At 38.3% G+C, this 144,179-nt stretch overlaps 1 protein-coding gene and 2 long non-coding RNA genes across 6 annotated transcripts; 1 reads left to right on the top strand and 2 right to left on the bottom strand.

Moving 5' to 3' along the window:
* Positions 1-36,239: 36,239 nt before the first annotated feature.
* On the bottom strand, positions 36,240-51,955 carry LOC128778305 (uncharacterized). Its single transcript, XR_008423857.1, has 3 exons — positions 51,816-51,955; positions 43,342-43,462; positions 36,240-37,301 (listed from the first exon to the last, which is right to left on the bottom strand). It is a non-coding gene; the product is annotated as an uncharacterized LOC128778305 (long non-coding RNA).
* Positions 51,956-54,963: 3,008 nt separating this feature from the next.
* MAP3K1 (mitogen-activated protein kinase kinase kinase 1) lies at positions 54,964-134,433 on the top strand. Of its 4 annotated transcripts, none has more exons than XM_019414288.2 (20): positions 54,964-55,473; positions 99,875-100,025; positions 102,898-103,098; positions 107,242-107,442; positions 107,808-107,924; positions 108,240-108,388; positions 114,206-114,327; positions 114,936-115,017; positions 115,132-115,315; positions 118,130-118,408; positions 121,393-121,514; positions 123,105-123,196; positions 123,449-123,638; positions 123,946-125,230; positions 125,596-125,748; positions 126,497-126,659; positions 128,599-128,730; positions 129,567-129,709; positions 130,439-130,570; positions 131,801-134,433. In XM_019414288.2, the coding sequence occupies exons 1-20, from the start codon at positions 54,992-54,994 to the stop codon at positions 131,948-131,950; spliced, it is 4,530 nt and encodes a 1,509-aa protein (XP_019269833.1). In that variant the 5' UTR covers positions 54,964-54,991; the 3' UTR covers positions 131,951-134,433. The 4 variants fall into 4 exon arrangements, with proteins under 4 accessions (XP_019269833.1, XP_019269836.1, XP_019269835.1 ...); XM_019414291.2 differs by lacking the exon at positions 54,964-55,473 and adding an exon at positions 56,043-56,537; XM_019414290.2 differs by lacking the exon at positions 54,964-55,473 and adding an exon at positions 71,216-71,241.
* On the bottom strand, positions 121,744-124,226 carry LOC109246349 (uncharacterized). The gene is made up of 2 exons (XR_002071311.2): positions 124,126-124,226; positions 121,744-122,417 (listed from the first exon to the last, which is right to left on the bottom strand). It is a non-coding gene; the product is annotated as an uncharacterized LOC109246349 (long non-coding RNA).
* Positions 134,434-144,179: the final 9,746 nt, after the last annotated feature.

Here is a 144,179-nt window from a genome sequence, read left to right as displayed (position 1 = left end):
GTGGCACTGTTTAAATTTCGTCAATCTTTTTAATGTCTTCTGCCTTAATAGAAGACAACTGAGTCTTCCTTTTGCATTCAATCTATTCTGATATGTTGTTTTGGTTAAAGTATATGAAAAAGATCCACTCTCAGACACATATGCAGTTGAAAAGAGAGGAGCATTTTAATAAACTTTGCGGATAATTGTGAATATTCTTTTTTGATGCTATACCAAAACACAATAAATAGGTTTTTAAAAATTAGTTGCAATGTGGAATCTAAAACAAAACCCTAACAACAAATTTTTCATAGTTACACTACAATCCATTGATCTTTTGCATTTTAATGGATCTTTTACCCATGTTATAATGTAAAACCATGCAATATCATTTGGAAACGGTTAGTTCACTAGTTATGAAAATCTTCCAAACAACAGAAGTTTGTTTGGAAGTTTGTTGATTATAATAATGCTAGCATAAAATATTTATTAATGTAACACTAATCTCATAAAAAATCTCCAAAAAAATCTCATAAAAAAATCCCATTAAACATTGGGAAACTATCAAACTCACAGTGATAGACACAAGTATTTTAGAATTTTAATTTTTGTTTGAAATCTCAGGTTTTAACACTGGCAAAGATACTGCCAGTTGTTTTTCCGAAAGTAGCAGTCCTCCTTTTTGTTAATTTGGTTAATTAACAAAGAAAGAAAATGTCTGCCAAATACCCAAATTTAAATATCCATTATTTGCCAGTCATTCCTTAGGTAAAAACAGGGTTCCAAATTTTAAAACTTATGTAACTTCCTCTTTTCAAGATGACATACTTCAATTTATAGCAGAAGGGCTTCATGAAGCAGACATCCATTTCATCACAAAGAATATTTAAAAATTGTGCCAACTGCAGAGTGGTGAAGAATAAATACCATTACAACTAGTCCAATTTGGTACTATTGCCTTTATTTCTGTTGAGGCACTAGCAGCTTTTGTGCCATCTGTGCAAATGTCAACACAGATAAAAAGTAAGCTCTTACTACAATAAACATTGTTTTCACCTTGCTGGCTCCAGAAAAAGTCTTAGAGACCCCAGTGGTCTGTGGCTCACACCTTGAGAACCAATGGAAGATACTACAGCTCACATAAAAACATCATCTGTAAACTGTGTTCTCTAGGAGACAATAGCTATGCAATTCTGTAGTGTGGTTACTGAGCAGAAGGCCTACCAGAATGAAGACTCTTGACTGAGGATCAAATGTTATGTGTTGAAATGCCATTTTCATTTGAAAATATTTCGCTTTGTACATCATCATATGGTGGTTGATAGTAACCATGAGAATGGAGAGGGGGTAGTTGCAGAAGAAGGTTAGGAAAATGAGACTGGAAGAACCCAGGAATCCCAATGACTACCCTGACCTAGTTGATTCACAGCCGGTGCTTAATCACCCAATCGCCCAATTACCACATCTGGTAGGCAGTGGAAATGCCAGAAGCCCCAAGAAGAAATAGAGGCCTGGTATCTTGCATTCCAGATAGCCTCAGGTGAAAGGGAACTTGGGCAAAATATTGCTGGCATATGTGAGTTAGGTTTTTCCAATGAAGACACTGCAATGCCAGATATCACAGGGAGTCCCCTCCTTGTCCCTGTGGCTTACTTGGCAAGACTTCTTTGGAGCACATATTTCCATGCTCTGGTCCCATATTTACAAGGAAGTTTCAAGAGAGGAGCTGAGTAGCTCCTTACCTCCCCACATTCCAAAACTGGACCCCCAGATCTTGAATAAATATCTCATGGTATGGCTCCAAGAATTCATGTTTGTAGTATATATAACTTTGCACTTTTCATTTTTGGTATGAATTTTTTTTGTTATCTTGTATTTTTAAAACCCTCGTTCTTATTACTCAGAAGTGGCATCTCTCATTCCACTGATGCTGATGAGATTATTGGTGCTGTTTGGGTAACAAGAAGGAACAACTGGGGTAAAGGGTATATACACAAGGTCTTTTTTTGTTGTGTACAGAAAATACTGAAGAAGCACTGTAATAGTTTCCCCACATACCCTACATGATTTATCTACCAGAAATTCCTGTGGTATTAGTAATATCTCTAAGTAATTCTACTTTACAGATGGAGAAATGGAGGTACCCAAGGTTTAGCTAATTTAGTTAAATCAGTAGACAAATTTAAGATTTGAATACTCTTAACCTGATGTGTTTTCTAGGCCAGTGGTTCTGGGGGATTTCAGGATCCAGGCTCATATTCCATCTCTGTACCCACCACTAACCTTGCACTCTACCCCCACCAAAAAAAAAATTTTTTTCATTCCAATTTGTTATCCATATTGTTGATATATCTGAAGAGTTAATTAGGAGAGTGATAATGACAGTGAATATTAAGTAAATATCAGCAGCTAGCAAGAAAGAAAAGTTTACTAGAAAAGCTTTTCCATGGTGGCTTTTAGTTATAAAAATATGTTCTTAACATGTGTTTCATTGTTTTTTTTACTTTTTTAAATTTTTTAATGTTTTTTTTTTTTTTTTTTTTTTTTTTGAGAGAGACAAAGACAAAGTATGAGCAGGGGAGGACCAGAGAGAGGGGGAGACACAGAATCTGAAGCAGGCTCCAAGCTCCGAGCTGTCAGCACAGACCCTGATGTGGGGCTCAAACCCACAAACCATGAGATCATAACCTGAGCCAAAGTCGGACACTCAACCACCTGAGCCACCCAGGTGCCCCACTTGGTTGGTTTTTTTAAAATAAATTTTGAATACTGATTCACTTGCCCATTTTACCCTACCCAGCAGTATACTCATTTCACCTATAATTAATGTCTGCAAGGAGAACTCTTCTTTCAATTTGATTGTTAGGTCTGTATTTATATTATAGAAAGTACTCTATAATTTAATACTTACTTTTTTAAATGTGCTACTTTGAATTGATTTGTAACCTCAGTTGCCTTGTTTTCCTTGTCTTTGTTCTATGAAAAAAACTTCTGTTGGATTTTGATTTATAGAACTAAATATACTCTGACAGAAGCATGGGGCAAGCCCCACTGTTATTAAGGCTTCATTCAATTATAGGTAGAAATGAAATTTAAAAACTTTCTGCAGTACAGAGAGCATTCACATTGAGTGAACCATTTTATTAGAACAGTGATAGTTTCTGCTATTGCTTATTTCTACTTTTGTCACTGGACCCTCCATCTCTGGCTCAGGCAATTAGCTCATTATGGATACTTGAATTATTGATAATAACTACTTGGCACTTAATTAGGGCACTGTGCTAATGAGGCCAAATTGCAGCTGCGTGTCTGTGGCTGTCATTGGTTTCACTCCATTCGCTCCAACCTCAGCTCACTATCTTGCATCATGCTTTCTACCAAGTTCACAAAGGAGACTTAGCAAGCAATCAAGAGTTGAGTCAATAAAAAACCAACAATGCTGCCAAATAACGTTCAAAATGCTTATTCTACTGATAGGGAATAAAAAGCATGATTTAAATTAGTACATACGTAATTCTTATTACATCCTGAATTTGTACAAGGCATTTTGACTAATGGAAACTGAAGTATTACTGAAGTTACTTTAAATTATCTTAACAAAGATTCAGTGTCCATAATGTTCATGACATTATGCTAGCCATGGTGAGTGATTAAAAAAAGGCCTTGTCCCTACCTTATTATAGCCTAAAATAGAGGTGGGAAGATAATTATAATGTGTATGTCATTATTAAATGGTTATGTTGAAGATAATGTTCTAAGTACTGTATATATATTACCTTATTTTCTCCCCAACCATTTAGGTAGGTATTATTATCCCCATTTTGCTAACAAAGAAACTAGGCTCAGGAGGCTCAGGAAGGGTAAATCATTTACCGAAAGACATTAAGCGCCTGAGCTATGATTCAACTCATGCCTCTTTGATTCCAAAATCTTAACAGTTAACTACAATACTATAAAGTACAAAGACTTAAAATGATAAAACAAACACCAAAAAAAAAAAATTTAATATAGTTCAAATGTTACTACACTTAACCAAACCACTGATACAAAAAAAAGTCACAGAAAAGTCAAGAATAATACACAAATCCTGCTTTTGCTTCACCTGTTCCCATGGAGTATTTGGTTGCCTTTGTGAAATACACACCCCTCTCCAGTTATTTTGGGGAAACCACAAAGGAGGTGCAGTCTCATATGTGCTCACAAACAATTTTTTCAGCTACAGTCCTCAGGAGGCACCTAAGTGAGGGTTTATGGAACATGAAGAGTTAGCACTAGACCTTGTAGACACAGAGTCTTACCCTAAGTAGAATGGAGGAAACAGTCTCAACTGGCTACCACAGTGGTGTTTAGAGAACACACAAATAATTCTTTTAATCTATACTTAGTTTTGGGATCCCTCAGAGATGGTCACCCACATACATACTCACAGGTTGAACCTGGTCCCCCAAATCTCTCAGTCATTATTAAGGGCATTCAAAGGGTCATGTCTGGAGCTTGAATCAAAAACAAGCATATGCAAATGTGGAATTGAAGAAGTCGCTTTTGGGAGAGGGGGACAGGGAATCTGGGGTTTGATTTCTGTTACAAAGACAATATTATATGCTCACTACACCATTTTTTGTGAGCCCACAGAATGTATGGCCCAGCTTTCTCTGCACATAGGTTGGGAATTAGTGGAATATAGATGAATGTACTGAAACCACTTGTTATAATGGTCATCAAAAACATCTCCCTCAATAGTCTAGCATTCTCTTCCCACTTCCTGGTGACCTGGGAAATCATGTATCCAGATAACATAGTTAGATGAGGAAAGTTCAACTGCATCCTTAAGTCATAGCTTTAAGATGAGCTGCTAAAAAAAAACTACCTGACCTGAGTCAGACTCTGATATGAGCAACAAATAAATCTGTGTTCCATTAAGCAAGGAGATTTGGAGGGTTATGTTACCTAGGCATGACTTAATCTATCTTCACTGATATGGCCCCTGAGTGGAAGCTCCAGGACTCTTAGTATATATCAGCAAATTTTCCTCCTCCCAGGGATATCACTGTGTTTGATATTTAGGATAACAAACAACAGGTTAGGGACTATGGGAAACAAGTAGTTGTGCCATCCAAATATTCCTTGGTGACAAACTAATAAAGGAGGAAAGGGACTTTAGGAACCATACCACATAAGATTGCCAAAAACTAGCTATATGTACCAGCAGGTCTGGGGAAGATATGTAGGACTGGATTCTGAGGGTACTTGATCAAGGGCCTGAAACATAAAAATGGGTAGTGAATAGTGTGTGCACTTGGGGTTGTTTTTTTCAGATCTAGGATTTAACACCTTGGAGAAGATCCTAGGAAATGGTAAACTCACTACTCCAATAACTCCCAGAAGTTTGGAAAAAGAGATGGACATGCTGAGTGAAGTTGAAATGACAGAATTACCATGGTGGATAGTGGACAAAGGGATTAAGAGCTCAGGGAAGTGGCCATACTGCAATAGATATACTATTTATGGCCAGAAGACCATCAGAAGATAGTGCTCCATAGGAAACCCAAAGGACGCACCATTTGTAAAGCCATAAGGTATACACCAGTGAGAAGAGTAAATAAATAAACAAACAAACAAACACAGTGTTGGCTCCCCTTTGTAGGCCAGGGCTGACCAGGGTAAGAGATACCATTACAGAACTGGACTGACTGACAGCAAAGGAAATAATAGGGCTCCAGAACACACAGTCCAAAACCCAGCAGTTTACAGTCATTACAGGGATCAGCAGAACTGATGTGGCAGTCTAGAGTGCCTAACTCAAAGCACAGCATCCAAAGGAGCAAAATAATAAATGGCAGACAAAAATACTATTCAACTTGTACTAGTAGAAAGTTAAGGACAGATACCTGGCAGGTTGAGAGCACTCCTCCCAATAAATTGTCATAGTTCTTGCCCAATTTCTGGACCTGAGCCAGTTTTCGGCTCCAAACCCATTGCCTGAAGATGTAGACAAATTCCTAGGAGAAAGGACTATACTACACCATTAATAAGGAAGCACAAACCTGGTGAGCCTCTTGAGGTTCTAGAGACAACATATCCACATGCAAGGATACTTTGCCAGCCCACATACTGGGTGATACAAAAGGCTGCTAGAGCCACTCTGGAAAACTGTGGAGGTTCCTCAAAAAATTAAGAATAGATCTACCCTATGACCCAACAATAGCACTGCTAGGAATTTACCCAAGGGATACAGGAGCACTGATGCATAGGAGCACCTGTACCCCAATGTTTATAGCAGCACTCTCAACAATAGCCAAATTATGGAAAGAGCCTAAATGTCCATCAACTGATGAATGGATAAAGAAATTCTGGTTTATATACACAATGGAGTACTACGTGGCAATGAGAAAGGATGAAATATGGCCCTTTGTAGCAACGTGGATGGAACTGGAGAGTGTGATGCTAAGTGAAATAAGCCATACAGAGAAAGACAGATACCATATGGTTTCACTCTTATGTGGATCCTGAGAAACTTAACAGAAACCCATGGGGGAGGGGAAGGAAAAAAAAATAAAAGAAAAGAGGTTAGAGTGGGAGAGAGCCAAAGCATAAGAGACTCTTAAAAACTGAGAACAAACTGAGGGTTGATGGGGGGGTGGGAAGGAGGGGAGAGTGGGTGATGGGTACTGAGGAGGGCACTTTTGGGATGAGCACTGGGTGTTGTATGGAAACCAATTTGACAATGAATTTCATATATTGAAAAAAATTAAAATTAAAATTAAAAAAAAAAAAGGCTGCTAGATTTCTGGGTGGCCTAGAATAGAAAAGACTGTGAAGCAGGTCCAAGTTATGGTAAAAATAGCCCTGCCACTAAGGCCATATGATCTGCAGACACTATGGTTTTTAAACTATCAATAATAAGAAAACATGCCATTTGGAATTGATTGCAAGTCTCAGTAAAAGAATTATATACTATGGAAAACTACAGGTTTTAGTACCTGTCTCAGTGTCTGCTTCCAGAGAACCAATCTATGATCGGGTAAATTGGATATTTCCAACTTTGCCACATGATGAGGATGCATTACAGAAGGAAATAAGGAAAAAATATGAACTTCATGGGAAGCATATACTGAGTGTATCTGTATGTTTCTATATTTTTACAAAGGGAAATTAGCCCCCCAAACAGGCAATTCATTATGTCCTCCATGAAAAATTTTCTGAAGAGTACTGCCAAGATCCACTCCATGTACCTTTCATAGGAGGAAGAGGCCACTGTCCTTCCAAAGTCATGCAAGACCCAACACTCAAGTAGCAGTGTCAGAGTCTGATCCTTGTATTCACTGAAGAATAACATCAAGAAATGTTGGAAATTGAAAGGATTTTGCAGGTCTTTACCCTCATTGATAGAGCCTGACATCATTCTATGGAGGCTTCAAATGTCTGACAGTCACTTTCCTACCTTCCTTTGGGACTATGGCATGGAACCTAAAGAGAAGTCTGCTGAAGTCTTCTATGAAAGGCTTCCTACCTGATTAAAAAAAAACAAAAAAACAAAAAAACAAAAAAACAAAACAACCTCACAAGGAAGTAATGCTCTTGAGGCCTCAAACCATGGCACCCATATGCAACCATTAGGAGATACACCAAACTAAAGATGACAGCAGAGTAAGACAAAAGAGCTTGTGTCCTTGATAATAACATGGAGCTGTTGAACCAATTCATTAAATAATCTTAAATCCTAAATTTTTATTTTGACATAATGCGTCCCTTATTTTTAAGGTCATTTTTACTTGGATATTATGATTTTCAGCCAAAAGTACTGTGTTCAAGCATTTTCTAATCCAGTAACTTTGTTTCACAGATAAGGAAACTGAGATTCCAAGTAAGTAACTTGTTCAACACTTACAGTGATTAAGTGAAAGAGCTACAACTCAAATGCAGATGTCCTGATTATTGGACTAAAGCACTTTCTGCCAACCCTTGGAGAACATTCTAGTTGGAATCAAAAGGAAGTAGGAAGACCAGAGAAAGGCCTGGTAGGCTCTGAGGGGAAGCAATCTCAGGCACTCAGGGACAAGAGGATTCGTGATAGAGTACAGACCAAAGGGATAGGATTCCAGCCAATTGTGAGTGACTTCCCTGCCTTGTTCCTGACCTCATACCCCACCCTTGTGTCCCCAGAAAGCCAATTAAAAATAAGCACTGACCATGTCACTGTCCTAGATACATAAAAATAACATTACTGTACATGACCAAAAGTGAACCAGATTCTCTGAATTTTTTTCCAACTTCCAAAAATAGTTAGGACTTTCTGCCAAAGAGAGTGGGGTTTGAATTCCCATGAAAAAAAAAAAAAATCAGTTGATGGCATTTGCTCCAGTGTAGAGATAATTAAACACACACTCAAGAATGGAATTCTCCATGCTCTCTCACTGTATCAGCCTGTTTTCTGAAAATAAAGAAGGGAAAAAAAGAAACAACCAAGATGTAGTGAAGAAAGCACTGGACTTGGAATCAGGAAAACTGGATTCTAGATTTTAGGAAACAGATGCCATTCTTTTTAGTGACCCAGCATCTAACCCTTCCTTTACAGGTTAGAGGAATCTCTCATTTTAAGACACAGAGCCCCTCCTTCATTGTATCAGCTTAAAAGGCCAGATATTTATTATTCCAGGCTCCCTTGCAGCTAGAATTTGGGTACTTGATGGCTCACTGTAATGGCTTATTTGATGTGTTAACTTACCGAGTCACAGGCTGCCAGATATTTGGTTAAACAATATTCTGGGTATGTCTGTGATAGTGTGCCTGTGAGGATGTTTCTAGATGTGATTAACATTTCAATCTATGAACTGAGTAAAACAGATTGCTCTTTCCAATGTGGTGGCTCTTGTCCAACCCATGGAAGGACTGAATAAAAAAAAAAAAAAAGGCAGAGTAGAAAAAATGTGTTCTTTGTGCCTAACCTTCCTCAAGCTGAGATATCTGTCTTCTCCCACCTTTAGATTCAGACTGGAACTTATGCCATTGGCTTTCCTGGTTCTTAGGACTTTGACTTGGAATGAAACTATACCATCAGCATTCTTCAGTCTCCAGGCTTGCCAACTGCAGATCTTGAGACTTCTCAACCTCTACAACTATATGACACATTCTTCATAATAAATCTTATTGCTTATTATGTAATTCTTACAATAAATCCTATATATCCTACTAATTCTGGTTCTCTGGAGAATCCAGACTAAAACATCCACCAATCAAAGGCACTATCCCCAGATTTTGAACAGGATGTCAAAAGAAGGATGTGGCAAAGAAGGATACAGAAATAGGGACTGGTGAAGAGAAGGGGAAGGAAAAGAGAGTTGATTAGACCTTCTTAGTTGAGATATGACTTAGAATCACAGTAAATAACCCAGGGGCTTTACAAAAAATATTTAGGGTATGGGGCTTTTATTTTATCTCTTACTGTTGAGGCACTGAACATTATTGATTCAGGGTCAGTCTTTGACTCTTGGCCAGACTGCAAGCTCCATGAAGAGAGAAATCTTCATTGGCCTGTTCACCACTGTACCCTTGGACCTATCCTAGTGCCTAGAGACAGCAACTACTCAAAACTGTTTGTTGAATGAAGTCATTTTTGTAAAGGAACACATCAGTCATTATTTGCAAATAGGACCATTTTGTTTTGAGCTTTATCCTGACCAAATTAAGCATTGCTCAGTGTAGGAACTTAGAGGAAACCCCCAGGCTAAGAGAAGCATTATAATAACCAAAGAGGACTTAACTTCAGGTTTGACTGCAATTGGAATAAGTCACAACACTGGACATTTCTCTAACAATGAAGGATCTAGTGACTGACATTTTGGCTATGAGAGTGATAACCTCCAATCATAGAAATTCTCATACACCATGCCAAGATAAGCTGGGATATAGGTTAGTAAGACCTGCCTGGACCTTCTCTGACTAGACAATTTCAGCAATGGCTCAACTCACATTCTGGTTTTATTACATCTTGCTGTTGCCATTAAAGGGCAAAGGGGGGATCAAAGGAGCAATCTGTAACTCTAATAAAATAATTACACTTAACGTCTTTATTATATTTTAAGAGATTTAGTTCAAAAGGTAACAGAAGGCTACAGTTAAATTTGTATTAAAATGGAAAATGCAGCTTCGTTTATCAGAAATGTACTTCCTGAGGCCACTGTATGCTGTGGCAGTGTGTAGGACAGGGCACAAAGGTATCCTTGACAGTGCTTAACTGGAAGAGAAACTTCTCTGGGATAATCCTGGGTACCCTAACAAGCTGTAGAGTTATCACTTACAAGCAGATATTATGTGCTGGTCACTGTCTAAGCACTTAACATGCTCTTACTCAGATAATCCTCACAAATCCCAGTGAGTATGTTACCATCATTTCACCCATTTTACAGATGAGGCAAAGCAGGAACAGAGAAGTAAATAACTTGTACAAATTCACAAGCTACGATGTGAGGAACTGAGATACAGACCCAAGCATTTGGGTCTGGAGTCTGTGCCCTTAACAATTATACAAGTGCATACTAAATAAAAACTCAGTACTTCCCGCCACAGATAACATGGTTGGTGCTCACTGCCAAAGATGAGTCAGGGCTAAGAATTAGTGAGGGACTGACGAACAAAGAACAAATTTAAGGCCTTTAAGACACACACACACACACACACACACACACACACACACACACACAAGTTACCTTTGGTGTTATTTACTAACTATAGGTGGCTCAGTTGGTTGAGCATCGGACTTCAGCTCAGGTCATGATCTCATGGGTCATGAGTTCAAGCCCTGCATTAGGCTCTGTGCTGACAGCTCAGAGCCTAGAGCCTGTTCCAGATTCTGTCTCCCTCTCTCTTTTCCCCTCCTCTGCTCACGCTCTTTCTCTTTCTCTCAAAAATAAAATAAACTTTTAAAAAATGTATTTACTGACTATAAAAATAATATGTTTGGGGCGCCTGGATGGCTTAGTCGGTTAAATGTCCGACTCTTGACCTCAGCTCAGGTCATGACCTCACGGTTCATGAGTTCAAGCCCCATGTAGGGCTCTGCGCTGACAGTGTGGAGCCTGCTTGGGATTCTCTCTCTCCCTCTTGCTCTCTGCCCCTCCCCTGATTGTGTGTGTGCACTCACACAGTCTTTTTCTCTCTCAAAATAAATAAACTTTGAAAAATAAATAAAAATAAAATTAATATGTTCACAGGAGAAAATGTGGGAAATATTAAGTATTTAAAAAATTAAAATCTCAGGGCTCCTGGGTGGCTCAATCGGTTAAGCATCCAACTTCGGTTCAGGTCATGATCTCATGCTTTGTGAGTTCAAGTCCCACGTCAGGCTCTATGCTGACAGCTTGGAGCCTGGAGTCTGCTTGGGATTCTATGTCTCCCTCTCTCTCTGCCCCTCCCCTGCTCATGCTCATGCTCTGTCTCTCAGAAATAAATAAACATTAAAAAAATTTTTTTAATTAAAATCTCATGTCAGTTTGAGTCTTTTATACCCATCCACAGATCTTGTTCATCTGCCCAAGTGTCCTATCAATTATTCAGTATACTTTTGCACTGTGCTGTACCTGGCTCTGTGAAGCAATTATACACATCATATAAACTAACTCAGCTTTGGTTTACAAAAGGAAACAAAACATACCTAAGAAATGTCTGTTATCTACAATTTTAGGCAAGTTGTTATTAAAAGTGATGGAGCACCAAGGGTTTTAAGGCAGCAAAACTAGGCTGCATGATACTATACTAGACATTTGTTAAAACACTCAGAATGTGCAATACCAAGCATGAACCCTAATGTAAACTATGAACTCTGGGTGATAATGATATATCAATTGTAGATTCATCAATTATAACAAATGTGCCACTCCAGAGAGGGAGGGTGATAGTGAGGGAGGCCATACATACCTAGAAATCTCTGTACCTTCTGCTCAATTCTGTTGGAAACCTAAAACTGCTCTAAAACAATAAAGTCTATTTAAAAATTTTTTTAAAAATTAAGTTTGAAAAATTGATACAAAGTTAAAATAACTAAGGCATGGTATTTATTGTGTGCCACACATAGTTCTAAGAAGCTACATGAATTACCTCGTTCAGTCCTCACTATAACTAAATTGATGAGACTATCCTTAAATAGCCTTCTTATAGATGAGGGAGCCAAGGTGCAGAGAAACTACCCAAGTTACCAAAACTCATAGCTATTAAGTGGTAGAGGCAGACTTTGAATCTGAGCAGTGAACTCCAGAAGCTCCTAATCACTATTGTCCCCTGTCTTCATGAAGGTTTGAGACAGCTAAGGACGGTAGGATTGCTTCGGTGAAGGGCAGGGGTGAAGGGAACGAGGGAGCTCTAGAGGGATACGAGCAGGAAAGAGGAACATTTGAGGCAGAAAAAGGAGTCCTCATTTTTCCTGTTCCTGCAGTATTTCAGAGCCTCCGAACATCTTGTGGGTGCATTTCCACCAATGCAGAATGCTAGATTTCTGATCCTTCTGTGGAGGGTTCACACCAAGCAAAATGACCACCATTTCCAGAAAGACAGTCATGGTGGACATATGCCCAGCACTACTAAGCACTGTAGATAAATTGTATCTTCAGGCCAGAGTAAAGTATCTCTGTCTCTGTCACCCTGCCCTATACCTCCCTCCTCCCTCCCCTCACAGCCCTCTCTATCTCAAATCTCTTCCCAGTGACAGTTTGCCCTTGTTCCTCTAGGGCTGCCCCAGGACACTGCCCTGCCAGCATTACCCCACCCTCTCTCCTGGCAAATCTGCTCAGGTTGTGGTTTGGCCCTGGAGGTCCACACTGGCCAGGAACAGCCTGAAACAAACTTCAGATAATGAGAAAGTTCCATGTTTGCCTGAGGCATGACAAGTCATTCAAGACATTCTCATACTAGTTAGTACTCCATCCCAGCTGTGCCCTCACTGTCCTGTATATTTAGGTCTGCTGAGGAGAGCCAATCTTGATAGGCCTGTTTCTCTCCCTCATCCTTCCTGAAGGGGCATTACTAAGATTTCTTTCTGACAGAAATTTCTTTCTGTGGAATTTTGTAAGTATTCAAAGTATTCAACCATTTCACAAGTTTGCTTAAAACTGTATCAAACTAGAGAGCCTGGGTGGCTCAGTAGGTTAAGCGGTTAAACATACAACTTCGGCTCATTCATGATCTCACGATTTGTGAATTTGGGCCCTGCACTGTGCTCTGTGCTGACAACAGCACTGACAGCACAGAGCCCACTTGGGATTCTCTCTCTCTCCCTCTCTCTCTCTCTCTCAATTTGCCATTGATGCTTGCTATAAAAGAGTAGAAAAAGTATAATACAATGGTCAAGTAAACTATATATACAATTTATTATGTAGCCATTTAAATAATGCCTAAGAAGGGTTTTTAGTATCACAAAATTCTTAAAATATATTTATCCAAAAAAAAAGGAAAGAAAAGAAACTGAGTGCCCCAAATTATAAACAGTATATATATATATATATATATATATATATATATATATATACATATTCACTTAATAGACATATAGAAAGATGACTGGCCAAAATGTTAGCATTTTTAGCTGAGTGGTAGCTATTGGATGATTGTTACTTTCTTCTTTATGCTTCTCTGGATTTTCCAAGTTTTCTACGGTGGACATGATTATGAGAGTAACTAATGCCTATTTTGTAAACAATACAAAAAAATCATCAAAATAAAGTGATAGTCAACCCAAGCCCACTTTATAGAAGATAACCACTGTCAACATTTTGGTGTTAACATTTAGGATTTGTTTTCCTCTGTACATTTCCATGTATAAATGTCCATTTTAAAATAGGCAATGATATTATACATGGTGTCTTATACTCTGATTTTTGTGCCGGTTTTATACTAAGAAAACAAATCTCAAAACATAAAATTGATATTATTTTTCTCAGGACTTCTCACTGCCTTTTTATCCTTCTTCTTTCATACAGGTTTGCAGAAATGTGAAGATATACATAAATAATGTAGCCACAGGAACATAACATACCATGCCCAAAAATAACAGTGTAAAAAGTGTACCAATAATTAATGTATGAGGAAAATTTATATTTAGCAACTTGGAGAAAAGGGCTTCTTGGTACTCCCCCTTCCCTTAGAGTTGCCTTGGAGGACCTTGAACCTGACAGTGACCCATAGCAAGTGAGGCCTATTTAGCAAAGAGGTTACAGGCAGAGTTATGTCTGAGTTAGTTAAAATTCCTCCTCCTCCATCTCACGCGGGCTCTCTGACCTTGGGCAAATGACTTGACTTCTGTAAACCTTCATTTCCTTATCGAAAAAAAACAGAGGCAATTCAGTTAATGACCTCAAAGGGATGCTGTAAAGATTGAATTCGGCAGTCCATGTGAGGTGCTTAGCATAGTCAGTTATTATCTAAGTGGTGGTGATGTCATTATTCTTTCTTCCCAGAAAGGGCTGTCACACTTCATCTGGCTTAAACCACACCCAGACAAACAGCATTTAGTCCTTACACTATTCTGTCCACATCAAGAAAAAGAAAAAAAATCAATAGGCAGCAGACATTATACTTTATATGCATATCACATATATGGATATCATAATAAAATAATGTTCCACAGTCTGTTACTATCCCATAATTAGCATTAACTAATAGAGTTTAGAAATGGAAAGAAAGTTTAACATTTAGGTTTTTATACATTTTGTTAGGCATTAGATATAATAAGAGTAACAATAAGAGGTGGAGGGAAGGAAAAGAATAGCTACAATTTTTGCACGCTTTCCATATGTCAAGTAGCATGCTCAGGGTGGTTACAGAACTAAATGTTACCAACAAGTATTTTTTGTCCCCATTTTACAAATAGGGAAACTGAGGCTTAAGGAAATTAAACAATTTGCCTAAGAATACACACCTGGTAATTAGACTTGAATCCAGTGTATTTAATTACAAACTTCTGAGCTTAACCACAAGGATAATCTTCCTTGTGGAAGTAGGCATTACCTCAAGTGTTACCCAAGGTTAACACCTAAGAGTCTTTCCATGCTGGAATTTACAAAATCTTTTCTGGAATAGTCACTCCCTCAAACCCTACGTGTTATTTCCATGATCAGAAGCTGATTTCATGTTTGCACATTAAAATTACCAGGACAGGCTTTTAAATACAGCAAACCTCCCTACAGAGATTCTAATGTACTGCATCTGAGCAGCTCCAAGCCCAACTCAGTCCAATTCAACCAGCATGGAGAAGCATTGCACTAAATGGTGCTGGGAGCACCCACTGCTTCTGAAAGGACTCTCAAGTGGTTTCACCATCCTCTCAGTTCCCCAGAATTTCTACTCCATCCAGCAGCACCTACAGCTCTTTTCCTAGGTTTGCTCTTCTCCCTCTCTCATTCATTCTCTGCTCTGCCACGAAAGACCTTAAGTCATTCCTGGATGATCCACCTCCCCCGCCCTCACCCTTTCAAAGTTTCCTAGAAAGCTTTGGTGAAAGCATGATCTATTCCTTCCTTTCAGTGAGTTTGGGAAACCACTCTTTCTGTGGTTTCAACAAAAAAGGGAGGAGGGGGATAAACAACAACAACAACAAACAAAAAAACAAAAACAACAAGAAAAAGGATGCTCACAAATTACCATTCATTGTTCCTGGGAACCAATCCTTTGATTTTTAAGAATTAAGAAAGGAGGGGCACCTTGGTGGCTCAGTTGGGTAAGCGACTGACTTCAGCTTAGGTCATGATCTCATAGTCTGTGGGTCTGAGCCCTGCATCAGGCTCCACACACTAGCAGTGTGGAGCCTGCTTGGGATTCTCTCTCTTTCCCTCTCTTGCTGCCCATCCCCAACTCACATTTCCTCTCTCTCAAAAATAAAAAAAATTTAAAAAATAAAAGAATAAAGTAAGGAAGACTTGTCAGACCCCTCCTGCCCCAAAACTGCCTGAAAGGAATTTTGCTGAGTGTGTTCTTCTGAATACAGGGTCATCTGTATCTTGGGGACCAAATGACCACAAGAAGTTGCAGCTTCTGTTTTCTAAAAGTTACATTACATAGTCTGTGGAAGACTTTTATTACATGGATCTTACTGTTCAAAGAGTGCTCAGTTCTTAAAAACCTCAGAGCTTCTAACTGCTAAAAGGAAAACCACACTGATTTTGTTCACCAGCAAAAACATATTAACATATGGCCCCAAACAGACATATCTAGGGCTTTTGCTTAAAATGATATAACACTGTTCTTTCTACTGACTACTCCCTTATTCTTGTTGTACACTGACATATGGAATACAATTCTGAAAATACTTCTTTTAAACTATTTAAATCTTTATCTTTCCATGTTAGTTGTTTATCTCCACTGCAAATAGTTCACAGAGACATGAGTCAATGTAAAACTTGCACTAGTTTTCACTGATAAACCCACAGAAAAGGACTCTTGAGATGAAATGACTGTTCTCTCTCCCCATATTTGAGTTGAACAATTATGTGGCCACAAGAAAAAGCTTTAAGTAGCTCAACCTTCACCTCTGTTTCTGGTGAGAATCAAGAATGAGACTAATGATCTTGTCTGAACTACCTGAAACCAATTCCAACGTTTACTTTTGCAGTTTTACACCCAAAAAGAATCTGAGACTTTAAGCAGAATGTAAGAACTGAAACAATGAGGGGCGCCTAGGTGGCTCAGTCGGTTGAGCGTCCGACTTCAGCTCAGGTCACGATCTCGCGGTTCATGAGTTCGAGCCCCGCGTCGGGCTCTGGGCTGATGGCTCAGAGCCTGGAGCCTGCTTCCGATTCTGTGTCTCCCTCTCTCTCTGCCCCTCCCCGTTCATGCTCTGTCTCTCTCTGTCCCAAAAATAAATAAACATAAAAAAAAAGAACTGAAACCATGATATTGCTGTACAGTCTCCTCTTGAAAGGACTTTGGCTTGATTCATGAGCACCTCATTATTAATTTACCTTTTGCGGCAGAGATGGAAAGAAAAATGCACAAGAACCAAATCTCAAAGAGGCCTTACTGAATGAAATGGACATGGTTTACCCTGCTGTTTCTCAAAAGGAATCCCAGAAGAGTACAGAACTAAGAACAAATTGTTTCAGCAACACAAGGCTGCTTCTTATCCAAAGTGGTCTTCAAAAAAAAAATCAATAAATATACACATAAAAATGAGTTAAACAGTTCACAAAGTTACTAAATTAAACAAAAGCATCTAAACTGGGATAAGTAGTCATTTAGGGATAACTTACTGAGAATTTTGAAATCCTAATTTATAAGTTATATAAATTATTAACTATAAAAAGTCATCAAAATGATGCTTATTATAATTATTATCACCTTCTGGAAAAGATACAATAAAATGAGTGAGATGTACTCAGTTTTACAGATGAGGTGGAATAAAGTGAAATCAGAATCAGACAATAAAAAGGTGGACAAGGTCGATTTCAGTATTTTAATACACTTGTTTAAAACTTCTCCATGGGTACAGATATATCTGCATGTGTGTAAGATACACATGCACAACTTTTTCCTGGACTGATTGATAATCATGAACAATTATGCTTAGTTTTAATTTCATGTTCAGTTTAAAGCTGTCCAATTGAGTTTCTAACCATATACTAGTGACAGTTTCTTTTTAAAATTTTTTTAATGTTTATTTTTGAGAGAGAGAGACAGAGAGAGAGAGAGAGAGAGAGAGAGAGAGTGAGTGAGCAGGGGAGAGGGAGAGAGAGAGGGAGACACAGAATCCAAAGCAGGCTCCAGGCTCTGAGCTGTCAGCACACAGCCCGACATGGGGTCCGAACCCACAGACTGTGAGATCATGGCCTGAGCCCAAGTCAGACTCTCAACCTACTGAGCGACCCAGGCACCCCATGACAGTTTATTTTTAATAAAACAAGTGTCACCTGGGCAGTGAGGATATAGCCCATTCTAATTTTTTTTCTGTTTTCTTATATTAAAAACTGAATATATGCTATTTTAAAATTAAATATCATTACCTGTTCTATTTTTAAAAATTGGGGGGCTCCTGGGCGGCTCAGTCAGTTAAGCATCTGACTTCAGCTCACGTCATGATCTCGCAGTTCATGGGTTTGAGCCCCATATCAGGCTCTGTGCTGACAGCTCAGAGCCTGGAGCCTGCTTTGGATTCTGTGTCTGCCTTGCTCACTGCCCCTCCCCTGCTCATCCTCTCTCTCTTTCTCTCTCTCTCTCTCTCTCAACAATAAACATTTAAAAAAAATTTTTTTAATTGGAGAAGGAGACAAAGTCATCACATTAAAGTTAGAGCTGGTTTTAAAAAGCATTATGCAAGATATTCTCTAGGAATTCAAACAGATTTTTTTCCTGTTCACATATTTATTTCACCACTCATTCATGACCAGATTTTAGTTTTGTATTATATTCTAGTAAAAAAAAAAATCTGAAAAAAGCACCCCAAGACCCACCAGAATACACAGTTTTTATCTTATTTTCTTTTGTTTCCAATGCTAACAAGTTATTATATGGTCTTATTTTAAGTAGAGCCATGAAAGTGTCAAGGGTTTGGGGGGGGGGGGGGATCTACATTTTCATGAACTGTACTCAGATTTTGAGTATAGTATGCTGTTCCTCACAACTATGGGTACTTTTGTACTTCCTTATTCCTCACAAAGTATAATTGTTTCATGTTTTCCATTGTCCAGTCCCCAAGAACCTTGACTGAAGAACCAGCATTCTGTGCTGGGTTTGAATTCATCATTAGCACCCAGGGTAACCTCAGTCCACAGAATGTAAGAAGACAAGTGAGGCAATGTTTGTGGAGTCCAGTGGCTGAACCGGCTCCACAACAGAAGAAATGCCCCAATTGTCCTTCCTAAGCAAAAATTGCCATGATTCCCCATAAATAAGCAGTTGTCCGTTGACTGTTATAAATAGACTTTAATATACAACCAGCTGTCTCAGAAAGTTTATAACTGTTGACCAAAGACACAGTAGGGAAGAGAAATGGGATGTTTCCACATAGCAGGAGAAAGGAGAATAGCTTGTCTGCAGTGAGTGAGGTTGCACACAGATTCCCCATTTAAAACATGTTAGCATGCCTGAATTCAAACTAAAATTAGGGGATAGCACAATGGGCTTCATGTGGGAGTCTCTTCAATAGAGACTGTATTCTTTTCTGATGGGCACCCTTGAATTCAGGATTGTGAAATAAGCAGCAGTTACCAGCAGACGTCCTACAAAGTGCTGGTCAGAGAAGATATTTTAGAAGATACAGAGCAAGATGCACCAGTTTGGCTGTGATAAGAACTAACCTCTGTCCCTGTCTCTTACCCATTTCCTGTACTGCTTTTCTTTATCGTTTTCAAAATAATTCTCCTTCCTTGCCTTCTTTCTCAACCTCCCCAGATAACAACTCTATGAGCAAGTGTTTTGAACAGTTTATTTTAACCAGATCCAATCCCTGGGGCAAGATGCAGTCTCAAAAATCTGATGGGGTATGACAGAGAACAAGGCCCAGAGCAGCCAGCCAGGGCACATGCCTCTCTGTACTGCAGAAGGATCGCACCCACGGCTGCTGTGAGTTCTAACCAGCCAGCCAGAGATAATTGGATGTGGCTGAGACTAAAGGTAGATGTGCTACTGTTGCAAAGCTCAGTAAAACAACTCAGGGAAGGACAAACACGCCTCAGAGAAATATGGAAATAGAAGGGTGAGGACAAAAGACAGACAAAGGAAACCAGAATCTAGAAGGAAAGACATATCAGAATGTTTCTCCCTCTACTAAAATAAATAGGGATGAAAAAGAATAGGATATTTTAATACAAAATAGTATACTGTGTACTTTTTTAAATGTACATCTTCCCAAATATCTCTGAAATATGCTCTGAGGATGATTTTCCTTTCCAAATGGGTTCCTAGTTTGATCCCCACCCTCTAAAAAATTTTAAGAGGATTATAATTTTCTAAAATCACTTGGATTAAAAAAAAATAATAAAGACTACCATGATTGCTTTTGAACTATCCAGAGCTAGCAGATAATCCTATGATCCCAACTCACCCTGAAATTTACATGAGTGAGAAAGTTTATGTTTAGTTTAAATTGGAGATTTTTTTTTCCTTCTGGTTGAGACACATGTAATTTAATGCCGAGTCTTATTTAAGAATTACAAGTTCTATTTTAAAGACTGAAACACTTTAAACTGAGTAGGCAAGAGAATGTACCCTTAGAGATGTACGCCCAGAAGATTTGAGATATTTGAGATCTCCTACTACAAACTTGTAAATGATTACTTTTTCCTTGGAAACTGCTGTTCCTCAATATCCTTTCATAAAGCAGCACCTCCCTCAGAGTGTTGTAATAGAGCTAAGTGAGTGGGAGTTGCCTTACACATGGCACTCAGTAGTTTACTCTAGCACAAATTAAAGCACTTCATAACTTGACGTTGCTTTCTTTTTCTTCCACGGTAACTTTGCACTGTAGTATACAGACACAAGTGCATGTCAGTATACAGCTTGATGAATTTTCATGAACTGAACATACCAATAGGACCACCACCCAAATTAAGAACATTCCGCACACCTAAAGGAGCTTCCTTCATGCTCCACTGTGGTCACTATTGACCAACCTGCCAGCTCACAGTAACTACTATCCTAACAGTATCAGTTTTGCTTTTTTGAAGATATATATTTTTATTTTTGCTAAATAGACAAAGTAAATTTACCATCTTAACCATTTTTAAGTGTACAGTTCTGTGGCACAGAAGTATGTTCACATTATTGTGCTAATACTACCAGCTTCCATCTCCAGAACTCTTCATCATCCCAAACTGAAACTCTAATTCCAATTAAACAGTCTCTCCCCACTCCCTTCCTTGCCCAGGCCCTATCAATGACAATTATATTTTCCATGTCTATGAATCTGACTATTCTAGGTACCTCATATAAGTGGAATAATATATTATTTATGCTAGTTTTGCCTAGGAGATACATATCCAACATAAGGGACTGCAAGCTTGGTACTATGGTTAAAGAATGTTATTAATGATAATTAAAAATCTTAGTAAATGATGCTGACATGTTTTCCATACCTCATCAGTTTCATTCAACAAATAAAATTAAAATAGCTAATATAAATAATATTAAATAATTAAATAGCTAATGATAGAAGTTAAGCAGTCATTAATCAGAAAGCTCCTTAAATGATGAGAAACTTAACCTTTCTGTGAGACCAAAGGTCCACCCCTCAACCAGTGGTCATTCTCTAGCAATGTCCTCCAAACCTGGGGATTCCCAGGCTCTCACCTGACACTGACCAGTAGCTAAGGCCTTAGTGTCCTATACCCAAGCTAGCCGGTGACAGAGTATTCCAAAGAGGCTGGGAATGCTAAGGGTGACAAACTGACATCCCAAGGTCCAGGTCAGCTTTGGAGCAGCCCCAAGGCAGATGATACAAAGAAGGTCAACAACAGGGGAATAGGTTGTATCCCAACCAGAGACCTGTTCAACAATACAAGTTTGCCCAAGGGCAAACATACGCCCATTCCAGCTCCTCCTTCCTCACCTAAGTGACCTCGAAGGTGGCACTAATCCTGGCCAACACACAATCTAGGGCACAGCAGTATTCAGACATTCAGACAGAACAAGGCCCAGCTCCCCTCCGTGAAGAGGATGATGAGAATAGCGGTAGAGGGGCCGCCGCCGTGTGAGACAAGCATCACTCCCATAAACCCATTCTTCTGACTGCTTTGAGAAACAGAAACCAAATTTCACCCTCCCTCCAAAGCTCTCTTGTCACTGTCAGAACTAATGCCGATCCCTCACTGGAGTCCTGAGACTTGAGTGGCTGCGGGGCCAGCAGGAGCCTCCAGAGTATTTCCAAAGCAGCCACACTTTTCTCTCAGGGATGTGTTCACGTGGTACACACACATCTCGAGTTTATCATCCTGGACCATCAAGGAGAAAAGTCTGAGTTAAGGGATGACAGGCCTGGAGGAGCCAGGAGCAGGTAGAAGCAGCCCTTGAAGGAACACAGAACAGGAGGGCGGACACTGATAGCCACAGCCCATACTTACGGGCATCAGTAGACTTAGGTGCTTGTTTCCACGATTTCCCACCCCCATCCCCACAAAATGCTACCAGAAAGCTTCTGGAACATTCCTTCCCTGACAGGAACCAGAGCACCAGCTACTTACTTGTGCACCTGACAGTAAAGCCATGTCACCTGACAGAAAAGATCTCATTCACGTGTGAAGGCAGACTCCAGCTGGGATCATCCAACGGCTCTACCCAGCAAAAATGCATAACCAAAAACCCAGAGCCAGTCGCTCACGGTCAACCTCCATTGCGCGGTGCTGCTTCAGACACGTCAGCGCAGACGCGACACTGCGTGCTGCCTGAGAAGGCGGTTTACGCATGCGCGGCTGCTGCAGCGCCCAACCTTGTGCTGGACCAGGACCTGCTTGAGGAAAGCGACGATGTGGGCGTGCTGCACTCCTCACTTGTCACCTGGCTTCCCGTCGGCCCGCCGGTGTACTTCCTCCTTTGGGAGGCTTTCTTTCTTTTTTTTTTTTTTTTAATTTTTTATTTATTTTTGAGAGGCGGAGCATGAGTGGGAGAGGGGTAGAGAAAGAGAGGAAGACACTGAATCCAAAGCATGCTCCAGGCTTTAAGCTGTCAGCCGACAGGCCGACATAGGGCTCAAACTCAAGAACTGTGAGATCGTGACCTGAGCCAAAGTCGGACGCTTAACCGACTGAGCCACCCAGGTGCCCCAGGATGGGAGGCTTTCTAATGGGAATATCCTGAGTGTTGCATAGATGTAAAATTCATTTCACTACAGATGTTTGAAACCAAAAAAGCCATCAAGAGCCAGTGTGGGAAATCAGTGCCAGCTTATGACCAGGACCAGAACATCCCAGTTGAAATCCTTCAGCTGCTCCACCTTGGAAGTGCCTCCAAGTGGGAGTTCTTGGCCAATCTGCACATCACAGCTCTGCTAAATGCCTCACAGTGGACCTTGGAGTCCTGCATGACCCACCTGCAGTACAAATGGATCCCGTGTAAGACAGCCACATGGCTGACGTTAGCTCTCACTTCAAGAAGCAAATGGGCTTCAATGACTATGTCAGGGAAAGGGGAGGCAAAGTCCTGGTCTACTGTGAGGCTGGGATCTCTCATTCACCCACCATCTGCATGGTTTACCTCATGAAAAGCAAGCAGTTCTGCCTGAAGGATGCCTTCAATTACATCAGGCAGAGGAGGAGTGTCGTGGTCACCCCCAGCTTTGGCTTCATGGGCTAGCAGCTCCTGCAATAGGAGTCTGAGATCCTGCCTTCCACACACCCAGACTCCCTCCTGCCAATGAGAGGCAACCAGCTCTTCATTCATAGCCCATTTGCAGACACTGAGACCTGATAGGTAGGGTTCCTACTGCACATTTCCTACCTCAGTGCTGGCTCCAGTGCCCACCCATTCAACAGTCTCAGACCTCAGTAGAAGCCCCACGGCCATACCTATCGCCTACAAATATGGCTGGGAGAATCAGCCCAACCCCAAAAAACTGTGATTTTAATTTTTTTTATTTTTTTAATCCTTATTTTTGAGAGAGAGAGAGACAGAGACACAGTGTGAGCAGGGAAAAGGCACAGGGAGAGGGAGACACAGAATCCAAAGTATACTCCAGGCTCAGAGCTGTCAGCACAGAGTCCAACGCGGGGCTTGAACTCACGGACTGTGAGATCATGACCTGAGCTGAAGTCAGATGCCCAACCGACTGAGCCACCCAGGCGCCCCTGTGATTTTATTTTTTAAACTCAGATATTTCATACCTGTGCAATACTAAAAACCTCACTCTTTCCCACTGTAGGTGATAGTAAATGGCCACCGGGATTGCAAATGAACTTCAGACCAACCTTAGGGATAGGTTTTTGGGACTAAAAGAAGTTCAAGCCGTTAAGAAAACAGCATCTGACTACTCTACTTCCAGATCTGGTGACCTCTCAGGACTGCACAGTCTGTACACCTCCTAATTCGCCTTTTCCTTTCAAGCTTAAGGCAAGAGATAACCTATAGCAAAATGGAAGAAAGTAGGTGCTAGATCAAGAGAAAAAGCAGTTAAGAAGCCAATTCATTTTGAAGGAAGCACAATTTCCACCTTATTTTAACATTAGCAATCTCAGAATCTCTCTCCGTTCCTTCAGGACATAAGCTTATCATCATCCAGTCAGAAAAATAACCCAACAGGGTTTGTAAGGACATAGTCTATATGCTGATTTGAAACCTCCATTTTTTTTTTTTTTTTTTTGAGATTCTGTCATGAGTCCAATGGAGGCAATTAGTTGAAGTAGTGAGACATCAACCTTTCTGAGTGTCCTGTCCCCTGTGGATTCTTCCCTGACTTTTGACTTTGCATGATTCTTATTCATACTTCAATTTTTCTTATTGCATCTCTCCACAAACTGTCTCTTGTGTCATTTGAAAAGAGTTCTGCAGAACTTAGACCAAATCAGGCCTTTGAGGTGGTGGCAGGAGATGGGAGGAGAAAAAGAATACCTACTGTTTAGGTCAGGTGGCATTGAAACAGCCATTTGCCCCAGCTAGTTGTCCTTGGATGTGCTTGTCTCGTCTTATACAACGTGTGTTTTTTCCCTGCCCCTGGAGGTTGTCTTCAAGCTGTTGACTTCTGGAATTTTATAGATTTCTTCAAGAGAAAAAAACAGTAGTTCCCTAAAATCCATATGAATATGAAGAAGAGCAGTAGGTTACTGGTTATTGTTGTTGTTATTGTTTATAGTGTAAAATAAAAAAAAGTAAAAAGAAAAAAAAAAAGAGAGCCAAAAGCACAAGAACAAACCAAGGGCCACTGCTTCCTATGGCCATCACTCCACATGAGGCTTGCGCTATGAAGCTGGGCTGCCTTCCTCACAGCCTTCAACTATCCTTCTGCACGGGTGTGGACACCTGGGTGGCTCTGTCTGTTAAGCATCTGACTTTGGCTCAGGTCATGATCTCGAGGTCTGTGAGTTGGAGCCCCGCATCGGGCTCTGCGCTAACAGCTCAGAGCCTGGAACCTGCTTCGAATTCTCCCTCCCTCTCTCTCTCTCTCTCTCTCTCTCCTCTCTCTCTGCCCCTCCCCCACTCACACTCTGTCTCTCTCTCTCTCTCAAAAATAAATATTAAAAAAGAAGACAGTACAGTCCTTTTTATGCATCCCAACACTTTTATGAATATCATAAGAAAAGTCTGTCAATTAAACATTCATGGTAAGTCATACTTCATTAACAAATTAACCAGCAGTTCATAAAATTTGTTTTTCTTAAAAGACCAAATCACACTGGCACACCTATACAATCAAAAGAAGAGAAACTGGACGTTTGTTTACTCTCGTCAAAAAAAAAATCAGGCTATATATGCAAAATTATATAAATAAATATAACACAAGTAACGATAATAAGCACATTTCCATCTTTAGAATGCTTCACCAACGTTAGCTAATGAACTCACACAACAAGCTTGTGAGGTAGGTGTTATTATCCTTGTTTTGCAGATGGAGAAACTGAGGAAGGAGGAGGTAATGACTGGCCCAAGGCAAGCATGAGTCAGCATCAAATGCAGAGTAGACTCTGTTGAGACAATTGTTTTGGATTTTTGTCTCTTAAAAACCAAGAAAACAAAACAAAACCAAAGGAGAAAATAATTCAGTTTAGAAAAATGAGCTTTAGTAAAGGGAATGGGTTTTTTTAAACTAAGAACAGAATTTCCAAACCTAATAATTTGTATGTCCCAAAGTTTCCCGCTAATTACCACCATCTCCTCTGTTTTATCTTTCTAGTGAGAAGTTGATGATAACTCTCTTTTGACCAGAGAAACTTTACCTTTTAATGAACAGGCTCTTATGGAACCATAGTTAAATATGCAGTGAGCTTATGGAATTTCTATCAAATATAGTTTTTCTTTTTGTTTACATAAATTAATCTTCAAATTATCAGTGAAAGAAAAAGGGGTTAATCCAGTGCAATCCCTACACCTTCTCTAAATGCCTTCAAATCTATATCAAGTGTGAATATAGTAAGTGAAATCCTTCATGAATTTGTAAATTGCTTTAAATAAAGACCTTCAATAATAATTTTGTAGGAGAGGCTTGTTTTTGTAATTTATAGCTAAGCAGCTGTTGTTTTGGTGGCATCTTCAGTTTCTTTTACACACAAAAAAAATCTGAAAATGAGTCATGTGGACAGGAAGACCAGATTGCTTTACATGGTAAATGTTTTGGTATGCTTGCCTCTTAGAATTTTTAAAGTCTCAGGAAAGTAAATACCAGAAAAGATCATTCATTAACCATCACACAGGAGAAAATGTTAACCAATGATATGTTCAACTTATACTCCAATCGATTTTTATGTTTCATATAGATTGACATGCAGTAGCTGAGTGTGTGCGATAAGCAAATAGACTAGCAAATACAAGAGAGCTTCTCTGAGGCTCTGCAAAGCCTAGTACATGCTTCATCAAGGGTGTAAGAATTGACTTTTCAAGTGTTTTACTCTGGTATGCCTGTCCTTACCATTCACTTTTGTCCCCTTGGATGTGGCAAGAATCAGAAGCCGATGAAAAGCACATAGTTACTGGGGTGCCAGGGTGTCTCAGTCAATTAAGCATCCAACTAAAGCTCAGGTCATGATCTCAGTTCGTGAGTGGGAGCCCCACATTGGGCTCTGTGCTGACAGCTCAGAGCCTGGAGCCTGCTTTGGATTCTGTGTCTCCATCTCTCTGCCCCTCCCCCCCACACACTGTTTCTCTCCCTCAAAAATAAATAAACATTAAGAAACTTAAAGTTAAAAAAAGAAAAGAAAAAATACATAGTTACTAATATACTCAGTATATTGTTGACACTTGAGATGATGTATGTAAAGGTGCTTGGTAAATTACAAATTATAAGTCCCTTCCGTATACAAAAGTGTCATATACATTAGATATAATGTGATCATATCTAAGCTTTTGAATGAATATCAGTTAAAAGAAATTAACATTTACCCCAATATCTGTATATATATTTTATTCATTAATAAACTATATACGTGTACTTCTCTACTAATACAGTATACATATTTTAAGACACACAAAAATAGAAATTGAAAATGGTTAAGAAAGATAAATAGAAAAGAATTTCTAGTATTTTCTTCCTCCTACCAATAGATTACCTTTAGAGACTATTGCTCTAATGGAATGTAAATCTATTTTCAAAATAAGGAATGACATAATTAATTTTTAGAATATATGTAAATACTGCTAAATATTACTAATTCTAGTGCTTTACATTTATTAACTTGTTTTATCTTGGTATCAGCCTTATGAAAGAAGCAATAATTATTATCTGCACTTCACAAATGATGAAATCAAGTCACACACTAGTTACCTAACTTGTCTGTGGCCACACAATTACAAAGGAGAAGGGATGGGACTTAAATCCAGGCAACTTAGAGTTAGACTTTAGCTAATCTGAAACTCTGAATGCCTGGCACATTATTATTATACTATACCAGTAAGAAATAGGGGCTTCTATGCATTAGTTTCCATAACACTTTCATAATGGCATGTATCTTACCATATTATAACTGTTGTTTTGAATATTTGTCTCTCCCACAAGAATGGAAACTCCTTGAGCTCGAGGACTGAGTACTTTTATATTTGAATCACAGGGCCTGGTATCCGGAAAGCATCTGTTGAATAAATGGCTAGATGAAGGAGAAAACAGATTTTAAAAATGGGCATATGGATGGATTGACCCAGACTGTCTTCTTCTTTTTTTTAATGTTTTTATTTATTTTTGATACAGAGAGAGACAGAGCATGAGCAGGGAAGGGGCAGACAGAGAGGGAGACACAGAATCTGAAGCAGGCTCCAGGTTCTGAGCAATGAGCACAAAGCCCAACGCGGAGCTCGAACTCATGGACCAGGAGATCATGACCTGAGCTGAAGTCAGATGCCCAACCCCCTGAGCCACCCAGGCGCCCCTACCCAGACTTTCTTCTTAATGGGATATTGTTCCATTGCTAAGCAAACACATAGAAAAATAACTTGATGTTATCCGAGCTCTTTCAGGTGGGAATACTGTCCTACCCATGGGCCTTCCAATCTTTGATCCTAGAGAAACCAAAAAGGTGAAAGTAGAAAGATAGGAATGTTGTTTATAGAAATAATGTCTCTTGGGAACCTTATTCATATTTTACCTCATAAAAAATGAAAAAAAAAAAAAAACAGAGGTACCTGGTTGGCTCAGTCAGTTAAGACTCTTGATTTAGGTTCAGGTCATGATCTCACAGTTCGTGGGTTTGAGCCCCATGTCAGGCGCTCTACTGCCAGTGTGGAGCCTGCTTGGGATTCTATTTCTCTCTCTCTCTCTCTCTCTCTCTCTCTGCCCCTCCCCCACATATGTATACTTTCTCTCCTCCCTCTCTCTCACTCAAATAAGTAAATAAACATTTAAAAAATTTAAAACAAAACAAAAAGAGAATCTGCTCTCATGCTCTGGAGTCAACAGGAAATCTATTTCATTACAACCTTAGCCTGGATACCTGCAGGAAAAAAAAAAAGATGGATGGATGAATGAATGGTGGACTTGCCTTCCATGAAGTGGAATCCAGATATCCAGGTCTCATTCCAGTCTTAATCAAGCATATGTGGTTACACTTCCATTAGCAATATGATTCATTACAACACAATTTACCCAGACTGCAAGACTGATATCCCCAAAACATGACATTTCATATGTTTCCTTTTCTTCATTTTGAGTGACAGAAACCAGCACCAGGATGTTATCCAAATCTTGAAATATTCCTTCCTGTATTTGAAGCTGGAAAAACTGCAAGGCACTCTGACCCAAACACACACTGTAATAAATGTGTGCTATTTTCACCCCAGTTACTACTGTATGTAGCTTAAAATACAAAAGCCTCTAATAAAACAATGACTGTTTAACAAATCTAATGATGTACTTAATGTAATGTAATGGGCCTCATCTAAATACTATATAATTGTGTCTGTTTTTCATTGCTTTATATTCTTTCAAATAAAAGATGATTTTATAGAAGTTGAATTCTGGACTTTCTTTGCTATAATTACATATGTAATCATATTAACTATATAATTACATTATATATAATTTTTTTTATTTGAGCTGATTAGTGTTGTTCTTTGGTGCTTCTTTTAGCAATCAAATGCAATTACCACTGTTCTGTAATACTGCCTCTCAAAGTTGTTATTTCACTCTGAGAGCTGTGACTGTCTTGTCTTTATTTTTCCTCTTCAGGACAATGTCCACAACAGTGTTGCTAAATCTTTGCTGAATCGGATCACTATTAATCTACTTAGCAAAGGTAACATCTGTAAAAGATATGATTCGTTTTAATGAGTAGAAAGCGAGTAGAGTCCTACTTAAGTGTGGTTTGCTGGACCAGGAGAGCAGCCTCAACATCACCTAATAGCATTGTAAAAAATACCTTCACCAGGGTATCCTGAGTGGCTCAGTCACTTAAGCATCTGACTTCAGCTCAGGTCATGATTTCATGGTCCATGAGTTCAATCCTTATGACAGCTCAGAGCCTGGACCCTGCTTTGGATTCTGTGTCTCCCTCTCTCTCCACCCCTCCCTCACTTGCACTCTGTCTCTCAAAAATAAATAAACATTAAAAAAAAAAAAAAAGCCTTCACTAATCTAAAGTAACATTCCCTGACCCATTTCACCTATAGTAAAGGTGATATTTTGATCACCATTTATATCTGCAATAGAGCAATTTGGGAGGGAAAAAGAATTATTTAATTATCTCCTAAAACCCCAGCACTTCATAATAATAGTGAGTGCTTACTATGTGCTGCACACTATTCTAAGTTACACTTTGTGAATTAACACTCTCAACCCCCCCGCAAAAAAAAAACTCTGAGGTAAGTATTATTAATCTTCATTTTGCATATGAGAAGAGTGAGTCAAACTAAGTAAATGAGAGGATACATCATCTCATGGATATAAAGACCCAATAAAATAGGTCAATACTCCCCCCAAAATTAATCTACAAATTCAGTGCAAACTCCAATCAAAATCCCCATTGAAAAATCATCGAACTCGTAGCAGATCCTAAAACACATATAGAAGAGGAAAAGCAAGAATAAAAACAAGAATATCTAAAATTTGGGGGCACCTGGGTGGCTCAGTCGGTTGGGCATCCAACTTCAGCTCAGGTCATGATCTCGTGGTTTGTGAGTTTGAGCCCTGCATCCCAGCTCTGTGCTGACAGCTCAGAACCTGGAGCCTGCTTTGGATTCTGTGTCTCCCTCTCTCTCTGTCTCTCTGCCCCTACCCCACTCGCACTCTGTCTCTCTCTCTCTCTCTCAAAAATAAATAAGCATTAAAAAAAAAGAATATCTAAGATTTTGAAGAAGCAAAAAGAGCAAGATGATCCTCTGTGATAATATAAACCACTATGGCAGATAAATACATTAATGGAGCAGATCAACAAGTCGTGTCTATGAGAACTTTATGTAGACAGAGAAAGATTACAAATCTGTGGAGGAAATAGTGTAGTATTCTAATTAGCTCTCCATATGGAACAGTAAATTAGGCCTCAATAAATTAGGAACAATAAATTAGGCCTCACCTCACAAAACCACATATTTAAATCTATGCTGATTAAAGGCATAAGTATGAAAAATAAGACTTTTAAAACTTCAAAAAAATTAAAATTAGGTGTTTAGACAAGGATATCACACACCAAAATTAAATGACAAATCACACACTAAGAGAAGATACATGCGATGTATTTAAAATCCAATATCCCTAGAGTAAATTTCTTAGAATCATACAAATCAACTTAAAAAGGGCTATCCAGTTTTTTCAAATGGGCAACGGATAGGAATAGAATTCACACAAGAATGATCAATAAATGTGTAAAAAAAAAATTACCTTTCTCAGTCAGCAAACAGAAAAATATTTTATATACAAAAGATTAGCAGAACATTAAAAGTCTAATAATGTAAATAAGGAGCATGAGGGGATGCAAGCACCCTCAATGCACTCTATAAAATTTGCTACTAAATTTTAGTAAATATCTAGTGAAATTGAAAATGCACATATTATACAAACTAGCAATTCTACTTCTAAGAATTGATCTGGAGTCCCTCTTTCAAGACTTCACTGGAAATCTATATGAGGATATTTCAGCTAGCATCCTTTATCTCAAGAAAATATTCACTGAAAGATCAATAGGTTAAAAAATTGAAGTATATTTATACAGTAGAATGCTATAGAGTCTTAAAACCTATGAATATTTCCACATGCATCAACATATTTAAATCTCAAAAAAAAAAAAAAAAAACAAATCTCAAAACACCATTTCTTTTTTTTTTTTTTTTTTTTTCAACGTTTTTTATTTATTTTTGGGACAGAGAGAGACAGAGCATGAACGGGGGAGGGGCAGAGAGAGAGGGAGACACAGAATCGGAAACAGGCTCCAGGCTCCGAGCCATCAGCCCAGAGCCTGACGCGGGGCTCGAACTCACGGACCGCGAGATCGTGACCTGGCTGAAGTCGGACGCTTAACCGACTGCGCCACCCAGGCGCCCCTCAAAACACCATTTCAAGACACATGTATGGAAATTTTTACAAACCATGAAACAATATTATATTTTGTTTATGGATACAAACACATGTATTAAGAGCATAAAAAAATAGACCAACTTCAGGATGGTGATTACCTTTGGGGTTCAGGGAAGGGAATAGGAAAAGCAGGCCTTTATCTTTATCTGTTTGGGTTTTTTAACGCTTATTTATTTTGAGACAGAGAGAGTGTGTGTGCATGCTCGCAAGCGGGGGAGGGACAGGGAGAGAGAGGGAGAGAGAGAGAGAATCCCAAGCAGGCTCCTGTGCTGTCAGTGCAGAGCCCAACTGGCATTCGAACTCACAAACTGTGAGATAATGACCTGAACCAAAATCAAGAGATGCTTAACTGACTGAGCCACCCAGGTGCCCCTATTTGTTAGGTTTTATTACTTCAAAAAGAAATTTTTGAAGCCAAAGTAACAAAATATTAGCACATATTACACAGTATCTAACTCTACTATTGCCACCAATTTTGTAGTCTTATATGGTTTAATAATTTAAGAAATGAAATACTACAAGCTTCATTTATTTGTGTTCCTAAAATTTTGTTCCAAATAGTAATCATCAACTAACTTTACAAGTATGTATGAGAAAAGTATTCTTCTCTAAAAAATAATGACAAAAAAGTAGTAAACTTTATTTTTCTCAATTGTCACTATTATATCAGGTATCTATAAAATTGTGAAGAAAAATATTTAAATGTATAAATAAAATGTTTTTATTTTGTATAAATTTATTTATTATGTATAAATGTATTTATTATGTACAAATAAAATGTTTTTATTGAAGTGGGATGAATGGCAAAGAGAATTTTCTGTGTCCAGAATAAACATGAAGACTATAAGAAAAGAGGACTGTAATTTATCCTCATGAACCCATCTAGATAGAATGCACTGCTTAAATGAAGCTAGAAATGATTGTTTAGTGCTTCGGGGGGTTTTTTTAGAGGACTTGAGTGACTTACTTAGGTATATGAAGCAAGATAGCAAACTTGGAGGCACATTTAGACTTCATTCCAATAGATATTTCTTTGGTAGGTAAAGTTGCCATATGCCCAGCTGCTAAAACATTATCTCAATTTCACCTGCAAAAATTAGATTATCTGATTTACATATGAGGTGTTAGAGAATTTTGGGGCGCCTGGGTGGCGCAGTCGGTTAAGTGCCCGACTTCAGCCAGGTCACGATCTCGCGGTCCGTGGGTTCGAGCCCCGCGTCAGGCTCTGGGCTGATGGCTCGGAGCCTGGAGCCTGTTTCCGATTCTGTGTCTCCCTCTCTCTCTGCCCCTCCCCCGTTCATGCTCTGTCTCTCTCTGTCCCAAAAATAAATAAAAAACGTTGAAAAAAAAAAATTAAAAAAAAAAAAAAAAAAAGAAAGAGAATTTTTATTTGACTTTGTACATACAGTGTGTGACTTCTTACAGCCAGTGCCCTTCGGAGATTCTAAACATTGAAAAGATTATGGAGTCCTCCCATCCCACTCCACTGGTAATTCAAAATTTCATTATGGCACAAAACTTCCATGCATGCCAAAATTACAAATTCTTTTCTGGTGAGCACAGCATAATGTATAAACTTGTCAAATCACTGTGTTGTATACCTGAAACTCATGTAACAGTGTGTGTCAACTATACTTCAATAAAAAAATTTTTTTAAAGATAAAAAATAAATTAAAAAAATTAAGAATTCTTTTCTACATTTTTGAATGTGAAATTCTGGACAAAAATGTTGAAATTAACTTGGTTATTTTTAGAAGAGAAGGTGCCCTTGCATTGCTGGTGCCCTGAACACGTCATAATCTGTTGGTTAGTCCTGTACTGTCTCAGTTACCAATAAACTAAAGGGTTCTTTAAGGCAACCCATTATTCCAAACCTCCTAAGTAACTAGGAAAACTACTATAGGTTTTAAGTTTTCTCACTGGTTCCAGGACTCAGATTCTAGTCTGACACAGCAAAAGCTCACATAATTGAATGAGTAGTACCATGCGACTGAAGCCTAAGATAGAAATTTCTATTTCTCATTCTCTCCCACAAAACTAGACTGTAAGACATTGGTGGAATTTGGACTTACAACCTTCTGGATATGCTACATGAACACTTTTTGAAGAGACCATGCTCTTCAGCTTCTGGACAGCTTTTGTTGTGTTTGCTACAGTGCAATTACTAAAACAAGATGGCTGAAATGCCTTTCCAGCCAGTGCTGCAGATCTCTGGAAATAAAGGTCATTCAGGAATATGCACACCCAAGTTTCAAAAATAAGGTTAATTGTAAGAAGTGGGCATGGCTTTAACCCAATTAATTTTAAGCCCATGCAATCTTGCCAAAGGGCTTTACATTTTTATAAACTTATTTAGCAAACTATGATTTTCTATACAATTCCCAATTAGGTGATGGAGGAAATGTTCATTTGTTACATTGCAAATCATAGTAAGTCACTTGTTTTCCAGTTATCTAAAGACATAAAAAAAGTATATATGTTAAAATTCACAAAAATTCTAAACGGGGTGCTTGGGTGGCTCAGTTGGTTAAGCATCTGACTTTTGGTTTCAGCTCAGGTCATGATCTCAAGGTTTGTGAGTTTGAGCCCCACATCAGGCTCTGTGCTGATGACAGTGTGGAGGCTGCTTGGGATTTTCTCTGTCCCTTTCTCTCTGCCCCTCCCCTTTCTTGCTCTCTCTCTCTCTCTCAAAATGAATAAATAAACTTAAAAAAATCTAAATAGGTCAATATACTGATTTTTAAAAAGAAATTCACCAAAGGAATCATACACAATAGTATAGTAGGAAATACCACTTGGGACCTTTTTTGTCTTTTTCTTTTCTTTTCTTTTCTTTTCTTTTCTTTTCTTTTCTTTTCTTTTTTTGTTAAGACTATGGTTTGGTAAATCCAAGAACACTATCAATCTGTCAATTAATCAGTGTTATTGAGTACCTATTACATGAAAAGAATCATGATATTGTTGTATGAACTATAAAAGAGCATGAAGTGTAAGTTTTGCCTTTAAGAGATTTATAATTTGGTCAGGAAGAAAAGATTTAAGTACATTGAAACATAAATTACAATATATGAAAACAACATGAAAGCAGACAGAGGCAGTTTATGGCCAGTGGTCCAATCAGTGGTATAAACTCCAAATAAAAGTAATGCTTTAGTAAATGGAAGAAATCATTATACAACAAAATTTTGTATGTGAACATGTTGTTATTTAGCCAAGAAACACTGAAGGACAGGCAAGTCACAGATCAGTTAAGCAAGAGGATTGGTTCCCTTGCTCCAATGTTGAAACAAACCGTCAGGTCAAAACTATTTGCAGATAAAGGGGAGGGCTAGTGGGTCAATCTCAGGAAGACCAAAAACATCTACCACTTGAAATATTGGAAATACGGTGCCATTAAACTCAATTCTTAAAATTCTCTTTTCTCTCTTTTTTTTTTTTAATTTTTTTTAACGTTTATTTATTTTTGAGACAGAGAGAGACAGAGCATGAACAGGGGAGGGGCAGAGAGAGAGGGAGACACAGAATCTGAAACAGGCTCCAGGCTCTGAGCTGTCAGCACAGAGCCTGACGCGGGGCTCGAACTCATGGACCGTGAGATCATGACCTGAGCCGAAGTCGGACGCTTAACCGACCAAGCCACCCAGGCGCCCCTCTTTTCTCTTTTTTAAACACAGTTGTAGAGGTCTGAGTTCATCCCACACCTTGGTTCATGCCCACTATCGTGCACCAGGCAATGTCCCTTGCTCATTTTGTTTTAGTTTATTTATTTATTCCCTCTTGTCTCCATGTTTCACTCCCTTTTCCCTTTTCCCTCATAGAAAATATTTGACATATTTGACCTGTTTAACGTGTATGGTCACATTTGCTGGTGTTCTTACAAAATGGATATTATTCTTTTGTCTGCATGTATTTGTTACAGCTTTATCAAGATATAATTCACATACCATAGAATTCACCCATTTAAAGTGTACAGCTGTATGGTTTTTAGTATCCTCATTGAGTTGTGCAACCATCACTACAATCAATTTTACACCAGTTTTAGCGTCCTCAAAAGAAACTCTGCACCCATTAAAGAGGTAATCCTCATCCCCCTCTGCCCAGCCCCTGGCATCCACTCATCAGCTTTCTTTCTCTACAGATTTGCCTCTTCTAGACATTTCATATAAGTGGAATCATAACAATGTGTAGACATTTCATATAAATGGAATTAAAATGTGTGGCCGTTTGTGTCTGGCTTCTTTCACTAAGCATAATGTTCTCAAGGTTTATCCATGTTGTAACACAAATCAGTACTCCATTCCTTTTTATGGCTGGCTAATATTTCATTGTATGGTCATATTTTGTTTTAGCCATTCATCAGTTGATGAACATTTGGGCTCTTACGAATAATACTGCTATGATCACCCATGTACAAGTCTTTCTGTAGACTATGTTTTTGGTTCTTTCAGATATATAGCTGGGAGTGGAATTGCAGGGTCGTATAGTAACTCCATGTGTAACATTCTGAGGAGTTGCCACACTTTCAGGGTGGCTGCTCCATTTTACATTTGCACAGCAATGTCTCCACAATCTCACCAACACTTGCCATTTTCTGTCTTTTTTATTATAACCATCAGTAGGTAATAAGTGGCATTTCATTGTGCTTTTTAAAAAAAAAAAAAAAGATTTTATTTTTAAGTAATCTCTATACCCAGCATGGGGCACACATTCACAACCCCGAGGTCAAGAATCGCATGCCCTAATGTCTGAGCCAGACAAACACCTCCTCACTGTGCTTTTGATTTGTCTTTTCCTCATAGTTACTGTTAGGCATCTTTTCATGTGCTCAGTAACCACTTGTATATCTTCCTTGGAGAAATGTTTATTCCAATCCTTAGCCTCTTTCCAAATTGGGTTGTCTTTTTATTATTGTGCTGTAAAAATTCTTTACATATTCTAGATACAAGTTCCTTGTCGGGGCTGTCCCTTCAATTTCTTGATAGTATCCTGTGAAATAAAAAGGTTATTCATTTTTATAAAGTCTAATTTGTCTGTTTCTTCTTTTGCTACTTGTGCTTTCGGTGTCATATCTAAGAAAACGATTATGAAATACAAGATCACAAAGATTTACTCCTACGGTATCTTCCAAAAGTTTTATTATTCTACCTTTTACACTTGGCCTTTGATCCATTTTGGGTAATTTTTGTATCTGCTGTGAGGTTTGGATCCAACTTCATTCTTTCACATGTGGCTGTCTGGATTATCTCCACTGACTTATATGTCTGTTCCATATACCAGTACCATAATATCTTGATTATTGTTGCTTTACGGTTAGTTTTGAAACCAGAAGGCAGGAGTCTTTCAATTTTGTTCTTTTTCAAGATTGTTTTGGTGCATATATTTTTAAATTTATAGCATGTTTCATTTTTATCCACATATCCTTTTTATAACTGATTTTGAAACAAAGTCCTAATGATAATTCCATGTAAAACTGCTTTTTCCTCTTTATGGAGGTGCTCTGCCCTTCCCTTCTCTGGGTTGATTAAAAGTCAAGGCTCCTCTGGCTCAAACTGACTGAGGCAGTTTCCAAACAAAGCCTTTCTGTGAGGTTGGCAATTCTTCCTTCTTCCTCAAAGTTCCTCAGACCAGGTCTCATCTCTTTGTATTGTTGTTGTTGTTTTTAACTCTTGAGACTTTTTGAACAACTGCTCTATCTCTGATGATTCCAGTTGAGCTGCTCAAATTGAAACCGAGTGAATGTCTTAATAATAGGCTTTGGGGGGTATATTTTTTAAAGCACGTGTATATAAAGCATTCACATAGAGATAAGCATAAGTCATAATAGTACAGGAGTGTACATTTATTTTTAATTTATGCAAATGACATTGTGATAGATGTAGAAATATAGAGATACATCTTATTTTTTTCACATAAGTTTCTATACACAACCTTCATAATTGACAAAATGTAAACAAAATGGTTTCACTCCCTCACCAGAATAGAGTATAAATGTTAATTTAAAAGTTGTTTTAATGTTTTATTTATTTTTGAGAGAGAGAGAGAGAATGAGTGGGAGAAGGGCAGAGAGAGAAAGAGATAGGAGATCCAAAGCAGGCTTGGTGCTTGAACTCACAAACTGTGAGATCATGACTTGAACGAAAGTCGGAAGATCAACCAACTGTGCCACCCACATGCCCCATAAATTTTAATTTAAAAACAAACAAACAGGGGCACCTGAGTGGCTAAGTCAGTTAAGCATCAGACTCTTGATTTCAGTTCAGGTTATGATCACATGATTCCTGGGATCCAGCCCTGTTTAGGCAGAACCTGCTTGGGATTCTCTCTCTCCTCTCTCTCTGTCCCTCTCCCTGCTCACATTCTCTCTCTCTCTCTCAACATAAACAAACACTTAAAAAAAAAAAATACCCTCCCTTACCAGGTATTAAGCCAGCTCTGTTGGCTTTTTTTTTTTTTAATGTTTATTTACTTCTGAGAGAGAGAGAGAGACAAATCACGAGCAGGGGAGGGGCATAGGAAGAGGCAGACACAGAATCTGAAGCAGTCTCCAAGCTCCAGCACAAAGCCTGAAGCAGGGATTGAACTCACAGACCATGAGACCATGACCTGAGCTGAAGTTGGATGCTTAACCAACTGAGCCCCACAAATGTGCTGAAATCTATCAGAAAATTCATCGCAGCTATGTCACCATATGAGCCACCCACATGGCCAGGGGCATAAGGGACAGAGGTATCTAAATTGTGAGATGTGTAATAACCAACGTTGATAATTTGACAAGTCTAGCAAATCTCTAGCTGCAGGACTATAGCAAAGCTTTAAGGACACTAGAATGTGGGAAAAGTCCCCAGTAAAGCAATGAAGTAATGGGTCAGTGAATAAATCATTTGTGGAATTGATTTTTGGTGAACTAGCTTGTGGCAAATTCACTCATTATCAATGAATTGACTTTTGCTGCATGGGCCTGATGCAACATGTAGAACTGGAATGTATAAATGTAGGTTAGGTCCTACAGTCTCCACCACAATGATCTTGAATCCTACTTTACTGCAACCTGTGGTAAGGAATACACTTTGCAGCATGACTACATGCACACACATGCATACACACAACACACACAAAAGATTCACATTGCCTTCACTCCAGGCAATGCACTCTGATATTTTCTATCCTATTTCTTTTATTTTTTTTAAATAATAGTTACAACCCAATAATGTGATTTCTTAATAATTCAATTGGTTTTGACCTGCAGTTTAGAAAACCTTGTAACAGAAAACCTGTTGTAATTTTGAATCTATAGTACAAGGTTAATAGTCCCATAGCACCAAATTAACATGTTTAATACTGTTTTGGAGAAAATAATGGATATGGTTCCAACTGAGTGTTCCAGGATACAATTCCCCACTGCAAGGGAACATTCTATCTACTCTAAATCCTATCGTGGGACCATAGGGAGACCTTGAAGCTCCACATTGCTGTTGTGGCTGCTCTGGCCTGATGGGTCACCGAGGAGCTAATTAAAAGGCTGAGGGGAGAGAAATGCCTTGGTCACCAGATGCCTCACTAATGGAGCCCTTTCTTTTCCTCTACCAAACCTGTTTCACTTTGCACTGCCAAAACTGGCTGGCTATCTGCTGTCCATAGGAATTGCTCTTTCCCTTGCTCTGCTAAAACAAACACCATCTCCACCTTTTCACTTCTTCTGTCCTGCAATCAAGTCAGCAACCATATGAGGTTTCCTAAAGGGTAGAGTGCTGGCAATGAGAATGCACTTATTGGGTAGAAAAGCCTCATGCCTTTTCTTTCTCCCTTGTGCTGGGTAGGAAAAAACAGAATTGCACATAGATTCTTGTGGTGAGTTTTCAAGTGCAGCAGTGTTGATTTACCATCATTTTAAGAAAAAACAGACTTGGGTTGCTCTGATGGGGCCTTCATGTCATCTGCCTGAAACCAATATTTTATGATACTATTTCTAATTTGGTGACATATGAATATTAGAGGGGAAAATGATAAAAACATACACCATGTGCTATTGTATAATGTCTCATCATTTAGCCATGAATTTAAACAAATTACATGCTGATTATACTTCAAGTGTAAAATGCTGAGGGCCTCTTCTGCCCTTTTGAGTTCAATTAAATTTTTAATTACTTGGTAAAGGAAAGCACTTCAGGAAAGAGAGGTGACATTTCACCCAAAAGCTTTTGTAAAATTAAGAGTTGAAGAACAATGATATTTTTATCTGCTATTGTTCACTGATGACCAGCCAGTCTATTTGTTTGTCTGTTTTTGTATTTAACCATCTCCATGTGTCCATCCCCAATGGACTTGTATCAGCCATACTGGATGCTGATAGGAAAGATTAGAATCAAAGATGAAGAATAAATAAAACCTCACCTATTTTCAGGTTTTTCAAATTTCTGGGACTCATCCTTTGTCGCTGGAGCTTTCCATATTGAAGTTAACCCAAAACTTAATTTAGGGAGAATGTTTGATTAGCATTCCTTCAGTTATGAGGCCTTTACAAAGCACAATGTTTTCTTGGCATCTTTGTTAGATTTATTTTCTTCCTTATCCGTGTGAGCATCTTTAGAAGAAGATGATGAAAGAACTGAACTTTGAAACGGACTTACTGAGAAGGTAAATGTGAAGCACTCAATTTGAAAAACTGAGAAAATACAAAACTGAGAGTGTTATATGAGTATTTGAGGATTCTGAAAGCCTAGGGCATGTGTTGGATAATTCTACCGAAATGCCTAAGAATCTGTTTTGGAATTCCAGGCCTACATTGGAGAGGCTGATAACTCAGTGAGTTAGAACATAATGCTAATGAGCTGAGATGACAATCATGGTCCTTGTTTGAGTTACTGGGAGTCATTAAAAGAAATTTTGTTACTTTTACCCCCCACTAAACTTCTAACCCCAGTGACCTGCTGGAAAATTTTCTGCTACTGCTCAAAATAGGACTGGTTGAGGACCATGAGTGATTATACTATCGTTACTCAGAAAACCTTCAAGTGCCTGGTACCTGATAGGCACTTGATAAACATTTGTTGACTGATTAGAGATGTCCGATTGTTACACAAAGAATACATTTATTCTTCCTGGAAGCAGTGATGTATAATGGGAAGAAGACCAAACTTAGAGTTAGCAGCCTATCCTGCCAATTTTCCAGCTAAGTGATTTGCAGCAGGATTAAAAAAAAAAAACAAAACAAAAAAAACAAAAAAACTCCCTATGGCTCCATTTCCAAGTCTGTAGAATGGGGAAACTTTGTCTCCAAAACGACCTGTGGAAGAATTACGTGGGTAACAGTATGCAAGAACACCTGACAGACTGGGGCCTTTATCAAATGTTGGATAAATCAAATCCTAAATTTTCTGTTGTCGTGAATGAGTTTGTCTTCAATTTTAGTCTTTCCACCAATAATTTTAATCTATTTATTTTGTTCTCTGGATTATGTAGTATTCTTCCTCCCTTAAAAATAATCAACTCATTTTTGGCAAAGTACAGATGGAAGCAAAAATAATAGGAATATTAAATATTACAATGCCAATAGAAGGGATTAAGACCAACTTTGAGGTATTAGTAAGACCACAGAGTACCGCCAGGCTCCTGAGTGTATGTGGGTAAAGGAGGCAGGGAATCCAATAGTAACTTCCCTGGCTAAGTACAACTGCAGCATTTCAGAGAGAACTCAGTCGATTATGATTTTATGCCATCCTCTGGTCAATGATGGCCTCTTGGCAGTTACCTAAGCTGATGTTATTGTTGTTGATTAGACTAATATGAAGAGTTATGACAGCTGCTGGAGTACTTTGCTTCAAATAAAATGAAAATAGGACCCAAGGAAACAGAAAAAGATACAACTGAAGGAGCCAAAAATCACCTGAGTTAGAAGAGGCCATTCTGAACATATGCTCAGCTTCTAAGGAGGCTGACAACTCCAGAATGAGACAGGCCAGGCTGTTCGGGAGCTGCCCCTTGTCCTCTGCCAGACGTGATGATCACTAACTGTCACATGAATAGGCAGAGCTGGGCCTGGCCCTGAAACTGCAGTGAGGAGCACTGGCCCAGCCAACAAGCCTGCAAAGCAGTTGGAGAATAGAAAAATGCTAATGTCCTGGGTTTCCTCAACCCTCAATACACAATCTAAGTTCCAACATATGGTCAACTGTTTTAGAAAGGTAAAGAATTGTTTTTAGGAAAATCTGGCCATTTGAAAATCAGCTTAGAAAAGTTCTTATAGTTCAGAAGCTTTTTAAAGTTTATTTATTTATTTTGAGAGAGAGAGAGAGCTGGGGAGGAGCAGGGAGAGAGAGAGGGAGGGACAGAGAGGATCCCAAGAGGATCCACGCTGTCAGCACAGAGTCCAGCATACCGGGAGATCATGACCTGAGGGGAAATCAAGAGTTGGATGCTTAACTGACTGAGTCACCCAGGCACCCCTATTTCAAAAGCTTTTGATCTCAATGATATGTCTATATAATTTTCATCACTGATCATTTTAATATTTGAAATTTTTTTTAAAAACCTAGCTCTTCAGATTTCTTCAATTCACGTTGCAATATCCTATTTCTAAAGAAGGACATGAATCTTAAAACGTAATTTTGAGACCCTCTGCAATATGAAAAGTGGTTTAAAATAAGATGAAAAAGGGGCACCTGGGCGTCTCAGTCAGTTAAGAATCCAATTCTTGATTTCGGCTCAGGTCATGATCTCACAGTTCATGAGTTCGGGCCTGAGTCAAGCTCTGTGCTGACAGTGAGGAGCCTGCTTGGGATTCTTACTCTCTTGGGGCACCTGGGTGGCTCAGATAAGGGTCTGACTTCGGATCAGGTCATGATCTCACGGCTTGTGAGTTTGAACCGCAGGTAGGGCTCTATACTGACAGCTCAGAGCCTAGAGCCTTCTTTGGATTCTGTGTGTTCCTCTCTATCTTTGCCCCTCCCCCACTCACACTCTCTATCTCTCTGTCTCTCTGTCTCTCTGTCTCTCAAAAGTGAATAAACCTTAAAAATTTTTTTAAAACAAGATTCTCACTCTCTTTCTTTCTCTGCCCCTCCCTCGCTCTCTCTCTCAAAAATAAACATCTAAAAATTAGTAAATAAAACAAAATGAAATGAAATGAAAAGTTTGTTTCCATGGTCTGACCCTGCCTAGTCCAGTGTTTTCTTATCTTAAGTTGGCATTCCAATGTTTTCATATATACTGGTAAGCTATAACAACAATGCCCATCCACTTTACACTGATAAAGAAGATAGTTCTGTGATTTTTGGCACCCTTTGGAGTACTTCTCAAAGAAAAGCCTTTGTTAGTTTACCTTTGCCTCTCTCAGACTGGGATATGACCCGACTTGCTTTATAGTCTACAAGTTGAGGAGAGTAAATGCTTCTGCTTAGCTTCCTCATCTTGCCATGTTTTCCTACAGCTTGGCCCAGCAGATTCTCTGCCAAAAATCATCTGAAGCAACAGATGTATACTGCAATTGCCAATAAATATGTGTGAAGGGGAGGGCGCTCTAGAGAGATGGGCTGTGTTTTAGAGTTGTTGATACAATGACACTTACTTTCTCATCTTAGAAATTATTTTTCTTTGTAATTTAATTAAAGCTGGAAGTCAGTGATAGGTGTCCTCTTAAGAAATGCAGAGAGGTACTAAACTTAAGTCCAAAAGTGAAGATTGTTTCCCCCATCACGTGAGTTGTATTTCTTTTTTACTTTTTTTTTAAGTTAGCAAAAAACACTTTATTTAGTTACTGTGCTGAAAAATATGCTGTGTCCACAGCATACACTGAATATATTGCAAGGATTACTCTTCAGTGTTGTAATTTCAGACTGAAGTGCAAAGGCTTCATAACCAACCAACTCAGTTTTAGCACTAAAGTTTGGGAAAAATAAGTCAATAAATTTTATGTTTCCAAAAGAAAACCTGGCATTCTAGCATTTAATTTCACCCTGACTATTCCTCTACCTAAAATTTAAACTTCATAATGTATATAAATTAGTGCCCTTGTTATAGAAACACCTTTATTTTCAAAAGTTAGGAAAGTTATAGGAGTCTAATGAAAACTTAGCCAAAGCAAAATCACTGGTAATAAGGCATACTTTTTTGAGAAAGATTTATTCCTTCATATTTGTATGTATTATTTAAATTTATTATTGAAGAAAGATCCATGTCTGTTATAAGGTGTATAAACAACATAGAAGTAAAAAGTGAAAGTTCCTTCACCCAACTCCCAAGAGTTAGTATTAACTATCTTACAGGTATTTGAAATATATAAAAATTTGTCACATTAGCATTATATATAACATATATAAAATAAGTATAGACTTTACAAAAATGTAATTGTATTATAATCTGCTGCTTGCTTTTCCACTTTACTACACTTTAGACATCTTTCTTTGTCAGTACAAGAAATAAGTAGAACAAGCTATTTCACTCTTCCCTGTGACTAAATATTCATTTAAGTAGCATAATTTTTAACAATCTAACCACTACTAATGGGATCAAGTTTACTGTTACTCTTTCATGACTATCAACACTGCTCTGTAGAATAGAAATCAAAGCAAGGGCACCTGGTTGGCTCAGTTGGTTAAGCGCCTGACTCTTGATTTTGACTCAGGTCATGATCTCACAGTGCATGAGTTTGAGCCCCACAACAGGCTCTGTGCACTGGCAGTGTGGAGCCTGCTTGGGATTCTCTCTCTCTCTCTGTCTCTCTCTCTGTCTCTCTCTCCCTTTCTCTCTCTCTGCCCCTCCCCTGCTCACTAGCTCTCTCTCAAAACAAATAAATAAACATTAAAAAAAAAAAAATCAAAGCATAGTTTTGTTTAAATTTTTAAAAGCTATTTCACATTGTCCTCTTTGGTTCTGTATTCGATACCTCTTGTGTCCACCTGCATCTTGCACATCTTTTATTTCCATTATTGCTGCAGCTTTGTGCTGCTGTCTGCAGCACGACAGCATCTCACTCCAGCCTGACCTCATTATCTCTCACTTTTCCTCAGGGTCTATCAGGCTGTCTGACCGATGCCTGGGGACACTAATCAGCTTTCACCAGTGCGTACACCTTGAAATACGAAAGGCTAACACTTCTTGGTGTGACTCTTATCCAATGAGGACAGGAGCTGGTGGGTAAATGCTCCCCTCCCCTCTCCCATTCTTTAGGTGGGCAATTATGAGGCACAATTCACACATCCCTTCAGAAGACCCCTGAGAGATCCAGCCCTTGACTGCCTACAAGGGTGGTGACTGACTGGAAAAAGCTCCCCGTGGATGGGCTTTACCGTTCCCTTTTCATTCCCCCACTCCTATTCCATGGTCTCAGGATCTCCTTTTGGGGGGAATCTCAGTTAAGACAGGTACAGATTAAACCCGACCAAAGGTGACTGTTTCTTCTCATCCTCAGCCACATCAGGCATTGTCCACCTTTTTAAATGTTGTCAGTCTTATAGGAAATAAATAAATCTCACTGTTTTAATTTGCAAGTCTGAATAATAGTAAGTTACATATTTTAAAAAAAAACAAACTTTAAAACATCAGCAAGTAAACCATGATCAAGAGTCTGTCATTTCTTCCAACATTAAAACCCTAAGGAAAAATACTTTGTTGCCTTTTTCCCCCAGATGAAGGTAGTACTTTCTGATTTTCACACAGTAACTGACACCACAAAGATAATAACAAGGATACAACATGACCAGAAGTCTTTTCTTACTGTCTTACAGACTTTGACATATTAAGATAGGACTAGCAAATGATGGCTACATAATTTGAACTGGGTCCTTTGTCCACATGTGTCACACTCTGATAAAATGCTATTTGCTAATAATTCCTATGGTGTAAATACACCTATCCATCCATAAAATGTTAGAGCTGAAATAGACATTAAATTCCATCTTGTTCAGTGTCCTTACTTTGAAAATGGGGACACTAAAACCCAGGGAAGGGAAGTGACTGAATGACTCACCCAATATGACACAGACGGAGAGAGCAATAATCTGGGACTCCTGACTCTGGGTTCGGTGTTTTTCTTAATAAATTATGTTCTCCTTTCAGAAACTAATAATTTGGCTTCTCCAAAATGTCCTTAGCCCTTGTGTCTGGTAAGAGCCCATTTACTCTTGAAATATAATAAGGTAAATAATGCTATTCATAATTTCACCATAGAGACATTACAAAGGACTACAGGTTTCCCCTCTAAAAGTAGAGCTTTCCTATGAAAACTTTGTAAGCCAAAATGGCATAAAGCAAAGAAGCACTTAAAATTAATTTATATGGGTGGGAATGCAAGCTGGTGCAGCCTCTCTGGAAAACAGTATGGAGTTTCCTCAAAAAAACTAAAAATAAGACTACCCTACGACCCAGCAATTGCACTACTAGGCACTTATCCAAGGGATACAGGTGTGCTGTTTTGAAGGGACACATGCACCCCAATGTTTATAGCAGCACTATCAACAATAGCCAAAGTATGGAAAAAGCCCAAATGTCCATTAATGGATGAATGGATAAAGAAGATGTGGTGTGTGTATATATATATATATATATACACACATACCACACACACACACACACACACACACACACACACACACACCAGAGTATTACTTGGCAATCCAAAAGAATGAAATCTTGCCATTTGCAACTATGTGGATGGACCTGGAGGGTATCATGCTAAATGAAATTAGTCAGTCAGAGAAAGGCAAATATCATATGACTTCACTCATAAGAGAACTTTAAGAGACAAAACAGATGAACATGAGGGAAGGGAAACAAAAATAATATAAAAACAAGGAAGGAGACAAAACAGAAGAGACTCATAAATATGGAGAACAAACTGAGGGTTACTGGAGGGGTTGTGGGAGGGGGGATCGGCTAAATGGGTAAGGGGCATTAAGGAATCTACTCCTGAAATCATTGTTGCACTATATGTTAAGTAATTTGGATGTAAATTACTAAAAAAATTTTATTTATTTTTTTTAATTTTTTTTAACGTTTTATTTATTTTTGAGACAGAGAGAGACAGAGCATGAACGGGGGAGGGGCAGAGAGAGAGGGAGACACAGGAAGCAGGCTCCAGGCTCTGAGCCATCAGCCCAGAGCCTGACGCGGGGCTCGAACTCTCGGACCGCGAGATCGTGACCTGAGCCGAAGTCCGACGCTTAACCAACTGACCCACCCAGGCGCCCCTAAAAAATTTTTACATAAAAAAATTATTAAAAAATACAGGAAACAACAATGTTGGCAAGAATATGGAGAAAATGAAAAAAATATGTATTTATATAGAAAAGTTTTTGAGTATTCCCAGGCCCCCTGCAAAAAAAAACAAAACAAAACAAAACAAAACAAAACAAAAAACCTCTCAGCCTTTTCTGATACCATAGGACATATCTTGCTAATGGATGCCAAAATAAATCGAGATAAAGCACAGATGCTCACAGACAGAGTTCAAAGCTATGGCAGCTTGATGCTGAGTGTGGTTCCTGAGTTCATATTTCTTTTGGTTAGCAAAAGCAGGAACCAATGCAGGTCTTTCATAAAAGCAAAGAGGAAAACTTTCAAAAAGCTGGGGATACCTATGTTTTTAAAGAGAAATATCTAGGGAGGTTATAGCTTTTTAATGGTGACCTCATGAAAGAGCTTTCTAATGGCTCCAAAATTACAACTGCAAATCCTAGAATATTCAGATCCTGGCATACATCACTATTCAAAGGTGACATACAATATGAGGTCAAGACAAGAATCTAAAATTAAAACCAAAATAAAACAAAACTGACAGTTGCTAGTGAAAAATCAGTATCAATGAATAAAGGCATTAGAGACTTTAAATTTATTAGAAGGCTACAGCTACTAGCAGTGTGAAGAGAGCCTGGAGATCTACATCTCACAAGACTACATTCCTGAATTAATTTTGTCTCTTTGGTTATGTTAGAGATTTACCTTAAGTTTTCATATGTATAGTTTGCATTTTTTATGATAAAAATTTATTTAAAATAATGAAAGTTTTAAAAAGTCCACAGAGGTGATTTATGTATTTAGCACAATTGAGTTTTAAATGCATACTTTCAATTCCTATTATGGCTAATTAACCCTTAAATTCTGCTGAGTTGGGTTTACCCATATATTATTTCAGTACAGGGAACTGCTAATATTTGTGGAGCACCTGCTAAGCTCTATGCACTTTACATAATTTCAACTTTATTTATCGCTAGTCCCTGTCCTAGTTTGAGTTGCCCTAAAACCAGACCTTTAGACAGGATTCTAACACAAATAGTTGTTTGAGAGGGGAAGGCAGGGGAGTGGAGACCTGGGACAGGAAAGGCAGCTAATAAAGTTTGTATTTCCAAGCTAGCTACCACTATGGGTAACTGGAGATCAGTCCTGCTGGGGAAAAAATCTGGAAATTATTGCCAACCACACTCCTGAATGATCCCACCCTAAGGGTAAGACATTCTGGTATGTTGGTCAGTGTTTAACAAACAGCTCTGGAAGACGATGGGAGAGTTCTTTTTTTTTTTTTTTTTTAAGTTTAAGAAAGAGAGCATGGTGGGGGTGGGGGGCAGAGAGAGAGGGAGAGTGAGAATTTCAAGCTGTCAGTACAGAACCCATGTGGGATCACGACCTGAGCCAAGATCAAGAGTCAGACCCCCAACCTACTGGACCACCCATGCCCCCCAAGTTCTGATTTGTAGCATTTGCTAATAATTCCCGTGGTGTAAAATACATCTATAGTTGCCAATTTCAAGCTATCAATGTGACATCACTGAACTTGAAGTTGGAAAGGGATGTGCACTATAGGTTCTTACAAATGTGTGCAAAGCATCTGTAGTACACCACTGTAACCCTTGTCATTGGGTAAAGACTGCTCTGAATCAGGGAGCAGGGTCCACTTCCAGCAGGCTATATAGTCGGCAAAGTGAGCTTTAGAGGCCAGAGAGATGTAGTTGGTGGCATGGAAATGTGGTAACGGTAGGAGGAGAAGGGGAGGCTCCAACAGAAAATCCCCATGTTAATGATGACTAAAGTGTGTACAACTTGTCAAAGGTCATGTCACTAATAATGGAAGAACTGAGATTCCAACACCAACTTAGCTGATACCGAAGCCCTCTTGTATCTGTGTATTGCCGCTTCTCCTAAAGCAAGTGGTATCTACAATGCATTAGTGAACAAAGAAAATTATATTGTATTATTTATGGTAGATTAAATTACCATAACAACTAAGTCTAAATAAGTAATGGCATAAAACGATAAATTGTTATCCCTGGGAATGAATTCAGGTTTTCTAGAAGGGCTGTCCTCTACCTAGTCACTTAAAGACCCTTTTTATTCTGTGACTCTGACATCCCATGGGGGGATTGTAGTTATCAGTACCCAGCCAGGGCCATTTCTTTAAAGCCATGGTTCCCATTCTATTGGAGAAACAACTCACATGGCCATATGTAACTGCAAGGATGGCTGGGAAAGAGTCCCTCACTGGGCAGCTGTTTCCCAGCTACAGCTATACAGGGTGATGCGAGGAACAGTTGTCGCTGGAGCTCAGGCCTCAGGATAGAGTAAATGGTGAGACCAAAATAATTAATGGTGGAAAGTATGAAGGAGGAGATAGATTGAGAGTTCCAGGAGGGTAGAAAGCATGTCTACTTTGATCCTATGATATTCTTGGGCCTTGCATGGTATCTAACACATAGGAGTTAATGCACTTAGGGGTGCCTAAGTAGCTCAGTCAGTTAAGGGTTGATCTTGGTTTCACCTCAGGTCATGATCTTGCAGTTTAGTGAATTGAGCCACGCCGTGGGCTCTGCACTGACAGTGTGGAGCCTGCTTGGGATTCTCTCTCTCCTTGTTTCTCTGCCCTCCCCCACTCACGATGTCTCTATGTCCCTCAAAAAATAAATAAAATAAATAAAACACTAAAACTACAAATCTTTTTTTTAAAAAGGAGTTAATGCACTTAACATTTGTTGAATGAGTGAAAGAAGGAATTTGGATTCTATGCTCTATGTAATGTGGAACCATTAAAGAGTTTGAGGAGAAGGGACAGAATCAGAACTGTAGTTTAGTAAGATAACTGAAAATAGCACCTGAAATTTATTTGAAAGGTTAACTACTGGAAGTAGAAAATAATTTACTTAGGTATATGTTACTAATTTCCATCTGTTGTGACTTTTTCTTTACAGAACATATAAATGTGGATTTATTTTATTTTTTTATTTTTTAAAATTTACATCCAAATTAGTTAGCACATAGTGAAACAATGATTTCGGGAGTAGATTCCTTAATGCCCCTTACCCATTTAGCCGATCCCCCCTCCCACAACCCCTCCAGTAACCCTCAGTTTGTTCTCCATATTTATGAGTCTCTTCTGTTTTCTCCCCCTCCTTGTTTTTATGTCATTTTTGTTTCCCTTCCCTCATGTTCATCTGTTTTGTCTCTTAAAGTCCTCATATGAGTGAAGTCATATGATATTTGTCTTTCTCTGACCGACTAATATCACTTAGCATAATTTTTTTTTTATTATACACCAATCTGGCCTCACCAGGGATTTAATAATCCATAAAACTAATAAGTGTTAGGTACAATGGCACTGGGACTGTGTGATGCAATGCACTAGCCGCTAGCTACACGGGCCTTTTGAGCACTTGAATTATAGCTAGTCCAAAATGATGTTTAAGATGTTCTGAAGTATAAAATACACATCAGATTTGAAAAATCTAGTACAAAAACAAATGGTAAAAGTTATCATTAGTAATATTCTATGTATTGGTTAAATATTGAAAGAGTAACACCTTATATATATTACGTAAAATAACACATTATTGTAATTAATTTCACTTGTTTCTTTTTAGTTTTTTTTTTTTTAATGTGGCTACTAGAAAATTTTAAGTTACATATATGACTTGGCATTTGTGGCTTGCGTTATATTTTATTAGACAGCACTGCTCTAGTAGATATCAATTTTGTATACCTATTTAGCAGTTTTCGTCCCAAAATAATGCAAATCAATTGCAAAGTGAAGGTGCAAATGTTGCAAAAGATGCAGAAGTTAACTAACCCATTGGAAGTAGCAGTGAACTTCTTAGCTCACATGTAAAGCCTTACCAGTGTAGGATTCAGCAGAGTTGAACCAGCAGACCACAAAGGAAGAGAAAAGGAACAGGGACAACAATTCAAAGAAAGCAACTGAATATTACAGGAGGACCTTGAGAAAATGTATGAAGTCTTCAAATATTTTTTGCAAAACTAATAGTCATAAATAAACCACAAAGGTCAAATGAAAAAAGAATATCTCATCATACATCAAAAACAATAACCAATATAGCTCATTCAAAGAATTCAAAGAATCAGTGATGTTGCAAATGTAGTATAACTTTCCTAACTGTGAGATAGATCAGTTTCATAAGTTGTAGTTTTATTTTTAAATAGGAAAACCCAAATTATCTGTTTTTCATTATTACTACAAAATTTAGTGTCTGATTTTAAGTACATGCAAATATATGTAAAATATTTAGATGGCTGGTTAATAAAAAGGAATCATAAAAATGTATGTTTATCTTTATAAGATACATATATCTTAATATCTTACTGTTTAAAGTTTATTTATTTATTTTGAGAGAGAGAGAGAGAGAGAGAGCTGGGGAGAGGCAGAGAGAGAGGGAAAAAGAGAATCCCAAGCAGGCTCCACCCTGCCAGCAGAGAGCTCAATGCCGAACTTGAACTCACAAACCATAAGATCATGACCTGAAGAGTCAAATGCTTAACTAAGCCACCCAGGCACCCCTTAAATATCTTATTTTAGCTTAAACATAAATAACAGTATTTTGTTTTGTATGATTTGGGATTTCTTAACCAGTACGTGGCTGTGGGGCCCTGGTTTGTTGAGTGTGGGTTCACTATTTAGAGTTCCATGTATCTATGTCACTTATCTCACTGCCTACAATTTTCACTTTTACTTTTTTAAAGCCAAGTGAGAACTGATAGATACCTGCTTTTCCAATCTTTTACAGTTAACACATCCACTACTAATTTCATAAAGACTTTTTTCAGGGTCTTACCTGCTTGCATTTTCCAAAGCATTTAACTTAGTTTTCATTGGAACAACGTTCCTTTTGCATTTGCATACCCATGTTTTATTAACAATCAATTTGATAGTATTTAAATTTCATAAGGACATTTATAACAGTATAATCAGGTTTGGGAACAAGTATGACAGATTTTCTTCGGGCCCACAACTCACCTGGAAGGAGAAGCATACAGGCACCATGAGCATTCATTGTGCTCTGGCATCCCTTTGAAAATGCCCTTTTAGGGGGCCAGTTATCCCATAAATGACAAGATTTCCTGACTTGGAACATCTGGAAACAACTGGGAAGTATGGTATCTGGAAAGAACATGGAGAAACCAAATTCTAGCCCAGCTCTCCTGAAAGTACTCTATACTAAATATATAAATATATATAAACCTCATAGAACACAAGCTTTTCGTTCTATGTTGCACATTATATTCCTGCTCTTTATGTGTACATAAAAATAAATCTTACAAAAAAAGTATGGAAACACACACACAGATCTGAAAATTCTCTCAGAGTCAGCCTGAAAAATAACTAATAAAAATATTTGCAGATGGGAATTTTTTAATTTTGTAAATAAGAAAAATAACAAACAATATCTCCAGAGAAGAGGAAAACTCCTTGCATATGCATAGTAGATACTAGGTGCTCAATAAATATGTGATGAATGACATACAGGCTGAAAAATTTCTGCCAGTGCATACTAAATCAGCTCATTCTGATGTCAGTGATATTTACGCACAATCAAGAAACACACCAATATTAAGCTAGATTCTCCAAATGAATGTGTGTAGCAACCAAAGTGTGATAAAGGTTACCAAAGTTGTCATGGGATGAGTGAAATCATTGCAATACTTCTATCTGGGAAAGCATAGAACTAAAGGACTTGGAAATAGTACCTGAAGTTTTCAATGCACAAGCAACCTTCGAAGAGATACAGACTCCTTTATGTCATTAAAGAAATCAAATTAAGGCACTTCAACATCAGGATCCAACAGTACCAAAACCAGAGCTAGAGTCCTACCATGTTTAAGATTGAGAAACTACAGTAGCAATCCCATGGGTTAAATTGTCCTTAAAGAAGACTTTGTATTAACATATTGCAGACAAAGAACATCCTTTGCAGTCAAGCATGTCCTTTGCTTATTTCTCTCTCCTCCCCTCCTCTAAAAAAAAAAAAAAAAAAATCTATTTGTCAGTGCATAATGACAACCCAAATATTTACATAAAAGATCAAGGGCAAAATTCCTCAAAGCACCAAAAACTAGGCAAAAGACCAGTACTTGGGTTTCTCGGTGGTGGTGTGTGGTGAATGGACGAGGTCAGAGAGTGGGGCTAGTTTATAGTGTTGCATTTGCTACAAATAAAGAGTTTTACTGGAATCCTCTTCTACTTTGCTACTATGGCCAAACTTTAAAATTGGAACGATTTTGAAAGGCTAATTACAGGTAACTCTGTGTGTGTGTGTGTGTGTGTGTGTGTGTGTACACAATTTTAAGGTTTTTCTGTCTAAATAGGAAAGAGGATAGTTTATCCTTTCAATTTGGGATTTGGTGGGTGTGGCAATCTGGGAAGATCTGGGAAACAACTAGTGTTTAGTTTGGATGATACACCTGGCTACCATTAAAAGAGCATATAATTATAGCCTAAATGTAGACTTTAAATTTTAACAGATTTATCTAAACTTTCAAAATTTGTACCGTTGAATGTAACTATCTAAAACCATTCTATGGCAGATGTTGCAGTAGTATTCAAAACTGAGCTAATTTACACTGCCATTTTAAAAATCCCTCCAATATCACCACATTCCTAAGTTAACGTTTATACTCGGGAATGGGGCTTTCATTTTTTCTAGTTTGGAGAAGTCAAATGAATTGTTTTGTAGACAGTTCAGACTTCTAATTCTATGAAGACTGACAAGACAGCGCTCTACTTTGTGTTAGAGAGGAACCCTCTCCCTCCCATCCCCCCACGCTATGTTTTAATTAACGTTTCACAAAATAAATATAGGGGTGCAGGTCCCGGGTTGTGGGACGTTTCCCCTCACAGACAAACATGCTCGAGGAAAAGGAGGGGAGAAATAAACGCCACACAGAAGATCTACTCGCCAGAAGAAAGGTCGAAAATCATTAACATGTAAATGGTACTTCTTCCATTCCGAGGCACCTTATCGCCGAGACTGCCCCAGGGACTGGAAGGGTTCGGAACTCCAAGTTAGGCAACTTGGGGACTACAGGGGTCGGGGCGGAGGGAACCCAGACCATGGCCAGACCCTCCTTGGAAGGACGTGCGGCTAGAGGCATCGGATTTAGAGGCGGGGCGGGGCAGGGCCGGGGGGGGGGGGGGAGTGGGGGGGGGGGGAGAAGGAGGGACTGGCCGAGGATGATATTATCGAGCACTTTCCTGCACAGCCTAGCTTCCTTCCCCAAACGCGCTCTATGTGGTCCCGTAAACCGCTGCCCTTCCCCAAAACAGCGGAAGAAAAAATAAAGATGTATAAGGGGCACCCGCCCTCCGTGTCTCTCTCTAGGTGAGAGGGGTATCCCAAAACGGTGATGTCAGGTCGTGAACAAGATATTCCAGGAAACGCTGAAGTTTTATTTGTAGTTCGTGTTGCGGAGGGTGGGGGAGGAGGACAATGGAAGAGAAAAACATTTAAAAAAAAAAAACTTATTCTTTTTGGTCCGCGGCTGCACGTCTGCTGAAAATTGACTTTCGCTTTCCATCAAGCCGAGAACCCTGGCCGCCACCTGCGCGTCCCGCGCGGGGTGGGGGAGGGGGTTGGTCCTCGCCCGGGTTCCCCGACGACCACTGCAAAGGGCAGCGAGAATGACAAACCGCAAACTGCCTCGCCGGCATTCCCTTCAACGCACCACACACCTAAGTTCGAATTGAAACTCCCGTTGGCCGACCTCCCACCGAGCCAGGCCGAGATTGCGGCGGAGAGGAAGCTGCGCGCTGCCGCCACGGAGGCTCCTCCTCTCGCCGGTGCAGCCCGGGACTACCTGGCGGCTCGGGCAGGGGCGGGGGTTGGGTGCAGCACGCAAAGCTCAGGGCACCTTCGAGACGGCTACGTTCCAGCCCACTTCGCAGGCCAGCGCGGGACGCCGGGCGCACAGCCTATTCCTTCCACCTGCTCCATGCCGTACCCTCCCCCTTCCCTGGCTGTGCCCGGTGAGCCTGCCAGACCGTCCAGGCCAAGCACCCGGCGGGCCGTGCTCACGCAGTTGGCGCAGGCGGCCCTACGCTAGCGGCGCAGCGCCCGCCGGTCCGCCCGCCCCCTGCACTCTCCCCGCCCCCTCCCTCCCTCGCAGGGGCCGAGCGAATGTAGCCCGCGAGAGAAAATGGCGGCGGCGGCGGGGAATCGCGCCTCGTCGTCGGGATTCCCGGGCGCCCGGGCGGCGAGCCCCGAGGCGGGTGGTGGTGGAGGTGCTCTCAAGGCTAGCAGCGCGCCCGCAGCAGCCGCGGGGCTACTTCGGGAGGCGGGCAGCGGGGGCCGCGAGCGGGCTGACTGGCGGCGGCGGCAGCTGCGCAAAGTGCGGAGTGTGGAGCTGGACCAGCTGCCGGAGCCGCCGCTCTTCCTCGCCGCCTCACCGCCGTCCTCCTCCACTTCCCCGTCGCCGGAGCCCTCGGACGCAGCGGCGGGCGGGAGCGGTTTCCAGCCTGTGGCCGTGCCGCAACCCCACGGAGCCGCGAGCCGTGGCGGCGCCCACCCTCCGGAGCCCGCGGCCGCACCGGACAGCGGCGCTCCGAGCCCCGCGGGGGCCGAGTCCGGGGAGAAGCGGACGACCGCCGCCGAGCCGCCTCCTGCAGCGGCCCCAGCCGGGTGAGCTGCGCGGCCGGGGATGCGGCGGGGACTTGGGGGACGGGCGAGGGCAATGAATGAACCCCGGACACCGCGCACTGCGTCCCGGCGCTCAGCGCCGCTAAGCTGCGCGCCGCTCGCCGGGATCTGAGCCCTCGGGCACCCCCTTTGACCCCTCCGGCGTCGGGCGGCGCCCCGGACCTGGCCTGCGGGACGCAACGGGGGCCCGGGGCGGGGACGTGCCGGAGAGTTTGTTATTGTTTGTAGACATGTGACAGGCGTGCGAGCCGCGCTGCAGGGACCCGTTGAGATAAGGTGTAGGGCCCCGGGCTGGCTTTGTGGGGCTCCGGAATCGGGACTCTTGGAGGACCCCCGGCGTGGGACCCTGGTGTTGCCCTCGGGGCTGGGCTGGGGGGCGGGCAGAAGCCTGTTGGCGGCGCCCCCAGACGAGAGTCCCGGGATCTCTGGGGTGAGGCCAGAGCCTGCAAACAAGCGGTGGTCAAAAAAAGGGGCGGGGTGGGTGGGAAGCCCAGCCCGAGGCCGGGTGGGGGGCCCGGGACGGAGGAGAACGCGGTGAGGTCCTCCCGGCCTTGACAGGCAGAGACCCTTAGCAGGTACCCGGGGCCCGGCCCGGACGGAGGCAGAACGACCACAGGGGCTCCTGGTGGAAGGCGCTGTAACGCCTGTCAAAGCGTTGTGGGCGGGCAGACTGCACACTCGGGGACTTGTAATATTTTTGGAGTTGGTTTTTCTCATTGCGTCCCTCAAGGGGCTCCACATGTTCTTGGGAATGCGGACAGCGCCACTGAGACTTGAGTGACTTCTGTTTGCAGTTTGAAATTGGCCTTTGAAGTTTGCATTTGGCGGAGTGGTGTAAGAGCCAGGACCGGATGTGTCAGCCATTCAGTTTCAAAGCAGTGGTGACTGCTCCCCGCAGCCTCTCTGGCGTGGCTGGGGACCGCGGCTCGGGTGCGGTGCTTCCTGCTCGGTGCAGCTGCGCGGGCCGCCCGCCTGACTGAGGGATTCCAGGGGTCATAGTGCGGTGGGCTTCGGCTCACATAGCCCTGTAGTGCCAATGCATTACGGTATGTGTAAGGTAACAGACTAGACGTTCTTGGCCTGACCCTTTCTTTGGCTACTGGAAATCTTTATGTTAAAGGAAATTCTTTTAAGTGTGACAGCCGTAATCCATGTTTTTAGAAAATCTGACTAGTGTTTGCACAGCACAGTCTTGATGAGTATTTTGAGTTGCTGGAAATGTTTTTGTGATAGTTACCCATTGCCCTGTAGAGTTTCCTGACCTTTATTCTGAGTATTTTAAAGACTGTCTTAGATTTTTTTCCTTGTGAGACGAATCTGACAGTAGGAATCCTTGGTTTCGGTTATCTAAAGTTCTTTGGCACTTTTTTGAGCTTGATTATTTATTTAAAGCCACAGTTCATTTATTACCAGGAAGTCGCGCCCCCCCCCCCAAAATTACCCTAAAAATTATGGTCAACACTGTGCCATGGCAATCTTGAAAGGAAAGGAGATGGCTGTGATAGTTTTCTGCGTGCACTTGTAAATATAACTTAGTTTTACGAGAGTTAAGTTCCTCTACACTTTGCTGCTTCCCTGCAGATTGGAGTAAAAACTCAGTAGGATAATTCTTTGAAGGCAGTTGATACTACAAATGAGCTCCAGATAAAAATATTAAACCTTAAATTTGAGAAGTTAATTTTATCTGTTCTGACGAAAGCAACTTTTGAATACAGTAAATAATTTAGTACCAGCATTCTAGTCATTAAAGAGCTATGAATATAGAAGAGCAACCACTGTAAAAAATAATGTGTAGAAGTTGTTTAGTGTTGTCTCCACACAAAATAAGAGGACTAAGATGGAGGCAGGTAGAATTCAGAAATGGTAATTTATGCTTAATTTTTGCATTTCATAACGTAGGTATTTTTCCCCTCTTTGTTTCAGGAGTGGATTATAATTGTGCAATGTGTGAAATAATGGGCTAATCAGCATAATCACTTTTTAAAAATGAATTTCACTAGCCAGAATGCTGTTTGTTCACCCTAAGTCATCCCTGCAAATTTCATTTATACTAAAATGTTGATTCCCTAAACTTTTGAAATATAGTGATTTTTCCTTTCAATTTCCTTGTCAGTGGGATTGAAATTCATTTGCATTTGTTGGTATAAATACTTTGAGTATAAAGAGTTCATTGAACTCTACATTTTACTTTTTTGACAGTTTCATTTGTACTTTCTGGAGGAAAATTTAGCCTTGAGATTTTGAAATATTTTTATGTTTTAGTAGTAGTAAGGGTCTGGAGACCCCTTCTGTCTAAAGACCTATTGTATGTTTTAAAGAGAATCCTATGATTTTTAATTTCAGAATTTCCTTCAGGTTTTTGACCTTTGGATGTAGAAACTGAAAATGTAGAAAATATATTTGTGCAGTATAAATTATGTAAGTTATACTCATATTAAAAATAGAAAAGTTTAAGTCTGACCCTCTCCTTTAGGGTAATAATTGAAACCATGAAAGTTTTGTGCCTGAAAGTGGCACCCAAAGGTTTGGGATTTTAACTTACATTACAGAATTAGGAACTTTTTCTTCCTATTTATTGTCTTTGAAGAAAAATTGCAGTGTTATCCTCCATTGAACAGGCTGTTGTGAGTTTGGTAGTTATAATTACTCTATCCTATTTTTGTAACTGAAAAAACCCTAACTATCAATTTGCTGGCCCCATGAAAGAACAAGATATGCTGTACTTGTTAATGTTAGTTTTTGTTAAAACTAAAGCTATTTCATAGGCTGCTTTTATATCCTCATATAGCCCTCAGCTTTCACTTCCGTTTAGAAGCTACTGGGTTAAAAATATAATTTAGTGATTTTTTTTACTAGAGGAGATACAGGAACATTATTACCTAAAAATAAGTTTTAAAAAATTAAGTTGACAATTTTACAAAACAGTAGAGGGAGTTACAGAAGTTAACATAGGTGAATTTGTAAGTTTTGTAGTTATGAATTATCTCCAAACTCTCTATTAAATCAAGTAAGAAAATTAATGCATTCTTCAAAGATTATCCTTATTAAATATAATTCTGAAAGAAAAATATCAGTTATAGTTGCTGCCAACTTTTGTTTTCTTTTCATATCTGATTTTGGCAGGGGTAACTGGTTAACCAACATTCCTTAATGTATGATTTCCAATACTCTTTAATAACTCCATTTTGTTAGATACAAAAACCAGGAAGTAGCCCTGTTCATTGGTACTGTTTCACCTCCTCATAGTGCCTCAAGTCTATGTTGCTTGTCTTAGAAAAATGGTCATTGACTTACTGACTTGAAGATTTCAAAATATAGAAAGAAAGGAGTGTTCTTTGTTTTCATCGAGTGCAAAATAACCAGCTACAGCTTGCCTAGGCTGTCTGCTCATCAGTCCTTGACACTGGCTGTGAACATTCCAGAAGAAGAAATAATGGGGTGGCAAGGCAGTTAATGGTGAATGGATTCCCCTGAGGGAAAATATGAGGCATTCAGAAGTGCTCTGAGTTAGAAAGCATGATTTGCATTTGTAACCCATTTTCTTGGGTTGAGGGGTCTTTCTCTATAAAGGCAGTAGAAAAATGTGGTATGGAAAAGTAATAGTCTCCAGAGGCTGCTTACGAACTATACTATATTGCACCTCTAACCTTGGTAATGTTTTGATTATATCAGATACCAAGTATAGTCCTTAGACTTGGTGGTTTTCCTCAATCCTGGCCTCTTTTTATATCCTAAGTCAAAAGTTAGAGCTACTTAAAAATGTGAATGGGTAGAAGATAAATGTAAGCAAATGTTCAGTATTAGGAATAGATCCACATTGTCTCTAACAAATAATTGAAGAACATTTTTAACATGAAAGAAGTAATCAGGAACAGAATTAAAGTAAATGGTTTGTGGCAAAACAGTGAGATTAGTCAGGTGATATGTAAGAGGATTTTAGCTATGGCTAAAACATGTTCATTGAGCATACAGATATGTTTGGATTCATTTTATGTAGTCACCTTTCTTCCCTTCTGCGGGTCAGACAAGTTACAGCCCTCCAAGGCTTTGTAATTTCTGTTTTCAAGAGGTGGAAACTTATAGGTAATGCTAAAGCCCTTTGATCCCATAACTAGAAGACAGAGCTCCGTCAGTCTGACTCCACAGTTCATTTCTTTCCACCATCTATGCTGCTTTTATTTTTTCAAATTAATAATTAAATTAATTGATAATTTTTAAGGAGGAAGTTACTCTGCAGGAGTCATAGTAAACATAATAGGTCTCCACTGAGTGCCATTGCCAATGTATTTGTCTCTTTATATGTATATACTGCATAGTTTTCTGTAACCTGGCCTTGTATATGTAATACAAGTAGACTGTACTAGATCACCTTATTGTGTTAGGCACGAAAAATAATTGATTCATGTTGAGTGTTTCTTAGATTTCTTGATTTGTGCTGTATTAAATCGGAAGTGGAGGGAAGTGAAGCTGAAATTAAAATCACTCATTTATCTAAATCATCATACATGGAGAGAAACTTCCTGTTTAGCTGGACCTTGCTCCTTTGTTGTTCTTCTTTTTTTATTTCATTCATCCAACATGTAAGAATCTCTACAAGATGATAGTCTTTGTATTAGAGAAAAAGATCATTAATGCATGGTCTCAGTTTCTCTTGGTGGGTTCTAGTATGCATGTGTTAGCAGTACCATGTTAAGTGCTTTAAGAGAGATGTGAATTCAGAGAGACACCCAGATTAAAAATTAGTGTTCTGAATCTCATCCACAGCATTCCACACTATTCATGCAGTGAATATGATGGTACCTCCCTAACTTTCTCAGGAATTAGTTGGCCTTCCAGATTAGTAGTTAAGGGTGGTAGCTTTGTTTTACTTTCTGCAGGGCATTTGGTCTTTTTCCCCTTTCTTAGGACAGGTATATGCTGTAGTTTTTCCATTTCTACAGTAATGGAAAAAGGAAATCTAGATACAGATGAGTTTCAAACTTTCTGGCTATACTCTTAAGAGGAATATATACAGAACTGCAAGTTCAGATGTGATTTTTTTTTTCTTGAAAGAGAAAATGGAGGTATGGGGAACAAGAAACTCAATATATGCCAATGGTGCTTTTAAACTTTAGTCTTAATTATTAGTAACAGCAACTCTGCTAGTTAAGAAAACAATATTGGGAAATGTAAATTATGCTCTATGGCATAAGATAATCAAGAAAATATCCTTGTCTTTATATACTCTATGGCATATCACAGTTGGTTTAGGTATGTTTGGTATGGAAGGGAGTTTTATTAGTGACGGAGTCCTTTGGAATACCAGTCTGGTTAGTTTAGTTTAATAGATTGACATGTCATAGAGTGCCAAGAACTGTTAAGTTCTTAATAACCACCAAGCATATATTTCTGAGAGTACAGTCTGTCACCTGGAAATCATTAATGAGGCCATCAGACCTCTTGAAGAATGGAGAAAGTCCCTGGAGCTTCCACAGTGCTGTAGTTAGTGCATTAACTAAGTTTATCACATGAAATATATTGAGTGTATGTGGAGTAAGGAGAGAGTAGACACTGGGTGGAGACTTTACTCTTGACAAATAGACGTGATCATTACTTTTTTGTTGTTGCCTAAATAAGTCATTTAACTGATATATTATCAAATAACCTTCAAACTGGTCTAACAGCATTCTGAATAGTAAATATCAGTTGTTAACAAATGCGGAATCCTGTCTTATTATTTATACCATTGCCCAGTACCTAGACTAGTGTCTGCTACCCATGAATGTTAGGTGCCCATAAATGTTAGGATGGATTAATTTTCTCAAAGTGGTTATTTTTAAATTAGTGTATCTGAAGATTACAGTAATTTACTTTGATGTGATTTTAATCATGGTCTAGCTTAAGGCAAGTTTTGAAGTCAAGAACTGTTTCTTAGGCTTGATATTTAGTAGCAATAGTTGGTATTTAGCAATCACTGACCATATCGATTGATTTCATATTATGTATAACAAAGTAATTAGTTTAATAGCTCAGTGTAGTTGCAAAGTAATTAGAGCCATGCTCAAAGTATCAAATAGTGAGAAAATTGAGTTTCTGATATTTCAAGTGGCTAGTTATTTGGACTGATGGGTAATCCTCCTGATTATCTTCTTCACCCTGACAGTTCTTGCTTGGTGGCCCATCATCACTCTCTTGAACATTAATATTAGAAGATCTTCAGGTTGATCCTAGGGCTTCTCTCATTTTGTCTTCTCCATCCCTACCCTCATTAATGCCTTGAGATCAATTATTGACCGTTCACAAATGATTGCCGAATTTCCTAACCATGACCTCTCCTGAACTCCAGACTTAACATCTAACTGTCTGTGTAACAGAGCCATACTCAGATATCTAAAATCAAATTCAGGACTTTCCCTATACCTTGTTCTACTAATACATTCTCGGCTTATGGAATGGCAGAACCAGAACCTAGGAGTTACCCTTGACAGCTCCTTGTGTATAGTCCACCATCAGAGGCTGAGGATTTGACTGTTACCACATCCTTAAGCCAGGCTTCCATGATCCCTTATTTAGACTAATGTAGTAGCTTCCTGACTTGCCCCTGTATCCTGCTTTCTCCCTTCTAATCTGTTCTCCTTATTATATGGCCAGAGTGATTGTTTTATTTTATTTTTATTTTTATTTTTATTTTATTTTATTTTATTTTATTTTATTTTATTTTATTTTATTTTATTTTATTTTATTTAAGTAGGCTCCATGCCCAGTGTGGAGCCCAATGCAGAGCTTGAACTCAGGACCTTGAGATCAAGACTGGCTGAGATCAAGACTCACGCCCTTAACTGACTGAGCCAGCCAGGTGCCCACAGAGTGATGACTTTAAAATGTTAATCTGATTATAACAATTTTCCTCTAGAAAAGTAAGTAAGATTAAATATGAAAACTCTCAGAAGCTTTCTATTTGGTTAAAAACAGAGAATCCTTAACATGCTCTACCCAGTCCCTGCCCTGTCTGGCCCTGCGCCTCTCCAGGCTGTCTCAGATCACACTTGCCCTTGTTCTTTGCTGGCTTGCCTTCTTTCATTTCCTCAAACTCAGCATTCCACCTCTCGCCATAGGGCTTTGGCATGTACTGCATGCTCCCTCTGCCGGGAACACTCTTCCCCAGTCCCATGTCAGTACTTCCTTGTTCAAACCTTAGCTCAATGATACTTCCTCGGGGAAGCTTTTCTTCCCTGGTCTCTCAGACTGGCTTCTAGCACAGTGTCTCTCTACTGTCAATGTTGTGATTTTGCATTTGTTATCTCATTTGATGAATTGCTGCCTTCTCCAGAAGATTATAAGACCTTTGTGGGCAGTGCCTGTGCCTGGATGGGGACCCGGCACCTAGCAAATGCCTGGCCCAGAGTAGACCCCCAGAGTAAATATTTGTGGAATAAATGAGTAAGGATAATAATGGCAAGTTTAACCTAGTGGATCATCTGTTTGTCGCCTTTGGTCACAGTACCCTTGGACCTAGCTGAGACACGAATAAACAGCAAAAGCCTAGATGATTGTTATTTCCAAGTTCTCAGTTTGTGATAGATTCATTGGGAGGTATATGGACTATTAGACATGCCAAGTGCCTTGACTGAGGTAGGACAGCTTAATGTGGCATGGGGGAAATAGCTATATAGTAGTCCCTTACCCCCTTTCCCATGGTTTCACTTTCCAAGGTTTCAGTCGGCTGGCCGCAGTCTGATGATCCTCCTTCCTCCTTCTGACACTGTCATCACAAGTTCAGTAGTGCTACCCCTTCCCCACTCATGCTCTCTCTCTCTCTTTCTCTCAAAAATAAAGAAAAACATTAAAAAAAAATTTTAAAAGGGTGGGGGGGGCCCTGGATGGTTCAGTCAGTGGGTTAAGCATCCAACCTTGGCTCAGGTTATGATCTCACGGTTCATGCGTTCAAGTCCCGCATTGGGCTCTGTGCTGACAGCTCAGAGCCTGGAGCCTGCTTCACATTCTGTGTCTGTGTGTCTGTCTCTGTCTCTCTCTCTCACTCTCTCTTCCTCCTTCCACCCCTCACTCATGTTCCCTCTCTCAAAACTAAATAAAAACGTTAAAAATTTTTTTAAAAAAAGTTCAGTAGTAGCTTAACACTACGTCGCCAAGTCTACATCATTCACCTCACTTCATATCATCAGATGGGCATTTTATCATGTTACATCATCACAAGAAGGGTGAGTACAGTACAATAAGACTTGGAGAGAAAGTGACCACGTTCACATAACTTTTATAAAATTATATTGTAATAATTGTTCTAGTCTATTAGTTACTGTTACTCTTACAGTGCCTAATTTATAAATTTAGAAAAAACATAATTTATGTAGGGTTCAGTACTATCTCTGGTTTTAGACATCCACTGGGGGTCTTGGAATGTGTTCCTAGTGGATAAGGGGAGACTGCTCTACTGCATGATAATCTCTTGTAGGTAAGAAGAGCTTACTGTGTGTATGTAATTCTTTTGCACTTACTAGGGTACTGAAAATGTGTGTGTATGCATATTTATGTATATATGAATAAATATACACATAAAGGTGCCACGCATTAATATAATGATTCCTTTTTTTTCAAGTTCTCAAAAATGTTATGTAACCTTAAGATATCGTTTTAAGGTTCTTGTCCCAATGTATTCATATGAATAAATATACTCATAAAGATGTTATGCATTAATGTAATTGTTACTTTTTCACAAACTAGTAATGTAATGTAAACTTAAAATACCATTTCCAGGATTCTTGTCACAATATAACCCTACTTCATGTAAAATTTATTAAACTGTTTTTGATAGTAATTCAACTTGTAATAAATAGAAGTTCACATTTGCACTAAAGAGATTTGCTAGGCAAATACTGTATGAGATTTCAGGAACCAAGAGCCCACGTAACAGAAAGAAAACATTTTAAAGTTTACTGATGGTAACTAAACCCAGCAGCCTCCCTTATCTAGAACATGGTTTAGCACTAAGATGTAGGGAAAAAAGGCTCTCAGCCGCCAAAGAGCCTGTAACAAAATCTATCCTTTGAAGTTCTTTGATTTTACACTTAATGAGAGTTCTAAGGGCATTGGCTCAGGATTCACAGACACTTACTTAAGATATTCTTGTTTTCTTGTCCATTTGGTGTCCCTAAAACACAGCAATCAAAAGCAGCCAATTAGAAGGACTAGGAGTATGAGGGACAGGTTCCCTGATGGCAGCAATACTGGCAGAGAGATTTGACAGCCAGAGAGGAGAGAGGGAGGGAGAGGAGGATGTCACAGCATTGCTGTTGGGGACACCTGGTGTGGGAACATTCTGTTCCACATACCTGGATAGCTTCTCAGATTATGAATTTTTTGAATGACAAAACTTTCCACATTACTTCTTGAGCACCAATTTCCTTATTTGTAGAATGACTATGAAGAAGATTGTTTTTTATAATGGCGAGTGTGGCTCATCATAACAAAGTTGTGGTGTTTCTTTCTATTCAGTGAACGGAAATTAGAATGTTTATAATATATTAAGATTTTCATTCAAGATAGTTGTAGCAAGTATTTTGATCCTTAAAGTGGTAAGCTTCTAAATTATCTAGAATAGGTAGTTACATAGCCCTGATGGTACTAAATAATTGAAGAGTCCGTTAGAATTCTGTAAAATTGGATGCCACTCATTAGAAATGTCGTGTGGATTGTCTCTGTGGGAAAATCTTTTTTGTTCTATTTGTTGGCTTGAATCATATTCTACCCTGCAGTTTCTTTAAGATACTTCTTAATCACTACCACTAGGGATATATCCTGACCTTTCTCCTAGTTAGACTGTGAAGAGTGAAGCAGTAAGCTCTGACTTTTTAACACTGATCAAGTTACTTAATGACTGCAAGGTTTTTGGTTTAATTACTTGGAAAAGTCTGTATGCTTTAAGGTGGTAAGTGTTTTGAAACAGACATTCACATTTCTTCCTTTTTTCTCCTTCGAGGTTAATTGGCTGCATCTCTTTATCTTCTGGATTTCTATTAATATTCTTAAATTCTGCTTGGGTAGTAAATAAGATAATTTTAATTGAAACTTAGATTTTATAAAAGATGTGACAGACTAATGTAGATATTAATATTCCTGAAAAAGTTTTAGGTTTTTTAATCTAAATTTATTTTGAATTATGAAAATATGTTTCAATCTTCTGATACAATGGCATCTCCATGCTGTTTTATGAGGTCCTAATAATGTTTTTGGGATTCAGGATTTATAGAATTAAACTTCATTATTAAAATGATTGGACAGCCCTTTTGAAAGCAATAGAACAATTATTTTTTTAATTTGTATCTTTATCATTTTACAAAAAGGACTGTACACTGGAGACTACAAAATTTTCTTTTTTCTTTTTTTTAGATTTCTTTTTAACATTCATTTTTGAGAGGGTGTGAACAGGGCAGGGGCAGAGAGAGAGGGAGACATAGAATCCCAAGCAGGCTCCGGGCTCTGAGCTGTCACCACAGAGCCTGACGTGAGGTTTGAACTCACAAGCTGTGAGATCATGACCCAAGCTGAAGTTAGACGCTTAACCGACTGAGCCACCCAGGCGCCCCATAAATTTGCCTTTTTCTTGACAGTATTTTGTTAGTTGTGTTGATAAACATGGAGCTATCTTTTTTGTTTTTTTTTAATGTTTATTTATTTTTGAGAGAAACCAAGTGTAAGCGGGGAAGGGGCAAAGAAAGAGAGAGGGAGACACAGAATCTGAAGCAGGCTGCAGGGTCTAAGCTGTCAGCACAGAGCCCAATGTAGGACTCAAACCCACTAACCGAGAGATCATGACCTGAGCCAAAGTCAGTCACTTAACTGACTGAGCCACTCAGGCGTCCCTGAGCTATCTTTTTAATGACTGAATAATATTCTGTTATATGAATGTCTCATTAGCCAGTTTTCTATTTTTTTCTCAGTTTCCTGTTTTTAGACATTTATATTGTTTGTGTTTGGATTGTTATATTAACCTTTAGTGACTGCCATCGTATATGCATTTTTATGTATTAGAGAATTTATTTCTATAAAATAAATATTCAGAAGTGGAATTGCTGAGTCAAAGGACATGGATATTTAAAATTTGATTGTATAGCTGAATTGCATCATCAAACATTGTACCAGTTTATATTTATTTCTGTTTATTTCACAGTATGTGAGAGTGTCCGTGGCCCCACATTTTGGCTATCATTGGACATCATCCATCTTTCATTTTTTGCCAGTCTGGATGAAAGATGGTTTCTTATTTTAATTTGCATTTTTTAGCTTTTTAACATCATTGTACAACTTGCCATATTTATTATGGACAAGCTGTCATAATAATTTATTGGACAAGTTGTCATATTTATTAACAGTTTCATATTTCTTTGGTATATTTTCTTTCATACATGGGTAAGAACTGTTTATTTTTTCCTGTTGGTTTGTGATCACCCTTTGTATGTTAGAATAGCTCTGACATGTATTGCAATTGTTTTCCTCCACTTTGGTGTTATGAATTTCAGTTAAGAGTGTTTTTCCACAAAGAAAGTTTAATTGTCTTTTCAGATTTCAGTTTTTTCTTTTCATTATTTTTGCATTTAGGTCTTATAGCATGGCCTTCTAGAGATGCAGTGCTGTGTAGTACTGAAGAGTGCAGATGCATGAATTATAGTCAGAGTGTCACCACTGCCAGGTAGTGTAACTGGGCAGTTACTTACCTTCTTTGCATTTCACTTTTCTTAACTGTAAGATGAAGATACCATTTCATAGTTATAATGAGGACTGAGTATTTGTATAGCTCTTCAGACAGTGAGTGCTTGGTGCACAGTAAACACTGTATAAGTAATGGTTCTTACTATTCCCTATTGTAAAGTTATACAAATTCACCAGCATTTTCTAATATTTTTATGTATTTAAAAAAAAAAAAAACACTTTAACTTCTGATCCATCTGAAGTTGTAAGGAATGGTACAGGGTCTAACTTCATTGTCTCCAAATGACTAACTAGGTGTCCCAGCACTGTTTATTGATTAAAAGTATTCCCTTTATCACATACTAAATTCTCAGATATTTGGAAGTTCCTAGATACATTTCTTTATTCCAGATCTTTTTCTTGCACTAAGGGCCTAAACTCCTAAATAGCCACATTTCAAGATTAAAAGAAAGACATTAACTAGAGAGAAAGGATATATCAGGAGATTATTAACTATATCTTTGCTGACTCATTCTTATTGATTTTGGTCCCTGAAATGTCTTGGCTTCATTGACAGAACCCTGCATCCTACTGCCTCTGGGATAGTTTCTCTAGAAGGTGCAGCTCTGGCAGGTGCTATAGCCCTGTGTCCACACTGAATCCCTGTCACCCTGCCCCCCAGCTTCTCTATCCTCTCCCTCAGTTCTCCTGCTTGTTTTGGGTGCCTGTTGGTAACTCCTGCCATCATCTCCCTCATTGCTGTGCTCTTATTCTTCTGGCTTTCTTATCCTCAGCATCCAAGCAGTCTCCAGTTGTACTGTTGCCAGTTCCCTGCTAGCCTTGGAATTCACCCTACGGCTGCTAATCCAGGGTCACACTATTGTCACCTCATCTCGATCTTGCAAAGCCTCCTTCCTAACCAGACTCCTGCTTTTAGACATGTCTTCCTGTCTTTTCCCTACACTGTAGTTAGAGTGAGGCTTCTACAGTGAGGGTATGACCCTGACACTTCTGTCCACGGAACTTTCCTTCATCCTCAGAATAAAGTCCAGACTCCTTAATCTAGCTCAGAAGCCCCTGGTGACCAGGTCTGCTCCCCTCTTAGCTCCCCCTTTCAGGACACCGTCTTTATTTTCAATGTGCTGTTTCCTCCATCTGGAATACTCCTCATCTCCACTGTGAGATGGTTTTCAATATGTTTTTATTCCCTTTGCAATAACGAATTACTGGTATTCTACTAAATATAAGTGTGGCTTTTTGCAGAAGTCAGTACTGTATTGTGAATTCTGCTGAACTCTGATTTAAAGTTCCTCAGTATCTGAATTAGATTTGTCGCTTTTAAACCTCTTCAGTTTTTCCTCTGTGATTGTGTATGTAGTCACGTCTTAACTGAACAACGGTGTTTACGAAGAGTTGTTTGTAAAGTGTACGTTATTATACAGTGAGTCGGATTTTTCAAGTTATGTGAAAATTTCATAGGTGCAATGTTGGGAGAAAATTTTGGTGCCACACAATGTATTGCTGTCTTTGGGAATAATCCAAGACCATCTCCCGTAGGAGAACAAACATGCTGAAATGCTGCAATCACAGGGCTTGACTGTGTCCTGGGCACATCATCACAAGGTTTATATCAGCTGCCTGGCCTCCTCAGGCAAGGTCCCAGGAAGCCGATGGGCTGTAGGAAGACAGGCCTGTCAGAAGTGGGGTCATTTGAAATCTCTTTTTGTCTAGTCTTTGCATACTCTTTCCAGAAAAACCAAAGGCTAGAGTAGTAAACATGCCAGGGTGAATGTCCATTACCAGTGCTGTCATCCCCCCTTACACCGCCACCATCCATGCCTTCAAGAGCACTCTGAGTGACTTCTGTGAACCAGGCTCCAAGGTGCTAGGGACCCAGGAGGGATGATGTGTGTAAAGGAGTTTAACAAGGTAACAGTCTGCTGATGACAAGGGTTGTGCAGCTCTTAGTCATCTGGGAATGACACTGGTGTAGGGAGGGTTTTCAGGGAAATGGGAGGTCCATGCCAAGTTCTGGAGAATGCAGAGTTGTGAAACAGGTGAAAGGGGCTTGCTTACAGGGAGACTTCATGAGGTGCAGGGGGAACAGACACAGGCCCTCTGCTGATAAGTGAACTGCAAGTATAGTTCAAATAGCTCTAAATGGGTGGAGAGTAGAGTGTACATGGGGCTAAGGAACCAACCTGTGGACAAGATTTCTGTCTGTGCCCAGAGAGCCGTGCAGAGCTCTTTGCTTCATTATTGCTCCCACTGGTCAATCCTTAGATCTCTGTGCTTAGGGCAAAATAAAAAGCTTTTGTAGTTTTACAGGTAACCACAGTGTGCTAGGAAGTGGAACAGGAGGCCCAAAGAAGGAGTTACATCAGAGCTGGTGCAAGGTAGTCTGCAGCCACAAGTCTTTCTGGAAGGTATGACTCTTGCATGGCCAGCAGCTCCCACAGTTGCAGAGGTCCACAGATTGGGAGGTGTTTACCTGCAAAACAAATTCCATCCACTTTGAACCTGAATGTGGTTTTGGAACTGCACTACACTGGGCTGTAGTGATTAGGGCCCTAAGAGTCAGACCTGCTAGCCACTTAATACTGTTGGACCCAGGGAAAGTCACTTAACTTCTCTGACCCTCATATTTCTCACCTCAAAAATGGTGTGAGTGGGGTGATGAGATGAAATAATAAAGCTTGATTCTTGACCCAGTAAAGTACTCAGTAGGGGAGCCTGGGTGACTTGTCAGTTAAGCCTCCGACTTCGGTTCAGGTCATGATCTCACAGCCTGTGAGCTCAAGGCCCACGTCAGGCTTAATTCTGACCGCTCAGAGCGTGGAGCCTGTTTCGGATTGTGTCTGTCTGTCTTGTCTCTCTTTCGGCCCCTTCCCCATTTGTGCTCCGTCTTTCTCAAAATAAATAAATAAAAGTAAACATTAAAAAAATTTTTTTTAAGTACTCATTAACTGTCAGTAATGTCACTGCAAATAACTATGAAGACCAGTTAAAACTTTGTACAAATGAAGATGAGGTTAAGACACTCAAGTTTACCTTACTAATTACCATTAATTTAGGAAAGGTAATGTATATAGATTATGTGTCATCTTGAGAGGAATTTATTTTTTATTATTTTGAAATTATTTACTAGAATAATGGAAAACACAACTTTCAGAATTATGTGATATGGGATAAAGCATATCACTGGTAGCACATAGATCAAGGTTCTCATCACTTTGTGAGGACATAGGGCTGGTTTTCTGGGTTTGGTTTTCTCATCTGTGAAAAGAAGAGGTGACTTACATAATCTCTTGGTTGCCTTAAAGATCTAACAACTTTACAAAAATTTAATTTGAAAATTACCGCTTGTGGCTGTATTTAGTTCTAATTACTGAAATGATTACTTTTGTGAACTTACATACTCTTGAAATTTTAAACCTGGATATCAGCCCTAACAAGAAATACAAATGAAAATCAATGAAGGCCTAGAAAAGTGGAATCATGTTTATTAACTGACATTAAGTGATGAGAAAATCCTTACTTTTTTTTTAAAGCCTGTAACTATACTGGGAGTATAGTATTTTGCAAAGTGGAGAAAAATTAGGACTGAGTAATTAGCATGTTTGTGTTTAACAGCTATGGTTAGAGAAGAGTTTTGAAAGTAACTTTGAATCTAATTTTTGGTAACTATACTGGTAAAAGCTGTTTTGCCTTTTGGTTTTTTTTTTTGTTTGTTTAGCTTTAATTGTATAAGGAAAGGATATCCCCAGGGATATCTTCTAACGAACAAAGCCCTCTTTTGTCTTTTTCCTAAATTTGTAAAGTTTTTCCATAAATGCCCATATGTATACATTCTTTTTTACTTAAAACTTTAAAATGCATTGTTCAGTGACACTTAGTTGTATTGCTTCCTGATACTGAAAATTCAGATTTAACTGTATTGCGGGGGTTCTTTTCACATAATTTGGACAGAGTTGGCAATTCCTAGAAAGTATGAATTTCACTATGAATTTTTTTTTCTTTTTAATCTAATAGCTTGGTGCTCAAGTTCTAGAAGAATATGACTTTCAGGTAGGTTTGGAATAAGGCTTTTTAACTGACTTAATCACTGTGATTGTACCAACTTGAAGCATAGTCACAGAAAATCTCTTGCCCATTGCTATTCTTCATGTACAGAACTGAAGCTGCTTCTAATTCATTGCTGAGCACATCCAGTACTAATCACTGTTTGTCTTTGCATTCCTGGTACTGAAGAATACTTGACCTTTTCTGCTTCCATCACAACCCATACAGTTCCTGCGTTTTGAATGTTGGGATCAGCTATTCAGATATTTGGGAGCACTTACTACATGCTGCTAGCACCTGATTTATCCACAGACACAGCTGTGATGAGAAATAGAGCAAAGTTCTTTTGAGTCTCAATTGCAATTAGCACTATTCCTTTAGCTTATTGTGACTGATAACTAGCAAAAGTTTTTGTTACCACTGAATAAGGCAGGTAGACTGTCAATTTGCACAATGCAAACTGAAATCATCCTGCAGTTTTATAAATGCATGGTAGAACATTTCCTCCAATGCAAGAGGATTCGCTAGGAGTTTTAAATAATGCCAGAGATGTGTGAGAACAGAGCCTTCCGTTTTGGGGATTAGATCCATAAAGACACTTTGGGCATCCAAGAGAAAAGGTTTATGTTGCAAATTTCTTGATTTCTCTTCTCCCTCTTACTTCCCGGGCCAAGTTTTGGTGATAAAATCTAAAACCATCAGTGTCTGAAAGTCATCTTATCTCTAAATACAGCAACTTGCTAAGAATTAAATTGTGTAATATAATGCTTTATTCTTATTGAAGGTTCCCCAAAATACTGAATGTCACAGATTTTAATTACTAGAAGCAAATGAGTAGAAATTTCTTATATGAGTAGAGAATATGGTTGGCCATATACCGAGCCAAAATGAAGTTTTTGTTTCTGAGTTCTTTCTCTGTTTAATATTCCCTGCCTACAATACATACACATGTCATGTCCCCTGCCCCCCGACCCCCCAAAACACAGACAGGTCTTGACTTTTCACTTGTGCTGGACAGTGGCTCTAAGACTTGCTGTTAGTAAGCCACCTGCACTGAATTCTTTGCTTTAGCAAGTTTCCTATAATGCCTTTGCAATCACATTTTTTCTCTATTTCTTAGTCCTTTATTAAAAATAAATATTACTTTATAAATTATTTATTAAGCATTGATAGGGTTTGCACTTGTGATCAATTTGCTGTACACTTTGGATAGTTATACCATCCTTCTCTTCATAGGCTGATTTCTGTCCTCATGCTTTGGGTTACTTTTGCCCCAGTATATTATTACATGGGAATACAGAGCACAGGAGCTACATTTTATATTGGCTGAAGCCGTATTGTTTTTAAATCTGTCACAGAAATTAGCCCAAAGACCTAGAAAAATAATATGCTATCAATTATTGATTTTTTAAATAGCTAATCTGGGACTGATTTTAACTGTACTGTGAGAAATTGCATTAAAAACATTGATAAAAGTATTTGCATTTCGTAAAAAGTTTCTGCTTAAGGGATATATTTTAAGTGTTCATTTTTCCCCCATATGCTTAGTTAGCCGTGTGCATCAAATCTTTCTAAATACAGTGTTTTTTTCCATAAACCGTTAAAATATCCTGGAAATATTATAATTTCAGAATTTCAGCCCTTTCTTCCACAGCTCTTTTACCTGTGAAAATGTGATAAAATCTTGTTTTCTTAAGATGATGTGTAAGAATTTGGGGTTTGGACACTGTGGGCACTGTGAAGACATGACAGCCATCACCACCTCCCCTCCAGGATTATGTCACCTGTGATTGTTGTGAGGAAATGGTGAAGTTAGCGCTCTTGGCTGCTGTGGCTTTCAGTTTCTGCCCTGCTGCCTAGTAGTTATTTTGGGGTCTCCCCTGTATAAGTCTGAGAAGCAAAATATCACTGGGTGTCACCCTGGATCCTGGACATCAGAGGGGTCTGCTGCTATGCTGCAGCTGAAGCCGGGGTGGACTCCCTGGCTTATATCAGTTCAGGTACCAGAGAACTGCTTCTGGATAAGACTTGCTCAGGATATTGACCTGTTCTCCCTTGCTGGAGCACAGAAGCAGCCATTGAGACTTTTAGAGGCGACTAGATCAGGAATGGGATGGAGAACAGAGGGGCTGCTGGTGGTGGCAGTGATGGCAGTGGCAGCAGCAACTGAAATCGATCTTTACGGCCAGTGAACTGCAAAACCTGATCAGCTTCTTACGGGATAGCTAGACTCTGACAGAGGCAGATGGACCACAAAACACCTAGGCCTAAATTTTTTTTAGCCCCTGATTTGTGACTTGATGTGTTTTTAATTATTCATTTTGTGATTCAAGTTTAATCAGACTAACTACAAGTGGGGCCTTTAGACTGCCCTTTCAAAAAATTGGTAGCATGTTCACTTCACTTATTAAATGATATTTTGAATCATTACCTGTTACTTTCTCTTAGAACTTTAAACATTCTTTAAAAACGTGAATATTTTAGTCTATTTCAAGATGTTTATTATTGCTTATGTAGGACTAATGAAAAAAATTAGGAACAAATGAATTCCACAAGAATTTTTCTTTGACCTCTGAAGAGTCAAGTAGCCCAACTTAAAGGTGAGAAAATGTGGATAATACTTTGAAAATGAAAACTATTCTGATAGAAAATTGAAGTTTTCTTTTCCTGTTTCATTTAAAATGAAAAGCCTAATCAAATTGCATTTCAAATTCAAGAGTTCTTTATGGACACATCTGATTCCTTCTTTCCCCTTTCAGCTATTGTATAGGGAATTTTCTGTGTCTTTAGTTGAAAAACATCGAACCTGCTCTCCAGGAGCTGATTGTGGTAGACGGCGTGTTAGCATCAGCTCACACCAACAGGCCTGTACCCAGTACTGTCTTCCCACCTGTGCAGACCATTGAGTAAAGTACTTGAACCACTTTGAGTTTGTCCTCATCTATGAATGGGAAATAATGTCTTTCATACTTCAAGAATTTGAGAAAATTGAACGAAATGATGGCTATGAAAGTGCTTTCAAAGGGTAACAATGCAGCACTAGGATTTATGGTCCCAGCACTTCAGAATTCCAAAGTGCAAGCACCTGCCTCTCTAAGTAACACAGTGGCATTAGAGATCTGGAGCAGTGGAGTCCTGGGCTGAGGCGGCTGGGGCTGGCCAGTGCTGAGTTCCCATCAGCTCATCCTAGTTCAGCAGCGTACTCCTGCTGTGCTGCTCTTATTGGAAAGAGCAGTAATAGCTCACTTCCTCCGTGCCTGGTCCACTGGGTGCATCCTATAGCTTCTCTCATTTAAGACTTACACCATCCTTGTGAAGTTTTATTCCCATTTTACAACTGAGAAAGCAGACACTCTGAGAGTTGAGGTAACTTGGCAGCTAGTTGACCTTGAAGCCTGGATGTGAACCCTGGTAGTCTGACTCCAAGACTGTGTGCTCTTAACCTTTTTGATAATCTTGTATATATATATATATATATGTGTGTGTGTATATATATATATATATATATATATACACACACACACATATATATATATATATACACACACACACACAATATATATATAAATATATGTTTTATATACGTTATACATATATTTTAAATCAGGAGATAGGTTTGAGTTACATCAGCACATTTTTTTAAAGTTTATTTATTTATTTATTTTTATTTTTTAATATATGAAATTTACTGTCAAATTGGTTTCCATACAACACCCAGTGCTCATCCCAAAAGGTGCCCTCCTCAATACCCATCACCCACCCTGCCCTCCCTCCCACCCCCCATCAACCCTCAATTTGTTCTCAGTTTTTAACAGTCTCTTATGCTTTGGCTCTCTCCCACTCTAACCTCTTTTTTTTTTTTTTCCCTTCCCCTCCCCCATGGGTTTCTGTTATGTTTCTCAGGATCCACATAAGAGTGAAACCATATGGTATCTGTCTTTCTCTGTATGGCTTATTTCACTTAGCATCACACTCTCCAGTTCCATCCACGTTGCTACAAAAGGCCATATTTCATTTTTTCTCATTGCCACGTAGTATTCCATTGTGTATATAAACCACAATTTCTTTATCCATTCATCAGTTGATGGACATTTAGGCTCTTTCCATAATTTGGCTATTGTTGAGAGTGCCGCTATAAACATTGGGGTACAGGTGCCCCTATGCATCAGTACTCCTGTATCCCTTGGATAAATTCCTAGCAGTGCTATTGCTGGGTCATAGGGTAGGTCTATTTTTAATTTTCTGAGGAACCTCCACACTGCTTTCCAGAGCGGCTGCACCAATTTGCATTCCCACCAACAGTGCAAGAGGGTTCCTGTTTCTCCACATCCTCTCCAGCATCTATAGTAAAGTTTATTTATTTTTAGAGAGAGAGCATGAGTGGAGGACAGGCAGAGCCAAAGCGGGTCTCAGTGTCATAAACCATGAGATCGTGATCTGAAGTGAAAGCAAGATTTGGACACTTAACCAACTGAGCCACCCAGGCACCCCAGCACATACATTTTATTATCTTTTATTTATTTCCTTTTCTTGCCTTTTATTGGAGTAAAAATCATATCTGATTATGACTTTTTAAATTATGGTTAAGTCTTCCAGAATACACAGGAAGCATCACTGAACCATGTTAACCTTTTTCATTGTGACGTGAAGTTGGTATAAAATAAAGCCAATTGTAAACACAAATAAATTTAGACTTCATTGTGTTTACTGTGCCAGAGAAGAGAGTAGGCTCTAGGGTGCAAATATGGTCGGATTCTTTTTTTTTTTTAATTTTTTTATATTTACATCCAAATTAGTATATAGTGCAACAATGATTTCAGGAGATTACTTAGTGCCCCTTACCCATTTAGCCCATTCCCCCTCCCACAATCCCTCCAGTAGCCCTCAGTTTGTTCTCCATATTTATGAGTCTCTTCTGTTTTGTCCCCTTCCCTGTTTTTATATTATTTTTGTTTCCCTTCTCTTATGTTCATCTGTTTTGTCTCTTAAAGTCCTCATAGGAGTGAAGTCATAGGATTTTTTTCTTTCTCTGACTAATTTCACTTAGCATAATACCCTCCAATTCCATCCATGTAGTTTCACACGGCAAGATTTCATTCTTTTGGATTGCCGAGAAATACTCCAGTGTGTGTGTGTGTGTGTGTGTATGTGTATGTGTGTGTGTATATATATATATATATATATATATATATATATATATATATATACACACCCCACATCTTCTTTACATATATATATATATATATATATATATATATATTTATATATATACACCCCACATCTTCTTTATCCATTCATCCATCAGTGGACATTTGGGCTCTTTCCATATTTTGGCTATTGTTGATAGTGCTCCTATAAACATGGGGGTGCATGTGTCCCTTCAAAACAGCACACCTGTATCCCTTGGATAAATACCTAGTAGTGCAATTGCTGGGTCTTAGGGTAGTTCTATTTTTAGTTTTTTGAGGAACCTCCATACTGTTTTCCAGAGTGGCTGCACCAGTTTGCATTCCCAAAATATGGATTAATGCACAGACCTTTGCCAACAGAATGGGAGATATGCTTGGAGTGCACTTGCATTAGAAGTAGTCATTGTTAACACCGTGGAGCCTTCACCCTTCACAGAGTGCACGCACAGACTTGGTCTCCCCTGCACCCTGTGACACTGCCATTATTCCCATTATATAGTTGGTGGAGATACCTCACAAGAGTTAGGCAGCCTCTCCAGGCAAATGAAGTAGTAAGAGACAGAGTAGTAATCCTCTGTTCTGTATTTACACCCACTCCCTCCTGTGCCGCCTCTCCTCAGCTTGCACATGAGTGTCCTAGTGCATGCTCCAAGGTAGCTGCCTTGGGTATTTCAGGCATTTTGAAATTTATTTCTTTACATCTAAATGTAGTTATTAGAACTCTTTGTGTAAGTGGGTCTTAAAAAAATATTTTTCATGTCCTGTGGTTTTAAATAAAGATTCAATTCAGACTTCAGCATTTTTTTTGGTTGGTGTAATTGTTGGTTATGCCTGTTTACTAATTTGAGTAAAGATATTAATATCTAAGGCTAACATCCAATATAGAAGTATGCCTAAGTGAATTCTAGTCCATTCTCTTATTGATGTTTGTTCTCTACTAGTAATGTAAGTTAACAAATGCCTGCCTCCCAAATGTGGAATCTCTTTTTGTGTTCAGCAGACATCTTCTTTGATAATTAGAAGAGCTTAGTGGCTTTGAGAAAATTCAGTAATCTCCCTGACCCTATGCCTCCCTAACAAACAAAGGCGATTATCTTTAACTATAGAAAGTCCACTCAGGTAAAAATGAAATCTCCTTCAGGGCAAGATAAAATCTTTGCCCTTAACTGTCTTTTATTCCCTTATTTTGTTTTCTTAAAAATCATAGTAATGTATTTGCTGTCCTGTAAAACTTACATACGTGCTCCTTGTAGAAACTTAAACTGTCACCTCAACTCAGGCCATGTTTACTGGCATACTGTGTGCATACTACTGTGCTAGGAACTCATTTGGGGAGGTAAAAAGATGATTGACTTCTTGTGTCCTCTGACTGGTTATAGCACTACTGGTAGCTAGGTTCAGGAGAAACTCTTGGAGAAAATAGGGGTAGTTGTCCATTCTGCCTGGATTTGACAGTATTCATGTATATACTGGATATGAGGACAACTTCATAAATGCTGCCTACTGATTATCTTTTTAGGGTACAGATGATGTAGGCATTGAAGAAAAAAGATGAAGAAAGAAATACCGTTGTGCTGTAAGAAAGTCCTCTTAATAAAAAATGTAAGCTGACACACACACACTCTCCCAGGAAAACAATCAAGAATGATGCAGTGCCAAACTCCTGAAAATTATTTTATTATGTGTATTTTACTTATATACATCTTTTAAGAAAATAACTTGTGGAAAGTAAGATATGCTTAATCTTACATATCTTATTACAGTGATAATAATTCCTCCTTTGGGATTGAAGTTTCATGGCTTCTTATGAATGTTTGTAAGGATACCTTTGCTCACTTGAACCCTGGGTTGCTCAGAATCTTTCACAATTGCTGAAGATTGAAGAATGAATGGAGAGTTGCTGTGGGCAATTTTAATTCCTTGATAGATCAGCCCTGGTTCATTTCCGGACCTCTGAAAGAGTAGTGGGGAAATCCTAGCTCAGATTCCTCCTTCTGAGGAGTGCCAGGATTTCACGGAAGAGAGCAGAGGAGAACCTGCAAAGGAGATGTTACAGGACAGATGACACCCAAAAGGCAGGGGAGAGGACATTGTCCATGGAGAAAATGGTCAGCAGTGGCAGTGCCATTGGGCAAGGAATGTGAAGGTGGTAGTGACTGTCTTCTGACCAGCAGTTTTAGTGGGGTGGTGGGCATCGGAGCACCTGTGCTTTGTTAAGGAGTAACAGGGCGGTGAGGAAGCCCAGGCTCCTCTTGAGAAGCTGGCAGAAGATGGCAGGGGAGAGAGGAGAAAGCCTAAGGGTTAGCAAAGGCAAAGAAGCATTTAGGATTGATGTGATTGGTCTTTATTTTAAGGCTGGGAGAGGGGAGAATGCTTATAGACTGAAAAGATGGAGCAAAGAGAGGAGGTTTTGTTGTTCAAGTAGTGAGCGTGCTTTTCTGAAACAGACGTTTCTTGAGGAGGAGGCTGGGAGGGCACTTGACTGAATGGTGAATAGGAAGCCAGTCTGTGATTAAAAGTTTGCCATGGTTATGAAATATGTAGATAGGCATTTTTTTCTGTGTTTAAATTATTGTAGTTCATGGTGTAACAAAACATTTGCTCACTCAACAAATTTATTAAGAACTGGCTATGTGCCAGGCACTAGGAATACAGCAGTGAGGGAACAGACAAAAATCCCTGCTCTTACAGACATTAGGTTCTAACAAAACACGGTTGTGATTGTACTTGGAACCCATTTCATGGTTTCTACATGCACAGTTTGTTCATGTCTTACAGACTTCCCTGAGTGTGACAGGGAACACTTTTTTTTTTTTTAAGTGACTTTCCCTGCCCCAAGAGTTCAGAAGGTTGCTTTCTGTCCAAGCCGTCTTGGTGGCTCTGATAGTTCTCTACCCTCTTCCTAATTGTCACTTACAGTTGCCTCTTAGAAATAGTAACCTGGTCCTGTTTTAACTTGGTCAGCATGCATACCTAACTGGTAGCCAGTCACATTTTGATGCTGAAGGTGTGGTGTGGTGATGCATGTAGGGGTATGATCCCATAGTACTTTCTTGGTAATAAAGTATCAAAGATTTAAAATATTTTTAGAAAAATAGTTTAGGACATATTTATAAATATCCCTATAAATATTACTTATTCTGTTGTATAACAGATATAACTGATAGGCTTTCTTGGGTGGAAAGTGGTAGAGATATGGTATATGCTTGGCAGTTATGCAGTTTATCTTCTCTCTGCCTCAGGTAGAGGGTGACTTATTGCTTATATATGGCTAGTTGCTGTGGCCTTGATAAATTATGCTCTCTGAACAGTTTTTTGAAGTTTTGTCATATCTTTATGTAAACATCAAACTGATGGGAACACGGTTGAGAACAGCTGCTTTAGCTTGTTTGTGAACACTTTGGACATCCATTCAGTTCTGCTGAAGGACCCAGGAATGTCCCATGCAGTCTGCCATCCTGAGAATGCTTGCTTGGAACAATGAACATCTTTGTGTCATTGGCTAACATTGAATTCATTTGAATTTTATTTTTTAGTCATATTTGTATTTTTTTTTAATTAAATTTTTTTTGATCTTTATTTTTGAGAGAGAGACAGAGACAGAGCATGAGCGGGGGAGGGGCAGAGAGAGAGGGAGACACAGAATCTGAAGCAGGCTCCAGGCTCTGAGCCATCAGCACAGAGCCCGACATGAGACTCAAACTCACGGACCGTGAGATCATGACCTGAGCCAAAGTTGGATGCTTCACCGACAGAGACACTCAGGAGCCCCTAGTCACATTTGTATATTCAATGAAAGACTTTCATTGCAACTCACTCCCAAATCTTAGAATAAAATTGGCCTTCTAGAAATTGATGGTCAATTTTTCATGCTTATGCTATGGCTTCTAATGCATACCACCAGCTGTTTTCCCCTAAACTAGGAGAGTCCATGTTTGAGGAGTCTAGATTTGGGCTTCCAACACTGCTGCTTCCCTGGACATACCCCCATTCATCAACCCCCTTGGCTAATTCCCTCTGAGGTTGCTTCCTAGTAAGATAGTAGTCTCATGACTTCTGCCTCTCCCCTCCCATGCACAAATCCTGTTGGGTTTTCCTTCAAGACTTTTTATTCTTACTAACCACAGGAAAATCATCAGGCATTAACAAAATGAGAGTCATGCTCAAGTTCCCAAACTTTGGGAAAGTTCTTTACACTGAAATACAGATGTCTAAATTTGTGGTTCTTGGCTTCTTTTACCGGCCATCTCTTAGTGTTCTACTGGGATGAAATCTTCCACTTTTCATTCTTTCCACAAAGCGTGGTCATAGAGATATGGTCTGGAGGCTCATATTGGAAAGGCATTCCTTCCTCCCAGCCTGCCGTGTATAGGTACCAAGCATTTGAAGATCCATAACGTTAGAATGGAAAATGAGTAAGACCTGGTCTTACCCTCAAGTAAAATATAGCACAAGGGGAAAGATCAGTCTTTTCCTTTATTCAGCATGTATTTATTAAGTATCTCCCATATGCCAAGCTTTTTGCTAGGGTGGGGGACATAATGTTGAGACACCCCCCACACACACACTTTCTGCCCTCAAGGATTGCACAGTCAATTGTTGGAGACAGATAAGAGTCCATTTTAATAGTGCAATTTGCTGAGAGGGGATGGAAGAATCTATCCCTCACTCCAAACTCAGACTGAAAGCCAGCCTCTGGGACAGTTTCTCTAAGGTAGAGATGACCCTAGAACTTGAGTGGTAAGGTGACAACTACAGGGCATTGAGACCAAGAGATACGCCAAGGAAAACTAGACAAATTTTATTTTTATTTTTTCCTTCTTCTGTGTACTAGATAAACTCACATTTTATTGTCAGCTTTGTTTCCATTTTTCAACCTAAAAGTTTCGAGGTTGCATATCAGCCAGAATGGTAATGAATTGAGTCAAAGTTATTCCAGGTAGAAAGAATATTCATATACATGCTTAGGAAAAAGAGTTGGTGCCTGCCATGATTTAAAACAGGAATAACATGGGGCACTGGGGTGGCTCAGTCAGTTGAGCGTCAGGCTTCGACTCAGGTCATGATCTCACAGTCCGTGGGTTCGAGCCCCACATCGGGCTCTGGGCTGACAGCTCGGCGCCTGGAGCCTGTTTCGGATTCTGTGTCTCCCTCTCTCTCTGTCCCTCCCCCACTCACGCTCTGTCTCTCAAAGATAAATAAACATTTTTTAAAAATAAATAAATAAAAAATAAAAAAAAATAAAACAGGAATAACACAATAATACAATTTATCTATGTATAATCTTTTGCCCCATTTTCATTCAGATCATTCTTTTATAACTGAATTAATTAAAATTAGAGATGGTTAAAATGACTGTCTTTTGAAGAATATACTAGGCTGTCATAAGTCAAAACCTGCCATTTTAAAATTAATGCAATTATTGGATTCTACTAAATTGTACCTTTTGCTACAGTGAAAAGAAATTGGCATATTCAGGAACACCTCCAGAATTCTGTTGAAATAAGGAAGACGTTATTTAGGTAGACAGTAATGATTCAGACTGTATTTGGGACCGGATATCAGAATTAATGTACCTTCTCTTTGAAGTGATTAGTGGGGCAAATGACATCTTTGATAGTAATAATCACTTAGGTTACATTTTTAAGGAAAGAGTGCCACCTGCTGAATGAAGTTTTTTTCTTCTCATTCCATTCTAGAATGTTCTGTTTCACTTTGAATTCTTAGTTTTTTCAACTATATATAGATAGCTTATGCCAGCCAAAGAACAAAGAAGTTAGGTTCACTCCTGATCTCATCTTCCAGTGGATTAAATAAGGTGTGCCTAGTATTCTTAGAGGAGGTTTGTGCCATCAAAACCAGTTGCAGAAAATAAAACCTTAACCTAAACACGATTCAGCACTTTGCAAGTTTCAAAACCTTCCCATGATTGTAATGTACTCACTGGCCCAAAGTTTTTGTTTTGTTTCAAGATGGGTATGTGGACACTCATTGAGTAGGAATAGGTGAGCAAATGTCTGGGAAGAAATTATGCCAAGGAATAACTGAAGGGGAATAAGGAACATATGAAATTGGTCAACATCTACTGGGGGAGACCTCAATCACCTAGAATGTTAGTACAGAAGTAGTTTGATCACAACTTGGCTGTAGGTTATTTGAGGAGATTCCTGAAGTCAAGTTGGAAATCTAAATACCTATTTCACAATAATCCATAAGGTACTTTTGTAGTTATTAACAAGATGTCATCTCATCAGTGAAAGGTTGAGAACGTGAACACTAGCAAACACAGCAGTAATAGAATTAAAATATTTTATTTGAGAATTTTACATGGCCATTACTTGTAGTTTATTGACACATTTGTGGTGTTTTGGCTTAATTTATTGTTAGGCGTCAGTCATTTACAGCTTTTTCCACTTGTTTATTGGACTATATAAGTAGAGAATTTTTTTTCTTACCAGAAGAGCTAGACAGTACACTAGATTGATTTATACTTGCTGATATAGACAGAGTAATTGCACAGCCCACAGAGGAATGACATTTTGTATTAAAATCTGGAACTAAAAAATCATATATACATAGTGTAAGGTATTAGAATTTATTCCATATAAAATATTTATGTTTTTTATTCAAATATGTCAAGTTTGTATCCTAAATACCAGATGTAATTAACCAAAGGTTAGTCACTTTTTCAGTTTGAGGAATGAATTGTACCTAAGACAGCAGATCTTAAAAAAAAAGTTGCAGTGATATCTACTTTTATTACTTAAATAAGCAGTAATAATTGGCTGAATGATAAGCATTCTAAATATAAAAAGCATAATATTTAATACAGAATCAAAAAGATTTTACAGTAATTGTGTTTTCAGGTTAGCACTCAAAATGACACATTAAATATTAACATCTTAGCTTTTCTTCATTTACAAAAAGCAAACCATCACTTCTGTGACACAGATTAAGCATTTCTTTTTTTTTTTTTAAACGTTTATTTTGGAGGAGAGCACAAGTTGGCGAGGGGCAGAGAGAGAAGGGGCAGAGCATCTGAAGCAGGGTCTGTGGTAACAGGCTGACAGTAGTGAGCCTGATGTGGGGCTCAAACTCATCAACCACGAGATCATGACCTGAGCCGAATGGACACTCAACCGACTGAGCCACCCAAATGCCTCCATATTAAGCATTTCTGAAATGATGACACCAGATTAGGATAAAAGCAGGCTATATGTCTGCAGAGAGCTCTGGACCAGGGGAGTCAGAATTCAAATTGGACCATTGTCACCAATGCAGCCAAGACTTGACCAGAGACCAGACATGCTTCATTTCTCATTTCAGGGTAGGTACTACTTTACATCTTTTTGACTTGTAGCACTTAAATATGCAAAAATGGCTGTTCTTTTAAGAAAGAGAAATTTGTGTTTAATTAAAAAAAAAAAACTAGAAGAGTTTTTAATGTAAAACAACTGAAAGTCCATGTTTTGTGGTCTCTCCTTTCTTGAATGTTCTTCCTAATAGGTGTTTGACATTTCCGAGAGAGCTTTGATAGACTCTTAAATATAATACTCACCTCTTTTCGTAATGAGGTTTAAATTGCTTTTATGTAATGACTATCAAGTGTACAGAGTCTGTAAGTTTAGTATTTCCTAGCCTGAGTTTTCATAGGGTCTATGGATTCACATGTGTAGCTTGCTGATGGTAAGAAAGGCTTCTCAGATTTTAAAATACTGGGAGCCACAGGATTATAGGAGTGGCAAAGAATATTTTACACAAATAAACTATTAGAAGGTACTCTCCAGATTTAACAAATAAGGGAGTTTATGGGTCATGTTGAGCTTTATATTTTTGTTTATATTATATCTCCCTTATAGGACTAAAGCATTTATATAGTGGCATTAATAAACGAATCAGGGGTGCCTGGGTGGCTCATTCAGTTAAGCATATGACTCTTGGTTTTGGCTCAGGTCATGGTCTCGCACAAATCGAGCCCCTTATTGGGCTCCATGCTGAGCATGGAGCCTGCTTGGGATTCTCTCTCTCCCTCGCTCTCTGCCCCTCCCCCACTCACATGCATGTGCTCTCTCTGTAATGTATGTATATGTGTGTGTGTATATATATATACATATATATATAATTAAACAGACAATCCTCTTAATAGATGCAGAAAAAACATTTGACAAATACAGCATCGTTTCTTGATAAAAACCCTCAAGAAAGTAGGGATAGAAGGAACATACCTCAAGATCATAAAGACCATTTATGAAAGACCTATAGCTAATATCATCCTCAGTGGGGAAAAACTGAGAGCTTTCTCCCTGAGATCAGGAACACAACAGGGATGTCCACTCACCACTGTTGTTCAGCATACTGTTGGAAGCTCTAGCCTCAGCAATCAGACAACACAAAGAAACAAAAGACATCTAAATCAGCCTGGAAAAAGTCAGATTTTCACTCTTCGCAGATGACATGATATTCTACATGGAAAACCCGAAATACTCCACCAAAAAACTGCTAGAAATGATACATGAATTCAGCAAGTTGCAGGATATAAAATCAATGTACAGAAATTGGTTGCATTTCTGTACACCAATAATGAAGCAGCAGAAAGAGAAATAAAGGAATCTGTCGCATTTATAATTGCACCCAAAACCATAAAATACCTAGGAATAAACCTAACCAAAGAGGTAAGAGATTCGTACACTGAAAGTTATAGAAAGCTTATGAAATAAATTGAACAAACACAAAGAAATGGAAAAACATTCCATGCCCATGGGTTGGAAGAACAAATACTGTTAAAATGTCCATATGGACTACCCAAATCTACACATTTGATGCAATCCCTATCAAAACACAGAACTAGAACATTCTTCACAGAGCTAGAACAAACAAGTCTAAAATTTGTATGGAACCAGAAAAGACCCCAAATAGCCAAAGCAGTCCTGAAAAAGCAAACCAAAGCTGGAAGCATCACAATTCCAGACTTCAAGCTGTATTACCAAGCTGTAATCATCAACACTGTATGGTACTGACACACAAAAACAGACACATAGGTCAATGGAACAGAATAGAGAACCCAGTAATGGGCTCACAGATGTATGGCCAGCTAATCTTTGACAAAGCAGGAAAGAGCATCCAGTGGAAAAAGACAATCTCTTCAGCAAATGGTGTTGGGAAAACTGGATAGTGACACGCAGAAGAATGAACCTGGATCACTTTCTTACACCATACACAAACGCAAAACAGGTAAAAGACCTAAATGTAAGACAGGAAAACATCAAAAATTCTAGAGGAGAACACAGGCAGCAACCTCTTTGACCTCAGTCATAGCAACTTCTTACTAGACGTGTCTCCAGAGGCAAGGGAAACAAAAGCAAAAACGAACAACTGGAACTTCGTCAAGATAAAAACCAGGAATGTGGCCATCAGTGCCAAAAACACGAGAGTGCTACCACTGGCCAGAGCTTTGGGTGTTTGCAGTAAAGTGAAGACTGTACCCCAGGAGCCTTTTTTATTTCATATTCTGGGGCTTTCCTTAGGCATATAGAGATTAAAGAAAATGGCTTGTCCAGGTTTTGTTGGGTTTTTTTTTCCCCCTTTGGCTGGTGTCTTACGTTTACCCAAGACCTAAGTCCTTGGCAGAGAGTGAGTAGACAGGGGCAAATCTTAGTGACAAACTCTGGCCTCTGCTAGTAGTTAGATTAGTCCAAGTTTGCATGTCTGACACCCACTTCTCTTAGGATGGGTTCACATCAGGTGATTTTACCCATCTCTCTAGCTGGCTGTCAAATAATCTTTTTCCCCATATTTTGAAATCTTAGAGCCTTAGTTGCTCTAAAGACATGCTGAATTTTATGATAGCTTGAGAAGTCTTACATTAAGATAGTAAGACAGCTAGTTTTAGTTTCTTCTCTAGATTTTTCTTCTTAGATATATTGACTTATTTGAGCCAAAAGGGACTATATAGATGATTCAGTACAGATTTCTCACAATATATCCCAAGAACCACTACTCTACCAAAGGTGTTCTGCTAAAAGGGGCTTCTATGCCAATGTAAGGAATGCTGTGTATCTTCTTTTTTCACCCCTTTTGGAAAATTAAGATGCACATAGGTCTTTAAATAAACTCATTTAATTTCATTTTATCTAATATTTCCTAACAGTAGGGTTATAAACTGTTTAGTATTTTATAGAACATTATTTTCACCAAAGTTAGATCTTTTGTCTAGAAAATCTTTCAGCCTTAATCAACTCCATGCCAGTCCTTCTCTTTCCTTTAAAATTATTCAGGTGTTACCTTCTCTGTGGATCTTTCCAGGATTCCCCTAGATAAATTTAAGGGATGGAGATCCACTCCATCCTTGCAACTATTTATGGTATGTTAAAATACTTCTATTGTTGCAGAGATGGCCTCATATTTTCTCTACCATAGAGAAAGTGCTAGACTAAGCACCTGGAGGGATAGAGGTCCTGTCTTATTTATCTTTTGTTTCTTTATCCCACTTTGTATATCTGATGCTTAGACCAGAGCTTACATGTAGTAGACATGCCAACATTGATTGAACAGAGTGGGTTTCTAGCATTAAAAGCATAAAGAAGAAAAGCAACATTTATTAGGAAGTCATTCTTCCTCATTTTGAGCATCCCAGTTAACATGCCTTTCCACCAGCTAGAAGGAAGTAGTACTATAGAAATAGTATCAGCTGTTCTGCGGCATTTGAAAGAAATCATTCTCCTGGCAGAGGATGTAAGAGGGCTTTGTGCTCTAATTTGGTGCTATATCATACTCTCCTCCATTAATCTGGGAACAGTGAAAATAGCCCAAGGGTTTTTATCAACATAGATGTATTCACTCAAATTACATTTACATACAGTTACATTTTTAACTGTAAACCAACTTTTCTTAAAAGAGAGGAATATATACAGTAACAGTCCAGTCTTCCAATTACTAGCCGTACTCATTTGATCTCTTAAAAGAATACTCAAACTGAACTGCCATGCTTTTTGAAAAATAACTGACTTGGTAAAAATGTAGTTAACACACCCATTGGAGAAAGTTCCAAAGAAAAGCATACACCAGAGCCTCCATATAACATTGATTTGGGATCTTTCTGATGCAAGGCAAACTGGTTAAGGAACAGCCATCCCTCCCCCCACCCCCCAATACCTGCTTTGTGCCATGGACTATGTACTAGTGCTCTTAGACTGAGGACAGGAGACAGTGCTTTGTGGGAAGCTGTCCCCAGTAGTGGTGTAGGGAGTTCCAGTCTACTTCTGTAACGTATTATAAAAGCCCCCTATACTTATCCATTGGTTGTCATTTAGACACAACCCTAGATTTGTCGTGTAGCACAAAGGAGAATTCTTAAAAGGAAATAGACATTTACCCGATACTATAAAGTATTAGTATCCTTTTCCTTGCTTACTAATCTGTGATCAACAATTCAGGAAGAGGATGCTCATATGTCCCATTTTTCTCAAAGGTTTCTAAAGGTTCTTCATCAGGTATCAAGGACACAACAAAGTGGGGGATAAACTGGAATTTTTAGCAATGACTATCAAAAGAATACAAGCCTCAGGATTAAAAGTTTTTGAAGCTTCCGTGGGTTTTTTTTGGAGAGGAAGAAATGAGAAATGGGACCATATTGGTCTTAAACTCCCTCTGTAAACAGTGGTTCTCAGAAACTAGTTTACATTAGGCCTGGTAGATCTCCCAAGTTCGTGGGTGTGAAGAAAAGAATAGTATGAATCTTCTCCCTGGAAAGATGGGTGGAAGAATAGTAGTATTTAGAAATATTGTTACAAAGGTCATTACTGTGATGAGTAAAACAAGTATTTTTGAAAAATACTTAGTTTAAGTAATAAACATTCCCTTGACAGCAACTTTTCAGTCCATTTGTCTGTCATTGTTAGCAGAATAGCATTGTTTTTCTGTCACAAGGATTTTCATGTATTTTGTGAGTTGATCAATCTTACAAAATCATGAAACTGAGGGTCCCTGGGTGGCTCAGTCAGTTAAGCATCTAACTGTTTTGGCTCAGGTTATGATCTCACAGTTTGTGAGTTCGAGCCCTATGTCAGACTTTCTCTCCCTCCCTCCCTTTCTGTCTCTCTCAAAAAGTAAATAAACAGTAAAAAAATTTTTTTAAATCACAAAACTCATTTCTATTCAATTCTGACAGTTTTTATAGTTTTCACTCATCTACCATAAATATTGCCATTTAATTTTAGTTCATAATTTGTGACAAGTCCGTGAATTTCACTGAACTTGAATCATTGTTGGTTCACTTTAGTCTGATTTGTTTTCTTTTATGCACATACATGAGAGGTGTGACCTTGAAAAGATGTCTGCCTTCACCGTCTCGTTTTTCTCTGAGTGCCTTTTTAAAAACGTTTTTGATTTCAAATCGCTAATCTTCTTCTAGGATTTTTATTTCCTTACTAACCTAACTTGATTACTACCTTGATTCATCTTACTTCCTTTAATTTTCTTTAAATTCTGAGCCTGCGTGGCTCAGTCATTTGTGTCCAACTCTTCATCTCAGCTTCAGGTCATGATCTCACAGTTAGTAAAATCAAGCCCTGCATCGGGCTTTGCGCTGATAGCACAGAGCCGGCTTGGGATTCCCTCTCTCCTCTCTTTCTGTACCTCCTCTGCTTGTATTCTGTCTTTCTCTCTCTAAAAATAAACAACAAAAATAAATAAATTCTTATTGCCTTCTGGCAAGTTTTAACTTCTGTTGTAGACATTTTCTTGACTGGTCCGTCACATACTTGTCATTACATATGACTATTATATGTCCTCTGGCTTGATAAAGTATATATAATTATTCTCGTTTGATACAGATTTATTGATTTTCAAATTCATCTATTAGCACATTTAGAAGGCAGGGTGATTTTTTTTACCCCAGATTTGGATAGCATATCATAGTTCCATTACTGTGTGATGTTACCAGTAATGCATTTAGACTGGTTTGTTTGTGGTAAATTAATTAACTTAAACATAGTAGTTCTTAATGGAATGTGTCAGCTGAGAGAGAGGGATGTACCAAGGAAACTTACTAATCAAGTTTTTGCATTGCTGCTTTATATTCTTCCTGGGACTAAGAGGTATTTTTGAACATTCATTTTTCATTGTATCTTTTTCTTGATTTATGTAGGCACAGGAAAAACAGCCCCTTTAGTTTGATATTTACTCATGTATAAGTGTGTCTACCTGAAAGACTAGCCTTGGTGTTTTACCTTCATTGTGTCAGTAACTTTGGAAGCTCCTGAAGTCCATCCATTAGCCTCATGTGTTAATTATACAATATTTACTTTTCCTGCAAAGTAGTTTTATCAGACTCATATTTGAATACTGGTATGAATATGTGACCAAGAAAGGTGCCTTTTAATCATAAAATAGTGTTGAGTAGAGTTAAATAAAAATGCAGCTCATAAAACAATCTAGAATCTTTTCTTTCTTCACTTGGGGCACCTGGGTGGCTCAGTTGTTTGAGCGTCCAACTCTTGGTCTCAGCTCAGGTTATGATCTCACAGTTTGTGAATTCAAGTCCTGCATCGGGCTCTGCACTGACAGCATGGAGCCTGCTTGGGATTCTGTCTCCTCTCTCTACCCCTACCCCTACTTGCTCTCTGTACCTTTCTCAAAATAAATAAAAATTTAAAAAATAATGTATTCTCCATTCATCATAATATTGTCCTAGTTGGTAGTTATCAGTATGTTATTTACATTTAAGAACATTTTAATGGTGTTTGAATTTATAACAGTTACAACTACCAGTAATTCACTTATCAATCCGTTAATGTTTATTCATTATTCTGTAGTCTTGCTTTAAATATATTTATATATTTTTACTACGTATCTAAGAACATATGGTACAGAACAATGTAGCTAAAATACACTTTTTAAATTTTATTTATTTGTTTTTGAGAGAGAATCTTAAGCAGGCTCCACGCCCAGCACAGAGCCCTGTGTGAGATTTGATCTCACAACCATGAGATCATGACCTGAGCCAAAATCAGGAATCAGGTGCTCAACTGACTGAGCCATCCAGGCACCCATAAGATTTTATTTTAAGTAAATCTGTACTCCCAACATGGGGCTCGAACTTACAGCCCCAAGATCAAGAGTCCCATGCTCCACTGACTGAGCCAGTCAGATGCCCCACAATACATTTTTCTTTTTGATTCACTTGAATTCTCTAAAAGGAGACCTTCAGGCATATAGTTTACTCCATAGACTCGGTCATGGGTAATTGACTGCCAAAAAAATTCCATATGGAGTTGCTACCTTGAAGAATGCTTTGATACTGTCTAGTGGCTCTCTGCCTTTTGTAAACTCCGTTGTTATATTTGCACAATGATTGTTCATTCAGTATTTTACAAATTACTGATTTAGAAGTCAGAAAACCTTTTGATCAAAACCACAATGAGATATTACCTCACACCTCGCTAACATTATTGGTTAGGACGTAGAGAAAGAGGATCTCTTTCGCCTGCTGGTAGTAATGAAAACTGATGCAGTCGCTCTGGAAAACAGTATGGATGTTCCTCAAAAAATTAAAAATAGAGCTACCCTACAACCCAGCAATCACACTACTAGGTATTTATCCAAGGGATACAGGTGTGCTGTTTCGAAGGGGCACATGCACCCCAAGGTTTATAGCCGTGCTATTGACAGTAGCCAAAGTATGGAAAGAGCCCAAATGTCCATGGATGGATGAATGGATAAAGAAGATGTGGTATACACACACACACACACACACACACACACACACACACACACACACACACAATGGAGTATTACTTGGCAATCAAAAAGAATGAAATCTTGCCATTTGCAACTATGTGGATGGAACTGGAGGGTATTATGCTAAGTGAAAATAGTCAAAGAAAGACAAAAATCATGACTTCACTCATGAGGAATTTAAGATACAAAACAGATGAACATAAGGGAAGGGAAGCAAAAATAATATAAAAACAGGGAGGGGGACAAAACATAAAAGACTCTTAAATATAGAGAACAGAGGGTTACTGGAAGGGTTGTGGGAGGGGGGATGATCTAAATGGGTAAGGGGCATTAAGGAATCTACTCCTGAAATCATTGTTGCAAAATATGCTAACTAACTTGGATGGAAATTAAACAGTAAATAAGTTTTTTAAAAAAGCTTTTGAATATTCTTCTTGTTCTCTTTGAAATTGTTTTTATGTCCCAGAGGCACTAATTTATGCTAGAAGTTATGAGTTAAATAGGCTGCGTGTATCTGCTGGGTACAATATCTGCACAGTGTTATTTCCTAGGTATTTGTTTATTAGAAGTGATAACCAGCTACTCTGACTCTGAATCAGCAATTGTTTATGGAGCCCACGACATATGTTGCTCTGAGTGCTCTGTTCGTAGCTATAGGAGGTGCCAGAGAAAGGAGGTGCCAGAAAAGGCACTTGCACTTTTCTTGTCTAGGTTGGCCTAAGTTAGCTAGTGAGCAAATGACTGCAGTATGATTACCCATTAATATATTCTATTGGTTTAATTTTGGTTAATTTCATACATACTCTTCATGTGTCTATACCACATTCAACTTTTCCAAATCTTGTCAATTTTGCTTAATTAAATTTTAATCTTAAAATTCAAATGGAGTGACAGTTTGGTTGAAACTAATCCATGAGGTCAGATAAACTGATTTTTAGCAGTTTATTTTTAGCATATATTTAGCATATATTTTTAGCATTTTTGGAATAATTTATAAATATGAATCCATCAGAATCACTAAGGTGGTATTAAACTGCTTGTAATCATTGTTGACAATAAGTTGTATTACTGTCTTTGATCTTTGGCCTCCATATTATTTAACTCTTGATGTTATTGACCAGAATACGGGCTTTTTGAAAGTGAGATTCTGTGCCTGTGTCACTCAAAGGACTAAATAAGATTTGTACAATACTAGAAATAGCTGTCTCCCCCCATAAAGACTTTCTTTTTTAATATTTATTTATTTATTTTGAGAAAAAGAGCACAAGCAGGGGAGGGGCAGAGAGAGAAGGAGAGAATCCCAAGCAGGCTTCATGCTATCAGCGCAGAACCTGTTGTGGGACTTGAACCCACGAACAGTGAGATCATGACCTGAGCTGAAATCAGAGTCAGATGCTTAACTGAGCTACCCAGGTGGGACCCCCCTCCCCCACAAAGACTTCTGATAGAAATTCTACATAATATAAAACTGGTTATATCATGGCCATACCCACATTAACAAATCAGTAGGGGGGGTTGGTGCCTGGGTGGCTCAGTTGATTAAGCATCCAACTCTTTTTTTTTTTTAATGTTTACTTATTTTTGAGAGACAGAGTGAGCGAGTGCATGCAACTGAGTAGGGAAGGGTCAGAGAGAGATGGAGACACAGAATCCGAAGCAGGCTCCAGGCTCTGAGCTGTGAGCACAGAGCCCGACATGGAGCTCGAACTCACAAATCAAGAGGTCATGACTGGAGCCGAAGTCAGACACTTAACTGACTGAGCCACCCAAGTGCCCCAAGCATTCAACTCTTGATTTTGACTCAGGTCATGATCTTGTGGTTCGTGAGTTCAAGCCCCACGTTGGCCTCTGCGTTGACAGTGCAGAGCCTATTTAGGATTCTCTCTCTCCCCCTCTCCCTGCTTCTCTCCTGCTCCCTCTCTCTCTCAAAATAAATAAATAAACCAAAATAAATAAATAAATAAATCAGTAGACCTTTGTTGTGACAAAGGTTTACTCTGTATAGAAAAAAAAAAAAGCAATTGCCTATTTCTTGTTGTAAATCAGTAGGACTTGTGCCATCACTCTCAGGTTCATATATTACTGAACATAACTTGAGTAAAATCTTTTGGGGACTAATTTTCATAACGAGCCATTTTTATATATTATTTCTTATGTAAAATTAGATATGTTATAAATGCTGGAAGATGGAAAAAAAAAAAGACGGAAAGGTTGGACTGGCCATTGATTTTGATCTTTCCTCCTCAGTAGCAGCCCACATCTCTCAAGAAATTATCTCATGGGAAAATAGAGCTGTTACAGATATTTTGGCCTCATATCTTGGTCAACAAATTTTAAGCACTTGTAATCATTTTCTTTTTGCCCTATAGGATATAAGAGACTGTGGAATCATTCATATGTGGGTTTAAATCCTGTATTCTTCACATATAGACTTTATCACCTTGGAGATGTTACTTAACCTCCTTGGCTTTTTGTTTTTGTTTTTGTTTTTGTTTTTGTTTTTTTGCCAATGGGATAATAAAAGTTCCATGTCTTGGGAATTGACTGAGGTGACCCATGTGGAACTGTTAGCGCAGTGCCCTGTCGATGTTAAGGGATTGTTAGCCTCTTTTGTTAGCCATATGCTTCACCAGACTCTCTCCCCAGTCTTACCTAAGTCATTCCTTCTCTTGACCTTTACTTGGAAACTTAAATTTTAAGGGTCCCACAACAGACTAGTTTTGTTTTGGAAGGGGGTTCTTCCCTTACTCTCCTCTCCCCTTGGTAACAAAGTCTGTGGGTTTTAGCATAAGAATTCCTACTCTTATGAGAACTTCCCACTCTTATGAGAACTTCCCAAGCAGACCTCAGTTGTGTGGCTCTTAATTGTGCCTGTCCCAAATAATTCAGTGTATTTCCAGGGTTCTGTGAGATTCCTTGGATACTGAAAGAATGAAGATTCTTTCTATATAAAGTTATCCATAATGTGAACTGTTTGACAATCTTCATATATACTAAAGTTAAACCCCTTAATTTCCAGAAAGGTTTTACATAATCATTATATACTCCTATTACAGTGAAATGCTCTATTAATGAAGAGAATTAATGAGCTTTTGAATTCTTAGTCACCATTGTAAAAACTTGTTTAAACTTCTTTGTATTCTTATCAAATAGATAAATAGCACAGATACCTGGCGTTGACTCATTGTAAAAACAAAATCAGAATTGACAGTGACCTGCCATAGCAGTCAGAGTCAGATTGACCAAGGTCTAAATCCTGGTCCTGCTCCTTATATGTTGTGTGACCCCAGGCTTGTAAGCCTACCTCTCCAAGCCTCAGATGGTAATGACCTCATGTGGTTATTGGGAGGGTGAAGTACCTGTAAATATATATAAAGCACCTAACACCTTGCCTGTCATGTAACATTAACTTTTTCTATTATGACGTATGTCTGGTCATTACTTCTCCATATTACTAGTTGACTAACATATTTCCATGCTAAAAATGAACTATTTAAGAAATAGCTTTTAAAAATTATAGTTAACTTGGTAGGATTCTATTTTTGAGTGTTTTTCGAATATCTTCTGTGTGCCAGAGCAATGAGCTGTGTTAGTGCTGTAGTCAGACTCTTTGGGGATGCAGGGAAGAGAGAGATTATGGGGTTTATTTCAGTACAATGTAAAAAGGACCCATGAAGTTTCCTCCATTGCAGCGAACACATGCAGCCTTTGGAGAACTTGGTTATTCACCACCCAGGGAAGTGTAAAAGTAGCTCTTACCGGGTAACAGCATATCAGGGGACCCAGGTACAACTCTCATGTTTATTTTCATTGCTTCTTTCCATCCTTCCATCGCTGACCTCATCTTCCTTCTAATTTCTCTTTGCTCTCCCTTATTTTGTCTCACTGTTCCTAGTTACTGCTTTGCTCTTTTTCTCTATTTTGGTGCCATTCTTCCTACAGTGACACATCCATGTATCTTTTAAACTCCCACAGTGGGCAGATCTGGTTAAAATATAACAATGCCATCTAGTATAAAGGGTCTTTGGATGAGGGCAAATTATTGCACTGGCCAAATGTGACTGCTGGAGGGATTCACGTTTATAAACCATAGTGCCCCTGAGCATCAGACACTACAGAAGGGGAGGTGGCTATGACTAGATAGGTGCCCTGGCTTCGAGTTGGGTGCCTTTTGTGGCTTGTCCAGGACATTTGCCTGGATACAAAAATGAGTATGATGTTGTGGTCTGTCCCAGAAGAGCTCCTAGTGTGGTGAGGGAAGCAGATACTTAAACCAATACTGGACTTTATGCTGTATCATAATTAATATTGACATGGTGGGAGGGAGTGGCAACTGCTGTAGAGTGGGAGTAGGAAGTTCTTGATGAAGGCATGTAAGATGATAGGGTGGTTCTGTCAGGAGAAAAAAACCATCTGCAGTAGCAGAGAGGTATGAAATATCTTGGTGTACTTAAGAGAGTATTGAGAAGAGGGCAGTGACTAGTATTTAAGGGGCTCCTGGAAGAGGGTCTAGTATATGATACCAGTGAGGTCAGAGAGTCAGAAGCAGAAATAGGAAAAAATCATCTAGAAGTTAAGGGAGAGGACATCTATAAGAGTGACAGTCCATTTAATAATAGCTGGTACCGTGGGAGGTCAGATAAAGAAAGGACCAAATGGCTTCAATAAGAAGGGGCCACTGAACCATTTCATTTGTTAGCAGGTAAATTCTGTCTCTAGAAAGAGACTAGAACAAGAAGCCTAACCTCAGAAGAGAAAGGTTCTCTGACACTCTAGATTGATCACAAATTTATTCTGAGGAATGTTTAGAACCAAAAAAAGCAAGAAACCTCATGTTTTCTAAATAAACAGGAAAGGAAGATAAAGCTTAATCTGTAACAGTGTTTAAGTTTCTCATATTTGTCTGGCTAAAATTTCATTTATTTTTAAAGTCTTCAAAATACTTTCCCAAAATACATTATGTTTGTTTTGTCAAAGAGTCAGAAATATACAAGCTATTACTTTAGATAAAATAACAGGTATTGGTTGTAGGTACTAGGTCAAAAATAACTCTCCAGAACACTCTTGTTTAACCAAAATGAATTAGAGGCCCTCTAATCTCCTGGTGATTTAGCAACTATCTGTTTAGATTAGTTTGTGGGTTTAAGATTAAGATTTAATATTAATATTATTATAGCTATAATGTTAATTGGATAAGATGACACATGACTTCTCTATCCATACACACATGATTTTTTTCCTAGTCAGTAGAATTAGGATTTACTGTATATTTCATTGAAGCTAAGATCCCATTGGTTGTAAATGGAACCATTATTTTATATAAACCCTGCCATAAATTACAACATTTGATTGTAAGAGGCATTCAGATTTCAGAGATACTAAAATGTGAAAAATACACATTTTATAATTAATGATATATAATTATTTATGAAGACATTAGAATATTTTGGTTTATATTTACAGATTAATTTAGGAACAACAAAAATTGCTCTACTAAATAACATCTAAACTGCAACTGTAGTCTTAATTAAAAACAGAACTATAAAAAGAATAACATGAGTAGTCATTAAATTTTAAAACTAGGAAGGTTCTTAGGGCTGTCAAAGATGTTAACACATGATTATTCATTTAATATATGCTTTGATACCTATCATAAGCCAGACATTGTTAGATGTTGTATATATAATGATGGATAAAACACTGGTCCCTGCCTTCATAGAGTTTATAGTTCTTGATGGGGGATCGGGAAATAGGTTTGCAAATTGCAATGAGTACTTTAAAGGAAAAGTACAGTGCTGTCAAAAAATGGAACAAGGTGGGGGCGGTGCCTGGGTGCCTAGTCAGTTGAGCATCCAGCTTTGGCTTAGGTCATGATCTCCTGATTGGTGAGTTTGAGCCCCAAATCGGGCTTTCTGCTGTCAGCACAGATCCAGCTTCAGATCTTCTGTCCCCCTCTCTTTTTGCCCTTTCCCCACTCACACTCTCTTGTCTCAAAGTTAAATAAACATTAAGGGGCACCTGGGTGGCTCACTGGGTTGAGTGTCCAACTTTGGCTCAGGTCCTGATCTCGGATTCATGGGTTCAAGCCCTGCATCAGCCTTTGTGCTAATAGCTCTGCAAAAGTCTGTCTGTGCAGAAGTCTTGAGCAGGAAAGATGTTGGAGTTTTTTAGACAGTGAAAGAAACACAAGGGTGGGGTAGAGGTCTAGGTGATTTTCAGTTGAGATAAGACCACATGGTGCATAGCCACAGTGGACCTTTTAAACATTTTAATCTAAGCCCAGGGGCAAACCACTGGAGGGTTTTAATAGAGGAAGTGACCCTGGCTGCTCTGTGAAACCTGGACTGGAGTAAGATTCAAAGTGAAGAAGCCCCCTTAGGAGTCTGTTAGTACAGACCAGCTAAGATGGCAACTTGACCTGAGGGATTGTGAATGGAAGATACATTTTCTTGAAGATAATTTGCCAGTATTATCAGGAATCTTAAATTTGTGTATGGTCTGACCCAGCACTTCCATTTCACTCCCTTGTTCTGAAGAAACAGATGTATGTAAAAGTTGAACTACTAGTTTGCTCATTCCCTATTATTTATTGAGAAATTGGTTTAAATAATTACAGTATTTTCAAACAAGCAAAAAGGAAAGAGGCAACTCATGCCAACTTTAAGGAGGCCACATCTTCCAGGAAGAGGTGTTTAGACAGGGAGAGTCTTCTGGTGGGTTCCTGGGAGAGAGACACTGAAAATACAGAATGGAGAAGAGATACTCCTAAAACAAATGTGGGGGAGGAGAGACATTTAGGACCAAAGGGAAGATAAGCTCTCTTGTCTGGGAGTGCAGGAGCTTCTGGTGTAAAATGTACTGCAGTTCTGCCATGTGACTTATTTTTTGAGAACTAGCCTGGGAACCTAGCCACGCCTTGCAACGTTGTTACTGGAGGGGAAAGTGTTTGCTTTTCAAACTAGAGAATTGTAAGTGAATTTTTGGTATGCAGTCAGCCCATAAATTCAGTTGCCTGTAAATCTGAGCTTCCCTGGGTAAGTAGTAACTGAACAGGATGAAATTTTGTGAAAACGTTTCTCTACCCCTGCCTTTTCCTTCCCTTAGCTCTCCCCACCCCCTACTCTCTCACTCTCCTTTTCTTCTTTCTTGTTCCTTCCCTTCCTTTCCTCTCTTCCTTTCCCTCTCCTCCCTCCTTCTCTAGTCTTCTCTTATATACCCCAAAAGTTATATTTTATACTATAATTAGAGCAGGAAAAACAGCCAGGCACTTCTAAGTAAAAAAAAGAATCTCCTTCCTTTCCTTCCTTCCTTCCTTTACCTTTTTTCTTCTCAGGTAGCCTCTTTTTTTTTTTTTTTTTTTGGACAGCTTTTTTATACCATGTGATGGAAATACTCTACTACGTGCTCTTAATGCCGATTTGCAAGTTTTCAAATGTTTTGTACTCTTTGCATTCCTAAAACTCTCTAGACCAATCTCTGCACAGGGATGTTTAACTTGTTGATTTCCACTCCCCTCCAGAATTGATGCTTTAGGAAAACCAGTTAACCATTTACTTTCTAGTGCATATTTAGTTTTAAGTTTTTGCTGGTTCTCTGAAGATACTGCTGCTCTGTGGTTGTAATTATCTGGAAAATTCCTAGAGGAGTTTGCATTTCACTTTTTAGTAAGCTTGCAGCTATCATCTCTGGTATTTCCTTGAGTATTTCCTTTTCCTATCTATGTAGAAAAATCAGTTCTGTAGCTTTATAGAATTTCCAAAATAGTTATTGAACTTAGCTGATTAGTATTTTTTAAATTGTTACTTCTCCCAGAGTGCAAATGCTTTAACTGTTTCCTTATGAATCAGGTTTTAAAATCCATGCATATGTATATTGTATCTGTTGTATATATCCGCATGTGGATATAAGTGTATTTGAAATTAGTGGATGCTTTACCTATTAAAGGCTAAATAATTTTAGGAGCCTTTTAGGATTAATTTTCAAAAATTACTAGCTTACAGATTATTTTATTCTGATAACTCCACAGTATATTATGGAGTAAAGGTCACGTTTGTACCAATTTTTACATTTTATATATGGAGTGTCCCCAATACTGTGATGTGGAAATAATGTTACAAGAATACAAATCTAATCATTTAGGCTTTGAACAAATATTGTGAGATCATAGAAGATGTGGTTAGGTTTCACTTAGCTTATTAAATATTGATTTAGCTTTTTTCAGAAAATGAGCATATCCACCAGATTCTATCTATATTTACTTAAATTATTGGAAATCCTTAAGTTATTGGAAATCCTAGAGTAGTAAAATGCTCTTCTAAATATTTGTCTGTTAAATACTTCAAGTATGTGAGAGTGGTATAAATGGAAGCAGTGCAGTCTTCATGAATGTGTTTCTTAATGCAGTACTTAATGTCTTGGGATCCATTTTGTTAACTACCTGTAAACAAAGGTCTGTGTTAGTAGTATTAGTAAGCCTGCACCTTCTAAATAGAACTTTTCTTTTTAAAGGCACTATTACACTCACATTACCATACAACATTGAAAAACAGAGTATATACGATTCACAGTGACACTTTCTTTCATACTTGGCTTAAATCGTTTGAGGTTTTAGCAGTTACCTTTTTAGTTACATGTCCACTGAAAATATAAAATACTATTTATTCTTGGAAATTTTTTATATACTAATCTCCTTCTTATTGCTCCCTCCATTTTAGTCGCGAGATGGAGAATAAAGAAACTCTCAAGGGGTTGCATAAGATGGACGATCGCCCAGAAGAACGAATGATCAGGGAGAAACTGAAGGCAACCTGTATGCCAGCCTGGAAACACGAGTGGCTGGAGAGAAGAAATAGGAGGGGCCCTGTGGTAAGTGTCTGTTTACCTGCCATAAGGAAGAAAGCATAGGAAGAGATGGGAAATTAAGCATAAGTAGATCCTCTTGTAAGCTTTTTTTTCTTCTTGATTTTAAGTGCAGTTATTTGATTTGCTTAACATTCTAGCCACTTGGAATAAAACATAGCTAAAACTATGCTCATTAAGCACCTTAAATTGTTCTAGAAACTGAACTGGTTGGATTGGGTAGCTAATGCTTAAAGCAACACTGCCCCCTACTGTCAGTGTCTAAAATCCTTTTGGTAGAGATTTATACTGTATTTTAAGAAAGAAAAGCAATTTTTCTAATGTTCTCTCTCTAAGATAGGATCCAAAGATCTGAGTTCCAGAAATCATCCAGGAAAGCAAAAACTGAATAGCCTCATAGAGTTTGAGGTAAATTTAAAAGATGCCCAGGGTTTGAGGAAAGAAACCTAGATTACTAGGATTAGGAGAGAACGTCATACTCCATCTTTTGCCATGGTTATTCTCTTTTAAGGTATACAAATACTATGAAATGTGCTTCTCATTCTTACAAAGGAGATAGACCTCAATTGTTAAGTGATCCCGTATCAGCCTGTATCAGCAAGTTTTTTGTCCTTTATAAACAAAGATAAGTTAAGATTGATGAGGTTTGGGGTAGGCAAAGGGATGGTGGGCATAATCATAAAAGTTATTGGGCAAGCTACTCACTTGACATTTGAAACCCTTGACCTTTACCCTTGCCAAATGACCAGCTAGCTCTCCATTCATCCCACTTGCCTATTTAAGTTCAAATTGAAATTAATTAAATGTAAATAAAGTAAAAATTTAGTTCCTCAGCCACATTAGCCATATTTCAAGTGCTTGATAGCCACATAGACATCCCTCATCATTGTGTTGTCTTGCACGTTCTACCTACTGGTGTTTACCCATGGAGCCAGTATAGAATATATTTAATTGTTCCTTTATCTACCAGCTTTTTAAGCTGTGTTACTCATGAGTCCTTTCCTTTCCAGCTGAGCTTCCACATTTCTTGCATTTGTTTTTCATAGGAAGTAGTATGGCGAGAACCCCTCACTGTTTTAGTAATCATGTCAGAGGATAAAGATGAAGAAATCAGGAATTTATCTTAGAAAAGCAAAAGTTCTATTGAAATAACTTATAGAAGGGAGTAAATTTCTACCAAGTTACTACAAAGAACTTTTGAGTAGGTAAAGCCATTTGAATGTGTTGCTTTCTGGAGCTCCTTGTGCTAGTGGAGAGTCTAAATCTTTTGAGAATACCATAAAGCAGAAATTACAACTTTTTAAAAAGAAGCCAATAAAGCCAATCCTTTATTACATATAAACTAAGGACATTCCATTTTCTAAGACGAAATTTTGGTTTTTCTCACTGTCCCCTTTCTGGCAAATCTTTAAATACAAGACAGAGCTAAAGAGGGAAGAGATGTGTGGAATAAGACATTTGACACGTAGTCCTTAGCACAGTTATACTACCCTGTATGTTACAGTTTACAGATTTCATATTACCCTTAAGAAGTTTATAGTCTACTTGGGAAATCTGATTGTGTTTATTATGTCTTATATAAATTACATCAGATCCTTCTTGAAATATAAGTGAGGTATAAATATCTCCAGTTGTGAAAATGCAACTTATAAATAAAAATAAAGGCATGAAATACCACAGAACAGTTTGTGAGTATACACCAAATGTGTGGACTGGGCAGAAAGCAATGATGACTTAGAAGAAAAATGTCAGGCTGACAGAGTTAAGGGCACTTTTGTTAAAGGTAGGATTTTAACCGAGCCTTAAAAGCTGGGTGTTTTCACCAGGTGAAGGTATGCTACCTGGTATGCTGCAGGCTAGAGATGTGGATTAGAAGGGAGAGTGGGAGTGAGAGTGCAGGACAAGGCCAGGTTAGGCGTGTGTGGTAGGCACAGCAGCTGGCTAGTAGAACAGTAGAAGAGTAGTGGAAGGAAGGCGGGGATGGTTGGCTAAGGCTACAGTGTATGGCCTTTTGGTCATAGCTAGATTAGGTCTGTTGAGAAATAGCAGGTTTTATAGCCTGCATTTGTGCTTGAGAGATTGATCTTTTAAATATCTAGCTTCTTTTGGTGATTCTGAAATATATGTCTAAACTGTTGTAACATAACATTGCAAAAAAAAAAAAAAAAGGCAAAATGGTTTTGTATCGATTAGACTATTTGGGCACATAAATTACTCCCATTATTGTTTTCAAGATCCTGCATTTTCTCGGGGCGCCTGGGTGGTGCAGTCGGTTAAGCGTCCGACTTCAGCTCAGGTCATGATCTCGCGGTCCGTGAGTTCGAGCCCCGCGTCGGGCTCTGGGCTGATGGCTCAGAGCCTGGAGCCTGCTTCCGATTCTGTGTCTCCTTCTCGCTCTGCCCCTACCCCCTTCATGCTCTGTCTCTCTCTGTCTCAAAAATAAACGTTAAAAAAAAAAAAAAAAAAAAAAGATCCTGCATTTTCTCAATAGAAATGAAAAAACATCTACTTTAATCTAGTTGAATAAGTTAACTGTAGAAGGTATAAGTGCTTATTTTTCACATTTGTTTACTAACCTGTGATTGTTGATTTTTAATGTTAAGTGATTTAGAGCACATAATAACAGATAATGCTAAATTTCTAAAATTACATAATAACATTTTAACTAGTGATAAAGCCTACGTTAATGAAATCTGTGGGTAAAAAGTCTTACATTTATATCATTTGAAGTAAGACTAAATAAAAGTTGATATGTTGTCTGTTATATTTGTATAATATTGTGTGATGAAAAACTTGAGTTCATCTCTTAGTCTGTTGTGTTCAAATTTACTTATTTTTTATATTTTTAAGTAATGAGAATATTGGAATTTTAATTTAGGTGGTAAAACCAATCCCTATTAAAGGAGACGGTTCTGAAACTCACAGCTTGGCAGCTGAGTCTCCAGGAGAAAGCCAGGCAAGCACCACTTCACCAGCTCCCAAGGGCCGCCGCAGTCCTTCTCCCGGCAGCTCCCCGGCGGGCCGCACAGTGAAATCTGAATCTCCAGGAGTGAGGAGAAAGAGAGTCTCCCCCGTACCTGTAAGTTAATGTTTCAACAAGCATGTTAAGTTTCTACAATTTTTAGATTCATCTGTAACACAGAAAATATTGCTAGACATCTGTTAAAGCAGCACTTCTCAAAGTGTGGTCCACAAGCCCTACATTGGGGGAAGAGGGAAGGTCCTGGGACCTTTTCTGTGGATCCGTTAACTCAAAGCAAATTTGGTAATAAAACTGAGATGTTATTTGCCCCTTTCACTGCATTAACATTTAAATTGGTGGGTAAAGCTGCTGGTGCATTCACCTGAATTAAAGCTGTGACAATAGAAAATGTATTCTTCATCTGGGTATTTGGCATTTTCCTTAAGACTAGTTAAGTGAAGGAAGGAACTTGAAGGAAGGCAACGGAAATGTTTTTTCACCAGTGGTAAAATTTGAGATTTCAAGCAAAAATTAGAATTTTGGAAAACTATCTACCACTGTCAGCTTGACAGTTTCCCAGTCCTTAAAAGAATTTTCTAATGAGATCAGTGATTTTATCAACTGTGATTTTTTTTTCCATATATATCGCACAGTGAAATGTGTGAACATTTGAGAGATCTGCATAACTTAGTGAACCAGTATTTTCCTGATGACCAGTGCATGATGAAACAAAACCATCCTTAGGTAAATGATCCATTCAAATTGTGTGAGATATACCATCTGGATTTTAATGTGTAACAGTAGGAAAAGTTTGTTGGTGTGGTTTCAGATTCCATATCACAGTCTCCTTTAAGAAACCACTTTTTTGGGGGCGCCTGGGTGGCGCAGTCGGTTAAGCGTCCGACTTCAGCCAGGTCACGATCTCGCAGTCTGTGAGTTCGAGCCCTGCGTCAGGCTCTGGGCTGATGGCTCGGAGCCTGGAGCCTGTTTCCGATTCTGTGTCTCCCTCTCTCTCTGCCCCTCCCCCGTTCATGCTCTGTCTCTCTCTGTCCCAAAAATAAATAAAAAACGTTGAAAAAAAAAATTTTTTTTTAAATAAAAAAAAAAAAGAAACCACTTTTTTGGAGTAGTATCAAAAAAAGAGTGTTCATAATTACTGTCTTTTACAATACCTTTCCCAGCTACATATATTTGTAAAGCCACATTTTCTTCATGTACTTTAACCAGATCATAGTATCACAGCAGACTGAATGCAGAAGCATCAATGAGAATCCAGCTGTCTTCTATTTTAAATCAGACATCAAAGAGATTTACAAAATGATAGGTGCTAACTTCCAGAGAGAAAATGAAAGAATGAGACCTCTAGTGGCAAAATGCAAGTTAAAATTGACTTTCTAAACTTGAAGAGCAAATGAGTGAATGGTAGAATGATTAAGGTCATGCCTACCAAGGGGAGATTTGCATATAAATCCTTCAAGAAGTAAATTTTAAGTGAATCTTTTCACATTAAAGCCCAAGATACCTACCAGTATTTATTGGCTTTATGTTGACACACCTTTAAATGAGCTATTAAAAAAAAACAAAACTTAAGAACAATCATGAATCTGCAAATTAGGTGGAGCTCAGCAAGAGTGACTTTTGTCTGTTCCTCATGGCATCTGTGGAAGTTAGAATATCCAAAATGCTTCCTTACTCCCATATCTGGTGTTTCAGCTGGGATGCTAGAACAGTTGGGGGCTGCTGACATCTCTTTCGTTCTCACAGCACAACACCAAGTGTTGCAAGGTAAGAGAGAACATGAAACATATTTCCTCTCACAGTCCTAAGAGGGAATCCACCCTACTGACATCTGCTCTTGGACTTCTAACCTCTGAAACTGTGAAGCAAATTTCTGTTAAGCCAAAAAAAAAGTGTATCAGGAGGGCAAGTCCAGTGTGGAAGTTCTTATAAAGCTGCCTTATATCCTAATGCCTTATTGCCCAAAAGTAGTTACATGCCAGTTGCAAACCCAGAATTAGTGTGGTGGGGGACTCCACAAGGGTGCAAGTACTGGGCGGTGTGGTTCATAGGGGCCATCAAAGTAAAAGTCTACCACGAGTACATACAAATTACATTTTCCCTGCCCTCTCCCACTTTAGGATAGATGTCAAAGTTACCCCTCATTTAACAGCAACTTAGCATTTCATTATCTGGATAAATCATAGTTTAATGAACTTCATACTAATGGACATTTATATTCCTTCTTCACTTTCATTACTAAAAAAACGTATGCAAACATACTTTTTAGGCATACATCATTTTGCACATCTGTGAGCAAATCCATAGTCTGAATACTTAGATCATATAGCATGTACACGTGTACTTTTTTTTTTTTTAATAACTGCCTATTAAAAAATAATGGCTGTATTGAGATATAATTCCTATACAGTACAGTTTACCTGTTTAAGTTATATAGTTCCTTGGTTTTGGTCTACTCAGAGTTATAGCCATCACAGCAGTCAACTTTAAAACATTTTCATCACCCCAGAAACCCCAGACCAAATGAGCAGTCTATCCTCAGCCCTAGGCAACCATTAATGTACTTTCTGACTCTATATATAATTTGCCTTTTCTGGTCATTACATATACAGTAAATGGAGTCATGCAGTATATGTGGTCTTTTGTGACTGGCTTCTTTCACACAGCATCATATAAGTTGTATCCATACTCTCTTTGTTTTAGTTTTGTTTTCCCCCACAAACTGTGTTTACTTATCAGTGTGTGCATTGGGCACCTGGGTGGCTTAGTCAGTTAAGCATCCGACTTCAGCTCAGGCCATGATCTCACTATTCATGAGTTCAAGCCCCGCATTGGTCTCTCTACTGTCCGCAGCATGGAGCCTGCTTCAGATCCTCTATTCCCCACTCACTCTTGCCCTCCCCTGCTCCCACTCTCAAAAATAAATAAACATTAAAAAAAATTTTTTTAATTATCAGTGTGTGAATTTTTGCCATGTGCATTCATATTTTAACACAAAGTATTCGTTGTGCCATATCATTCTTCCTCTTTTTTGTTGTTTAACATTCAAAACTAATTTCTGATACACCTACTTCTCTTTATGTTTAAAAGTACTCCATTTTTTTTAAGTTTATTTATTTTGAGAGAGAGCAAGAAAGAGCTGGGAAAGGGCAGAGAGAGAAGGAAAGAGAGAGAACCCCAAGCAGGCTCCACACTGTCACTGTGGTTACAGGGCTCAAATTCATGAACTGCAAGATGATGACCTGAGCTGAAATGAAGAGTCAGATGCTTAACTGAGCCACCAGGCACCCCAGAAGTACTATACTTTTAAGTTATAGAAGATAACATTCTTTTGTGTGGATATACACATTTGGCTTATCCATTCATCAGTTGATGGACATTTAGGTTATTTCCACTCTTTGGTTATTATATATATAATGCTGTTGTGAACATGTGTATATGAATCTTTGGGTGGACATAACTTTTCACTTCTCTTGGGTTTATACCTAGAAGTGGAATTGCCGGGTCATGTTTTCCATAGGAGCTGTACCATTTTATTTCCCCACAAGCACGGTTCTAATGCTTCGTGTTCTCACCAACATTTATTATCTTTAACGATTAAATTAGGTGTCAAAAAGAATTAGAATTCCCACTGACCACTGATGGAAAGACCAAGTTCTAGGGGAATCAGTGAGGTAGAATGAGAGTGGTATATGTCACCCTCACCACAGGAGAAGTTTTATCAGCCTTTGGTGAGATGTCTTAATCTGGGGAAAGTCACTTGCCATTAGTTCTCTACAGACTGCACCATGGGAGGAATTGCATGGCAGCATTTATATGCTCTTGCAAAAGAGCATTTGGTAACACCTTAAGTGGAAGTGAGGAAACTGGATATTTAATTTTTATCACTAGAAACAAGTCATTGTGCTTGCTTCTAAGTGAATTTTTATGCTTTCCATCTTGGTTTACATAATACTCTTCAAAGAACTCAAATACTTACAATTTGTAAAATTATCACATGGTTGTCTCACTTGGCCAGATATTTATCATTATTTATAGGGATGACTGTGATTTTAGAAGTTTCTTTGTGATGAGTATGTCAAATAAAAGCATTTGCAATATGCATTTTGTCCCATTATATTTGGGAGCATTTTTTCAGAATATAAAATGCCACATGGCCATCTGATACGACCTTTTTTTTAAGGTAAGTGTTTCTTATCAATAAGTAAGCAATTTACCTAATGCAAAAACAATGTTATGAAGTTTCAGAGCGGGAGAATCACACCACCTAGAAGAGCCCCTTCCCCGGATGGCTTCTCACCATACAGCCCTGAGGAGACAAACCGCCGTGTAAACAAAGTCATGCGGGCCAGGCTGTACTTACTGCAACAAATAGGACCCAACTCTTTCCTGATTGGAGGAGACAGCCCAGACAATAAATACCGGGTGTTTATTGGGCCTCAGGTAGGATCTTTCACCATTCTACAGTTTATTAGTATCTGTTCTTCTTAAGTTTAGATGACTTATTTCTCTTCAGTAAACTAAAGTGAGTTTAAAAAATATTTTGGGCTGATAAACATTTTTATTTAATGTATTTGTGAAGGTTTCTACTTGAGAATACAGATTTGATCTATTTAATAAATTTACCAAAAATAAGAGATTAGTTCATACATAGACTTTTCTTGCTTATCCTTATATATCTTACATAATAATAATGAAGCAAATAGAAAACTTTGTTAAACTTGGAAATATAAAAAAAAGTGATCATCTTAGGAATTCTAATAGAGCCAGAGATTTGTTAACCCATAAGTTCTCTTTTAACTCTCTAGAACTGCAGCTGTGGACGTGGAACATTTTGTATCCATCTGTTATTTGTTATGCTCCGGGTGTTTCAACTAGAACCTTCAGACCCAATGTTATGGAGAAAAACTTTAAAGAATTTTGAGGTAATTTTTAATAAGTACCTTAGAGTAAAATTGTTAATAAATTTTTATGGCTCATTCCTGACACTTCTCCATGAGGAGTCATTTTGAAGTTATAAAGACACAGAAGAATTATTTGAGCCTTATCTCTTATAATCTATTGACTTTTTCCTCCAGACTGAAAAGAATGTGAACACTGACCTGCTGTTATTTTGAAGCTCTTAAATTGGCTTTGTGAAAAACTTATGAAATAAAAGACAAATAATTCAACCTCTATAGAATTCTTTATATGTTATTATGGCATGAATATCATTGTTACTGTTTTTTTTTCAATGTTAGGTTGAAAGTTTGTTCCAGAAATATCACAGTAGGCGTAGCTCAAGGATCAAAGCTCCATCTCGTAACACCATCCAGAAGTTTGTTTCACGCATGTCAAATTCTCATACATTGTCATCATCTAGTACTTCTACATCTAGTTCAGAAAACAGGTTAGTACTATTTAAGGAATTAAAAGCATTAATCTAGTGTTACTTTTTAATTTTAGAGGTAATTTTTTATACCTACTTGTTAAGCTGCTCTAAAGTAATTGACCTATTGAACCTTGGCTTTGAAGTTAAAATCAAGGGTAAACAACATAGATCATCTGAGCATGTGTGTGTATACACACATATATATGCATATATATATGTGGACTTCTCATCCTGAAAAACCACACTGTTGAAAAATGGCACCTTAAATATCAGAATATAGTAGAGTCATTTCACAAGAAAAATCAAGTGGCAAGTATAAATATAAGTGGCTACTATTTATCAATCATTACTTTGTGCCAAGCATCTAATACGTTGTCTTATTCTGTTCATAGGCCAACCTCATTAGGTAGGTTTTATCACTCTTTTGCAGATAATGAAGGTGCAGCACTGTGTAAAAAATATGTCTATAGTTTTATTAACAAATTATATACAAGGCAAATGGTTTTCCAAAATCACTTTGAAATGCAGGATCTCTAAATTGTATGACATCACTACTTCTTTCATAGATCTTTTCAGGGAATCCTCATTACAGGCTGTTTTACTTGTGAGAGCCCAAGGATACTCTTGGAAACAGACTAATCAATTGTAATTAAGAGATACAGTAGCCATTAATCACAATTACTATTTAAAATCTACAGCACTTCTCAAACTTTTTCATTGCCTAGCTGATAAGAATGAACAATACAATACTGAATGATATAGCCTAAAATGACCAGTGTGAAAAATTTTTCAAGTCTCTAGTATTATAAAAATTCTTGTCCGTTATCTTTCTTTTCCAAGTTCCTTATTGGGTTTAATGTAAAAATGAGTTTTTTAGGGCTGGTTTAGTGGTGACAAATTCCTTCAGTTTTTGTTTGTTTGGGAAGACCTTTATCTCTCCTTCTATTCTAAATGACAGACTTGCTGGATAAAGGATTCTCGGCTGCATATTTTTTTCTGTTTAGCACACTGAAGATATCGTGCCAATCCTTTCTGGCCTGCCAAGTTTCAAAAGAGAGATCAGTCACGAGTCTTATAGGTCTCCCTTTATATGTGAGGGCACGTTTATCCCTTGCTGCTTTCAGAATTTTCTCTTTATCCTTGTATTTTGCCAGTTTCACTATGATATGTCGTGCAGAAGATCGATTCAAGTTACGTCTGAAGGGAGTTCTCTGTGCCTCTTGGATTTCAATGCCTTTTTCCTTCCCCAGTTCAGGGAAGTTCTCAGCTATAATTTCTTCAAGTTCCCCTTCAGCACCTTTCCGTCTCTCTTCCTCCTCTGAGATACCAATTATGCGTATATTATTTCTTTTTAGTGTATCACTTAGTTCTCTAATTTTCCCCTCATACTCCTGGATTTTTTTCTCTCTCTTTCTCTCAGCTTCCTCTTTTTCCATAACTTTATCTTCTAGTTCACCTATTCTCTCCTCTGCCTCTTCAATCCAAGGTGTCGTCGTTTCCATTTTGTTTTGCATTTCGTTTAAAGCGCTTTTCAGCTCCTCGTGACTGTTCCTTAGTCCCTTGATCTCTGTAGCAAGAGATTCTCTGCTGTCCTCTATATTGTTTTCAAGCCCAGCGATTAATTTTATGACTATTATTCTAAATTCACTTTCTGTTATATTATTTAAATCCTTTTTGATCAGTTCATTAGCTGCTGTTATTTCCTGGAGATTCTTCTGAGGGGAATTCTTCCGTTTGGTCATTTTGGATAGTCCCTGGAGTGGTGAGGACCTGCAGGGCACTTCCCCTGTGCTGTGGTGTATAACTGGAGTTGGTGGGCGGGGCCGCAGTCAGACCCGATGTCTGCCCCCAGCCCACCGCTGGGGCCACAGTCAGACTGGTGCGTGCCTTCTCTTCCCCTCTCCTAGGGGCGGGATTCACTGGGGTGGCATGGCCCGTCTGGGCTACTTGCACACTTCCAGGCTTGTGGTGCTGGGGATCTGGCATATTAGCTGGGGTGGGTAGGCAAGGTGCACGGGGGCAGGAGGGGCAGGCTTAGCTCACTTCTCCTTAGGTGATCCACTTCAGGAGGGGCCCTGTGGCAGCGGGAGGGAGTCAGATCCGCTGCCGGAGGTTTGGCTCCACAGAAGCACAGAGTTGGGTGTTTGCTCGGAGCGAGCAAGTTGCCCGGCAGGAACTGGTTTCCTTTGGGATTTTGGCTGGGGGATGGGCGGGGGAGATGGCACTGGCGAGCGCGTTTGTTCCCCACCAAACTGAGCTCTGTTGTCCGGGGGCTCAGCAGCTCTCCCTCCCTTTGTCCTCCAGCCTTCCCGCTTTCTGAGCAGAGCTGTTAACTTATGACCTCCCAGACGCTAAGTCACGCTTGCTGTCGGAACACAGTCCGTCAGGCCCCTCCGCTTTTGCCAGCCAGACTCGGGGACTCTGCTTGGCTGGCGGGCCGCCCCTCCGCCACGGCTCCCTCCCGCCAGTCCGTGGAGCGCTCACCGCCTCGCCGCCCTTCCTACCCTCTTCCGTGGGCCTCTCGTCTGTGCTTGGCTCCGGAGACTCCGTTCTGCTAATCCTCTGGCGGTTTTCTGGGTTATTTAGGCAGGTGTAGGTGGAATCTAAGTGATCAGCAGGACGCGCGGTGAGCCCAGCGTCCTCCTACGCCGCCATCTTCCCTCCGAAGCCTCAAAAATGAGTTGTTTTTTTTTTTTAATTTTTTTTTTTAACGTTTATTTATTTTTGAGACAGAGAAAGAGCATGAACGGGGGAGGGGCAGAGAGAGAGGGACACACAGAATCGGAAGCAGGCTCCAGGCTCTGAGCCATCAGCCCAGAGCCCGACGCGGGGCTCGAACTCACGGACCGCGAGATCGTGACCTGAGCCGAAGTCGGATGCTCAACCGACTGAGCCACCCAGGCGCCCCTCAAAAATGAGTTTTTTAAATCACTCCAGAAAAGAGTGCTGCTTTTCTTAAAAGGGCACCTCCTATGTGTTCCTGAGGCACCTGTTTGAGAAGCACGGGTCTAAGTGATTAAATCCCATCTTCATCCATCAGTTTTTTATGTATTGTAACTACTTCAAAATTCACAAATAGAAAGTAATCAGATCAAGGGATTTGTGAAAAATGGAGAGACCAGTTTTTTCACCTGTAGGAAAAGTAAATGTTTGAATTTCCTTATTTTTGGTTAAATGAATTTGTTTTAGAATCATAGAGTTTTACAAGCTTTTTGGGAATTAGAGATTTCTAGTTTATGTGGTTCCATGATAAGTGAAGCCAAAAGAGGTCATGCCACTCAGGTGAGCAAAGGCAGAACCAGAACCTCAGCATCTTGACTCTTAGTTCAGAATTCTTTCTCTTACTACTTATCTCTTCTAAATAGATGAAAAGAATGAATTTTATTTCTCAAGCTTCCTGACCCAAACTTATTCTGGACCCTTTCTCCTTTTGGTTGACATTCCTGTAGCTTTTTATTTTGGAAAAAATAAAAAATGTTTAAAACCAGGTAGCCAAAGTTAAGTTAGAAAGTTTCTCTCTAAAATAAACAAAGGTACCTTCCAAATATGGGCTGGCCATACTATGGATATTAATTCATTTGGATTAATGTATCCATGCAGAGAAACCACAGAAGCTATAATCTAGATTTTACTGAGATTATACTGTGTTGCTAAGTAGGTTATGTTTCATGTAATCACAAATTTTTATATCTAAAGACTAAAATAAAAAGAAACTTATCTGGAAACCTGATTGCATTGTATTAATTTTAAATTATATAGGAAACAGTAAAAAAACAATTAGGACAATTGGAATATACTTTAAAAACTTTACCAAAAAAATTAAAGCTGCAAACAGGAACCTAAGGTCCCAGTACATAGTGGCAAGGGGCATGAAGACAGTATTGACACAAGAATTCCATAGGGCGCCTGGGTGGCTCAGTTGGTTAAGCGTCCTGACTCTTGATTTCAGCTCAGTTCATGATCTCATAGTTCTTGAGGTCAGGCCCCATGTTGGGATCTGCACTGACAGTGTGGAGCATGCTTGGGATTCTCTCTCTTTTTTCAAAATAAGTAAATAAACTTAAAAAAAAAAAATTGAAACAAACATGAAAATGGTTTAGTTAACCTGATAACTAAGAAAATGGTCATTAAAAAAAAAAAAAGGTATCAGATTTATTTAGAGACTTTGTAATAAAGACCATTCAGTTCTCGTGTAAGGATTTGCTTCACTGTATGTCAAGTGCTATATAGCCTTTCTGGAAAAAAAAAAAAATGTGATTTTTTAAATGTTTGTGTTTGTTGATCCAGTAAATGTACCTTTTTTTAAGAAAAAAATGTTAATCTGAGAAATGCACAAGATTTATATATATGACTGTCACAGTATTGTGAAAAATTGAGAATAGCTTAAACATCGAGCAAGGGAGTGGTTAAAGTATACCCATATTAGGAATAGTTCATGCAGCCGTTAAAATTATGCTTCTGAAGAATACTGAATGGCGTGAAACAAAATCTAAGTTGTAATGCTGTATGTCATGCATGAACCCAATTTTTATATATATAAAGGGTATTATGGGTACATACATACTATAATGACCAAAAATTTTAATGGTTATCAATAAGTGGCATTATTACACTTTTTTATACTTTAAATACTTTGGGCTTTAAGGTTCACTGGGTCTCTGTCACAACTACTCATCTCTGCCCTTGTAGCTGAAAAACCCAAAGAAGATATGTGAATGAATGGGGATGGCTGTGTTCAAAAAAAACTTTGTTTACAAAAGCTGGCACAGGCTAATTTGATCCCCTTGTAGTATGCTAATATCTGCTCTCTACTCACATGGCTTGACTCCTGAAAAAACTGCTAAAGAAAAGAAAATCAGAAATGTAGAAGTGGGCACAAAGAGGTTTCTCCTTATGTCTTAAAATGTGAAAATACAGAAACAACTTTTGTCCAACAATAAATAAATGCTTATGTAGTTAGATCTATCTACTCAGTGGAAAATGATGCCACCATTAAATTTTTACTATGTATATGAAGAGTTTAGTAACAAGTAGAATATGAAATTGTACATCTCTATAGATAAATGATCTAAATAATGTTTACAAAATATATACTGTAAAAAGATGAGCAGAAAAATTCCAGGATGGAATTTTTTTTTAAGTCAGAAAAGCATTTCAGTAGTAAGTTATACTTGCAGTGGGACTGAATTGTGGAATTTTTTTTTTTCTAAATCTTTTGAGTAAGCTAATTTCGGTGTAATTTGAAAAGTTACTTGAGCTGGGATCATCTTTGCCATTAATATTTTTATTATAGATTGTTGTATAAATAATTTCTCCAATATTTGTTAATTTTTGTCATTGCTGCATGCATATTTTGACAGCATTTCCCCACTCCATGTAGCTCCTTAATTATGAAAGGAGATAAAGAAAAGGGGCAGATAGTCAGGAGGGAGAGAGACTGACTAGTAAGTATGCCTTCACCTGAGGAATCATGCATCCTGACTTTGCTAGACCTGTTTAGCTTTTAGGAACATTTTTTAGGAAATTGTTACTTTACTATCACTCATTCAGACCAGTTCTTCAGGAACAGCAGAATCTGGGGGCTACATGGGTCTCTTAAGATTATAGTTTATATACTGAATTGTACTCATAGCAAGGAAAGCTTAACTCAAAATCTTAAAGTTACTCTACTAATTAATAGGAAAAATAAATTTCTCAAATAGTTGTATGCAAGATTTCCTAACAAGAATTTCTATTTTTTCATATTGTAAAGAATCCAAAACTGTTTTTAGCTATGCCATTAATTCTGTATTATATTCTTTTCTGTTTAATGCTTTCATTTCCCCTTCCTTACAGTATCAAAGATGAGGAGGAACAGATGTGTCCTATTTGCTTGTTGGGCATGCTTGATGAAGAAAGTCTTACTGTGTGTGAAGACGGCTGCAGGAACAAGCTGCATCACCACTGCATGTCAATCTGTATGTGGCTCTTTCCTCCCCCTGCTCACTCAGAATAGTTGCTCTATGAGCCAACTGTATTATTTAGGATTTTAACATGACTTTTGTGGAGACTAGGGAGAGAAGAAAAGAAGTATATCTAGGCCCTTAGGTAAAGTTTTCAATGAATTGGAGTTTAGGATCCTTTAAGAGATGAGCTGTGTGAGCAAAGAAATGTAACATAGTGTGATACATATAGTAATGGAAGGAGTGCACAGAATTAGAAACATGATTCTGGTCTTGAAGTGTACATGGAGGTGAAGAGGTAGAAGACCTGGGCAGGCGTGACAGGGTAACATCAAAGCAAGTTTGAAATAACATTACCAGGTAATCAAGTGGGCAGAATGTTTTGAAAAATAGTTAGCAAAATACATGTTGTAACTAAAAAAACAGCATTTGCAAGAGGTATGTGCATCAGAATAAAATTTAACCTACTGTGTTTGCCTGCTTCTAGGTAAATACCTGATCAGGTTGTTTTTTGAGGTTCTTTCAATATAAACCTATACTAGCCACGAGCAACAATTATTATATATAACTACTTAATGTTAAGCATTTATATTTTTGTAAAGTTCTTCCCTTTAATTTTTCAGGGGCAGAAGAATGTAGAAGAAATAGAGAACCTTTAATATGTCCCCTTTGTAGGTCTAAATGGAGATCTCACGATTTCTACAGGTAACAGTTTTGAATTAATGATTTGGACGTATCTAACAAAAAGTTAAAATGTTCCCTAAATGTTATTTAAATCTGTTAATTATTTTTAACAAGGTTTTGTTAATTTTCAATTAGCCATGAGTTGTCAAGCCCTGTGGATTCCCCTTCTTCCCTGCGAGCTGCACAGCAGCAAACCATACAGCAGCAGCCTTTGGCTGGATCACAACGAAGGAGTCAGGAGAGCAATTTTAACCTTACTCATTATGGAACTCAGCAGATTCCTCCTGCTTACAAAGATTTAGCTGAGCCATGGATTCAGGTAAATGGTTCTTGTTCTTCATTTCTCAAATAAACCTTTATAGACCACTTAATGTAGTTGTCTCCCACTTGTTTATAGTTTAAGAAAATACTTTTACTTTGCCTCCATCATGACTCTTACTCGATGGAAATTTCTACCTTTGGTGTTAATACTATGCTGCTCACTCTCAACAATAGCCAAATTATGGAAAGAGCCTAAATGTCCATCAACTGATGAATGGATAAAGAAATTGTGGTTTATATACACAATGGAATACTACGTGGCAATGAGAAAGAATGAAATATGGCCTTTTGTAGCAACGTGGATGGAACTGGAGAGTGTGATGCTAAGTGAAATAAGCCATACAGAGAAAGACAGATACCATATGGTTTCACTCTTATGTGGATCCTGAGAAACTTAACAGAAACCCATGGGGGAGGGGAAGGAAAAAAAAAAAAAAAAAGAGGTTAGAGTGGGAGAGAGCCAAAGCATAAGAGACTCTTAAAAACTGAGAACAAACTGAGGGTTGATGGGGGGGTGGGAGGGAGGGGAGGGTGGGTGATGGGTATTGAGGAGGGCACTTTTGGGATGAGCACTGGGTGTTGTATGGAAACGAATTTGACAATAAACTTCATATATTGAAAAAAAATAAGAAAGAAAGAAAGAAAGAAAGAAAGAAAGAAAGAAAGAAAGAAAGAAAAAGAAAAAAATACTATGCTGCTTATTATAGAGCTTAAATTTCAAAAATTTTTGGAGCCTCACTGCCCATTTCTAGAACCATCAGACATTAAGGATTATCCAAGGATAGACACTAGACCCCTTCAGTGCTAACTTATTCAAATGTTTAATCCCATTCCTACTATTTCTCATTTCTGTGTCTTCATGGCATATATATAATAGCTGCTTAATAATTGCTGAGTGGTTGAAAAAAAATGTATGATATTTGCCTTATATTAGTCATTTTTATTTGTAAGGGCAGTTCCTATTCCTTTATTTTCTCTTTGGATGAAATATTTTTTTCTTCCTTAATCAGAATTTCTACTGGTTGTTTGGTTGGATTCTAGTGATTTTTCTTTGTTATTTTAGTCCATGATGTTTAAAAATGTAGAATCCCAGGGGTGCCTGGGTGGCTCAGTCAGGTAAGTGTCCAACTCTTGATTTTGGCACAGGTCATGACCTCATGGTTCATGGGATACGGCCCCGTGTTGAATTCCACGCAAAGCATGGAGCCTGCTTAAGATTGTCTTTCCCTCTGTCCCTCTCCCCACCTCGTTCACTCTCTCTGTAAAATATGAATGAATGAATGAATGAATGAATGAATGAATTCCAAACCAATATCTCCAGTAGATAAGTGAAGTAAAATATTTTCAATAATCTGTTAAATACTGTTTAACTTAAATTTGTCAATGGACACACTAACTCATTCAGTTTATATGTCATTAGGATTTATTTCCTTTTTCTTTTTATGACCACTATAGTCCTGCAGCTTTTGAAACTCTTCTCAGCATGTAATCAACCTATCATGAATCTAATAAAATTTCCAAACTTAATAAACATACCTTATTTTAACTGGTTCATTAATGATATTTAACATAGGCCCTCATCTATAATCCTCAGGAGAACTCTCAAATTGATACTGAGCTATTGGATGCTATTCTTTCAAGGCAGTGGTCTAGTGTGTTTTGTTTAAGCTTTAGGTTGCACTTAATGTTATCTATTCCTAGTTTTTTACTAAGAATATAAGACAGAATTAAGACTTTGATCATAGTATGCTTTTTAACAGTGAGTGCCAGGCATATAATAATTTAACTATATTCTAATTTATTCTCCTTTATTAACTTAAAACATCTATAAATAAGTCATTTGTTTTCCCCCAAATGGTGTTTATTCATCTCTAAAATTTCAAAAATTTTCATATGACAAATTTTCTTAGGCATTAAGTTTACTTTTAGTTAATTGTCCCATAATGTCAAGACCATGTACTCTTTCCGTTATTTAGGGACTCTGGCTTTGCAGACATGGTAATGATGTGTTGTTTTTTTGTTTGTTTTTTGAGAGAGAGCGCGAGAGTGCAAGCAGGGAAGGGGCGGAGGAAGAAGGACAGAGAATCCTAAGCGAGCTCCACACCCAGTGCAGAGCCTGACATGGGGCTCTATCTCACCACCGTGAGATCATGACCTGAACCAATATCAAGAGTCAGTAGCTTAAGTGACTGAGCCACCCAGGCGCCCCAACATGCACTTTAATTCTAGGCATATCATTATCCTTTGCTGATTTGAACACAAGAGTTTTTTTTTTTTTTTTTTTCCTTTTGGCTTTAGATTTTTCCACTCCATTCATTATAGTTCCATCTAATTTTGCTGAGTGTTTTTTTCTTTTACCTTTTTCTACAAGACAGAAATCACATTAAAAGCTTTTGACTTACCACTGTCATCTGTAGGAGAAATACTCTGTATCCCTTGGACAGTCCAGTGCCTGTTTTGATTTGGCTTTATCTTCAGTTTTTTCTCTGTAACTACCATAATATGAATTCAGAGTTGGGGTACTTCACAGATTTTTTTTCTTTGGTAAGCATAAGAGTACAGAAATGTATAAATATCCATCTAATTACTTAATGGAGTTCACTCTTAATTTTATTTGAGCTAATAAATATTAAGGGCTTTTGATAATTACCAGTTAAACTTGAGTATAAGTGGCTAGACATATTTGAACCTGCGTAGATTGATAGAGACTTAAGAAATGTCCGCAATTTTTCAAAAATCATGCTTATTTCCAAATACTTCAGGTTTATTGGTTTTTCTTCACATTAAATTCATTGTGTTTTTTTGATTATAGGTATTTGGAATGGAACTCGTTGGCTGCTTATTTTCTAGAAACTGGAATGTAAGAGAGATGGCTCTCAGGCGTCTTTCCCATGATGTTAGTGGGGCTCTGCTATTGGCAAATGGGGAGAGCACTGGAAATTCTGGGAGCAATGGTAGAAGCAGCCCGAGCGCTGGAGCCACCAGTGGGTCTTCCCAGACCAGTATCTCAGGAGACGTGGTAGAGGCATGCTGCAACGTTTTATCAATGGTCTGTGCTGACCCTGTCTACAAAGTGTACGTTGCTGCTTTAGTAAGTAGCTTTATTATATAACCAAAGCATTATGGTTGTGGTGGTTTTTTTTTTTTAAGCTTGTAGATATCATCCTTAAAATCCAGTAAAACTACTTTTACCTGATTTAATTTTGGAAAATTCAAGTTTTTATTCCATAATCCCAGGAATTACAATTTTCCATTTAATCTCTTCATTTGGATTTTACTTGTTTTAATCTATTCAAGTTTTATTATATACTGTTGCCTTTTCTCCCCTAAGACAACAGTGTCTTGCTCTTCATATCTTTACATTTTCCTTACACCTTACATATGATCAGATCAAAAATGTTCTTAATGGATAGCAAGTGATCAAAGCTACTTAGATTTTTTTGAAAATTTGCCATTAATTACACATTAAGGAGAACTGATTGTTAATATTGTTGTATGTAAATTCAGGATTCTTTTCACAGAGGAAGGTTCTAGGACACAGATGATTCAGTTTTTCTAATTTAACGTATTGGAAGTTGTGTTTCATAAATGAGATGGAATAAGGAGCTTGTTTCATTTGTGATTTTGGAGGCTATTTGACTTTTTTCATTCTGAGTATACATAAATTTAGAACAGTTTTTCAACCTCAGCACTATTGACACTGAGCCAGATAATTATTTGTTGGGGGCAAGGGTGCTGTCTTGTGCACTGTAAGAGGTGTAGGAGCAACCCTAACCTCTCTCTACTGGATACCCATAACACACCTCTCTTACCCCTCCTCCCCATCATGACAACCCAGAATGTCTCCAGGCATTGCTGAGTGTCCCCAGAGGGATGCAGTTGCCCCAATTCACAACCACTGCTTCAGAATAATTCTTACCTAGCCAGTTTCAAAACTCATTAATCCCTCTGCTTCCACTTTTTTTCTAATCATCCTATAATACCTATGCCTAATAAATCTTCTTTTTGAGAGGTAGTATAGCCTGATGGTTATGAACATGAATTTGGAGTCAGAACTGAGTCACCTCATAATTTATCATCCTAACTAGGATACTTAAATAATCTGCTAGTTCAACTGGGACTAGCATAGGTAATCTGGACATAAGGTTAAGATTATAGAGACCTTGATTCAAATTCTGGTTCTTCCACTGGCTAGCATTGTGATTTTAGGACTCTTTAATTTCAGGTTTCTCACCTATAAGGAAAATACTACCTCTTAAGTTTGAAATGAGATTATGTAAAACCTCTAATCATAATGTCTGGAACATTGAACATTGACTATACAGTAGCCATCAGTATTCCTTAAAGACCACTTTGATTATTCCCCAGCTTAGAAACCTTTAGGTGTTTCTGTTGCTTTAGCAGCATTTCCAAAAGTACATTCCATGGAAGTTTGGCAGGATTATGAAAACTTCCCTTGAAGACAGAGTTCTTTGTTAAAATTGATAAGCAATGAATTACACAAATTAAATGGGTTGTTCACTGAAGGCTTCTAGGAACCTTCAGTAAGCTAATGTACATTGGCAATCTGTGAGATCAAGGAGTAGGATGCATTGTTTCCCAAATATTTCTTACCTTGGTCTGTTTTTTCATGTAGAATATTCAGGGACCAGCGTAACATAAAGACCAATGTTCTTGGCCCAACTTTTAACCTCCTTCTTCTTACTGTTATCTAACACAAACCTTCAGACATACTTGACTATTCAATAGACTGCCTGTCTGGTTGTTGCTTAAGTTCAGATGGTTTCCCATCTAGTTAGTGAGCTGTAGAGGGAAGGGACTCTGAGAATCATACTATATTCTGATTCCTCTATAATTACTTAGTGCGCCAAGCATAAGGCAGGCAGAAGTGCTTCCTTCCCTTAAAGCTCTCCCTCCCCTCTGTCCTCCTTTTTCTTCCTCTCCCTCGCCATACATAATTCTTTGCTGAACCTTTGGAGAGTTAATTTGTAGGCATCATGACATGGTATTTCACCTCATATACTTTAGCATATATCTCTTGAGAACAAATACATTCTTCTGTTCCAGCAATGTTCTTTACAGCTAAGCTGCAGACTTTATTCAGTTTTCACCAGTTTTTCCATAATGTCTTTTTTTCTGTTTTAGGATCCAGTCCAGAAACTCACATAGCATTTAGTTATCATGCTCCCTTAATCTCTTCCCATCTGTGACAGCTCCTCAGTCTTTCCTTGTCTCGCATAGATCTTGACACTTTGAAAGTGTGCTGACCACTTATTTTGAACAATGTCCCTCATTTTGGGTTTATGATATTTCCTCATGATTAGGTTCAGTTTATGCATTTTTCACAAGAATATCAGAGATTTATGTGCATTCTTAGTGCAGTGTATCAAGGGGTACATGATGTGCCAAGTACTGGTGATGCTGTCCTTCATCACTTGGTAAAGGTGATGTTTACGGGGTTCCTTGCTATAAAATGACAATAAATGTTTTGAGGCAGATACTTTGAGACTATGCAAAGACCCTGTTTCTCTTCAGAATTTTGCTTACTGGTTTTAGCATTTTTCAGTGGATCTTGTCTACAGCAGTTATTATTGTGGTATTCTAATGCTGACTTCCTATTTCTCTCATTCCTTCTACATTAATTAATAGGAATTCTTCTATAAAGAGGAGCTGTCTCTTCTGCCTCATTGTGTATTTATTCAGTTTTTAAATTTTATCAATATAGGCTGATGAGTATTTTAGTCTGTGGGTTATAATGCAATCCTGTCATCATTTAAGTTGTTGCTCATATTATTCCAGTTTTGGCCATTGGAAACTCTTTTCATTTTGAAATACATACTTTAAAAATTATAGAAATAGTTCAGAGCATTTCTTTCTACCCCATCTATTTATTTATTCAGTTTTTTATTTGTATCAATATGGATTCATGGATTATTTTATTTATGGGTTATAAATCTATTCCTATCATTATGTATTGTGTTTATTAAATTGTCTCAGATTATACCAGAGTCTCTGATGCTTTTCAAATGCAGTTAAACTGACCTTCAGGTTTCCCCCCCCGCCCCCCCCCCACAGAAAACATTGAGAGCCATGCTGGTATATACTCCTTGCCATAGTTTGGCAGAAAGAATCAAACTGCAGAGACTTCTCCGGCCAGTTGTAGACACCATCCTAGTCAAGTGTGCAGATGCCAATAGGTAAGGCCCTATTGATGAACTGCTTCAAACCCTCTTATATTAAAAGCCTAGCAGCAAGCCTCATACCTGGTGAGTATTTGATACATATTTATTAAATGAGGCTTTGAATATTGTTTTCTAAAATGAGATTTGAAATTAAAATGTAACACTGAAAGATTTTCAGCACTAGGGAGAAGGGCTAATGGCAAGTAAAAACCAGGCTAACAAACTGCATGGATAACCACATTACTGTGTTGTGATTTTCTTTTATTATAAAGCAATATCCTTAATCTCAAGGCCAGTTGGTGAGAATAGTAGCTGATACAAATATAATCTCATTTTAGAGAATGAGTTACACAGGATAGGAACCTATAAAATCATTATACCTGGTTGAAAAAACCCAACCATTCCATATTTGCTGTGTAATGGAATTTTACTCTATGACAGTTTATGTTTAAAACAACAATAACAAATTGCATACATCATTGCAATATCCATAAAAACTGACAAGGAGCAAGAGTAATGCTAACTGGGAGAGTAGAGATAGTAAGGTAGAGAAGTGAGGCATGATCATAGTAAAATAAGCTCAGGCTGTGCCTTTATGAGACCCCTGGTTCACTTTTATTTTCCCGTTCTGTGAAGTGGGAGGAAAAGATGACTTTTCACTTAGTGAGCATAGCTGGGAACAGTTGTTTGGTGGTTCTCACCTCTTCACATCCAGCCGGTCTCAGGTGGTAAGGAAGCATGGACTCACCCTTATGCCTCTGCCATTACACCCATTTGGAGCTCTCTCAGCCCAGCCTTTGTCTTCCTCCTTCCATCGCATGCTGTCATTTGTAACTGGTCTCAAAAATTAGGTGCTTAGATTTGATTTGCTTCTCATTTCATTACATCTTTTTCCTCCATTGTTTTCTCTATCCAAGCCTATGGATTGAAAGTATTAGAGATTTTCTTATTAAGGAGAGTCCTATAATATCTCAAGAACATTAACAGGCAAATTAACAAATCATTAGCAAAATACACAGAAAAATCACATGATTTTTCAGTATGAGAATCAGTATTTTTCTGAAAACTTCATTGCTTTTGTGGCAGTTGTTGTGTGCTTTCCAGAATTCTAAAGTTAGATTGTTTACCTGGTTGCTTTGATGATGGACATTATAAAAAATACAGTAGAGGTTTTAAGATACTTGGAACTCACTCTGGCTATATAAGAGAACATGAAGATTTTGGAGGGGGAGGTTTTGTTTTTAATTTAAGAGATTCTTAGTGAAAATTCAGAAATCAAAATGAGTCTTCTGTCTTTTTTAATGAAGTAATCAAAATATGCCTTCTACCTGGTTTGCTATTTAAATCAACATTTGCTAAGAGCCACTAGTAAAGATTCTGTGCTTAACATAGATGAGGTAAAGCTTATGAAATTAGACCTTAAATAATGAATATTATCTGTAGCAACACTGTAAATTGATTTTAGTGGTGGAAAAGCAAACACTTGTGAAACTATTTTTTGCCACCTTTTCATATGGCATTACATTACTATTGTCCTTTTGTCCTTTTAATGTGTATTTTATCCAGGATAAGATCCAAGTCTGATGTTGCTTCTTTCATTTTTAGTCGCACAAGTCAGCTGTCTATATCAACCCTGTTGGAATTGTGCAAAGGCCAAGCAGGAGAGTTGGCAGTTGGCAGAGAAATACTTAAAGCTGGTAAAATCTTTTTACTTAAAATAAATGTAGCAGGTCTTATCATAATCCCATAATCTCTGATAGGGCAGCTGTATACAGGATTTTGAAGTAATTGTGTAAATTGATTCAGTCAGCTAACATTAGAAATAGGAATTAATCTAAACAATACTTAAAATGAATATAATTAGAGTATTTTTCTTGGTCTTTATGCTATTTTGATCATGTTTTAGATTTTAGTATCACTGTTTTTCAGTTGTTATTTCCTTTTTGTAGGATCCATTGGTATTGGTGGTGTTGATTATGTCTTAAGTTGTATTCTTGGAAACCAAACTGAATCAAACAACTGGCAAGAACTTCTGGGCCGCCTTTGTCTTATGGACAGACTGCTGTTGGAATTTCCTGCTGAATTTTACCCTCATATCGCCAGTACTGATGTTTCACAAGCTGAGCCTGTTGAAGTCAGGTAATTTTTCTTCTGCAAATACATTACTTTGTTCTTCCCTCCTACCCCATCCCTACCTTATCCCGCCCTCCCCCCTCCCCAAAGAAGGACACATTTTAGAAAGACTTAGAAACTACAGAACATATACAGGTTACTACTAATACCTTAATATTTGATTGACATAAAAACCTCAAGCCTGGGCTATTTAATTGAAAATATATAGATCCTTTGTACTGAAAGGACTGTTTTTAAATGTATAAGCTTCTTTTTATTTGTGTATATTTTGCAGTAATTTTAACTTGTAATTGAATGTGTTTTTTTCTTTCAGGTATAAAAAGCTGCTGTCCCTCTTAACCTTTGCTTTGCAGTCCATTGATAATTCCCACTCAATGGTTGGCAAACTCTCCCGAAGGATCTATCTGAGTTCTGCAAGAATGGTTACTGCAGTACCCCATGTATTTTCAAAACTGTTAGAAATGCTGAATGTTTCCAGTTCCACTCATTTTACCAGGATGCGTCGTCGTCTGATGGCTATTGCAGATGAGGTGGAAATCGCTGAGGCCATCCAGCTGGGCATAGAAGACAATTTGGATGGTCAACATGACAGCTTTTTGCAGGCATCTGTCTCTAGCAGCTTTCCCGAAACCACAGAGAACAGCTCCCTTGAGCACACAGACCATTTAGAGAAAACTGGAAAAGTACTGTGTGCCACAAAACTGAGTGCCAATTCAGAAGACGTTACTGACAGACTGGGCAGCATTTCAGTAGGACTTCCTAGTTCAACAACAGTGGAGCAACCAAAGCCAGTGGTTCAAACTAAAGGCAGACCCCACAGTCAGTGTTTGAACTCCTCTCCTTTATCTCATCATTCCCAATTAGTGTTTCCATCCTTGTCAACTCCTTCTTCATCTGCCCCATCTGCACCAGTTGGTACCGGAACAGATATCGCTAAGCATAGACCTCAGGGATTCATTCCCTGCAAAATACCTTCTGCATCTCCTCAAACACAGCGTAAGTTTTCTCTACAGTTCCAGAGAAACTGTTCCGAAAACAGAGACTCAGATAAACTTTCCCCCATCTTTACTCAGTCAAGACCCCTGCCTTCTAGTACTATACACAGGCCAAAGCCGTCTCGACCTACCCCAGGTAATACAAGTAAACAAGGAGATGTCTCAAAGAATAGCATGACACTTGATCTGAAAAGTAGTACTTCCAAATGTGATGACAGCTTTGGTGGCAGCAGCAATAGCAGTAGTGCTGTTATACCCAGTGATGAGACAGTATTCACCCCAGTAGAAGAGAAATGCAGATTAGACGTCAATACAGAACTCAATTCCAGCATTGAGGACCTTCTTGAAGCATCTATGCCTTCAAGTGACACAACAGTAACTTTTAAGTCAGAAGTTGCTGTCCTGTCTCCTGAAAAGGATGAAAATGATGATACCTACAAAGATGATGTGAATCATAATCAGAAGTGCAAAGAAAAGATGGAAGCTGAAGAAGAAGAAGCTTTAGCAATTGCCATGGCAATGTCAGCGTCTCAGGATGCCCTCCCCATAGTTCCTCAACTACAGGTTGAAAATGGAGAGGATATCATCATTATTCAACAGGATGTAAGTACAAGTCTTAAAGAGATTAGAGTTTCTTTGTACCGCTAAAATCTAATTCAGAAATGATGTTTTTTACACAAGTTAATCATTAGAAGCAATTTTTCACATAGAATTACACATTGTATACAATATCGTGTCATTGCTTAAACACACACTCCTTGACTATTTCAAAGGCATTTCTGGTTGGTTCTATAATGGTGATCACTTCTGCATTTGACATTGGTCACCAACACTGCCCATTCAGAGGTCAACTTTATAGGTAGTTTGGGAAGCCAGACTGAACAAGAATAATATTTTGCGAGGCTAATTTCACAGATCCTTCCTCTTTTAACTTAATAGTAAAAAGATTGCTTTCATTTAATATGTAGACACCCGAAACTCTACCAGGACATACCAAAGCAAAGCAACCTTACAGAGAAGACACTGAATGGCTAAAAGGTCAGCAGATAGGCCTTGGAGCATTTTCTTCTTGTTATCAGGCTCAAGATGTGGGAACTGGAACTTTAATGGCTGTTAAACAGGTAAATATCTGGTGAGCACATAAATGATTTAAATTATAAAAATGAAGCATGAGCAAATAAGAAAAGTAAAGGCTAGGTCCCTTTGTGTATATGCTTTCATTCTTTGATTATCACAAACCTAAATTTCAAAGTAAATACTGCCAAAGCACCAAAAGCATCATGAATTCTATTGAAAAGCTGAAGCATGATTATTTTAACAAATTATAGAAACGATCCCTCAAAGTACAGTCTTTAAGTGTGACTATGCATGACGATTCTAAGATGCAACATCAAGGTGGGCCTCATAGTGGCTGTTTTTGGTTTTTGGTTGTGCTTTTTATAAACAGAGGTATGGTTTCATACTCCTTTTAGCAATGTAACCAATGTACCATCATCTTGGGGGCTCTGGTAGTTTACTTTTTATGATGAGCATGCTTATCAAGATAAGAAAATAATTAAGTTTTCATTTTTAAATCACATTGGTTCTTCCATGAATTGGCTTTTCTCATTCTGTCTTCGGTTTGGGAGGATTGGCTATGTCCCATCTTTTTGTCACTTTTCTGATATTTCACTGTTTAAGCCACATCCTGTCTAAAAGCATTTGAATTGGCTTTTTATGAAGTATCTACATTGCATCCATGAGCATAAATGCCAATTCCTATTATATAAGCTAATATGAATTTGCCCATTTTAGATCAGATTGTCAGTGAAAACTGTAAATAGAAATTCATCAGAATTAAAAACCTTGTAAACATGGTTACTGAAACAGGTGACATACGTCAGAAATACATCTTCTGAGCAAGAAGAAGTAGTGGAAGCATTAAGAGAAGAGATCAGAATGATGAGCCATTTGAATCATCCCAACATCATTAGGATGTTGGGAGCCACATGTGAGAAGAGCAATTATAATCTCTTCATCGAATGGATGGCAGGTATGTTCATGTTTTAAATTACCAATAATAGTACATGAATTTAACTTTCTGGTTGACGTTAAATTTAGGAAAAACATTTTGATGAATACATATTTTTATTAAATAGCTTGAATTTCTAAAAGCAAATCACCCTAATAATATAAACTGTAAATATCTTGTCTTTAAATACAAATAAAATACTGTCTCTAACTTTGAAACTTTTTCAGTGGTTTATTTTTGAGAGAGACAGAGACAGAGTGTGAGCAGGGGAGGGGCAGAGAAAGAGGGAAACACAGAATCCAAAGCAGGCTCCAGGCTCTGAGCTGTCAGCACAGAGCCCAACACGGGGCTGAACCTTACAAACCTTGAGATCATGACCTGAGCCGAAGTCGGACGCTTAACCAACTGAGCCACCCAGGCGCCCGTCTGTTTCTTTTTAAATGATTATATAGCATTCTTTTATAAGAATAATTTTTTTTAAACCGCTACGTATAAGACCCATATTTTTCCAGGTGGCTGTCATTAGTTGGACAGATTTGAGATGTTTTAACATGACAATATAAAAGTGAAATTAAGATATAACTTGGAGGGGCACCTGGGTGGCTCAGTTGGTTAGGCATCCGACTTGGGCTCAGGTCACGATCTCATGGTTTTTGAGTTCAAGCCCCACATTGGGCCCTGTGCTGACAGCTCAGAGCCTGAAGCCTGCTTCAGATGCTGTGTCTCCCTCTCTCTCTGCCCCTCCCCAGCTCGTGCTCTCTCTCAAAAATGAATAAACGTTAAAAAAAAAAAAAAAGAATAAAAAAGAAAAAAGATACAACTTGGAAAAATTAAGCAATGAAGCATAAAATTGAACCTTATCTACGTGAATAAATAATGACAAAATATACCATATATACAGTAAAACAAGTAACTTGCGATGTAATGAATGAATAAGTGGTTTAACTTTTTAGATTTTTTTGTGCTTGAAGAGTTGATTTTTATTCTTAATATGTTCTCTGATGTTGGTCATAGCTAGGTTGATGGTTGTTTTCAGGTTGACTATTACATATACTTCTCAGTGAGGTTTACTGAGTTTGTGACTTGTACCAGGTCACAACTAGTAGATAATAGAATATGAAGCCTAATGCTCGATCTTCTGGCTCCTCCTATTCTCTTTACCTTCTGCTAAGTAACATGTTAGCACTGTTTATTTAAATCTTATTATTAAGAAAGGTATTTTGGGAGTGCCTGGGTGGCTCATTCGGTTAAGTATCTGACTTCGGACATGATGTCCGAAGTCATGATGTCGCAGGTCATGATGTCCTCAGGTCATGATGTCGCAGTTTGTGAGTTGAGCCCCACCTCGGGCTCTGTGCTGACAGCTCAGAGCCTGGAGCTGCTTCAGATTCTCTATCTCCCTCTCTGCCCCTCCCCTGCTCGCATACTCTCTCTCAAAAATAAACAAACATTAAAAAAAAATTTTTTTAAAGGTATTTTGGGGGTACCTGGATGGCTCAGTTGATTGAGCATTAGATTCTTGATTTTGGCTTATCTCACGGTCATGAGATCAGACCCTACATTGGGCTCCACACTGGGGGGTGAAGCCTGCTTAAGAATCTCTCTGCCTCTCCCCCCTAATGCTCTCTCTCAAAAAAAAAAAAAAGTGTTCTATGTATCTATCAAAAAGAGAGGTGAATGGTACATTTCAGAAATGGCTCCATGTAAAACTATTAAGTTTTAAAGCTTTCTGAAATCTTGACCTCCCAAAAAACTAGTTCATGAAAGTTTGATGAAAATGTCTAATTGTTAGGAATGTGTTAGTTTTTAAATCAGTTTCACTTCTGATGCAGTGTATAAATATAACATTCCATACATGAATGTCAGTTCATGTGGTGCAAGCTAATGTAACCAAAATGTAATCAGTGGTTTTAATTTGGCTTAAATTTATGATAACTATCATTACATGTTTGTCTTAAAGGGGGATCTGTGGCTCATTTGCTCAGTAAATATGGAGCCTTCAAAGAATCAGTAGTTATTAACTATACTGAACAATTACTTCGTGGCCTTTCATATCTCCATGAAAACCAGATCATTCACAGAGATGTCAAAGGTAAGAATTCTTTTCATTACTACCTATTAGCAAGAGGTAGAAATCAAATGTAGTTTTAAAACTCAGACCTTTGTTGATAATTTCTAACTTGAGATTATCTATGGGACTGTTTCTCCAGAGTAACTCAAATCACTAGAATTATTCTAAGCGAAAGGAACCTTTGGAATCATATAATCTGCCTTCCTTAGGCTGTGACTTTTCCATTCTTACTGCTGATTTTTTTTTTTTTTCAGTCTAACTAACTAATGGCAAACCAAGTATAAAATTCAGGTCTCTGATTACCTTTCTTGGTCTCCTGATCTCTACTGCCTCCCCAAAAGTTCCCATTCCTGGTTTTATTTAAAATAACTGGGATATTATGAACTTTTTTGAGAAAAGGCCTTTCAAATCTTTTGCAGTTTATTTTGTTTAAGAGCAGCTTTGGTTTCCTTACATGAAAGTCTTTGGCTAGTATTTGACAGTGTGTATTTTGAATTGGTCTTAGGTATATTTCAACAAATTTTGTCTTAAAATGTAAGCTACACTAAAACTTTAATGTTGAGGGAAGGTTTTTGTTGGGATTCATTATATTAAAGGCTTTCAACACTTAGTGACATTTCACTAAATGTCTGCCTTTGTATCTCTTTATGCCTTCTTACTTTCATCTTCCCTTTGAGGATTTGGATTTTATTTGTTTTACATGTCCATACCTGTGTGCCTTCGAATTGAGAGGGGAGAGTTCTCTGAACCTCTGACATACCCACTTCTTCTGTGATTGTCCTATTAGTAGTATTTTACTGAGATTTGAATCCTTTTGTTTTTTAACATACAAGGTCATTTGCTGTTTTTGTTGACAGGTGCCAATTTGCTAATTGACAGCACAGGTCAGAGACTGAGAATTGCAGATTTTGGAGCTGCAGCCAGGTTGGCATCAAAAGGAACTGGTGCAGGAGAGTTTCAGGGACAGTTATTGGGGACAATTGCATTTATGGCACCTGAGGTGAGAAGCAGCTTTGAGTGTGCTGAAAGAAAATATCTGGAGTTCTATGTGACAGAATTATAGCAAATTAGTTTGCGGTGTTATTCAGTATATGCTTACCACTTAAAAGTCCATGAGTCTAAAAATAAGGTTTTAATGGTATCCTTGATTTCAGACTCTTAATCCCTGCCTTTCTATCTTGGTCTTGACAAAATTTTAAAAGATGGGTTTTCGTAGATTTGCTTAAAAGCTATTTCTAACAAAGAATTTTGGGGTAATTTATACTACTTGTTTTGTAGTAAGCCCAAAGTGCACATAATTAGAAATCTTAACAACTGTTCTCTCTCTATATTCAAAAGGGAGATGACACAGAAGCAGGACTTAGTAGAAGTTTAAGTAAACATTACAATTCTGAATTAGGCTTCTTTTGTGTTCAGAACTCTTCGTGTTCATATGTAATGATAACTGGTTGTCCTTTGGCCCCATAGTTAACTTTTAAGTGCACTGGGGCTGCTTTGAAATTCTGTGATGTGATCCTTCTTCAGAATCTCCCAGTTCTCCAAAATATTTTTTGTACCACACAGATTAAGTTTGTTGATGAAATAAATGAGACATCAGACTAGTCCATGGAATTGCTGTTTGTACCATTGTCCTGGTTTGAAATAAAAAAACTAGAATCCGTAATTACAGAATGTCTTTGTCTTTTTTTAATGGATCCTATTTCCAAATTAACTCTTTTTTTTATTTTAGGTACTAAGAGGTCAGCAATATGGTAGGAGCTGTGATGTATGGAGTGTTGGCTGTGCTATTATAGAAATGGCTTGTGCTAAACCACCCTGGAATGCAGAAAAACACTCCAATCATCTTGCTTTGATATTTAAGGTATTTATGATATAAAAAATTACTTCTTTCCACTAAAATTGGCAGGAGGAAGATTTTCATGGGTTCTCCATAACTCTCAATCTAATGTCCAGGCAGATCTTCCTTGAAATAAATATGTATGTATACATATGCAGGAATTCATATGGTGCGGTGAATGCTGGCAGCATGTACAGTTGGTTCTCATTTTTCACAGTAGTTAGGCTCCATAAAGTCATTGTGAACAATGAGTTAGCAAATAATGAGTCATTGTTCCTAGGTGAAATATGTGTATATCTCAGACTTTCAAGTGTAAAAATGTAAAGCTCTTCCTGTATATAATCCACAAATTTTTACAATCTGATTTACTATTTTCTGTATTTAAAAAATGTACACCCAAGTCAGGTGCCAAATCCTGTCTGTCCATTTCCATCAAAGAATAGTAGAATAGTTGAGATTTTTAGCTTTTGATCCAGACTTGTGCTAGGTAAAAGCTAGGGCTTTGGAGCCATACAGACCTGGTTTCAAACCCTGGTTCCATAAAGCCGTGTGACTAGGGAAATGATTTCTGTCTACCCTCTGTTTTCTTGGTTATAAAATAGGTATAATAACAGCACATACTTCATGGGATTATTATGGGAACAAACAAATTTACCTCTGGGTCTTAGTGAAGCCCTTAGCACACAGCTGTCTGTGTGCACAGTGACTAGTATCAGTCCTGTGCACTGGCTCCCCAGCACCTCACACCTGCCATAACTTCTTCCAGCCCTTTTCACACTCCTAGAACTTCCTCATTCAGTGCAGGTGTGTTTCTAATGTACTGGCCAGGTTTGGTCTTGCTCACTTGGAATAGCTCGCTGTGCTGAATATTAGAAAATGCATGATGAAGCAAAGATCACAAAAGCCATACTGGAGAATGAATATGAGTAAAGCATATAGTAAACTGAATACTCTTCCTGTCTGACCATTTTAATGCACTTAGTCTTGTTCATTTGAGACAGTAAGGAAAACTATAGATCGACCTGATCCAGATGTAGTGATCAATCTAAAATCCTAAAATTTGAAGGTTCTTGAAGGAAGCCTCCCATCCAGCGGGTGAGTTTTTGCACAGATTGTCAGAAAGAAGTCCATCCACTGTAGCCTCAGTGCCTGTGTACAGGATGCACATATAGAGGCTTTGAAATCTATGCACATGTACTAATACATCAGAAGTTCCAATTGTGGCAAGTTTCAACACAGGTGGTTTTCTTACAGATTGCAAGTGCAACTACTGCTCCATCGATCCCTTCACATTTGTCTCCTGGTTTACGGGATGTGGCTCTTCGGTGTTTGGAACTTCAACCTCAGGATAGACCTCCGTCAAGAGAGCTACTGAAGCATCCAGTCTTCCGTACTACATGGTAGCCATTTACACAAACTATAATGGGGACAGGATGCTCATCAAGAGAAAAAAACTTTTGTGGGGAACCACGTTGATAATCTGCTGGCCTTCATGCCAACGAACAGCTATGAACAAGACCAGTGGGAACCCTTACCTAAGTATGTGATTGACAAATCATGATCTGTACCTAAGCTTAGTATGCAAAAGTCCACAGTTTGTGCAGACACTATAAACTGTGCCTTTCAAAGAACTGGCCATAGGTAAACAGGAAAGCAATGAAGTTTGCATGACTAATGAACAGAAGCATATTTTGGGGTTTTTTGGAGCACTTTTTCAGCAATATTAGCAGCTGAGGGGCTCAGGATCTATTTTAATGTTTCAATTATTCTTCCATTTCATATCATGATCACAGGCAGGGGGTTCTGCAATTCCGTTCAGTTTTTTGTCACTGGCTATAAATCAGTATCTGCCTCTTTTAGATCGGAATATGCTATAAGTAGCAGTAAATATATTTTTAAAAGTTGATGACTTCTTTATGAACCACAGTTGACCTTTATTTTTTAAATGCCTGGGCAGTTGTGGTTCACTGTGCATTTTACTGTTGGCCCATTCATTTCGTTTTTGGAAATTATGGTTCTATATTTTCATTTCACCTTCACTTTTGTTTAATATTCAGGGAAAGGTGATCTTTTCAAACCAGAAAAAAAAATAGAACTAGATGTGAACTAGAGTTTATTAAATATCTTGCTATTCCAAGTGTTTTTTTTTTTAATACAGATTAATTTTGTTTAAATTGGAATATAATAAAATACTACCTTCATTGAGTCAGTCACTGCTCTTTTCATGCAGGTTAAATATAAATTAAGTGAAAATCAACTATTCTCTGTGATGCAGCTCACAACCAAGATCAAGATTACCTTGAAATTTATTTGAGTTCTTTTAATGTATTGGTTTCTTTTGTAGGAAACTTCACACCACTGAAGTCTTACTTTGTATGTAACAATCCATCATTCGTCATCACCACTAATAACAACATGAGACTGCTATTTTCCTTCTACCATGCATCATCTCTTTCCACTAGGCCTGGCTGACCATTAAAGAAAAATTAACTAATGACCCAACTATTAATAATAGCGTTTGTACAAAATAAATCTGCTTGGGACTTTGAAAATGTGTTCAGAAAGAAAAGTCAAATGGATTCCACTTACTAATCCTTGAATTTTGCACAATTATCTAATGGTTTTCATCTGAGTGGAATTCAGATACATGGAATCTAGAAGGAAAATGGCAGCTCTTTTATCCTTTTTTTGTGAGTCTTTTAAAATCAAGTACTGATTAAATATTTAATACAGCTTTTTGAGATGTTAAATTTTAACTCTTCAGACGCCAGTTGAATTGTTGCAGAATGAAACAGAATTGGTTATTCTCAAAGACTCAGGATAAACTAAATAAGCTATATAGAGTACATTTTAAGTGTACAACACAAATTGGAAGTAAAATAAGTTACAAGTTAAGTTTACAGGGATATATTGCATATAATTTTTAAAAGACAGTTTTGGTTTTTTGGGTTTTTGTTTTTTTGGGGTTTTTTTCTATGTGAATGTGTCTCTTAGTGAAATTTTACATTCCTTTGTTTTGGAAGATTGGCAATATTTGAAGAGTTAAAAATAGTACCGAAATGTGAAGTTTGGTAGCTCTACATGTGTTGTACTTGACTTTCTTTTTTATTTTCTATCTTTTGTGTGTGACTACTTAGAATTTTCACAACTCTAATAAGATTGTTTCCAAGTTTCTCATGTGCAAGCTTTAACGGATGCACTCTTGCCATTTGATGTACTGGAAGATCACTGGTCAGATCAGTACTGTGTCTGACAGAAATGTAAACTGTATAAACTGAGGAACCTCAGCTAATCAGTATTACTTTGTAGATCACCATGCCCACCACATTTCAAACTCAAACTGCCTCTAGATGTCCAAATCCATTGTTTGAGTTTGTTTGCAGTTCCCTCAGCTTGCTGGTAATTGTGGTGTTTTGTTTTTTGTTTTGTTTTCAATGCAAATGTGATATAATATTCTTATTTTCTTTGGATCAAAGCTGGACTGAAAATTGTGTAATTATTTTTGTGTTCTTAATGTTATTTGGTACTCAAGTTGTAAATAATGTCTACTGCTGTTTATTCCAGGTTCTACTACCTCAGGTGTCCTATAGATTTTTCTTCTACCAAAGTTCACTTTCACAATGAAATTATATTTGCTGTGTGACTATGATTCCTAAGACTTCCAGGGCTTAAGGGCTAACTTCTATTAGCACCTTACTATGTAAGCAAATGTTACAAAAAAAAAAAAAAATCTCTGGGTTAAGAAAATTTGGCTTAAATGTATCCTTTGTTATTTTAAATATATCGAGATATTTTAATTAAAATTTTTACCCCATTGAACCAATTTTATAGTATTTGTACCTATTTTGGTGTTTTGTCTTTATAGTAAATAAAAGTTTTTGAACAAAGGTTGGTAATTTTATTTATTTTGCCAGTTGCCCCATTATGTCTTTTATGGTTGAAGTATTCAAACCACCATCACATGTTCCTAGTAGTTGTCAAGACTCATTCAAATCCAGAACAAGGTGACTGTTTTATAGAGGTCCCTCCATTGGGAGTTTCAAGCTTCTTCATGACTGGATTCAGAGTATGCCTTTGTTACAGGAATATCACAGAGGTGATGCTATGCTCTTCTTAGTGTGTCTTACCAGGAGGCGCTTACGAAGTCAGTCCGTCCGGATGCTGGTGATATTAATTAACTGATCATCTGAGTAGGCCTCACCAGTATAAAGTTATCCTTTCCCTTTATAATTAATATGTAGCTTTATGTTAAGTATTTTGCAGAGGTAATATTTTGAGGCTACATAGTTTGTTCTTCATTCACCATTAACTCTCTGCTCTTTGCTTTCTTGAATTCTGAATTATTACTCTGTTAGTTGCCAGATGGTGATTTTCTAGTTCCTGCATTCCTTCTGTGTTTTATTAATGGGCGTTTTGCTATAATGACTTATTATTTATAACAAAATGGATTTGCAGATTCCTATTCAGTGAGAGCAAATCCATTATTGTCATCATGTATTTGTTCAAATTGTCATCCTTAGCCACTGGGTGCCTCTGAAAGCTAGCTTCTCTGTCCACTGGCAAGCCACCATTCTTCTCTGAACACTTCCATACTTTCAGACCTATCTTGTGTGTCTTCCACTTCAGCCTGGAGATAAGCCATTTTCCAAAGATTTCTTTGATGGAAACTGGTATTTAAAAATAGGATGGTACTCTCTCTCTCTTTCTGCCTCTCTCTCTCTCAAAATACACTTTTTTTAAAAAGTGGGGGGTGCCTGGGTGGCTCAGTTGTTTAAGCGTCTGACTCTTGATTTTGGCTCAGGTCATGATCTTGCAGGTCATGAGTTCAAGCCCCATGTCGGGTTCTGCACTGGCAGTACAGAGCCAGCTTGGGAATCTCTCTTTTTCCCTCTCTCTCTCAAAATAAATGGATAAACTTTAAATAAATCAATAAATAAAAACAGGGTCCCTCTTTACATATTTTTAACTCCTTTCCTGGACAGTAAAAACTCTGACTCCCATTTACCTCAATATATCTTGTTCAAGTCCTCCACCCATGTAACCAATCTCCAATCTTCCTAATCCCCTTCAGGCTGCCTTCTCTCCCTGGGGCCCAACCCCTGCTGGACTGCCTTTGTTCCAGCTTACCTATGGGCTTTAGTATATATGTTATATATATATATATATATATATATATATATATATATATATATATATGTGTATATATATATATATTTTTTTTAAAGCTATCTTACATGTATACATAAAAGTCACATATATTATAGCGTGGTGTGTGTGTGTGTATGAGATTTCCAATATTCCTCCTGGCCCCATTTATTCACAGCCCCCCCCCCCCCACTATCAACATCTAAGGGTTTTTTGGCAAGAAGAGGAACTCTTTAAAAAAAATTTTTTTTTAATATATTTTAAGTGAAAATTCTAACTCTTTTTAACATAATCTACCTTATGTGGCTTTACACGTTATGTACTTTCACATAAATACTACTACTGTTCCCAGGTAGCATAGATGAAACTTAATTGACTCTGTTAATTGATTCTGTTCACACAACTGTTTAAATCATATGGTGTTTAAAAAAAAAAAAACTGTCCTCTTACATTAACCTGCTGAGAATGGGAATGAAGATTTACTCACCAGCTAGTATTTGTCAGTCACACCCTGGAACACAGTGATTATACTCCATTTCACAAATGCAGAAATGGGGCAATTTCAATCATTCTGCAATTCAAGCTACACCAGCCAGCGAGCTCACGTGGCCTGCCCACAGTTTTAGTCTTAGATTGTACCTGTGGTTATGTACTCATTTCCACTTTTATCCTTCATTTTTCTGCCAGTAGTCATTTCTCACAGGACCAAACTCATCAGAAACAAGATGAATCAACCCTGCAAAACAGGTAATGTCACTGAGTAAGTGTGGGTTCAGAGGGCATTTTGTGTCTACATCTGTTTTAAAGCTTCTGTATTATTTGAAAATGTGTGTCTTTTATATAGCCTCTAGATATTACTGCTGAAGGGTACACTTGTGTCATTTTCAGAAAACATTACTTTTGAGAACAGGTTTTTGCCTCAGGAATTAAAATAAATTCTATTGTGGGGCGCCTGGGTGGCTCAGTCGGTTAAGCGTCCAACTTCAGCTCAGGTCATGATCTCAGAGTCTGTGAGTTCGAGCCCCGCGTCGGGCTCTGTGCTGACAGCTCAAAGCCTAGAGCCAGCTTTGGATTCTGTGTCTTTCCTCTCTCTCTGCCCCTCCCCTACTCATGCTCTGTCTCTCAAAAAATGAATAAATGTTAAAAAAAAATTTTTTTTCTAATTCTATTGTTCTTTGATTCTATTTAAGTGACGTTAATAATTGTGTAAAAGGATGATACTGCCAGGTTAGAGATAATCTAGAAAAATGTTGGTATATCATGCTTACACAGAAAAGCCAATGAATACATACATGAACTAATACAGTAATACACTTGTTACAAAATAAAATGCATGAAATACTGAAGCCACTGGGGAAAACAGTGACTAACAGAAACTTTTGCAAACTACCTTTATGTGTCATGACAGTTTTTAGGTTTGTCCTTTATTATTATTATTTTTTTTTAACGTTTATTCATTTTTGAGAGACAGAGACAGAGAATGAGTGAGGGAGGGGCAGACAGAGAGGGATACACAATCCAAAACAGGCTCCAGGCTCTAAGCTGTCAGCACAGAGCCTGACTCGGGGCTTGAACTCAAACCACAAGATCATGACCAGAGCCAAAATTGGATGCTTAACCGACTAAGCTACCCCTAGGTTTGTCCTTTCTTAATTTTAAGCTGTAAGCAAAAATCTCAGGTTAAAATGACATAAGGGAGGAAAGGATGGGCCTTTTAAAGTAGGTCATTAGGATGGACCTAGAAACCAGAGATCATGAAACATAACCTAGATCACATCTGGCTCTGCCAATTGCCATTTGACTCTCTGAACCTCCATTTCTGCTTCTATGAAATCAAAGTGACAATGTTATGTGAAGGAGAAGAACCTATGTAAGTGACCAAGAATTGCCAGGTACATTGGATACACAATATATGTCTGTATGAATGAATGAGTGACCCCAAGGGCATAGACTCAAATACTTCTTTGTGGCTAGAAGGGTCTTTAGCAGGGCTTGTGGCCAACCTCAGAGTTCATACCAAATTCATATCCAAGAAAGGGGTCAGAGCTCACCACACTGAAATGGGGAAAAAAAACAAAACAGAACAAAACAAAAAGTACTGCCAAAGCCTTTAAATTTTCAAAAGAAGCTGGAAATCTGGATTTTATCTGTAATTTCCTGGTTTTTAAACATTAGAAACTAATTTAAAATTTGGATTAGGAACTGTAGGCTAACCAAAATTCATATGCTAGATCTGACCTGTGGCTAGCCACTTATTAATCTCTGATTTTGGTCCAGGCTTATAAAACAAAAGAAGGTAGAAAACAGGAGTAGAATCGCCATTTTGGAAAAGTGGGTCTAGGACTTTTGTCTTCAAAGAGCTATGAGATGGGGAGAAAGTGGAGATGCTGATTACAGATGCTAGAAAACTAACCTCTGAAGAGAAAATCAATGTCTAATTATATGCGCTGATGTGAAATGTTTACCACTAAAGCTTGATTAGCAGGTAGCAAATTCTGCATATGGAGCATTCAAATATACCATTACTGTGATGTAGATAACTTTGTGAATTTATTTGACAATAGATAGGCATTATCTGTGACTAAAGGACTCCATCCATGACTGAAGCCAGTCTTACCACTTTGTAATTAACCCAGAATCACCATAGCCCAGGCCTCATGGCCCTCCTACTTTGCCAGCCATGTAGAGATAAACTTGGGCTAACCTGATGATGTAAGAGGCAAAGGCATCATGTACCAAGTTCCTTTTCCCACAGTACTGAAATTCCTGTCAGAGTTTATTTTTGAGATTACTAAATGCTATTTCCCCTTCAAGTTAATTTGCTGAAGGAGATTTCTCAACGCGTATAAAGATATACTGAGGATGAGGGTGTGACTAGGGTGAAAGGGGGAGAAAGAGAAGAGGGAGAAAAAACATGGTATGAGAGATACTGAAAAATCCTTGGCACCAAGTGGCATGACTGCATTTGTATTTTGTAAAGATCACTCTAGTAGCATCTTAAAGAATCAAACCAGGTAGTAGCAGAGGCAGGTACAAAGTCAGAAGATAACTGCAGTGTCCAGATAAGAAATTAAGAAGGGAGAGTGACATCACGGCAGCATAAAAAGGTCCCTATCAAAACTGAATCATGAGGAGGGGAGCCTGGGTGGCTCAGTTGGTTTAGCGTCCCACTTCAGCTCAGGTCATGATCTCATGGTTTGTGAGTTCAAGCCCCGCATCGGGCTTTGTGCTGACAGCTCAGAGCCTGGAACCTGCTCCGGATTCTGTGTCTCCCTCTCTCTCTGCCCCTAACCCACTCTCATTCTGTCTCTGTCTCTCTCAAAAATAAATAAAAACATTTTAAAAAATTGAAAAAAAAAAAACTGAATCATGAGGAAAAAGCAAAAGTGAACAGACTGATAAAAGTAAGGGGACTGAATCAGTAATCAACTCCCCAAAAAGAAAAGCCCAGGACTAGATTTTTGCACAGGTGAATTCTATCAAACATTTAAAGAGTTAATATCCTTCTCAAACTTTACCCAAAAATGAAGACAAAGGAACACTCCCAAACTCATTTCATGAGGCCACCATTACCCTGATAACATAGCCCTGAGGACTCTATATAAGAAAACTATAGGCCAAAATCCCTGATAAATAGAGATGGAAAAAATCAAAACATTATCAAACCAATTCAACAGCACATGAAAGGGATCATATACCATGAACAAGAGGAATTAATTCTTGGGATACAAGCACGGTTCAACATCTACAAACCAATAAATGTAATACACCAGATAGATGCAGAAAGCTTTTGACAAAATGACAACATCATTTTATGATACAAATGCTCAATAATTTGGGTACAGAAGGAACATATGTCAACATAATAAAGGCTATATATGACAAGCACACTAACATATTCAACTAAGTTTTCATATCTGTAACTTAAAGTCAATTTATTCAAGGAGATTTCTCAACATTTACATAATATGCTGACAGAATGAGGGTTGTACATAACTTTGTTATGGAGATGAAAAGTAGAAAGCTCTCCCTCCAAGATCAGATCCCTCCCCCCAGAACAATCAGGGGTGCCTTCTCTCACCAATCTTATTCAACAAAGTACTGGAATTTCCTGGCCAGAACAATTAGATAAGAAAAAGAACTGGGGTACCTGGGTGGCTCAGTCGGTTGAGCATCTAACTCTTGATTTCAACTCAAGACATAATCCCAGGGTTGTGGAACAAGCCCCACATCGGGCTTGGTGCTAAGCATGGAACCTGCTTAATATTCTTTCTTTCTCTCTCTCTTTCTCTCTCTCTCTTTCTCACCCTCCTTCCCTCACTTTCCCTCTGCCCCTCTCCCCTGCTCGCATGCTCTCTAAAATAATTAATTAATAAGAAAAAGAACTAAAAGGCATCTAAATCAGAAAGGAGGAAGTAAAATTTCTTTGTCTGCAGATGATATCATCTTACATATAGAAAATACCAAAGACTCCACCAAAAACTGTTAGAACTAATAAATTAATTCAGTGAAGCTGCAGGATACAAAAATCAATATATAGAAATATGTTGCATTTCTATTCACTGAGAACAAACCAGCAGAAAGAGAAAAATAAGAAAATCATTCCATTTACAACTGCATCAAAAAGAATAAAATACCTGGGAGTAAATTTGACCAAGGAGGTGAAAGACCTGGACTCTGTCAACTGTAAAACACTAATGAAAGAAACGGACGATGACACAAGTAAATGAAAAGATAAACCATGCTCCTGCTCTGGAAAAATTAATATTGTTAAGATGTCCATACTATCCAAAGCAGTCTGTAGATTCAAGGCAATCCCTATCAAAATACCAACAGCCTATTTCACAGAACAAGAACAAAGAATCCTAACCTTTGTCTGAAACCACAAAAGATTCCAGGTAGCCAAAGCAATCCTGAGAAAGAATAACAAAGCTGGAGGTATCACAATCCCAGATTTTAAACTATACTACAAAGCTGTAATAATCACAACATTATGGTACTGGCCTAAACATAGAAACATCAATGTAAGAGAATAGAGAGCCCAGAAATACGCCAACATGTATATGGTCAATTAATCTATGACAAACGAAGCAAGGATATCCAATGGGGAAAAGACAGTGTCTCCAATAAATGGTGTTGGAAAAACTGGACAGCTACAAGTAAAAAACTAAAACAACCATTTTCTTACCCCACTTACCAAAATAAGCTCAAAATGGATTAAAGACCTAAACACAGGAGACAAAACCATGAAAATCTTAAAAGAAAACATAGGAAATAAACTCTTAGCCATCATTCTTATCAATATTTTTTGGCTGTCTCTCCTTTGGCAAGGGCAACAAGAGCAAAAATAAACTACTGGGACTACATCAAACAAAAAAATCCCTTTTGCACAGAGAAAGAAGCCATCAACAAAACAATAAGGCAGCCTACTGAATAGGAGAAGATAACTGCAAATGATATATCCAATGAGGGGTTAATATCCAAATATATAAAGAACTCATACAACTGAACACTGAAAAGCAAACAATGTGATTAAAAAACTATTCAGAGGACCTGAATAGTTATTTTTCCAAATGACATCTACAGAAAGCCAACATACACATGAAAAGATGCTCAACATCACCAATTATCAGGGAAATGCAAATCAAAACCACAGTGAAGAATCACTTCACACTGATCAGAAAGGCTACTATTAAAAAGATAAGAAATAACAAATGTTGGCAAAGACGTGGAGAAAAGAGAACCCTTACGCACTACTGGAGGAAATGCAAAATGGCGCAGCCATTATGAAAAACAGTATGGAGGTTCCTCAAAAAATTAAAATTAGAATTACCATATGATCCAGTGATTCCACTTCTCAGTATTTATCCAGAGAAAACAAAAACACTAAATCACAAATATATATGCTTCCCTATGTCTACTGCAGCATTTTCAAAAGCTAAAATATAGAAACAACCCAAGTGTCCATCAATAGATGAATGGACATAGAAGATGTGGTGTGTGTGGGGTATGTGTATGTGTACATATACATCCACAATGAAATATTATTCAGCCATAAAAAAATAAAGAATGAAATCTTAACCACTTGTCATAACATGGATAGACGTAGCAGGTATATTATGCTAAGTGAAAAAAGTCAGAGAATGACAAATACCACATGATTCCACTTATATGTAGAATGTAAAAAACAAAACACATGAACAAATGGACTCATAAATACAGAGAACAAACTTGTGGTTGCCAGAGGGGAGTGGAATGGCAAGAGGGTGAGAGGGGTGATGAGGAAAAAGCTGAAGGGGACTAAGAGGTACAAACTTCCAGTTACAAAGTAAGTAATGGGATCAAAAGTACAGCATAAGGAATATAGTCAATACCAAAATAGGGGTGCACGGATGGCTCAGTCAGTTAAGCGTCCGACTTCAGCTCAGGTCATAATCTCACCATTTGTGGGTCCGAGCTCCACATCAGGCTCTGTGCTGACAGCTCAGAGCCTGGAGCCTGCTTCAGATTCTGTGCCTCCCTCTCTATCTCTCTCTCTGCCCTTCCCCTGCTCATGCTCTGTCTCTCTCTCAAAAATAAATAAACATTTTAAAAAATTAAAAACAAAATAATACCAAAGTAACTGGTTGACCATTTCATAATATATTTAAATATTGAATCATTACTTGGTACACTTCAAACTAATACAAGATTGCATGTCAACCATACTTCAATTTAAAAAAAGTTTTTAAGTTGCAGATACAAAACTAACAACAAAAGAACAGAAATCAGCTGTTTCTCTACACTAACAATGAAATATCTAAAAAATAAATAGAGAATAAAGAGGGGAGCCTGGGTGGCTCAATCAGTTGGGCTTCCGACTCTTGGTTTCAGCTCAGGTCATGACCTCAGGGTTCATGAGTTCAAGCCCCACATCAGGCTCCGGGCTGATAGCACAGAGCCAGCTTGGGATTCTTTGTCTCCCTCTCTCTCTGCCCCTCCCCCACTTGCTCTCTATCTCTATCAAAATAAATTTTAAAAGCTTAAAAATATTACAAAAAACTTTTAAAAAAGAAAACAATCTCATTTACAAGTGCATCAAAACCAATAAAAGATAAAGGAATAACTGTAACCATGGAGGTGTAAGATCTAGACACTGAAAACTGTAAAACTATGATGAAAGAAACTTAATTAAACACAAATGAATGAAAAGATAATCTGTGTTTATAGACTGGAAGAATTAATACTGTCAAAATGTCCATACTACTCAAAGCCATAGAGTCAATGCAATCTCTATCAGAATTCCAGTGATAATTATCACAGAAAAAGAAAAGGCAATTCTAAAATTTGTATGGAACCACTAAAGACACCTAAAAGCCAAAGCAATCCTGACAAAGAAGACAAAGCTAGAGAGTTCCCACTTCCTGATTTCAAACTATACTACAGAGCGATAGTAACCAAAATGGGATGGTACTGGCATGAAAATAGACACATTGACAAATGGAACTAAATGAAGAGTCTAGGCATACACCTTGCATATAGAGGCAACTAATATTTGACAAAGGAGTCAAGAATATTCAGTAAGGGGAAAAAAGTCTCTTCAAAATGGTGCTGGGAAAACCTGGATAACTGTGTTCAGAATAATGAAACTGACCCTGATCTTACATTACTCATAAAAATTAACTCAAAATGGATTAAAGACTTAAACATATGACTTGAAAATGTAAAAGTCCTAGAAGAAAACACACGGATAAAAATTCTTGGCAACAATCTTCTGGATAGGACACCAAAGTGGAAGCAACAAAAGCAAAAATTAGTAAGTGGAATACGAAACTAAAAACTTCTATACAGAAAAAAAAAATCAACAAAATGAAAAGTCAACCTACTAAATGGTAGAAAATATTTGCAAATCATGTGTCTCATAAGGGGTTAATACCCCAAATATGCAAAGAACTCACAACTCAGTAGCAAAAACCAATCTGATTAAAAGATGCACAGAGGATCTGAAGAGTTTTCTAAAAGTAACATACAAATGGCTAGACATATGAACAGGTGCTCAACATCACTAATCAGGAAAATGCAAATCAAAATCACAATGAGACATCACCTCAGGGAATGTAAAATGGGGCAGCCACTATGGAAAACGGTATGAAGTTTCCTCAAAAAAATAGAAACAAAACTTCCACATGATCCATCAATTCCACTGCTGGGTATTTATCCAAAGGAAATGAAATTAGTTTCTCAACAAGATATCTGCATCCCTATGTTCACTGCAGCATTATTTTCAGTAGCCAAGACATGAAAAAAACCTAACCATCCATCGAATGGATGAATGGTTAAAGATGTGTGTGTGTCAGTGTGTGTGTGTGTATAAATATTATTCAGCTGTAAAAAAGAAAGAAATCCTACCATTTTTAACATGGATGGACCTTGAAGATGTTAAGCTAAGTGAAATAATTACATCAGAAAAAGACAAAGACCGTATGATCCACAAATATGTAGAACTTAA

Source organism: Panthera pardus, unplaced genomic scaffold, assembly GCF_024362965.1.
Source record: "Panthera pardus isolate Hobbes unplaced genomic scaffold, ASM2436296v1 HiC_scaffold_2, whole genome shotgun sequence".
In the NCBI taxonomy this organism is placed as follows: domain Eukaryota; kingdom Metazoa; phylum Chordata; class Mammalia; order Carnivora; family Felidae; genus Panthera; species Panthera pardus.
Note: the sequence above shows the minus strand (reverse complement) of the source record. Positions and strands in the feature narration are given on the sequence as shown.

Excerpts from the sequence above, each read along its gene's own strand:
- MAP3K1 (XM_019414288.2), top strand. The coding sequence starts at position 54,992 with ATGGCGGCGGCGGCGGGGAATCGCGCCTCGTCGTCGGGATTCCCGGGC. Across the intron at positions 121,515-123,104 it reads AAGTGTGCAGATGCCAATAG|TCGCACAAGTCAGCTGTCTA; the intron begins GTAAGGCCCTAT and ends TTTCATTTTTAG. Across the intron at positions 126,660-128,598 it reads CTTCATCGAATGGATGGCAG|GGGGATCTGTGGCTCATTTG; the intron begins GTATGTTCATGT and ends TTTGTCTTAAAG.